The following is a 144179-nucleotide window of genomic DNA, read 5'->3' on the forward strand; positions in this document are numbered from 1 at the left end:
ACACAGGATTTGGCAGTTGGCAGGGCTGCAGCAAATATATCCTTTTTTTTTGACTGGGGACCCCATAAACTTTTGGAGGCCATACAATACATACATTTTTGCTTCCAATATTGACAATGCTAAGGTACAGATGGCAGTTATATTATTTCTGTTCATGGGTGAGTGGAGCAGATACAGATACTGGGGTAGAGGAACAAATTAAATACAATGATACAAGGGGCAATTTGCGGTACTTGGCCCCATCGATAGTAGCCTGGGGCGTGTTTCCCAAAATTGCCCCCTGGCACAACAGCTAACAAAATTAGCCTGACAAGCAAAAAAAGGGGGGGGGGGGCATTTTAGGCAACTTTGCATGATTAATGGTAGCTTGGGGAGTGGAGTCAAAGTTCCCAAAAGTGCCCCTGGCACCAAAGCTCCCCAAATTGCCCCCATTATTTGCTCTTGTTTGGGGACAAGCTTATCATGAAAGTGTCTGTTGGAAATATGTCAGTGTGTTTCCAAATTACATTTGCCCAACAGGCAGGAAGGAGTGGGGGTAATTTTTTTGCCACTGTCACCTAGTGCACTCATCAGGGGGGTAACACTGCAGAGGGGCCTATTAGTTATGGGGTCTGGAAAACAAAATCATGTATTGTCCTATATGGCACAAGGGGGCTGGATATTACACCTGTGCAGGGCCACAGAGGGAGTTAAGAGCTGAGAAACAGAAAATCATAATCACTGTCTCGCTGACCCTACACCCGTGCTTAATTAGCTGTCCCTGAACTACAAGTCCCAGAATCCCATGTGGCTGAGCTGTAGTTCTAAGGCAATGTGTATTTCATATTCTTTGTTTACTTACTTGTGCTTTTCAACATTTAGACCATTTACACTACCTCTCTCTGGCTGTAACTGACAACTGTCATTTGGGTGCTAGGGTCCCACTCTTCCTAGCAACGGTCAGTAGCACCAGCGCTAGAGTGGATGATGGGTAAAGGAGGGCCACAATAGAAAGACAAGTAGCACAAATCAGAAGAATAAATAGCTAGCATTAGGATTCCTTACGTTAGGGGTGCAGGGGCACTGATCAGAGCTGAGTTGGCTATGGGGGAGCAGGCACGTTGGGTATGTGCAGGGAGAAGCATGTTCCATTGGAATATTGAGATGATCCCTGCATTTATGGGACTGGGAAATCTCAGTGCATGATGGGATCTGTAGTCATGTCACAAGCCAGCCCTGACATTATAAGCAATACAATGCTAATGGCCTGACCTCAGAGTGCATCATGGGAGACGAAGGCCCTTTACACAAGCCAGTGAGGAAAGTCTACATTCTCGATGACCATCATATTTGTTAGCTAAATAGCACACACAAGAGCTGTCAGGCACCTTTACATCCAATTATAGTTTTAAGAAATTGAAAACCTGACAGTTATTGGACTATAGTTTGATTCCTTCCATGTCATTTTGTTATGGGATATTGGTGAGCTCATATTGTTATATATGATAGAGGGGGTTATGCGCTGTACCCCTGGTTGCTCTTAGAGCCTTTTGAGGCCCCTGAAATGTTAAACATGAGCAGTTTTGCAACTTTGCATTGCTATTACCTGGTCCCAATGGGCCCCCTACTCTCCTGCGGCTCCAGAAGTGGCAGGGCCCTCTGCCCCTAGTATTCTCCTGCTCACAATCCCTTGTATCTCTTTTCCCCTATAGTGTAAGTTATTGAGAGCGATACAGAGAATCCAGAGAACAACAGCGACATCGGCGATACAGAAGGGAGAAGAAGTGAGAACAAGAGAGAAGAAGGGAGAAGATTCGAGTGGTTCTCAGCCCAGAGGATATTTACATCTTCCTAATTGGGGTCCTCTGGACAAAGGTACTGGTCCTACATTTCCCCCTCTATAATATGAGTAAGATGATCTTTCCCTATTGGCTATAGGAACTGTCATGCTGCTTATTATTATTTCAGCTATTTTCATATTTCCCACCTGTAGATCTGTAAGTAAGATTTGAGCTGGGTTCCCACAGTGCAACAGTCACACTGCTGTCATTCCAGGGGTTTCCCAACTAACAACAACTGGATATCTAGGGGCCAGAATGGCAGTATTGAAAGATTAATTAAAATGAGAAGAGTTACAATTCCTAGCAACCCATGTAAAGGGATATAACGGAAGGTAATGCTATGTGAGCAAAATAAATCCCCTTTTAATAAGATTCTTTAACAATAACACAAGTAATAATCAACCCACAGAGTTCAGTTGTGTTTTGGTTGCCAGGTTTTGTGACCCGACAACCACAGAGCATAATCACTTGTATATTGGAAATACGCAAAATAGCAATACTTCATATATTCTTAACAAGCAATTTTTGGGAGCGCATCCTGTCAGGAAAATGATGCACAGTGCTGCCACTTTGTCACCCTAAGCAATGATACAAGCCGCAGCGCCACCAAACCAGCACCCCGTGTTATATCATTTAGTTCAGTTGGAGGGTTATTGTTCCTTTTCATACAAAGTGTGAGCATTGGGGGGCAGAGGATGCTGGAAGTTGTAGTTTTACTGCAGCTACAGAATGACACTGTGCCTAAACTCAACTGAACATTTAGTTGGACATATAATTGTCTTGCAGGGGTTATGGCCATTGCAGTGTGACTGTGCATTAGACATAGCGGGACTGGGATTTATTGAGGGGCTCATACACTAGCATACATAGTCAATAGCAGTAATGTATAATATTTAAACATACGTTTTTACCTTTGGCAGCGGAAGCTGTGAAATGATTGGCTGATCTGACTAGTCCTGGCTTAAACCAATGGGATAAGAAGTCTGATCATTTCATTACTGCTTGAGCTTGTAGGTTACCAGCAGCTACAAACAGTTGTATTATTTATCCCCACTAAAGCAGAGACTAATACCAACCTTTCTTTCCTGATACAGGACATTCAAGATGGGTGCCAAGCTGTGTAACATCTTACATCAGCAGCGTCACACTGAGGTAAGGCTGATGGAAATATAAAGCCATTGTTTCCTGCCTGAGGATGAGAGGCCTTGCCCCCAGATATAAAGGGGAACTGTCACTGCAAAGAGAAATTCCTCTGCTTACAATAAATATTTAGTAACCCTGTTTGTATTTCTCTGCTGTTCTCACAAATATGTTTAAGTTGAATATTCATTATAGTTTGGAGGCGTTATTAGCACTTCATTATTTTTTCCATTCTCTATAGACCGACGCCATCGATCAGTGTTTTGATGTCTCCGAGCCCTGGGCAAGGCCTTGCCTTTTGGATACGAGACACCAGCTGGTGCGGGACATCCAGAAGGAGATGCGCATAGCAGCGGGGGCGCAAAAGATGTTCCGGGCCAGCAAAGGCAAAAAGGCTAAAGCCCAGGTGAAGGAGCTGAGGAACAGCAGTGAGAAAAGGGTGAAAGCCCTTTACTCCTCTCTCCTCAAGCTCAATGCGGAGATCGCTCGGAGGGAAGCGGAGAGCACTCAAGGTGAGCTATAACAATCTCTGGTTTCTTTCCTATTGTCATTATATGGGGAACCCGTGTGGCATCAGCAGATCCACTAAATGGACATTAGCCTGAGCCCCACAGGACTATAAATGAATTTTTGTTGCTTTAACATGTATATTTAAAACCAGTGATTATAGACAGCATTATCTCAAATCAGCAAACAGCCCATAAGCCTTTACCTGGTACCATTCTACCATGTGAACAGAACCACGGGTGGTTGAATTTGTGTTCCTAAGCAACCTTAGGTTTAATCATATCTTTGAATTTTTATATTTGAAATTCCTTATATCTATCAAACTTGTGTTCTATATTTTCAGATGCAGTACCAGAGACGACGGAGGCTACAACTAACAACAGTGTAGCATTCCCAGCAGAAAAGGACACTGGGCCTGAGGTTCTGGTCATTTTAGACCCGACCAGCGACTCTTCCCAAGTGAGTACATTACACTGACATTGCACTCATTTCTTGGGCAGAACAAAAACATTGCCCTTATTATATCCTTGTGACCCCACATTCACTGACTGCTCACCTTGTGCCCCTTATTTGTTTGCAGCACCATCCTGATGCTTCTTCTAAAGAACCGGGGCCAGAGAAAGAACAGCCCCAAGTTCCACCTGATGACAGGTAAGGATTTTTCAGAACAGATTAAAAACCTGCCCCCTACTTTCATCAGATAAGAGCAATACAATCTTAACAATAACTGAACCATTCTTCTAATTAAAGTGAAGTACCTGCAGAGGAAATTGTTGGCGCAGAAGAGGACAAATGGTAAGATACACATGCATTTGGCTGGGAGATTCCACAATACTCAGTTCAGTAGCACAGTGCCATCTATGAGATATGGGTAGGGATGCCGCAGTATTGGGGAATACAAAGAATCAAGCAACTAAGGGAAGCCATAGGGTAGCTTACAGGTAACCAATCACTAAGCAAGGGATAAAATTTAAGTAGAATGAACATTAACCTGTATTATACTTACAGTGACTTACCAGCACAAGAGGAGGAGGTTCAGGGAGAGGCGGAATCTCTTTTTGCCGAGCCGGAACAACAGCCTGAGAATGAAGAGGAAAGGTAAGATCACGCTGTATGCGCAAGGCCGCAGGTTAGCTTGCTTTCTACTATTACTGTACACTTGCATTATAATGATCTTTTACCTAATTTACCTTATTCCAATAGCGACGTGCAAGTGCATGGAGAAGACTCCTCTGAAACATCGAAGGACCCTCACCCTGGTGATTACTGCCCAACTCAGGATTGCCAGGCAGAGGAGCCATCAGAGGAGACACAAAGCACTCAGTAAGACAAACCCTCAATACTGAAAATGAACACTTACATTTTATATATATATATTTTTTTTTTTTTGCACAAAACAAAATTCCTGTTTCTTCCGTTGCAGAGAGCTACAGTTCTGCAGCTTTTCGGCAAGAGACTTTCGCCGGATAAAAGTTTTAGGCAGGGGGAGTTTTGGCAAGGTAATTAATTCAGTCTCTAATTAGAACTTAGCATTAAATACAGGGGAACATTCAATGTTACTAAACCCACTCTCTAATTCCAGGTTCTACTTGTTGAGTACCTTCCGGCAAATATATACTGTGCCCTGAAGGTACTCAAAAAGGAAGACATAAACACCTTCGAAGAATTACAACGGTGAGCTCATGATTCCAAAATTCTCCATTTTATATACTTTTCATTTCTCGTGCCTTCCCTTCACCCAGTTGCTTTTGTTACCATTATATTTGACTCTACGCTGGACTCATTTGCTCTTTTATCTTTCAGCATTTTAGCCGAAAAGGAAATTGGGCAGACGGTGAACCCAGACAACTTCATAGTGGATTTATATGCCACATTTTCCACCAAATTTCATCTTTTTTTTGTCATGGAGTTTGTTGCAGGAGGAAGTCTGAGAACCCATCTGGACACCTGTGGGCACTTCGACCTAGAGAGGGCTAAGTAAGTATAAATTAGGTGAATATTTGGGCTTTTATACATACAGTCTATCAGTTACAGGAGACTGAAGAGCAGGGGAGGATGAGAGAACTGGCAATTGTGCTACACTAAATATTAACGTTCATAAATAAAGGCACCATATAGTGATCAAAAGTATTTTCCTTATCCTTGCAGGTTCTACGCTGCCTGTATACTCCTAGGCCTGGAGGCCGTACACATGAAGGATGTTGTTCACAGGTAAGAGTTTATAAAGGGCTAGGTACCTTTAGTGGTGAGTACAACCTGGAGTTTAATACCTGCTGCAAGTTAGCAGCAGTGCAGCTACAGGTTCAAAGTTACTTCTTGGAAGTCTAAGGGAAGGAAATAGGACAGGAGGCAGAGTTTTTAAGCTTGGCTTTTGACTCTATGCTATGTCACAGCAGTTTTAATGTGTCGTTATAATATTTCCATTTTGTTTCAATGCAGAGATTTAAAGCCAGGAAATCTCCTTATGGATAAGGACGGCTATATAAAGATTGCCGATTTTGGCATAGGCAAGACCGGTAAGGGACGCCTTGTATTATTATCGAGCACAAAGGGGACAAATTTTGGGTTTCCTCTGGCATCAATCACTTACAATTTGACTTTTTTGAAGGAATTGGATATGGAGACCGAACAGGCACCATGATCGGGTCTCTAGCTTACATGGCACCAGAGGTACTGAGGAAAGAGATGTACACAAGAGCCGTCGACTGGTGGGCTCTTGGAGTCATCACATATGAAATGCTCCTTGGGAAGGTAAGCGCAAACTGCCACTGACCAGTTATAAGGGGAAGTGACATACAATTAAATATTGTTATTTATCTAACCTCATAAAAGCACTCTTTATAATAAACCTGGCCCTTAATACATTCTTATTCAACATTCCAGAAACCCTTCACTGGATATGACGGGGACTGCATATGTGACTCTATTGTCGGGGTTGAGCCACTCTTCCCCGAGTCTCTCGATCCAGTAGCAGTAAGCTTCATATCAGAGGTAAGTAGCGCTGACCTATCAGTTTATTACAATCAGATCAGTGACCACTTTCTAAATCTCTGGAGTTCCCACAATGCTTCTGTACGTGTAACTGCCATTTTCTGTTCTTGTAGCTCTTGAACAAGAATCCCGAGGAGCGACTGGGTTCTACCGAAGGAGATGCAGCTGATGTAGCCGAACATCCCTTCTTTAATGTAAGTCCTTTGTCTGTATTATCATAATCATTCTAAGATCTTCTGGCTATACCCTCGGATACTATCTGCGAGGTACAGTCCTCTCATATCCTCAGCTTTCTGAAGAACCTCTAATAATGAGCATTTTTATGGTGCATATGTTGCAGAACATAGTCTGGGATGACATACTAGAGAGGAAGGCGACGGCTCCGTTCATACCCAGCCTCGACGGACCGGAGGATGTCACCTATTTTGAAGAGGAGTTTACTAAACTGCCAGCCGATCTGACGCTGCCGAAAGGACCTTCTGCCGAAATGGAAATTCAGATCCAAGAAGCCTTTCAGGACTTCACCTATTCGGCATTTTAAGTCACAATACAATCATAGGTAAGAAAGGGCCCGAGTACAAAGACAAGCAGCACAAATACAAAGAAAAAATGTTTTTCATTAGGATTCCTTACATTATGGGGTACCGATCACAACACAGCTGGTTATGGGAAGAAGGCACACTGGGTAACTGCAGGAAAAAGGGGAGTCTTTGGGAATATTGAGGTGATCCCTGAGATAATTGCAATTCTGCAATTACGTGCTATGTGTAAGCACAAAAAAAAATAAAACATGTAAATCCCATGCAGCCAGAACCTGTTGAGCTGCCAATGAAAAGCATGGGAAGTGTATCCCTTAAGCGTTACAGTGTTTTTACAGTAATATCACTTGCTAAGATGAAAAATGCGAGGATTGAGTTTGAAGTTTGAAGTTTAATCTTTGGTTTTTGCAGACGGGTCTCGGAAGCGTTCAGAAAAGGCACCTCAAACAACACCAGCAGCAGTTTCCTAAAATTCCTAACACTGCTGTACCGCCAGTTAGGTAACTCCTCTTCAAAATCCCAGTTCCACCAGTGATGACCCTTCCTTAAGCTACCTCAGTTCCACCAGTAGCATTTTCAGGTTAAGACCAGCAATGCATCTCCTTCGTTCCACCAGCCGCGTCTTCTCTTTCACACACCTCAGTTGTGCCTTAATTCCATCTGCTGTAACTTCACCAGCAGTATGTCTATGAAGATTTTCCTTCATCCAGGTCATGGTATATCTAGTATAAATAAATTTGAAGCAACTGGACTTGTTTAGTAATCATTGAAGACGTTTCACTACTCATCCGAGCAGCTTCTTCAGTTCAACTGACTGGTATGGGAAGTCCTCAGCATATATACTCTTCCACTAATCCAATCACAATGGCACTATGTAACTCTTCAGAAAGGTGACATCTGAAACTCACAGAGGTGTGAATGCTGTGGAGTTACTTTGAAAGGATTACCCAAGTATCATGCAACTCTTCAAACAGGTGTTACTTGTTAGAGTTGCATGAATGGATGTGTGAAGAGTTCTGAAACTGCCGGGGTACAGATGTTAGAACAGCATTGTATGTAGCAGACATGGCTCAGCATAGGAGGGCGAACACTACAGGCCAGGACTCTGCTGTCTTTCTACACCTAAAAGACAAGGGACACTCCTTTGAAAATAGCAATGTCCAAATTTTGGACAAAGAAGACCGCTGGTTTGAAAGAGGTGTAAAAGAGGCCATTCATGTCAAAGTGGAGAAACCATCCCTTAACAGAGGCGGGGGACTTCGACACCATCTGTCTGCTACATACAATGCTGTTCTAACATCTGTACCCCGGCAGTTTCAGAACTCTTCACACATCCATTCATGCAACTCTAACAAGTAACACCTGTTTGAAGAGTTGCATGATACTTGGGTAATCCTTTCAAAGTAACTCCACAGCATTCACACCTCTGTGAGTTTCAGATGTCACCTTTCTGAAGAGTTACATAGTGCCATTGTGATTGGATTAGTGGAAGAGTATATATGCTGAGGACTTCCCATACCAGTCAGTTGAACTGAAGAAGCTGCTCGGATGAGTAGTGAAACGTCTTCAATGATTACTAAACAAGTCCAGTTGCTTCAAATTTATTTATACTAGATTCACCAGCAGTGTATGCCCTTACTTCCGCAGCAATTCCACCAGCAGCTTATGCCCATCCTTCCACTTTAATTCCACCAGCGATGCCTCCCTTGCCAAATACTGCCCTTCCACCAGTGGTGCCTCCCATGCAACAATTCACCAACAGTGCCTCCCATGCCACAATTCACCAACAGTGCCTCCCCTGCCACAATTCACCAACAGTGCCTCCCATGCCACAATTCACCAACAGTGCCTCCCCTGCCGCCCACCACACTTCCGCCAGCAGTGCCTCACCTGCCACCCACCGCAGTTTCCCCAATGGTAACTTCTCTTTCAACAAGATATGGCATCATAAACATGAGCTACTCAGTAGGCTCTGCATTCCTTTCCACTCCATCCCTCAGACTGCAGAAGCCGGGGTCTGCAGGCTGCATGGGGTCCAATGGAATGGAAGGGAATGCAGCTTTCACTTGTAGTTTCATGGCACCCATGTGTATGCTGCCATATCTCTGTTTGCCTCACCAGCAGTGCCTCCCATTGCATTCCACCAGCAGTTCCTTTTCTTTCGCTTAAGCTCCACCAGCAGTGCCATCCCTTACACTCACCACAGTTCCACCAGTGCCTCTTGTTTCAATCATATATGGCACCATAAAAAAGAGCGCAGGTAAGTACTGCAAAATCATTCACTCCACACAAACAGACATTCAGTCCACACACACACGCATTCACTCCACACAAACACACTATAATCACTACAGAAACTTGCACTTTTAATGCCCGTCTCCTCTATTCAGGAGGCTCCTCCAGTCAGAAGTCTCGCTCCATAGGCTGCACTTCATCAGTCCCTTGCCCTGCTGGGTTCTGGAGGGAGAGAGAAACTTTCCCACAGTACACAGTCTGATAGTCAGTGCATGGGGACTGTCAGGTATAACCAAGAGCTGTGCCGGGGAAAGCTGCTCTGTCTCTCCAGAAACCAGCTCCCCAAGGGACTGTCGGGGACTGGAGCGCAACCTGTGCTGAAAGCCTCCTGACTGGAGAAATCCCACGCATAAGTATTTTCTGACTTACAAACTGAACAGGACAGGCTTCTCTGACTTTTTCTTCCTCTGACCTACCCCACACATATCAGCACACTGGCACAGATACACATTTAGATAATAAGACAAACACTTTCATCCCACTGACATGACTGTCTTTCCTCCCCCCCCACCAAAAAATGCCCTTATGACATACCCACACATGCACCCCTCTACATATTTACACACACACACGTGAGTCACAGCTGACAGCAGGGGCAAGCAGTACCATACTGGGGAAAGGATCATCAGGGGATACAGCTGAATATCCCTGCAGCGGGGACAGAGACAGTACAGGGAAGTGGCCGACACCAACCTCAGGACACAGAGCAGCACATCATGATCCATATTTCATCTGGTTATTTATGTGTATTTCTACTGAATATTTCTCCATCTGTCGCTCTGTCACTCATGTCACTTAAAAAGGAATATGGCTAAATACACACAAGTACCTTTATGCCACTGAATGGACCCTGCATTCGTTTTCACCCCATCCCTCAGACTGCAAAAGCCGGGGTTTGCAGGCTGCCTGGGGTCGGAATGGAATGCAGCATTCACCTGTGGTTTTAATGGCTGCCATATTCCCATCTGTTTCCCTTCCTCTCAACACAGATCCACCAGTGGTGCCTCTTCATTCACCCACAATGTGGCTTTATACACAGAAGCACCCTTACGCTACTTGGTATACGGTGCTTTTCTTTCCACTCCATCCCACAGACTGCAGAAGCCGGGGTCTGCGGGCTGCCTGGGGTCCAATGGAATGGAAGGGAATGCATCATTCACCTAGCAGCTAATGGCGCTCATGTGTATCCTGCCATATTGCTTTCTTTTTCTCTCAACCTGCTTGCCCTGATTCATCATGGCGCATTGATCCTGGGAGCATATCCGACTGCCGTTAAGGAGTCAGGAAGGAATTTTCCCTCATGAAGCAGATTGGCCCTTAGCTTCTGATAGGGTTTTGCCTTCCTCAGGACCAAAAAGCCCAACTTTTATTACCAATAAAGCTGTGACTTACACAGATTAAACACAAAGCTGCTGTGTGTGTCTTTATTCTGGATATTGGGGAGCTGGGGGTTAAATTATTTGGTAGGGGTAACATACACAGGAATAGAGATGGTGAAAATAAATTAAATGAAGAAATACGGAAAAGTTACAAAAAAAATCCACATGATCAAAGCTCTAGCAGTGTCAAAGCCGAGAATAACAGGACAATTCCATGATGCTCCACTCACATCTTGGTCTAGTTTAACCTACAAGTCAAAGTTCTGTGCACATTCAGGCTCTGGAGAAATCTAGTTCACCCTAAAAAGTAATTGGCCAGTTACTTAGATCCTCTGCATACACTGGGGCATATGATTGGGAGACTTCAGCTTGGAAGTGTGCAATGGCGTACTGGCCAACAGCTAGCAAGTCAATGGGAATCTCAGATGAAGAGGCAAATAAGGAGGACAGGGGTCTAAAAAGAAAGCTAGCACAAAAGAAGGGTAGGGTTAAGTGAATAAACAGAAACAGGAATGTAAACGTTTGGAAAGCATGACTACGGTTTGGGCTTGATGGGAAAAGGTGAAATTAAGAGCAGTTTGTGAAGAAAGAAGTGAAAAAAATAAAGAAAAATTGGTTAAATCTCCCCTGAATGCCTTCCCACCAGCAATAAAGTAAATCGCTAGTGGGAAGGCATATGTGGCGCTTCGTTAACACTGCCAGTCGATGTTCGGCCACTGAACAGATTGATCTCCAATGTGCAAAGGTTCATCAAAATACACGGCACTTAGAGACCCCAAAATACACCTTGTGTTTTATTGATTGTTTTAGTAGACTTAAGGTATGGAGATCCAAATTAGGGAAAGACCCCTTATCCGGAATACCCTTGGTCCCAAGCATTCTGGATAACCGGTCCTATACCTGTATTTTTGAAAGGTGCACATTCAGTTTTTGGAATTTGCCTCATTTATCTTGCACAATGTCTTACATGCGTTCAGTGTTGGACTGGATCAGCGGGACCCCGGAAACACATGGTGGACCCGGGCCCTGCCCGGGCCCTGCCAACCCAGTCCTGCTCCCAGGGCCGCCGTGCAGTTGGGGGCAATCCCGGGTCTGGTGACTGTTTAGGTGTTAGGGGGGCCCGGGCGCCCTGCACTTACTGGATTAGCTGGGCCTCCCTGCTGTCAGTGAGCTGCACACCTCAGAAGGGGGAGCAGGAGCTCCGGTGCCTGCATGTCCTGTACTCTACACAGCTTTCCGTACTATGTAGGGGAAAGTAAAAGCCACACAGGGATTGGATAGGCTGGAGGAGAAGTTCAAACTTCCCCCATCCAATCCCTCCTTGGCTCTACCGGACTTTCCCCTACACCGGAGCTCCTGTCCTCCCATCAAAAGTATTGCAAAATGTAAGAGCGCACACCTTCTCTTGTAATAAATAATGGAGGTGCAAAGACATTGGAGAAAACCCATTTAGTAACTCCAAAAATAATCAAAAGAGCAAAAATTATCTGCACACTCAGAAAAAGTAAATGCCAAAAGAAAATTTATTAAATACAAAATCACATCATGAGAAATATAGCCCAACGCGTTTCAACCCAGTAAAGGGTCTTCACCAGGGAAAAAAATGAAAAAGGGGCAGAAGGAAATCATTCTCACAACAGAATATATACCCTTGCTTCTTTACCCAGGACATTGCGCTATTTTGCACGCTGCAGAAAACCGCCTCACCGCAAAAAGTCTGCAGCTCACTAACAGCAGGGGGGGGGGGGCAGCAAACAGAGTACGTGGAGCACTTTGTTACAATTTGCCACATTTATCTTGCACAAGTTTTTACAAAGGCAAATCTCCCAAAATATGAATGCCAAAGGTCTACTGAACAGTTTGATGGGCAATATGCATAGATTTACCTACGTATGTGTTATGTACGGACCCCAAATGAATGAATTTTCTAACCTGCAAACTCAGCTTTTGCAAACAGAGTCCCCTGACAAGATATTATTGGGCCGGCTCTGGGGGACGAGAAAGGGAAGCATTAACAGCAGACACTGCGGGTGATCAACCTGACAGCCCCCTTGGTTAGAGGGTTAGGGGGTTAGGGGGGCACCGGACTCTCAGCAGCAGCAGCAAAAGCCGACAGTGCTGAGAAAGAACCCTTTACTGCTAAGCATACATGTACAGGTATGGAATCCCTTATCCGGAAACCCATTATCCAGAAAGCCTGAATTATGGAAAGCCTGTCTCCCATAGACTCCATTTTAATCAAATAATTCACAATTTTAAAACTGATTTCCTTTTACTCTGTAATAATAAAACAGTACCTTGTAATTGATCCCAACCAAGATATAATGATCCCTTATTGGATGCAAAACAATCCTACTGGGTTTAATTAATGTTTTATGGATTTTTTTAGTAGACTGAAGGTATGGAGATCCAAATTACAGAAAGACCCCTTCTCCGGAATACCCTTGGTCCCGTGCATTCTGTATAACGCATCCTATACATGTACTATAATATGTGCTTGGCAGATAAAACCTTTTCCGGCAAGTATGTATCACATTGGTCCTTGGCAGGAAAAGGGTCAAAGGTGGAATCTTGTGGAAAAAAACATTAAACAAAGTGGCTGGCCGGCCTACTAATTACAGTACATCATTTGTAAATTATAACATTTCATTAAAATAACATCACTCCATTTAACCCCCCAGCAGTTTATATAGAAACCAAGTTCATAAGAGCAGTGCCCCAAACTGTAGCCGGATTGGCAAAAAGGTTTTTATAAATACTGTAGTATATAGTGAGCAGCGCCAATCCCACTCAGCGAGGGCTAACCTGTACAGACTCTATATAATCATTCCATCTCCTTATTTTATGGGCAGAGCAGGGTGATACTTAGTTTCCCAATCACAACAGGACCAATTTCAGGGATATTTAACAACCGGGCTCAGTTCTTTTCCCTCAGTAATGTAAGCACTTAAAGGGGTAGTTCAACTTTGAATTAACTTTTATTCTGATGTAGACATTGATACTCTGAGGCAATTTGCAATTGGTGTTCATTTTTTATGGTTCTTCAGTTGTTTAACCTTTTCTTCAATAGCTCTCTAGTTTGGAATTTCAGTAGCTATCTGGTTGCTAGGGTCCTGTTTACCTTAGCAACTATGCAGTGGGTCAAATGAAAGACTGAAATATAAATAGGAGAGAGGTTGAATAGTAAAATAATAAAAAATAACCATATTAATATATTTGTTAACACACAGAGCAATAGTATTTGGCTGTCGGGGTCAGTGACCCCCATTTGAAAGCTGGAAAGATGTAGAAGTGGAAGGCAAATAGTGTGAAAAATATAAAAAATAATTAATGAAGACCAAGGGCAAAGTTGCTTGAAATAGGACATTCTATAAGATACTAAAAGTTAATGTAAAAGTGACCGTTAACTATCAGGAGTTATCAGCCTTCTCACAACACTGGTCCCAAAAGGAATCGTCTCACCAAAATGTCTCGTTATTGGGAATCTATAGTGATCCTGAGTGGATCTGAATAGTTCAAGCCAGGCCCAGGGGGAACTTCGGGACCAGACCTGATTTGAGTATTAATTCAAATCCAAGAGTGACTTACTCACTGTGGGCAAGAATCGTAACAATCGTATATGCCTAGTGGTGGATCTTATGGGAAGATGAGTACGTGCACCAACATTTTAATAGGAATAAAACAGCACGTTTCGCTGTCAATGAGAAGCTTTATCAATGCACTTCAGTATAACATCACAAGATAATCTGCATCAGCTGATATGAGACTGAAAGCGAGGCACCGCTGATCATCACTTCCTGGTGCAACAAAAAATAATCCAATCAAACTTCTGGATACTCCAACATATTAATTGTGTAAAGTCACCTTTATTACACATTTGAACATGTCTTGCCACAAAGCCCTTGGGTTCCCCCTAGATATGTCCCCCCAGTGCGCCAGTAATCTTGTGCCCAGACTTCTTAATGTCTAACCCATGTAACTTGCCCCACAGGAACACTGCAGGGCACAGATAACACCCTTAGTTACACATGTAATAAGGGACCAAATCTTATACAATCTCCCAGTATCAGGGTTCCTAAAATCCTTACATCTCATCATATCGTTACATGCTGTACAGTTCCTGCAGGACTGAGAACCATGCACCTTAGGAGTATGTGCAGTAAGATAGTTGGAGCCAACGAAAAAACTACATCTCTCTCATAACTGGGGGCAGGACAGACTGCCATAGATACCTGCGTACTCACTACTGTTCAGAACCCCATCATCGCTTGTTTATACAAGATATTCTTATATGTCAATCATGGTGTGAATATGGGCAAGGGTTAAATACAAAACACACAAAAGACTCAAAAGCTTTGCACCAACACAAATATATTTCCAATAAAAGGCAATCTTTATTAATATCATCCACAGGATATATGGAACAGACTGCATTAAAAACAAGAAATACACCTGATCCCTCCCCCAAACCAAGTAAATATCAGGGCATATATACGCACCCTCAATCAAGATCACAGCTATGAACATGCCGTTACACACGGTTGCAATATTGCAATAATCAAATAAATAAAAGCCACATGCCCCCACCACTCATCTTATAAACCTCCCTATAACTGAATCAAACAAAACATGAAAAATACCCAGTGCCACAGTAAGTGGGGGCACACTTATCTCAGTACAATAGCTCAGAGGCAGGTGTAACATAACTGGGGGAAGGTGCCGCTCACTCCATACATATCGCTGCCCACGCAGCTTCGTCAGGAGTAGCAAGCGCCACACTGAACCGACTATAAGTAGTAAATGTGAGGGGAGTGTAACCCACGGGTTAGCAAAGTGTGCCCCTTTGGAGTATCCATGTCAGCAGCGCACACATTCTGTGCATGTACAACCTGCCAGGGAATATTCTGTGCATGTACAACCTGCCAGGGAATATTCTGTGCATGTACGTCCTGCCAAGGAATATTCTGTGCATGTATATCCTGCCAGGGAATATTCTGTGCATGTACGTCCTGCCAGGGAATATTCTGTGCATGTACGTCCTTCCAGGGAATATTCTGCGCATGTACATCCTTCCAGGGAACATTCTGCACATGTACATCCTGCGCGGGAATATTCTGTGCATGTACATCCTGCCAGGGAATATTCTATGCATGTACGTCCTGCCAGGGAATATTCTGTGCATGAACGTCCTTCCAGGGAATATTCTGTGCATGTACAACCTGCCAGGGAATATTCTGTGCATGTACATCCTTCCAGGGAATATTCTGTGCATGTACGTCCTTCCAGGGAACATTCTGCACATGTACGTCCTTCCAGGGAACATTCTGCACATGTACATCCTGCGCGGGAATATTCTGTGCATGTACATCCTGCCAGGGAATATTCTATGCATGTACGTCCTGCCAGGGAATATTCTGTGCATATACGTCCTGCCAGGGAATATTCTGTGCATGTACGTACTGCCAGGGAATATTCTGTGCATGTACGTCCTGCCAGGGAATATTCTGGTCATGTACGTCCTGCGCGGGAATATTCTGTTCATGTACGTCCTGCCCGGGAATATTCTGTGCATGTATCCTGCCCGGGAATATTCTGTGCATGCACGTCCTGCCAGGGAATATTCTGTGCATGTACGTCCTGCCAGGGAATATTCTGTGCATATACGTCCTGCCAGGGAATATTCTGTGCATGTAGGTTCCATCAAGCGCATGGTGTATATTACTGTGCAAGCTCCAGCAGGATATACAGTGTGTGTCTGTGTGTCAATTGTACCACAATATCCTATTAGGCGCATACAGGCACTGATATTCAATCATTTAAAGGTCAACTTCCCCCTTAATAACAGTGGAACAAATCTACAAGCGAAACCAAGAATGCCGCAGGGGTCATTTATAAGCGGAAGTGCGGCATACAAAGTGCCATTTTAGGCCATTTAACGTAACCATGTTGTATTTTAGCTCAAACACAGCATTTTTACCCCCCTACAATTCCACATGAGCCGGAGACACAACTGCGGCCCAATGGCGCCACCATCTGGAGAAAGCAGGTATGCGCTCAAACTGAGGTGCAAGTCCCGCTAACGTGCCGGGCTAAAGGGAAGTGCTGTGCCCCTACAGGGTACGGTACCACTGGAACCAGGAGCCAATACTTATAGCTGATAGGAACGTGTCACTATTACTTTTATCAGTGTGAATCCCCTAAATATGAATGCCAGGGCGCTACTGGGCAGTTTGGTGCCGGTATGTACAGCATTACATAAGGGTCCGGCCTACAGAGACTCCATCACAATAGCGCATACAATTTATCCCATAGGTCACTTTAGCTACTGCAAAATCAATGCACTTACTGAATTTTATGTAGAGTAAAGTTACAAAAAAATCCCCAAGTTTACCCAGAAAGCCATGTATTTTGGACACTACACGTTAGGGTGAATCTGAACGGGGTAACCATGTCTCTCTACTCCAAACTACTAAGTTGCAAAACTTTCTATAATTAGCGTTTTGAAGCAGCACCTAAACATCACGTTACAGCTTACATTTTATACCATTTCTCCTTAAAAATGAATGGCAGCGCCACGGGGCCCCCGAACAGTTTAATGCCTAATGTGCTTAGGATTACAACTATACTCACTATCCCACAGTTACACTCTGTGCCCCTGATACCATCTTGCCTTACTATACTCACTATCCCACAGTTACACTCTGTACCCCTGATACATCTTGCTTACTATACCACTATCCCACACTTACACTCTGTACCCCTGATACCATCTTGCCTTACTATACTCACTATCCCACACTTACACTCTGTACCCCTGATACCATCTTGCCTTACTATACTCACTATCTCACAGTTACACTCTGTACCCTGATACCATCTTGCCTTACTATACTCACTATCCCACATTACACTCTGTACCCCTGATACCATCTTGCCTTACTATACTCACTATCCCACACTTACACTCTGTACCCCTGATACCATCTTGCCTTACTATACTCACTATCCCACAGTTACACTCTTACCCCTGATACCATCTTGCCTTACTATACTCACTATCCCACAGTTACACTCTGTACCCCTGATACCATCTTGCCTTACTTATACTCACTATCCCACACTTACACTTCTGTACCCCTGATACCATCTTGCCTTACTATACTCACTATCTCACAGTTACACTCTGTAACCCCTATACCATCTTGCCTTACTATACTCACTATCCCACAGTTACACTCTGTACCCCTGATACCATCTTGCCTTACTATACTCACTATCCCACAGTTACACTCTGTACCCCTGATACCAGTCTTGCCTTACTATACTCACTATCCCACACTTACACTCTGTACCCCTGATACCATCTTGCCTTACTATACTCACTATCCCACAGTTATTACTCTGTACCCCTGTAAGGGGACGTTTAAAAGAAAAGATTTAAAAATATTCAGTGGGGGGGGGGCTCCTATACCTCATTCTGCTAAAGGTGACTGACCAATTGTGTAACGGAGAAATTAACACTGCTGGGGGCTGATAAAAATGGGTAGGTAAGGTAAAGGTAGGGTGAGGTAAAACTCAGTGGTGTTGCTGACAGAGGGCGTTAGTTGAAAAATGAATAGGTTAAAATCTGTGCAAGGTACTTAAACTTAATTTCAACTATAAATGGAAAAAAGACCATATAAGATATCTGGGAATACACCTCACACCCAACTATGCTTCTCTATATAAGGAAAACTATGCTCCCCTAATAACCAAGACACTTAAAGATCTTAATACATGGGACCCCTATACATTATCATGGCTAGGAAGAATCGCTACAGTGAAGATGGTCACCCTACCGAGGCTTCTTTACTACTTTGAGACACTACCGGTGCAAGTTCCTCTCCCCACACTCAAAATGATAAAAAAGAGAACAACAACATTTATTTGGGGCTCTAAGAAACACAGAATCTCCCACAAAATCCTAAGCAACCCCATCCCGCATGGGGGTCTAGGAGCCCCTGACATACACAAATATTATCTGGCATCCCATTTACGACAAGCTGCAGCATGGTCGGACAGGGTACACTGTGGGAAGTGGGTGACCGTAGAAAACGATAATGTACAGCCATATACTATCTCCTCACTACTATGGAACATAACTATACCCCCAGATATCAATGGAAAGCTCCTAAATTCCATAAAATGGACTCTTTACATATGGAAACAGACAAAAGCCCCCCACAACTTTATACAGAAGCCATATAGGCTAACCTGTCCTGTACGGCCAGTCTGGTTTAAATAAATATATTGTTTCAATGCGTTGGATAGTTTTATTATAAATACAACACATCATCATATCAGTCATTTAGTATTTATACATTGTTTCATATATTTCTGCCACCAGCAATGATTCACAATCTTCGCAACTTTTTTCAGATATCACACAAGTTAGTAATAACATATTAAGAGAAAAGGGCCGTTAAATGAATAATACATGTACCGTGAGTGCAATAATATATATTATATATCTACAAGTTGCATAGCAATAGCTATCAAAATGTAGCCAAATCTGAATGCAATGGGCTATAGGCAGGAGATGCAAACAGCTTATCTCTAACGTTCCTGTCTAATATCAATATTGTCTTTATTAGGTGCCTCAAATATGGATTTGATCAGATGCTCTATTTGTTGTCTCTTTATATATTTATTCTGCCACTCGCTATCACCATGTATTTAGCAGTAACATTAAAGGGAAGCCCCACTCAGAAACTCTTTTGTAGTGTTACAAAAACCCAATGGATTTAAAGTTGTCTGTAAATGTTATGACAAACAAACATTTCATGACATGTGACCAGAGATGACTTCACACACAGCAATGTGACAGTTGGTTTTGTCCGTTGGTTGACTTTGTGGCGAGAGGTAAGTCTGAATCCCCTCTGAGAGATTTTTTGCCAAATAACCCTTATTTTAGCTAAAAAAAGATGGGAAATAGTTGGGTGATGCCCCCCTAGACTAGCGGATGTTGCTCCTCTCACAGATTTTAGTGAATTTGGAGAATTTTAGAGATGACATTAATCTTAGCGCTGGTTGGGAGACACAGACCTAGGGTTTGGCAGTTTTGCAGCAAATTTATATATTTTTTTTTGACTGGGGACCCCATAAACATTTGGAGGCCATACAATACATACATTTTTCCTCCCAGTATTGACAGGCTCCTTAGAGTTCTGCCCCTTTGCCCCGGGTATCTGCCCTGCTCTCATGTAGCAACCTTAACATTTAACTGAATACATTTCAATACATTTTTCCTTGCAAAGCAAAGCAATTGGCACAGAAATGAATGGGGTTGATCTTTTCCCATCAGCCTGTACAGCCCCCTAAAAGCACTGTGACACCAGGACCCACGCTTGGTTGGCAGCGCTGTCCGGAGCCCTTCTTTGCACCAAACTTTTGTATCTCTCCCAATCAAATTCTTCATTCTATTAAAGCTTCTAATAATTGGTGCTACTGGTTATTTATAGAGCAGCAAACATATTCAGTAGCGCAGTACAACTGGGAGGGATACAGAAAGGGAACCCTAGTATATACTGCTATAAATGGCAGAGAGGATCACAAGAGCTCACAGTCTCTTCTCTCTCCTGAAATAGAGCGATTTGAGAGACTTGAGAAATAGAGCGATTTGAGAGATTTGCAGCGACTCCTACCATCCTTGCGATATAGAAGAAGATACAGAAGAAGACACACAAAAGTCTTTTTAAAGACTACACCTTTTCTCCACAGCAGAAGAACAAGAAGAACCTGCCGGACCCATTGTGGTTCACCTGGTAAGGAACCAGCATTTTTCCCTCTGCAATATGTATTACATAGTAGATGAGGTTAAACAAGAGGCACATCCATGGAGTTCTACCCCTAACTCTGATCTTTACTGTGTTTATTTGGGGTCTTTTAATTTGACATCTTTAGATTAACTCTAACCTTCCCAAATCTCTATTTTATATGACAGAGGCAGCAGAGATGGGCATGAGTGCCAGCAGCCGGCAGTACTACGAGTACCGCTATGGGAAGGTAAGTGCCCCTAGTGCTAATAAATACACATTGCTGTGGTATGTGGGCTAAGAAATTCTAATTATTATTACTGAGGATTAAAGAAAACCTGCTGGAGACCTTAATGTCTTCTTGTTTCCTGCATTTCTGTAGATCTCATGGTGGATCCCCCCTGATCGGGACATCTTCGAGATCAGGGATTTTGAAGATCCACGGGCGGGTCCCTATTTGGAGTGCATTAGGGAACAGATAAGAGGAGACATCAGGATGGCACTCTATGATCTGTGGATGGCCAGGGATTGTGTGAAGATCACAAAGTGGTGGCAATTTCGCCTGAAGGCCGACTTCCGAGGGGACTACAGGTACATCAAAGCCCACCTAAAGGACCTCTACAAAGACCTAGAGGCTATCAACAAGGTCATCCTGACGCGGAACAGCGAGAGATATTAAGGTGCAGTATAGAATCCATCCTTCTTTCCCTTTCTTCTTTCTATGCTGTTTGCTGAAATGGAAATATTCCCTAAATGATGGCTATTTTGTAATGGAAAGGGGCTGATGGATTGAAATCAATTGCAATTCTCAGATTTTGTGCAATGTGTGAAGCCCATGTAAGATGCCAACGTTGTGGGGAAAAATACTCACTTGTTCAGTGTTTTAATTTTGCTTCAGCGCCCGATTTGATATTAATGTGCCCCTAAGTGTAATAGGGTTTCTCCAGGGATATCGCTTGCTAAGGTATAAATAAGTTCTTTTGTTTGATTTTTGCAGGTGGCCCTCGGAACTAAAAGGCAAAAGGTGAAATCCGCCCAGATCCACCTTCTCTCCTATCAACCGCAATTCTACCAGCGGTGCCTGCACTCCCATCCGCTGTAATTCCACCAGCGGTGCCTGCACTCCCATCCACCGTAATTCCACCAGCGGTGCCTGCACTCCCATCCACCGTAATTCCACCAGCGGTGCTCCCCCTTTCATCTAAAATATGGTTCATACACAAGAGCACCTTAAGGTGCTTGGTAAAAACTGCATTCCCTTTCCATCCATCCCTCAGACTGCAGGAGCCGGGGTCTGCAGGCTGCCTGGGGCCCAATGGAATGGTGTGTATGCTACCATATTCCCTTGTTTCCCTCACCCTGCTTCCCTTGATTATGGCAAGCAGGGTGAAGGCATTGATTCTGGGAGCAAATCCGATTGCCGTTAAGGAGTCAGGAAGGAATTTTTCCCTCTAATGAAGCAGATTGGCTCAAAGCTTCTCAGAGGTTTTTTTTGCCTTCCTCAGAATCAATGAAAAACACAATTTATTATTTGTATTATTAATAAAACTGTGATTTTCACAGATGAACCATCAAGCCGTGTGTGTGTCTTTATTCTGGGTATTGGGCTCATTTGGAAGGGGAAACACATAGAGGGGGAGAGACTGTGAGAATAGAACAAATCAGCAAAGTAGAGGCACTGAAAAGTGAAAGAAGAAAGAAAGAGAAATGTACACATGTTGCTGCTTTATAAGAAACCCTGCTTTCCACTGTATGTGTCAGTCTGATTCCTTACACCCCCCAGCACTTCAGTACCTGTGAGTGACACACACCAGTCCTCCAGCGGGTATGGCTGCTCCACCAAGCATTCTCACACCGGGCTAACGGGCTGAGCTTCTGTTTATAATGGGCATTCTTGGCATCCTCCCATCATTCCCCATCATGGCATCCAGCCCTGAGACCAAATCACTGAAGGGTAAAATGCACAACACAATATTCATTGGGCAGATGTGAAGGTGCCTGTGGGTACAAAACCTGCTCCTGTAGGGTTACTATGCAGCCATATTCCCTGGATACACAGAATATTGCCAGGTGAGCAGTAAAGCACAGAACCCACCCATGTTATGGAACCCCCATACTGAGGGGAAGGGAAATCCTTCTGATTTCCGAAAAACAGGTAACGCTTTTGTATGTATCAAATCCATTCCCTTTTCAAAATATATGGATCCCTAGTCCTGCCAGTGCCATCTGAACCAGGTGCAAGTGAATGAGGCACCGGGAAGCAGCAGCGGGCAGAACCCCTGTGGCACCGCGCCGTATACAAGAGCAGAATAAAGACCTTCCTAGGATTGCTGGAAACAAACACCAGCATGGCGTAACATCAACATTCCCCTAAAGCTTTAAGCTACTGCCAGATGGGACTTATTACCCGCTGTGTGTGGCACCCAGGCCCATGCCAGCGGATTGGCTGATACTTGGCCTGCGTTTATTATACACCGGCTGAGAATCAGCCCCGCCTGGCAATAGCTTCAATGGACAGCGATACAACCCAAACCCAACTCTTTCACTTTAATGTGCCAGCGTTGCCCCCCTGTCCCATCTCTGCCCCAAACTGACACACAATTCTGTTACCTTACTAACTCAGTTTTATAGAAGAGTAACACAATTACTGCTAGAAGTAAAGCTACAGAGGAGAAAGGGTTAATACTGTGCCCCGCATGTGTATCCCAGTTTGTTACATGCTATTATTCCCATCATTTAGTTATGAAGAATAGCCCCCAGTAATGTACAGAGGGGTAACAGCCCAGAGTGGGATCCGCTCTCTGCTTGCCAATAGCGTGCCAGGAATCCGCACCACTGCCAGATATTTGCAGCAATGGAAACGATATTAAACCCCAACGCTGCTCATATTCAGACAAAATCGCCGGTGCTGCTACCTATGGGATTCCCATTACTAGCCGGGCAGAGCAGTTTATATACGGCAGTACAAGCAGACAAACAAGTGCCCGTGCCCTGGGCCGAGCATAGATGGAGCACACAACTAGCAGCGTGTTTTGGGGAGACCTGCACCTTTTTCAAGCATCCTGGCAACACTAAAATAAAGTCTAAGCAAGCAGCATTCACTTGCTCTGTGTGTGCTCCTTCCCATTAATACTATGTACTATGTATATAAAACATTGCCTTAAGGTGGATGCAGGGTACTGGGAGTTGTAGCACCAAAGCCACTGGAGCTGCAGGACCATTCATGCGAGTTCCCCCAAGCACAGAAAGTTCCTGCACAGCAGCAGCGGAAGGTAACATAGGTTCAGCAGAACAAGATGGCGTCAGTAGGGCAAGATGTTACCAACCTGCGTACCCACCCCATGTACAGCTTTGTTTGGGTAGCGCCATTGTACCCTGTGCAGGAGCTGAAGTCAGGGTTTGACTGTACTATTAATATTTCTCTCCTATTCATTTTCCTTTCTCTCTTTCAAACCAAAATTGGGTTGCTAGGGAAAACTGGACCTAGCAACTAGCTGTCTGTTGAAACGCCAAGACGCTCAGCTGAACAAAAAGCTAAATAATAGGAAAGCTAGAAAATAAAGACTAACTGCAAACTGTTTTGGAATATAACTTTGTACATCACACTTAATGCTAATTTAAAGGTCAACTTCCCCCTTAATAACAGTGGAACAAATCTACAAGCGAAACCAAGAATGCCGCAGGGGTCATTTATAAGCGGAAGTGCGGCATACAAAGTGCCATTTTAAGTAACCATGTTGTATTTTAGCCCAAACTCAGCATTTTTACCCCCCTACAATTCCACATGAGCCGGAGAGATGGTGATGTGCCTGACACAACTGCGGCCCAATGGCGCCACCATCTGGAGAAAGCAGGTATGCGCTCAAACTGAGGTGCAAGTTCCGCAAACGTGCCGGGCTAAAGGGAAGTGCTGGGCAGTTTGGTGCCGGTATGTACAGCATTACATAAGGGTATAGTAAAGTGACAAAAATATCCCCAACTTTACCGAAGAAAGCCAAATATTTTTGGACACTACACATAAGGGTGAATCTGAACGGGGTAACCATGTCTCTCTACTCCAAACTACTAAGTTGCAAAACTCTTCGTAAATTAGCGTTTTGATGCAGCACCTAAACATCACCTTACAGCTTACATTTTACATCATTTCTCCTTAAAAATGAATGGCAGCGCCACAGGACCCCGAACAGTTTAATGCCTAATGTGCTTAGGATTACAACTATACTCACTATCCCACAGTTACACTCTGTACCCCTGATACCATCTTGCCTTACTATACTCACTATCCCACAGTTACACTCTGTACCCCTGATACCATCTTGCCTTACTATACTCACTATCCCACAGTTACACTCTGTACCCCTGATACCATCTTGCCTTATTATACTCACTATCCCAGTTACACTCTGTACCCCTGATACCATCTTGCCTTACTATACTCACTATCCCACAGTTACACTCTGTACCCCTGATACCATCTTGCCTTACTATACTCACTATCCCACAGTTACACTCTGTACCCCTGATACCATCTTGCCTTACTATACTCACTATCCCACACTTACACTCTGTACCCCTGATACCATCTTGCCTCACTATACTCACTATCCCACAGTTACACTCTGTACCCCTGATACCATCTTGCCTTACTATACTCACTATCCCACAGTTATACTATGTAACCCTGACATCATCTTGTCTTACTATACTTAAGAGGTCATATGACTTAATTGGTACCTAATGTGGTTAATATGTACCTAATGGGGCTATAAAACATACAGGGAGCCATAGATACAGAAATGAGGGCAACCAACCTACTATATAAGTATCTACTGTACTGTAATGATTGGAAGGAAGTAGAATATTGCTTTGCTCCAAAGGCCACAATGCAACAGCATGGCTAAAGTCCCTTCAGCAGCTCCGTATTATAATTATTCTTATTCTCTATAGCCGAACAGTCCCTCACTCTGCTGTGCTGTAACTATGCTAACTGTTCAGCAATAGCGACTAAGGATAATGAGAATACGGAGCTGCTGAAGCACAGATGGGTCAGTGAGCTCTAAAGAGAAATATGTGAGCCATAATGCGTCCCGCTCCCACTTTAATATGCCTTTCCCAGTGCCCCCTGTTTCTCACCCCAATGGGCTATGTGCCCAAAACCCCATAGCCAGTTTATCTGCAGTGCCAACATCATGTATAATGCCCACAGGGAACATAGTCAGTATATATGCAGTGCCAACATCATGTATAATGCCCACAGGGCACACAGCCAGTATACATGCAGTGCCAACATTATGTATAATGCCCACAGAGCACACAGCCAGTATATATGCAGCGCCAAACATCATGTATAATGCCCACAGGGCACACAGCCAGTAATATATGCCGTGCTAACATCATGTATAATGCCCAAGGGCACACAGCCAGTATATATGGCAGTGCCAACATCATGTATAATGCCCACAGGGAACACAGACAGTATATATAAAGAGCCAACATCATGTATAATGCCCACAGGGCACACAGTTAGTATATATGCAAAAGCCAACACCATCTAAAATGCCCACAGGGCAAACAGCCAGTATATTATGCAGTGCCACATTATGTATAATGCCCACAGGGAACACAGCCAGCATATATGCAGTGCCAACATCATATATAATGCCCACAGGGCACACAGCCAGTATATATGCAGTGCCAACATCATATATAATGCCCACAGGGCACACAGCCGGTATATATGCAGTGCCAACATCATCTATAATGCCCACAGGGCACACAGCCGGTATATATGCAGTGCCAACATCATCTATAATGCCCACAGGGCACAAAGCCGGTATATATGCAGCGCCAACATCATGTATAATGACCACAGGGCACACAGCCAGTATATATCAAGAGCCAACATCATGTATAATGCCCACAGGGCACACAGTTAGTATATATGCAGTGCCAATACCATCTATAATGCCCACAGGGCACACAGCCAGTATATATGCAGTGCCAACATCATTTATAATGCCCACAGGGCACACAGCCAGTATATATATGTAGAGCCAACATCATGTATAATGCCCACAAGGCACACAGTCAGTATATATGCAGTGCCAACACCATCTATAATGCCCACAGGGCACACAGCCAGTATATATGCAGTGCCAACATCATATATAATGCCCACAGGGCACACAGTTAGTATATATGCAGTGGCAATACCATCTATAATGCCCACAGGGCACACAACCAGTATATATGCAGTGCCAACATTATGTATAATGCCCACAGGGCACACAGCCAGTATATATGCAGTGCCACCATCATATATAATGCCCACAGGGCACACAGGCGGTATATATGCAGTGCCAACATCATCTATAATGCCCACAGGACACATAGCCAGTATATATGCAGTGCCAACATCATATATAATGCCCACAGGGCACACAGGCGGTATATATGCAGTGCCAACATCATGTATAATGCACACAGGGCACACAGCCAGTATATATGTAGTGCCAACATCATGTATAATGCCCACAGGGCACACAACCAGTATATATGCAGTGCCAACATCATATATAATGCCCACAGGGAACACAGCCAGTATATATGAAGAGCCAACATCATGTATAATGCCCACAGGGCCCACAGCCAGTATATATGCAGTGCCAACATCATATATAATGCCCACAGGGAACACAGCCAGTATATATGAAGAGCCAACATCATGTATAATGCCCACAGGGCACACAGCCAGTATATCTGTAGTGCCAACATCATGTATAATTCCCACAGGGCACACAGCCGGTATATATGCAGTGCCAACATCATCTATAATGCCCACAGGGCACAAAGCCGGTATATATGCAGTGCCAACATCATGTATAATGCCCACAGGACACACAGCTGGTATATATGCAGCGCCAACATCATGTATAATGACCACAGGGCACACAGCCAGTATATATGAAGAGCCAACATCATGTATAATGCCCACAGGGCACACAGTTAGTATATATGCAGTGCCAATACCATCTATAATGCCCACAGGGCACACAGCCAGTATATATGCAGTGCCAACATAATTTATAATGCCCACAGGGAACACAGCCAGTATATATGAAGAGCCAACATCATGTATAATGCCCACAGGGCACACAGCCAGTATATATGTAGTGCCAACATCATGTATAATGCCCACAGGGCACACAACCAGTATATATGCAGTGCCAACATCATATATAATGCCCACAGGGCACACAGGCGGTATATATGTAGTGCCAACATCATGTATAATGCCCACAGGGCACACAACCAGTATATATGCAGTGCCAACATCATATATAATGCCCACAGGGCACACAGGCGGTATATATGCAGTGCCAACATTATATATAATGCCCACAGGGCACACAACCAGTATATATGCAGTGCCAACATCATGTATAATGCACACAGGGCACACAGCCAGTATATATGTAGTGCCAACATCATGTATAATGCCCACAGGGCACAAAGCCAGTATATATGTAGTGCCAACATCATGTATAATGCCCACAGGGCACACAACCAGTATATATGCAGTGCCAACATCATATATAATGCCCAAAGGGCACACAGCCAGTATATATGCAGTGCCAACATCATATATAATGCCCACAGGGAACACAGCCAATATATATGAAGAGCCAACATCATGTATAATGCCCACAGGGCACACAGCCAGTATATCTGTAGTGCCAACATCATGTATAATGCCCACAGGGCACAAAGCCGGTATATATGCAGTGCCAACATCATGTATAATGCCCACAGGACACACAGCTGGTATATATGCAGTGCCAACATCATATATAATGCCCACAGGGCACACAGGCGGTATATATTTAGTGCCAACATCATGTATAATGCCCACAGGGCACACAGCCAGTATATATGCAGTGCTAACATCATGTATAATGCCCACAGGGCACACAGCCAGTATATATGCAGTGCCAACATCATGTATAAAGCCCACAGGGCACACAGCTGGTATATATGCTAAAATCTGGTGGACATCTACAATGGAAAAATTGACCGCACTCATCCACCACAAAATGGACATATATGAAAAAATATGGACACCCTGGACCGAAAACCAAAACAATCGACCAACTAACCATATCTAAAAACGGACAATGCCAAGGGAAAATCCCAGACGCTACCTAAATAAAAGGAAAAAAAGAGAAAAGAAAAAAGACCACCCAGATGAAAACGGCAAGGCGAGAGTCCAACCCCCCCCCTTTACCTCTAACCCTCTATCCAACCCCTATTCTACTTTCTTTAACCCCCGTTGTTCCACATATTTTGTATGCATCCTACTTTGTTGTAAAACAACTAATAAAAACAAAGTTTAAAAAAAAAAAAAAAAAAAGACACTTTGGGTAAAGTTTTGTAAAATGGCCCCCCCTGGACCTGCTCCAGAAAAACCCCTATTTTTCAACTGCCCCATCGGTGATTGGGGTACACAGACTATTGCATGTGTCAGTTGGATCTCCCCCTCTGCTCTACATTTTGCAGCAAGTAGTCTGTAGGAACCTGAGCCCCTTCTCCCAAGGATTCTCCCTTCGTAAAGGATTCGGCCCAATACCGAACCCAATCCTAATTAGCATATGCTAATTAGGGTTTGGAAGGGTTAAATCTCAAAAAAATTTCAGCTTCCGTGTTTACATGTAAAAAAGCCACATGATTTTTCGGATTTGCATTTGGTCCGGCCAGGAACGTGGATTCGGCTGAATCTAAATCCTGCTGAAAAAGGCAGAATCTTGGTTGAATACTGAATCCTAGATTCGGTGCATCCCTAGAAAATACTGCCCTGATGGAAGGTGCCCAACACATGGGTATCATCTAGCATTTTAACCTTTTTGTGTTCTTACTGACATTCTATTCTAAACATTTACTAGATGTATGTGGGCAACAGAAAGAGTAGAGCCGTACCAATTTAGCAAGAAGTCTCACAATCTGAGAAGCACTGAGCCTTCCTAATATTACCTAAGGGATATACAATCTGAGCTGTAATTAGCATCGTTGTATGCCCATTAAACTGCTCCCAGATGTCTCTTTCTTGGAAATAATCCTTTGCCTAAATGGCTTACATGATCAATACCTCCCCCACCGATCAGATAATCCTGGTGCTGGATTTTGTTCCCAAATCTCTACAGATTTCCGTGCGTCATATGATTTGTCAGGAATCTATATTTGCCCAGGCAGCAAACACAGCAATATCGCTCACCTTTTTTAGCTGAGGAAGAACGCCTAACGGGCAAAACAGAGCCAGGCACCCCGCCGAGCTTTAGGCCTCCATTGCCTGCTGTAATCTGCTTCTTCTTGTGCTTGTGCCGTTTTAGCTGGTGTGCAGCCAGGGCTAGGGCGACCGTACCAAGAGCCGTGCCAAAAAGGACCTTTCGAAGACCAGGAGACAGCCTGAGTTGCAAGAATGTGGACTGCAAAGACAAACAATATATAGATTCATTATAATAACCAGCTATGGATTTTGGAAAATAATAAATGTGTCTTGTGACTTTGTGGCAAGCAAGACAAGGGTACTTCAAGGTCAAAGCTCCTAATGCCTTCCCACCCCAAGCATTCAGAAAAGTACGCATTACGTAAATGTGTGTGTATATATATATATATTCATGTAAATGCAGCCACTTGCTTTGACCTCTGCAGTTTCCAGGAGATGGGGTGCAGTGACAAAACTAAGGATGCACAAAACCACTACAATACCATATTGATCACTAGTGGCTCAACGGTTAGTATATTGCCTTGTAGTGCTGGGGGTTTGATTTTAACCTGGGCAATAACTGCAAGAAGTTATATAATCTCTCTTCATTCCTAAACTGGCAATCTGTGGGTTCTGGCAAATGCCAGAGGGGCTTCTGTAAGATGCCATAGACTGTCACTATTTATTGGGCCTGTGGGGCTGTTTCTATTTTGAATCCCAATCCAGACCTGTCTCTGTGTGTTTCCTCAGGGCACTCTGCTTTCCTCCCACACCCCCAAAATATACTGGATGGCTAAATGGCCCTTGATAAAACTGACCCTAATATAATAAGGACTTTATAACTAGGGCAATGGTTGGAAACTGTGGGTCTTGAGCCACAAGCGGCTCTTTAGCCCCTTGAATTTGGCTCTTCCACGTGCGGGTTCGCACATACAGCCATATATTTATTTAGCCCCCACTTTCTACCCCGTGTACCTGTACCAGCATTAGTGTGTAGCCATATATTTATTTAGCCCCCACTTTCTGCCCCGTGTACCTGTGCCGGCATCCAGCATTAGTGTGTAGCCATATATTTATTTAGCCCCCACTTTCTGCCCCGTGTACCTGTGCCAGCATCCAGCATTAGTGTGTAGCCATATATTTATTTAGCCCCACTTTCTACCCAGTGTACCTGTACCAGCATTAGTGTGTAGCCATATATTTATTTAGCCCCCACTTTCTGTCCCGTGTACTTGTGCCAGAAACAAGCATTAGTGTGTAGCCATATAATTATTTAGCCCCCACTTTCTGCCCCGTGTACCTGTGCCAGCATCCAGCATTAGTGTGTAGCCATATATTTATTTAGCCCCACTTTCTACCCAGTGTACCTGTGCCAGCATCCAGCATTAGTGTGTAGCCATATATTTATTTAGCCCCACTTTCTACCCAGTGTACCTGTACCAGCATTAGTGTGTAGCCATATATTTATTTAGCCCCCACTTTCTGTCCCGTGTACTTGTGCCAGAAACAAGCATTAGTGTGTAGCCATATATTTATTTAGCCCCCACTTTCTGTCCCATGTACTTGTGCCAGAAACAAGCATTAGTGTGTAGCCATATAATTATTTAGCCCCCACTTTCTGCCCGTGTACCTGTGCCAGCATCCAGCAATAATGTGTAGCCATATATTTATTTAGCCCCCACTTTCTGCCCCGTGTACCTGTGCCAGCATCCAGCAATAATGTGTAGCCATATAATTATTTAGCCCCCACTTTCTGCCCGTGTACCTGTGCCAGCATCCAGCAATAATGTGTAGCCATATATTTATTTAGCCCCCACTTTCTGCCCCGTGTACCTGTGCCAGCATCCAGCAATAATGTGTAGCCATATATTTATTTAGCCCCCACTTTCTGCCCCGTGTACCTGTGCCAGCATCCAGCATTAGTGTGTAGCCATATATTTATTTAGCCCCACTTTCTACCCAGTGTACCTGTACCAGCATTAGTGTGTAGCCATATATTTATTTAGCCCCCACTTTCTGTCCCGTGTACTTGTGCCAGAAACAAGCATTAGTGTGTAGCCATATAATTATTTAGCCCCCACTTTCTGCCCCGTGTACCTGTGCCAGCATCCAGCATTAGTGTGTAGCCATATATTTATTTAGCCCCACTTTCTACCCAGTGTACCTGTGCCAGCATCCAGCATTAGTGTGTAGCCATATATTTATTTAGCCCCACTTTCTACCCAGTGTACCTGTACCAGCATTAGTGTGTAGCCATATATTTATTTAGCCCCCACTTTCTGTCCCGTGTACTTGTGCCAGAAACAAGCATTAGTGTGTAGCCATATATTTATTTAGCCCCCACTTTCTGTCCCATGTACTTGTGCCAGAAACAAGCATTAGTGTGTAGCCATATAATTATTTAGCCCCCACTTTCTGCCCGTGTACCTGTGCCAGCATCCAGCAATAATGTGTAGCCATATATTTATTTAGCCCCCACTTTCTGCCCCGTGTACCTGTGCCAGCATCCAGCAATAATGTGTAGCCATATATTTATTTAGCCCCCACTTTCTGCCCCGTGTACCTGTGCAAGCATCCAGCATTAGTGTGTAGCCATATATTTATTTACCCCAACATTCTGCCCCGTGTACCTCTGCCAGAATCCAGCATTAGTGTGTAGCCATTTATTTATTTACCCCCACTTTCTGCCCCGTGAACCTGTGCCAGCATCCAGCATTAGTGTGTAGCCATATATTTATTTAGCCCCCACTTTCCCTCCCGTGTACCTCTGCCAGAATCCAGCATTAGTGTGTAGCCATATATTTATTTACCCCCATTTTCTGCCCCGTGTACCTGTGCCAGCATCCAGCATTAGTGTGTAGCCATTTATTTATTTAGCCCCCAATTTCTGCCCCGTGTACCTGTGCAAGCTTCCAGCATTAGTGTGTAGCCATTTATTTATTTACCCCCACATTCTGCCCCGTGTACCTGTGCCAGCATCCAGCATTAGTGTGTAGCCATATATTTATTTAGCCCCCACTTTCCCTCCCGTGTACCTGTGCCAGCATCCAGCATTAGTGTGTAGCCATATATTTATTTAGCCCCCACTTTCGATCCCGTGTACCTGTGCCAGCATCCAGCATTAGTGTGTAGCCATATATTTATTTAGCACCCACTTTCTGCCCCGTGTACCTGTGCCAGCATCCAGCATTAGTGTGTAGCCATATATTTTATTTAGCCCCCACTTTCTGCCCCGTGTACCTGTGCCAGCATCCAGCAGTGTGTAGCCATATATTTATTTAGCCCCACTTTCTGTCCCGTGTACCTGTGCCAGCATCCAGCATTAGTGTGTAGCCATATATATTATTTAGCCCCCACTTTCTGCCCCGTGTACCTGTGCCAGCATCCAGCATTAGTGTGTAGCCATATATTTATTTAGCCCCACTTTCTGCCCAGTGTACCTGTGCCAGCATCCAGCATTAGTGTGTAGCCATATATTTATTTAGCCCCACTTTCTGCCCCGTGTACCTGTGCCAGCATCCAGCATTAGTGTGTAGCCATATATTTATTTAGCCCCCACTTTCTGCCCCGTGTACCTGTGCCAGCATCCAGCATTAGTGTGTAGCCATATATTTATTTAGCCCCCACTTTCTGCCCCGTGTACCTGTGCCAGCATCCAGCATTAGTGTGTAGCCATATATTTATTTAGCCCCCACTTTCTGCCCGTGTACCTGTGCCAGCATCCAGCATTAGTGTGTAGCCATATATTTATTTAGCCCCCCACTTCTGCCCGTGTACCTGTGCCAGCATCCAGCATTATGTGTAGCCATATATTTATTTAGCCCCACTTTCTGCCCCGTGTACCTGTGCAAGCATCCAGCATTAGTGTGTAGCCATATATTTATTTAGCCCCACTTTCTGCCCGTGTACCTGTGCCAGCATCCAGCATTAGTGTGTAGCCATTATTTATTTAGCCCCCACTTTCTGCCCCGTGAACCTGTGCCAGCATCCAGCATTAGTGTGTAGCCATATATTTATTTAGCCCCCACTTTCCCTCCCGTGCTACCTCTGCCAGAATCCAGCGATTAGTGTGTAGCCATATATTTATTTACCCCCATTTCTGCCCCGTGTACCTGTGCCAGCATCCAGCATTTAGTGTGTAGCCATTTATTTTATTTAGCCCCCAATTTCTGCCCCGTGTACCTGTGCCAAGCTTCCAGCATTAGTGTGTAGCCATTTATTTATTTAGCCCCCACATTCTGCCCCGTGAACCTGCTGCCATGCATCCCAGCATTAGTGTGTAGCCATAAATTTATTTAGCCCCCACTTTCCCTCCCGTGTACCTGTGCCAGCAACCAGCATTAGTGTGTAACCATATATTTATTTAGCCCCCACTTTCGATCCCGTGTACCTGTGCAAGCATCCAGCATTAGTGTGTAGCCATATATTTATTTAGCCCCCACTTTCTGCCCCGTGTACCTGTGCCAGCATCCAGCATTAGTGTGTAGCCATATATTTATTTAGCACCCACTTTCTGCCCCGTGTACCTGTGCCAGCATCCAGCATTAGTGTGTAGCCATATATTTATTTAGCCCCCACTTTCTGCCCCGTGTACCTGTGCCAGCATTCAGCATTAGTGTGTAGCCATATATTTATTTAGCCCCCACTTTCCATTCCGTGTACCTGTGCCAGCATCCAGCATTAGTGTGTAGCCATATATTTATTTAGCCCCCACTTTCTGCCCCGTGTACCTGTGCCAGCATCAAGCATTAGTGTGTAGCCATATATTTATTTAGCCCCCACTTTCTGCCCGTGTACCTGTGCCAGCATCCAGCATTAGTGTGTAGCCATATATTTATTTAGCCCCAACATTCTGCCCCATGTACCTGTGCCAGAATCCAGCATTAGTGTGTAGCCATATATTTATTTAGCCCCCATTTTCTGCCCCGTGTACCTGTGCCAGCTTCCAGCATTAGTGTGTAGCCATTTATTTATTTACCCCCACTTTCTGCCCCGTGAACCTGTGCCAGCATCCAGCATTAGTGTGTAGCCATATATTTATTTAGCCCCCACTTTCCCTCCCGTGTACCTGTGCTAGCATCCAGCATTAGTGTGTAGCCATATATTTATTTAGCCCCCACTTTCTGTCCCGTGTACCTGTGCCAGCATCCAGCATTAGTGTAGCCATATATTTATTTAGCCCCCACTTTCCCTCCCGTGTACCTGTGCCAGCATCCAGCATTAGTGTGTAGCCATATATTTATTTAGCCCCCACTTTCTGCCCCGTGTACCTGTGCCAGCATCCAGCATTAGTGTGTAGCCATATATTTATTTAGCCCCCACTTTCGATCCTGTGTACCTGTGCCAGCATCCAGCATTAGTGTGTAGCCATATATTTATTTAGCCCCACTTTCTGCCCCGTGTACCTGTGCCAGCATCCAGCATTAGTGTGTAGCCATATATTTATTTAGCCCCACTTTCTGCCCCGTGTACCTGTGCCAGCATCCAGCATTAGTGTGTAACCATATATTTATTTAGCCCCCACTTTCGATCCCGTGTACCTGTGCCAGCATCCAGCATTAGTGTGTAGCCATATATTTATTTAGCCCCCACTTTCTGCCCCGTGTACCTCTGCCAGCATCCAGCATTAGTGTGTAGCCATATATTTATTTAGCCCCCACTTTCTGCCCCGTGTACCTGTGCCAGCATCCAGCATTAGTGTGTAGCCATATATTTATTTAGCCCCCACTTTCCTCCCGTGTACCTGTGCCAGCATCCAGCATTAGTGTGTAGCCATATATTTATTTAGCCCCCACTTTCGATCCCGTGTACCTGTGCCAGCATCCAGCATTAGTGTAGCCATATATTTATTTAGCCCCACTTTCCCTCCCGTGTACCTGTGCCAGCATCCAGCATTAGTGTGTAGCCATATATTTATTTAGCCCCACTTTCTGCCCCGTGTACCTGTGCCAGCATCCAGCATTAGTGTGTAGCCATATATTTATTTACCCCCACTTTCTGCCCCGTGTACCTGTGCCAGCATCCAGCATTAGTGTGTAGCCATATATTTATTTACCCCCACTTTCTGCCCCGTGAACCTGTGCCAGCATCCAGCATTAGTGTGTAGCCATATATTTATTTAGCCCCCACTTTCCCTCCCGTGTACCTCTGCCAGCATCCAGCATTAGTGTGTAGCCATATATTTATTTAGCCCCCACTTTCTGCCCCGTGTACCTGTGCCAGCATCCAGCATTAGTGTGTAGCCATATATTTATTTAGCCCCCACTTTCTGCCCCGTGTACCTCTGCCAGCATCCAGCATTAGTGTGTAGCCATATATTTATTTAGCCCCACTTTCTGCCCCGTGTACCTGTGCCAGCATCCAGCATTAGTGTGTAGCCATTTATTTATTTACCCCCACTTTCTGCCCCGTGTACCTGTGCCAGCATCCAGCATTAGTGTGTAGCCATATATTTATTTACCCCCACTTTCTGCCCCGTGTACCTGTGCCAGCATCCAGCATTAGTGTGTAGCCATATATTTATTTACCCCCACTTTCTGCCCCGTGTACCTGTGCCAGAATCCAGCATTAGTGTGTAGCCATATATTTATTTACCCCCATTTTCTGCCCCGTGTACCTGTGCCAGAATCCAGCATTAGTGTGTAGCCATATATTTATTTAGCCCCCACTTTCTGCCCCGTGTACCTGTGCCAGCTTCAAGCATTAGTGTGTAGCCATTTATTTATTTACCCCCACTTTCTGCCCCGTGTACCTGTGCCAGAATCCAGCATTAGTGTGTAGCCACATATTTATTTAGCCCCCACTATCCATCCCGTGTACCTGTGCCAACATCCAGCATTAATGTGTAGCCATATATTTATTTAGCCCCCACTCTCCGTCCTGTGTACCTGTGCCAGCATCCAGCATTAGTGTGTAGCCATATATTTATTTAGCCCCCACTATCCATCCCGTATACCTGTGCCAACATCCAGCATTAGTGTGTTGCCATATATTTATTTAGCTACTCACTATCCCACAGTTACACCCTATACCTCTGATACCATCTTGCCTTACTATACACACTATCCCACAGTTATACTCTGTACCCCTGATACCATCTTGCCTTACTATACTCACTATCCCACAGTTACACTCTGTGCCTGTGGGATACACATGCCCTGTGGGCATCATGTATAATGCCCACAGTGCACACAGCCAGTATATATGCCACGCCAACATCATGTATAATGCCCACAGGGCACATAGCCAGTATATATGCAGTGCCAACATCAAGTATAATGCCCACAGAGAACACAGACAGTATATATGCAGCGCCAACACCATGTATAATGCCCACAGGGCACACAGACAATATATATGAAGCGCCAACACCATGTAAAATTCCCACAGGGCACATAGCCTGTATATTTGCAGTGCCAACATCATGTATAATGCCCACAGGGCACACAGCAAGTATATATGCAGTGCCAACATCATGCATAAGGGAAACAGGGAGTTTAAAGGGTGGGCAGTGGGGATTGGGAGAGAAATTGGCATTAAAAGGTTAATAGTGCCATGTCTGGGGGCAGAGGAAAAGAAGGCTTTGTAAATGTGTAACAGGAAATGATAAACTATTAATGGGTTAGGGCACCGGCACACAGGGCGTTTTCTTACCCACGATAAACTGAGATACCGCGGGCGAAGAAACGTCCCTAGTTCCCTTCTCACAGGCAATAATGGAAATCGCCGGTGGGGAAGCCTACAATGCGCTTCCGCTTTCCTAAGTTGCCTCGCGGGGAATCTTTGGGCGACTTGAGAAACCGGAAGCAGCGCGTACGTTTCCCCCCAGTGATTTACATTATTGCCAATGGGAAAGCATTTTCAGGAGAGCAGTCGCCAACGGTAGCGCAGATTTACTGCAGGCGACTAATCTCCTAGTGTGCCATCATCCTTACCAGGGAGTTGGTAGGGGGCAGAGGCAGAGGGGGCTGAATAGAGACAGCAGGGAGCAAACACACTGCTAAGGGTTAATATAGAGGGATTTCTCTCCATACTCACCCCCTGCAGCTCCTCTCTGATCCTCCTTCTCTCCTGCTCACGGTATGTGCCCCCACCTGTATAGTCTGGCCAGAAATGGGCCCCTACCCTGATGTACCGCTCCATTAACTCCACACATGCTGGAAAGATCCTTGGAAAATGGGCAATAAACATTCCATTAACTTCTCACATGCCGGTACGATCCTTGGAAAAAGGGCAATAAACATTCCATTAACTCCACACATGCCGGTACGATCCTTGGAAAAAGGGCAATAAACATTCCATTAACTCTACACAGGCCGGTACGATCTTTGGAAAAAGGGCAATAAACATTCCATTAACTCCACACATGCTGGTACGATCCTTGGAAAATGGGGAATACGCAGTCCATTAACTCCAGAAATGCCTGAAAGACTGGGAAATGGGAAATGAACACTTTGTTAACACCACACAAAATACACTAATTATACACACAGTGAGACGCAGTGAGAACCATAGCTTCAAATCTATTAAATACAATGATCTCTGAAACCCCAGACCCCTTACCCTTCCACAAAGCAGGTCTCCTGTAGGCTGCCTTATGTTTTACCTGAAGATCTCAGCATGATAGAGTTCAGAAAGGGGTCAGAAATCTTTTTTTGCCAACTGTTCTGAGTAGCCCCACCTTGTGGTAGGCAGGAGAATAGCACCCAAGCAGGAGAAACCCTTATAGCTCTTGACTTTGGCCATTTTGGGCCCTTTTACAACTAAAAAATATATATATATTAGTTGGTCCAAGAATAAAAATTTAAATGGTAGAGTGAATTATTTGCAATGTAGTGTAATTCAGAAATAAAGTACCCCATACCTATCAAGTCGGAATCCTTTTAGTAGTATAAATGAGGTGCCAACTAGTGATGAGCGAATATGTCCTGTTTCACCAAAAATTAGCAAACCGGTAATTCTTGACATGCAGACGTGATGTATTTTTACGCAGGCAACTCTTTTTCCTACAGCACAACTTTCTTGTTGTGCAACTTATTTTTTCTCACTCAAAAAACATTTAACCCTTTTACTGTTGTTTGGCAGATAAAGATTCTTTCTGGAGAGGCGCTGCAGAGGGTTTCTAGCGATGACAGCTCCCTGGGCAACGAGCCAGGCGGGCTGTCATGTTGGCTCTGTGACGTGATCGTCGCACGATCGCATCGCGTCTGCTGCTTGGTTCCGCTTCCTTCTTCCCCCCCAGCGCCGGCCCACTGACTTCCTGCACATGGAGGACTAGGACTGTAGCACAGAGGACCAGGCACGCTTCAGGACAGGACACTTACACACACTTACACACATTTACACACACATACAGCACACAATTTAGATATTCAAATATTCTGACTCATACTAATTACGCTGTCATGTGACTTATTTTGTTGTTTCACTGATTTGCACAATTTTTGTTTTTCTGTTGCATTTTTTATCCCTGTATTAGTGTTCCTGATCTGTTTTTAGCATAGCTTTGCTGTGTTAGGGGGGTTACGGCACATAATACGCTGACAGGGGGCTCTGTGTGTAAAAGCTGGGTTGGCAGGCGAGAAATCAATATGCACAAAAATACAACTGATTTGGAAAGTCCCATGTCTCCTGAACGTGCCAATACCAAATACCAAAAAGAAATGCAATGAACAACACTGCAAGTGTAAAACTGCAATAAAATCACAAAAATGAAAGACAATTGGGCAAATCAATGAAATAACAAAATGAATTATTTCCCAGCGTGGTTAGTGGTCAGAATACGTGCCTGCCAGGAAAAGCGCTAAGGGAAGACTCTCAGGTGCCTATATGGGGAATAAAATAACTTTCTGTTAAATCTGGCGGCAGAACTAAAGGGCAGAACATTTCTCTGCAGGGATCGGCGCAGGCCCAGGACAGCCGGACCCGCGGCACCTGAACCAATTGCTGTGGCTAAGTAATAATACAGCACAATGTAATGTAAAGGGTAAGTTCACCTTCAAAGCAGAACAAAAGCTAGTCCATCTTTAAGTTAACTTTCGTGGGTCATAAAATTTTCTGTTCTCAGCAAGTTCTAGAGCAAAACACGGGAGCAGGGTCTGTGGGCTCGGCACAGGAGCGGAAACCACGAGGGAGCGAATTTAAATTCATGTGGGCATAAAATCACAGCATTACACATTTAATATTATCCCCCTGTCCAATGGCTGCGCCTGTAATTCTGGTAACATCAAAGCTTTTTGTACCCTCATACAGTAGCGCCTTGGCCACACACCTCCTGCACAATGTCCAATTGCACTGCCCCGCCATGTACAGCTTTGTCTGCGTAGCGCGTTGTGATATTGTGCAGGAGTTGCGCGGCGTAGGCAGAACTGTATGAATTGCAGCACCAACTAAATCGGAAGGTACAAAAAGCTTTTACATCAGCAGAGTTGTGCAGCCGTTGGGCAGGGGGATACATCTCATTGGGTAACGCTGTGCTGATGTATTTACACTCGCTCCCTCCAGGTTTCAGTTTGGGGATTTTGGTGGTGTGTACTGGGCTCTCCTGAATAGCTGCGAATTGGGCACAAGCTACACGGGGCTGGTAAAAATGGGCCTGCAAAAATGAAAGGTGAGAGCTTAAGAGGCCAAAGGCAAGAGGAGAGGTGTTAGGCACTAACATAGGGGGAGATGGAAAAAATAATACCAGCAAGAAATGGGCCGCTGACGCCCATATGCATAGGATTGCCAAATTATCTGCCCTATAGCATCACAATAGTGCATACAAGTTGTCCCGCAGGGCACTACAGCTACTGCAAAATTAATACATTTACTGTATTTTATGTGGCGCAAAATGACAAAATATACATTTACCTTAGAAATCTTATGGATAGTTATGTCTTACAACTCAAAACTTACATTTTACAGCACCCTGTCTCCCATATGTCATTAGGTAACAAGGATAAAAAAAAGGGAATAAAAAAACAGCACATTTTTTGCTCGCCCAGTGAGATCAGCGGGCAGAAATGCAGTTAAAGTGAGGGAACACAGAGTGTTTGCTCCACTGCTCTGTTTTTTTTTGCAGGCTAAGAAAGCGGATCCACACCCTTACGCACCTCTGTAAAACTGCATTGAGAAGTACAGAATCCTCCTTCCCCGAGCAGGGATCGGCCTGAAAACACCAAAGCAGGAGTTTTTGGGCAGATGCAGTTTAACTGAGGTGCAGAAATACGGAAGGGATTCTCACCCTGCAGAAAAAACGCAGACTAAGAGCAAACGCTCCGTGTACCTTCGGCCTAAATTGTTTCACTGACAATAAAATCTATTGTAATGAATTGGCCGTCTCAATACCCACCCATCTCTGTGCATTCAGTGCCAACACTCTATTGTATAGAGCCGCCGCAGTAAGAGAAGCGGTTGATGTAAATACGTACCAGCTAGGCTCACCGCTCGGGAAAGATTTTGCCCCATTCTGATTTCGGCACATTTGCTGCAGGCAGTTGTTTATTCAGATGGCGCGAGCGCCCCTCAGTGCCATACACAGAGCTTGATACGGCTGCCTGATGCACTTTTACTCAGTTGCCAAATACTGGGCTCTGTAGCTCCTTCCAAGTCATTGTTGGTCTCGGTGGTTTCTCTCGTTTTCTTTTGCTTCCATGATAAACAAATAAAGAAATAAAATTTCAGAAAACAACTTCAATGTAGGACTTGTGGGTCAGTAATGAAGAGAATAGGGCAGGGGTTTGAAGACTTGGGCAAGTTACTAGAACTAAATGACCTTAGCAACCAGTGAGTAGTTTGAATGAGAGGCTGGAATATGAATAGGAGAGGACCCGAATAGAAAAAACTTCAGCTTCACAGAGCAACCAGTTGTTGGACGCTGGGGTACGTGACCCCCATTTGAAAGCTGCAAAGAGTTGGAAGAAGAAAAAGACAAATAGAATATAAAAAAATGAATAATTAAGACCAATTGGAAAGTTGCTTAGAATAGGCCATTCTATAACATACTAGAAAATAATGTTAACTGAATGCAGTGCAAAAAAAGTTGGGGGAGCACAGAGACCAGCTTACTCCCCATGAATACATTCTTCATTCCTGTCTTCAGCGGCACTGAGGGGGGGTGGGGGACTGTAATTAGATGACATAATTACTCTTGGAATGGGCCTAAGTACTGGGCTATTAACACATTTTTGAGAGTGAGTGCACACGTATTGATGTCATGGGGTGGGAAGCACAGCAGCAAGAAGGGGGTAGGCAGAGGTACCTGCTTAGCACCCCCCCCACACACACACACATAGTTGCGCCCTAGGCAGGTACCACTTCTGCCTACCCCTGGTTCCGGCCCTGGGTATGTGTCAAAAACACCCAGCAGTACACTAACAGATCGTGCCTGAAATACTTTACACAGCAAGGCCAGACTCTACTCACAGTAGGATTACCCCAGGAAACCATATATTTTTGGAAAAAAAAACTATTTTGGAAAATCCGAAATGGGCAAATATGTCTTTCTACTCCAAACAAACAGACTGTAAAGCTTTTCTACAGTTATTGGTTTTTATAAATATGAAATTAGTTAAAAAACACCTCAAAGCTTCCAGTTTACAGGATCCTATCTCCTACAGGTCATTTGGTACCAAGATAAAAACATCCTAAATATGAATGCCAGTGGGGTTGTGGTCAAGATGGCAAATAAAACAGTCAATATAAATGCCAGCGGGGGTGTGGCCAAGATGGCAAATAAAACATAGTAAATATAAATGCCAGCAGGAATGTGGCCAAGATGGAAAATAAAACATAGTAAATATAAATGCCAGCAGGAATGTGGCCAAGATGGCAAATAAAACATAGTAAATAGAAATGAAAACCATACTAACAGGAACCCAAACATTTCCCAAAGCGCTGACCAGGCCGCAGACCAAGAAGACTATTCACCCTCCCTGGACTCAGTGCAAAGCATCACGACTAAAACAATACCTGATCCTGAACTCGGAGATTCTCTTAGTGATTAAATGGATTTACCCATCAATGGCCGCCCAACTTGAAACTGTTAAAGTGGACTCATCGTTTCAGCGTCAGGATTTTCAAATTCTCTGTGAACGCACGTCCAATGTAGCCCACAGACTGTCCATTGCTGAAGACATTATATAAGTTTATCACTGACACATCATTTACACTTTTTTATTGAGGAATTATCTAAATATTGGCGCGGGTTTAGTTAACACAACACAACTACACCAAAATACACTCATTTATGTGGATAAAGAGACACAAATCTGTTTACCCCAGAAAGCCACATATGTTGGGAAAGTACCTGTACATATTCAGGGAAATACAAAGGGGTAAACAACATGGTAGAATGCAATAAAACCAACCCAAGGAGAGCAGCAGCCAGAACCCAAGTTTCACTTGTTTCCCCAATTCGGTTTTACAGGCAACAAATATGCAGAGCTGAAAATGCAATAAAATGGCTAAAAACTGAATAACGCTACAAATCTAATTGACAAGAAATACAAAAGATACTGCATTAGTATTAGGGCAGTTTTTGAAGGCAAAATAACCACACAATAGTAAAATAAATAAAAGCTAAACAATAGTAAAAGTGTGTGCATGTGGCAAATTGCACAGTGTGTGTGAGTATGTACAAGTGCTGTAAGTGTGCGACCCCCTCGACCCCCCAGAAATATATGTATACGTGTGTGTCACTAACTTGTATACAGGCTGGAGAGGCAGGAGGGCTGCTGAAACCAGAGGAGGGCCGCCATGATGCAGAGAATTGCAGGGGGGGGCAAAGGCTGAAGGAACAGGAAGGTCCCTGCTGCCCAACGGCCCACTCTTTCCCCCAAAGGGAACTGTGATTTGGTGGGTTCCCTCAGTGCAGCAGCCACAGAGCAGGTAGCCATGCCCTCCCCACTCACTGCACAATCATGCTCACTCACACTCACACTCAGTCACACACTCACACACAGAAAGAAGCAGAATTAGCATCTCACCCTCCTGGAAGCAGCACCATTTTGTAGGATAATGTCTCACACACACAGCATCATGTGACCAGGGTGGGGCTCAGAAAAGATACAAAGTAAAAAGTATGGGGGGGGGCTGGTGCCTGGCAGAGAGAGAGCTGCAATGTTATCAGGAGACAGAGGCACAGAATCAGCACTTACTGCTGTCATTACTGCTCTCCAGTTGGGCATTTGCCCCGTCCCCCCCCCTGTTTATCTCCCTCAAACAGGGCAAAAGCCTCAGGTCCCCATAATGGTGTTTAGGGTTCCTGCCACACAAGGCGCTTTCCTGGCTTGTGTATAAGCGCAGGCTGAGAAACCGCCCGTCCACTTCTATCTGCTTCATGGCGCGTCTGTGCGCAGTCAGTATCCATTTTCCTGCCGAAATCCGCTCCATGTGTCAGATGTGGGTTCAGACACACCATAAAGCAGATCGTAGAAATTTTAGAACAAGATTTAGAGCTCAAAATACAAACTGATTTGTAAACCCTCATGTCTCCCAAACGTGCCAATAACCCAGGAAACCATATATTTTTGAATGGTACACATTCTGCCGAATCTAAATGGGTAACCATGTGTTTCTACTCCTAAGTACCAAACAGCAATGCTTTTCTAAGTTTAGCAGTTTCCAAAAAAAAAATTCTAAAACATTGTCTCAAAGCTTCCACTTTCAAGCATCATATCTCCCACATAACATTAGGTACCAAGAAAACACACCCTAAATATGAAAGCCAAGGGCCCACTGAACAGTTTGATGCCAATTGTGCATAGGATCAACAATGTATCTGGCATTTAGAGACCCCAAAAGTAAGTAAGTGCATAAATACTGCCCCTGAGATCACTTTAGCGGACTGGGGGGGCAGGGCAGACCGGGGATCCCACCCCAGGGGCTCTGCAGGTGCGTGTCCCCTAATCCCCCCACAGGGTCCCCCACCAGACGTCCTCCCCTGAGCTTGCGTAAGTTTAATGCGTCGGGGAGGAACGGTCGGACAGGGGGAGCACCAGGAAGGGTCGGGTCTAGGCCAATAAACCAATCCGATCCTTAAAAGAAATTGTTTCCCCAGTCAAATTATAACAAAGCCATGGTAAGTAATCAGAGCAGCTGAACCCCCTCCGAAAGCAAACTAGAACGTTTATGTTCCCCAGTGTCCCCTCTCCGACAGCAAACTAGAATGTTTATGTACCCCAGTGTCCCCTCTCCGACAGCAAACTAGAATATTTATGTACCCCAGTGTCCCCTCTCCGACAGCAAACTAGAATGTTTATGTACCCCAGTGTCCCCTCTCTGACAGCAAACTAAGAATGTTTATGTACCCCAGTGTCCCCTCTCCGACAGCAAACTAGAATGTTTATGTAGCCCAGTGTCCCCACTCCGACAGCAAACTAAGAATGTTTGTACCCAGGTGTCCCCTCTCCGACAGCAAACTAGAATGTTTATGTACCCCAGTGTCCCCTCTCCGACAGCAAACTAGAATGTTTATGTACCCCAGTGTCCCCTCTCTGACAGCAAACTAGAATGTTTATGTACCCCAGTGTCCCCTCTCCGACAGCAAACTAGAATGTTTATGTACCCCAGTGTCCCCTCTCCGACAGCAAACTAGAAAGTGACCGGTGACCCGTAGCAGGGCGTAGGGAGGCAGGGGCATGACAGCGACGGGGGGGGTAGCAAGCCACTCCCAGCTAGCTTGGGGATTGGTGGATTTGAATGGCTGTAGGTAGGGGTTATATAAGGGGGGTATGTGCTTTCCCGCTCTCAGTTCCATTTTAGGCAGTACAGGAGAACGGCAGCTTAACACGTTTAACTGTCCTGCCTAAAATGGAGGAGAACCAGCTGGCTGACCTGGTGCAGAAATTCCGAGATGCGGCGGCTCAACGGGACCCCGGATGGCTCCAGCAACAACTCCAGGACCTGCTTGTGAGGGGAGAAGCGGCACCGCCGGAGGCCCGTCCAGCGCGGCGGTCAAGACCCCCAGAGAGGCTGAGCCCAGCAGCGGAGCCCAGGAGACGAAGCCGGAGGAGCAGCCCAAGTCCACAGCAGAAGAGAGCGAGGACCAGGGGACGCACAGCAGGCGGCAAGCGGGGAAGTGCGGGACCAGCGGAGGAGTCGCGATCCGGTGCAGCACCCGTGGAGAACAGGCAAGTATGCGGTCAGGCCCCCCCAGCAGCCACACGATCAGCGTCGCAAGGGGAAAGGGGGGGGGCAGCGCCTGACCAGGAGCACACACAAGGGGGAGAGGAGCAGCCGGAACACGCCGCCGGCCTAACTGAGGGGGAGGAGGAGAGCAGCGCGCACCGGCGCCCGGGACACGGGGGCAGCAAGGGAAGAAAGGCGCAGGGAGGGAAAACGAGCACAAGGGGAGCAAGACCGGGACCGGAAGGGGGGATGCGGCCCCCAGCTCATCGGGCGGTCGGGGGAACGGCGGAGCCGACGTCACGGCCCAGGGAAACCACCCGGTGCCTGGAGCCGGAAGGGGGAGCAGCCCTGCAGGCCTGCAGGGCTGGGGACGCACTGGGGGAGTGGAGAGAAGGGAGCCCAGCAGCAGGCCCGATGAGGCCAACAGGCATAGCTGGAGGGGGGAGGACCACAGACACGGGCAAGGGGAGAGGCGCACCCCCCAGCCCAGGAACCGCTCTAGGAGCAGGGAAGACAGGAGCAGGGGGAGCCAGGGCCACAGACACAGCCCGGCTAGGAGCAGGGGGAGCCAGGACCACAGATATAGCCCGGCTAGGAGCAGGAGGGGAGACAGCACAGCCCACACTGACCCACTGGGTACGAGGGATCGAGGGAGGGAGAGCAGGAGCAGGTCAAGATGCATGTCGCACCGGCACTCTTGCTGTCGGTTTTCTTCTAGGAGCAGTCCTTGCGGCTCGGTAAGAAGGTCACGAGCCAGGAGCCCGGCACGGGATGACAGAGCATGCGGGAGCCAACCAGGCGGACAGAGGGAAGGACGGGACAGGCCCGGGCAGCAGCAACGCACGGCCGGGACGGATCAAGTGGCGAGCACAGTGACGGCCCAGGGCACGGACGCGCCCAGGGGGCCAGGAGGTGAGCAAAACAGCACACCACGGGAGCAGAACTCAGAGACCCTGCTAGACGGGCTTAGGCAGTTCCTAGAAAGATGGGAAGGCGGAAATTCCAAGGCACAAGGGGCGGCTAGAGCATGGGTGTCAAAGCAGGGCGCTGCGGTACAAGGTGCAGCACCGACCGGGCAAGGCGCGGGGGCCAGGGCGGACACTGATACGGCCCCAGTAGCCCAGACAAAGGCGGCAGCGACAGGGGGCAAGCCAGGCACAACCGTGGGGGAACCAGAAGAAGGCAGGAAGGAGAGAGAGGCGGAGAGGGAAACCATGGTTAGCGGGGTGGCAGATGCAGCGCGCCAGAATGCCTACGTATCCTTTGCAGGTCCGCTCGGGGTGCACATTAAGACAGAAACAAAGGAAAAGATATGGAAAGGGGAGTTCGTGGAGTTGTTCTCCCTGCTCCCCTTAGATGAGGTCATTGAGCTGAAAGAGGAAGACAAAAAAGACAGTAAAAAGGAGGAGGAAGAAAAGAAAAAGAGGTATAGGAGGTTGCCGAAAACATTTGGGAACTGGCTGAGGGCATTTTGCATCTTAGGCAGCATTATCGGGGAAAAGTCTCCCGATAAATGCTCATCACTCTTTTGCTATGTAGACGGTATCTGGGAAGCGTTTAGAGTATACGGGGGCCTGGCTTGGTGGCGCTACGATGAGCAGTTCCGCCAGAGGCTAGCAGCCAATCCAACCATGAGATGGGATCAGATGGACATCACCCTCTGGCTTAAGCTCATGATGGCACAGCGCTCCACCCCCTTTCCAAGAGGGGCCGGGGGGCAAGCGAGCACCTCGGCCCCATTTAAACCTGGGTATTGCTGGCTGTTCAACGACAGCCAATGTCGGTGGGGCAACTCGTGCAAGTACAAGCACGAGTGCTCAGGGTGCGGGGGGGCGCACGCTTACCAAAAATGCTTCAAACGAGGCAAGTCAACAGGGAAGCAGGGTGACACTGCAAAAGGGGAAGACGCCAGTGAAGTTAGGCGGGATGCAGCCCTGGCTAGACCGCTACGGTAGGAGGGAGGACGCCCGGGCACTGGAGCAAGGTTTCCGCGAGGGGTTCAGGATACCATTTAAAGAGAAAGGAGCCTTGCCCGCCCCACGCAATTTAAAGTCCGCAGAACAATTCCCAGAGGTGATCAGGCAGAAACTGGCCAAGGAGGTCGAGTTGGGCAGGGTGGCGGGCCCCTTCCATAGCCCGCCCCTGAGCAACTTGAGAATTTCACCGTTAGGAGTGGTCCCGAAAAAGGAGCCGGGCAAATTCCGCTTAATTCATCACTTATCGTACCCAAAAGGGGGCTCGGTGAATGATGACATTGACAAGGAATTGAGCTCCGTGTCATATACCTCATTTGACCAGGCAGTGGAGATGGTGAGGACAGCTGGCAAGGGGGCACTTATGGCAAAGGTAGACATCGAGTCAGCCTTCCGCCTCTTGCCGATACACCCGGATTGTCATCATTTATTAGGCTGCCGGTTTGAGGGTAATTATTTTGTGGACTTATGCCTCCCAATGGGGTGTGCTATTTCTTGTGCCTATTTCGAGATGTTTAGCAGTTTTGTAGAGTGGGTGATCAAAAAATCGTCAGGCTACACGTCCGTGGTCCATTATCTGGACGATTACCTCTGCGTGGGCCCAGCTAACAGTGATATATGTTTTTATCTCCTGGAGACCATACAGGAAGTAGCGGTTTCATTTGGGGTGCCCCTAGCCAAGGAAAAGACTGAGGGCCCCACCACGTCCATCCAGTTTTTGGGTATCCAGATAGACTCCATGAAAGGGGAATGCAGGTTGCCAGAGGGTAAGGTGGTGGAGCTTCGGCACGCAGTGGAGGAGATGGGGAAGGCCAAGAGGGCAACGCTGAGGCAGGTCCAGTCGCTACTGGGAAAATTGAATTTTGCCTGCAGGATCATCCCAGTGGGACGGGTTTTTAGCAGGAGGCTGGCGCAAGCTACAGCGGGAGCGCAGGTAGCACACCATCACGTGGGCATTTCCAAGGAAGTCAGGGCAGACTTGGCGGTGTGGGGGCATTTCTTGCGGGATTTCAACGGCAAGGTCCTTTTCCAGGACAGGGAGATCTCCTCGCCAGAAATGCAACTATACACCGATGCGGCAGGGAGCTCGGGTTTCGGAGCATATCTTGCGGGTCAGTGGTGCGCAGCACCTTGGCCGCAGGACTGGGTAGAATCAGAGTTGGTGCGTAACATTGCCTTTTTGGAATTGTTCCCCATCGTGGTAGCGATGTATGTTTGGCAGCAGGAGTTGAGTGACCGTAGGATAGTATTCTTCTCTGACAATATGATGGTGGTCCAGGCCATCAACAGCTGGTCAGCAGCTTCACCCCCGGTTTTGAGGTTACTCCGAGCACTGGTACTGCGGTGCTTGGAAATGAATGTAAAGTGTAGGGCAGTGCATGTGGAGGGTGAAAAAAATGTAATAGCTGACGCACTGTCTCGCTTTCAGTGGGAGCGTTTTCGGGAGGCAGCACCAGAAGCGGCGCAGCGAGCATGTTGCTTTCCCCAGAGGCTATGGCAACTAGCGAACATCGATTGCTGGAGTTTATAAAGGCGTCAGTAGTGGAGTCAACCTGGGCTGCGTATAGCAAAGCGTGGAACGAATGGAAGCAGCTGGAGGAGTGGTCCGGGGGGTTTGGTAGCAGGCAGGAAAAGCGTACTGGCCTGGTATGGTATGTAGTGTGGCTTGCAGAACAGGGTAAGTCGGCAGCTTTCATAGATAAACGCATGGCAGCGCTGGCGTTCCAATTTAAGCTCCTAGGCGAAGAAGACCTAACGAAAGAATTTCTTATTAGGCAGGCGCTGAAGGGAATAAAGAAGGGTAGACGGTCACAGGATGCGCGAAGGCCCATTTCATTTGAGTTACTGGGGAGGATGCAAGCGGCCCTTGGCAGCTGTTGCCGCTCCACCTACGAGGTTGTGCTATTTAGAGCAGCATTTGCGCTGGCGTTCTTTGGAGCTTTCAGGGTGGGTGAGATCGTTTCCAAGAGCAAGGCCTCCCTAGGGGGACTGTTAGCTCGTGATGTCAGGGTCAGCGATGGCGAAGTTAGGGTGCGGTTGAGACAGTCCAAAACAGACACTTTGGGAAAAGGGAAGGATATTGTATTATTCAAGGTAGATGGCGGGATGGCATGCCCAGTCGGCTGTATGCTTCAGTTTTTGAAGGTGCGTCAGGAAGGTACCGAAGTGTTCCTCGTGCACGAGGACAAGACCCCTCTGACCCGTTTTCAGTTCACCAGCATTATGAAGAGGAGTTTACAGCTGTCAGGAGTGCTCCCGGAAGAGTTTGGGACTCACTCCTTCCGTATTGGTGCAGCAACCGAGGCCGCCAGCCTCGGTTTAGGGGAAAAAGTGGTGATGCAAATTGGAAGATGGGAGTCCAAACGGTTCCGGAGTTACATACGGCCAGGCTTAACAGTCTAAAAGGAAAAAGGGGTCCTGTTGACAGTAGCGGTTGTGGGATGGATGGGTGACTCACCCATATGAATGCAACGTATATGCTGTTTTCTTGGTTTTAAACCTCTTTTGTTTTGACAGGCTGCAAAGTGGTGGTTTGGCTGTTGGGACATTCCTACGTGAGTCGGGCCCGAAGGAGAGCCGCAGTTAAAAGAGCAGGAGCGCAGCTGGGCTTTCCGGAGGACCTTGTTTCCTTGAAATGGTTCGGATTTCCAGGTTTAAAATGGTCAGGAGTTTTGTCAAGTTTGTTTAACTCGGTTAGGTCGGGCCGCAGACCTGATATTTTGGTAATTCACGCGGGTGGGAACGATCTTGGGAATGTGCCGCAGAAACAGCTAGTAATTAAGATGAAGCAGGATCTGGACAGCATCAGGATGAGGTTTCCAGACATTGTGGTGGTCTGGTCGGAAATAATTCCCCGGCTGGTATGGAGACATGCGAGGGACGCTAAGGCGATAGAGAGATGCAGAAAGAAGGTTAACAAGCTGTTATCACCGTTTATTCGTAGGTTCGGTGGAGTAGTGGTAAGGCACAGCATGTTGGAGGAACAATTGGTGGGTTATTATTCCAGGGATGGAGTCCACCTTTCAGAGGTGGGGATGGACATCTTTCTGTTGGCAATAAGTGAAGGCATAGAGAGGGCCTTGGTGCTGTTTGGTGGGGCACGGCGCGCATAAGGTGTCAAGCGCGCTCGTCCGTGGCGGGGTAGTTGAGTCCGGGAACCAATGGTGGCATGGTTATTGGTAGTTGGCACGCCTGGCACCTCAGGGGTAAGGAGGTGTGTCAGGAAGTGAGTTTGCTGAGGAGTAGGTGGTCCCGGGCTAGGATGGCAGCTGGCAGCGCTAGTGGCGTTGTGCAGTTATTGGTTTGTTGCGGTTGTTTGTTATACAAACGTTTAAGTTATCATATGTTCATGATATGTTTATTATATCTTCATATTATGTTTCATATGTTTATATATGTTTATGTTATACTATTTGTTTATGGTATGTTTTAAATTAAACTTCAGTTGTTAATAAATGTTCTGCGGCCCCTTTTCATCCAAAATCTGGTGTCCGTGTATTCCTTCTGGGATTGGAGGGATAGAAGGGGTGGTGTTAGATTGACAAGGGGTGGAGCAAGTCCCAACGATGTGTCTGTCATGTTTATGTACCCAGGTGTCCCCTCTCTGACAGCAAACTAGAATGTTTATGTACCCCAGTGTCCCCTCTCCAACAGCAAACTAGAATGTTTATGTACCCCAGTGTCCCCTCTCCGACAGCAAACTAGAATGTTTATGTAACCCAGTGTCCCCTCTCCGACAGCAATCTAGAATGTTTATGTACCCCAGTGTCCCCTCTCCGACAGCAAACTAGAATGTTTATGTACCCCAGTGTCCCCTCTCCGACAGCAAACTAGAATGTTTATGTAGCCCAGTGTCCCCTCTCCGACAGCAAACTAGAATGTTTATGTACCCCAGTGTCCCCTCTCCGACAGCAAACTAGAATGTTTATGTACCCCAGTATCCCCTCTCCGACAGCAAACTAGACATTTCAAGGGGGTGGGCCAGTGACATCAGGGTGTGGCCTGTGATATTTTGGGGCAGGTCTGTGCTATCAGGGGGCATTTGGAAATCCAAACAGGCAATGTTTACCTGGATAGCGCTTCTGAAAACAGGGCTGTTAAACTGATGTCAAAACTAGCGCTTGTTGGGGGTGTGAGGATATGAAGCCTGTAAAAAAAACCATTTCCCCCATATACACAGAACCCCTATGTAACCACCCACACACACAAGGGAAACTAACAGGAAAAAATACCAGCATCATATTTGATACCTTCAGAACAATTGCGAATATAATATGCTGCTCCGACATCATGAATTATGCCCACAAAGCTCAGAAATTGGAAATACTGTGTCAACGTCATATTTAAACCTCACAGAACAGAAAACTTGAACAGTATAAATGCAATGCCAGCCTTATATGTAATGCCCACAGGGCGCATAGTCAGTATATATGCAGTGCCAATATCATGTATAATGCCCACAGGGCGAATAGAAATTATATATAAAGCGCCAACATAATGTATAATGCCCACAGGGCACACAGCCAGTATATATGCAGCGCCAACATCATGTATAATGCCCACAGGGAACACAGCCAGTATATCTGCAGTGCCAACATCATGTATAATGCCCACAGGGCACACAGCCAGAATATATGCAGCGCCAACATTATGTATAATGCCCACAGGGCACACAGCCAGAATATATGCAGCGCCAACATCATGTATAATGCCCACAGGGCACACAGCCAGTATATATGCAGTGCCAACATCATGTATAATGCCCACAGGGCATACAGCCAGTGTAAATATGCAGTATGCAGAAATGCCTGAAAGACTGGGAAATGGGAAATGAACATTTTGTTAACACCACACAAACTACACTAATTATACACACAGTGAGAAGCAGTGAGAACCATAGCTTAAAACCCATTACATACACTGATCTCTGAAACCCCAGACCCCTTACCCTTCCAAAAAGCAGGTCTCCTGTAGGCTGCCTTATGTTGTACCTGAAGATCTCAGCATGATAGAGTTCAGAAAGAGTTCAGAAATCTTTTGTGTTGCCAAATGTTCTCAGTAGCCCCTCCTTGTGGTAGGCATGAGAATAGCACCCAAGCAGTAGAAACCCTGTTCCCTACACACCAATATTACAACTAAAAAAGTAAAAATTTGTCAAATGGTAATTCTTGACATGCAGACGTGATGTTTTTTCGCATACAACTATTTTTTATTCTCATTCCAAACACATTAAAGTCAATGAGTGATTTTTCTGATTCCTACCGCCAACTTTTTTTGCTGTGCAACTTTTTTCACACTCAAATCAGTCAATGGGCATTTTTTTCTCAATTTTACTATCGTGCCTTCTTTTTCACGCACTTTATTTTTTAACACAACTATTTTCTCCAAATATATCAAAATCATTGTTATTTTTGTTGTGGTCAGTTTTTTCCCCAGTTTAACGAAAATTTTTACCAATTACGAAATGTATAATTTCATTGTGAATCCATGCCTAGCGAATAAATTTGCTCATCACTAGTGCCAATACCTTTCTTTAGATGGGAGCTCCTTTGGGTCGGGCCCTCTATAGCTATTGTACTTGTTATAGGTCGGTTTGTATGGTTTCTTGTATGTTTAATGTATACATGCATTTATTGTACAACCCTGCAGAATATATTGGCGTTTACAAATACATGTTAATAATACTTAATGCCCCCAAAACATGTAGGGTTAACAAAAAACAGAGCTATTTCCCATTTGCTCTGTTGCCAGGGTGCAGCAGCCAGCAGTATGAAGGGTCCCATTACACACCTTTACTTTAGGCGCTGTAACGAAATTGTTTCCCCGCCGCCTAGTATCACATTATAACAGAGTTCATTTATGAAAAACCGCCACGACAACTGACCCTCCCCGACAGCAAAGTTTAATGCCTACCTACACCAGTGCCGGGCAGCTTGCCCCTCCCCTGCGTGTGTTAATTTGCACATTTTTGTTCATTTACGGTGCGTGAATAAACCAGTATGTGCATAGGTGCAGTCACAGGGCCCAGGGGTAAAGGGGCGACAAAAGAGATACATTCCTAGTGCCCCCACACCATTGCACCCTCGGCACGTGCCTCTCCCGCCTACCCCTAGTTCCAGCCCTGATCTGTTTCATCTACAGGGGTCCTACACATGGTGACAGGCACATTACAATGCCTTCAGTGTCCACCCCACCATCTCAGTGTGTATGACCCCCATATAAACAAACACTGGCCACCTGAGGGCCACAGCAGATGGAAACACAATGTACTGGGGCTACCTCAGTCAACACAATAGTCCGGCAATTACCAACTGGTAAGGCAGGGAGAAAAAGCTGAGCAAATTCCGACAACTAAAGTTGGAGGCAGACTCGGTGGGAGGGGGGTGCACAAATAGATATTGGGATTAAAGTCATAGTGAAGAGACTGACCAACAAGATAAAGAAAAGAGGGAAATGACACAAGGGACAATTTAATACAAGGTATGTAGAATGGTTGGGAGTAGAGGCAGACTGGGCCAGCGAGGCACTGGGAGAAAACTCTGTGGGCCCCGCCACAGCGGACATATTGCTTGGTCTGTGAGTAGATCTAATTGTAGGAGGTGCTGCAGCGGCAAAGAAGGAAGCGGTGCAACTGGGAGGAATGGGGGTATACGCAGGTACAAGTCCCTCTAACGTGCCGGGCTAAACGGAAGTGCTGTGCTCCTATAGAACCAAGGTAAATCAGCCTGAATCCCCTAAATATGAATGCCAGGGCGCTACTGGCCAGTTTGAGACCCGGTATGCATAGCATTACATAAGGATCTGGCTTGTAGAGACTTAAATATCACAAAAGTGCATACAAATAGCCATGTAATAGTCACAACAGCAACAGCAAAATCAACACATTTTCAGCATATTATGCTGGGTAAAACCACAAATAAAATTTTGTTGAGTCACAAGGTTTCCCTAAAATTAACAGCTTTGACAAAATACCTGAAAATCACCACAAAGCTTGCATGTTCCAGCATCCTATCTCCCTCATCATCAGGTGCCAAGATAAACCATCCTAAAAACCAATGCCAGGGGGAAACCGAACAATGTGATGCCCAGTGTGCATAGAATTACCAAAGTATCAGATCTATAGAAACTCCAAAATCAAAATAGCGCAATCCTTCTGTCCTTCTCCCCATCATCCACACACTTTGTATCCCACCTGAGTAACACTTTACTCTCTGCCCCAACCAAATACTCCTTCCCATCACCCACACACTTTGTATCCCACCTGAGCAACTCTTTACCCTCTGCCCCAACCAAATACTCCTTCCTATCACCCACACACTTTGTATCCCACTTAAGTAACTCTTTACCCTCTGCCCCAACCAAATACTCCTCCCCATCACCCACACAATTTGTATCAGGGCTATAGAGCTAAGGACAGTTAAACCTTCACTGATGATTGTAAATCCTGAACTAAAGACAGAAATACATGCACTACTGATTGTAACTCTTGTAACTATTGACTGTAACACATGCACGGCTTATTGTAACTCCTGAGCTACTATCAGACCGGCACTGCTGATTCTAACCTCTCAGTTAGTGACAGAATACCTGCACTGCTGATTAAAAACTCCAGAGCTACTGACAGTAATACCTGCACTGCTAGTTGTGACTCTTGAGCTACTCACTGTAACATATGCACTGCTTATTTTAACTCACGAGCTACTAACAACAATACCTGCACTGCTGATTGTAACTTCTGAGCAACTGAAAGAAATACCTGCACTGCTGATTGTAATTCCTCAGCTACTGACAGAAATTCCTGCACTGTTGATTGTAACTCCTGAGTAAGTGGCATTAAAAGCTGCACTGCTGATTGTAACTCCTGAGCAAATGATTGTAATGCACTGCAGAGCGTAACTTTTGGGCTACTGACAGAAATTTCTACACTGCTGATTTGTAACTCCTGAGCTACTGACATGACTAAATGCACTGCTGATTACTACTGAGATGCACTGCTGGTTGTAACTCTTGAGCTACTGAACTTTATACCATTTTAAATAAATCTACTTTACAGTAGATTTATTAATGGACAATCTGGGCCAAATAGGGCTGATCTGACCATTGAGCCTTTCATTGGACCCAGATACTGGAAGAAGAACAAGAACTTCCTCTTGTGCCACCATCTTACCTTAGGGCAGTGCTTTTCAGCCAGTTAGAATGATCAGTTCAAGCTCCTCTCAAAAGGTTCAACCTTTGACCGAGTCGCTCCATGAAGGTCCAACCTCTGGTCATTGCCCCGCCTCAGCTAAGGAAATAACATTAAAATTTCCCTTTACCCCCTAAAGCTTTAAGCTACTGCCAGATGGGACTTATTACCCGCTGTGTGTGTGGCACCCAGGCCCATGCCAGCGGATTGGCTGATACTTGGGCTGCGTTTATTATACACCGGCTGAGAATCAGCCCCCCCCTGGCAATAGCTTCAATGGACAGCGATACAACCCAAACCCAACTCTTTCACTTTAATGTGCCAGCGTTGCCCCCCTGTCCCATCTCTGCCCCAAACTGACACACAATTATGTTACCTTACTAACTCAGTTTTATAGAAGAGTAACACAATTACTGCTAGAAGTAAAGCTACAGAGGAGAAAGGGTTAATACTGTGCCACACGTGTGTATCCCAGTTTGTTACATGCTATTATTCCCATCATTTAGTTATGAAGAATAGCCCCCAGTAATGTACAGAGGGGTAACAGCACAGAGTGGGATCCGCTCTCTGCTTGCCAATAGCGTGCCAGGAATCAGCACCACTGCCAGATATTTGCAGCAATGGAAACGATATTAAACCCCAACGCTGCTCATATTCAGACAAAATCGCCGGTGCTGCTACCTATGGGATTCCCATTACTAGCCGGGCAGAGCAGTTTACATACGGCAGTACAAGCAGACAAACAAGTGCCCGTGCCCTGGGCCGAGCATAGATGGAGCACACAACTAGCAGCGTGTTTTGGGGAGACCTGCACCTTTTTCAAGCATCCTGGCAACACTAAAATAAAGTCTAAGCAAGCAGCATTCACTTGCTCTGTGTGTGCTCCTTCCCATTAATACTATGTACTATGTATATAAAACATTGCCTTAAGGTGGATGCAGGGTACTGGGAGTTGTAGCACCAAAGCCACTGGAGCTGCAGGACCATTCATGCGAGTTCCCCCAAGCACAGAAGGTTCCTGCACAGCAGCAGCGGAAGGTAACATAGGTTCAGTAGAACAAGATGGCGTCAGTAGGGCAAGATGTTACCAACCTGCGTACCCACCCCATGTACAGCTTTGTTTGGGTAGCGCCATTGTACCCTGTGCAGGAGCTGAAGTCAGGGTTTGACTGTACTACTAATATTTCTCTCCTATTCATTTTCCTTTCTCTCTTTCAAACCAAAATTGGGTTGCTAGGGAAAACTGGACCTAGCAACTAGCTGTCCGTTGAAATTCCAAGACGCTCAGCTGAACAAAAAGCTAAATAATAGGAAAGCTAGAAAATAAAGACTAACTGCAAACTGTTTTGGAATATAACTGTGTATATCGCACTTAATGCTAATTTAAAGGTCAACTTCCCCCTTAATAACAGTGGAACAAATCTACAAGCGAAACCAAGAATGCCGCAGGGGTCATTTATAAGCGGAAGTGCGGCATACAAAGTGCCATTTTAGGCCATTTTAAGTAACCATGTTGTATTTTAGCTTAAACACAGCATTTTTACCCCCCTACAATTCCACATGAGCCGGAGACACAACTGCGACCCAATGGCGCCACCATCTGGAGAAAGCAGGTATGCGCTCAAACTGAGGTGCAAGTCCCGCTAACGTGCCGGGCTAAAGGGAAGTGCTGTGCCCCTACAGGGTACGGTACCACTGGAACCAGGAGCCAATACTTATAGCTGATAGGAACGTGTCACTATTACTTTTATCAGTGTGAATCCCCTAAATATGAATGCCAGGGCGCTACTGGGCAGTTTGGTGCCGGTATGTACAGCATTACATAAGGGTCCGGCCTACAGAGACTCCATCACAATAGCGCATACAATTTATCCCATAGGTCACTTAACCTACAGCAAAATCAATGCACTTACTGCATTTTAAGTAAAGTGACAAAAATATCCCCAACTTTACCGAAGAAAGCCAAATATTTTTAGACACTACACATAAGGGTGAATCTGAACGGGGTAACCATGTCTCTCTACTCCAAACTACTAAGTTGCAAAACTCTTCGTAAATTAGCGTTTTGATGCAGCACCTAAACATCACGTTACAGCTTACATTTTACATCATTTCTCCCTAAAAATGAATGGCAGCGCCACAGGATTACAACTATACTCACTATCCCACAGTTACACTCTGTACCCCTGATACCATCTTGCCTTACTATACTCACTATCCCAGTTACACTCTGTACCCCTGATACCATCTTGCCTTACTATACTCACTATCCTACAGTTACACTCTGTACCCCTGATACCATCTTGCCTTACTATACTCACTATCCTACAGTTACACTCTGTACCCCTGATACCATCTTGCCTTACTATACTCACTATCCCACAGTTACACTCTGTACCCCTGATACCATCTTGCCTTACTATACTCACTATCCCACAGTTACACTCTGTACCCCTGATACCATCTTGCCTTACTATACTCACTATCCTACAGTTACACTCTGTACCCCTGATACCATCTTGCCTTACTATACTCACTATCCCACAGTTACACTCTGTACCCCTGATACCATCTTGCCTTACTATACTCACTATCCCACACTTACACTCTGTACCCCTGATACCATCTTGCCTTACTATACTCACTATCCCACAGTTACACTCTGTACCCCTGATACCATCTTGCCTTACTATACTCACTATCCCACAGTTACACTCTGTACCCCTGATACCATCTTGCCTTACTATACTCACTATCCCACAGTTACACTCTGTACCCCTGATACCATCTTGCCTTACTATACTCACTATCCCACAGTTACACTCTGTAACCCTGACATCATCTTGTCTTACTATACTTAAGAGGTCATATGACTTAATTGGTACCTAATGTGGTTAATATGTACCTAATGGGGCTATAAAACATACAGGGAGCCATAGATACAGAAATGAGGGCAACAAACCTACTATATACTGTAAGTATCTACTGTACTGTAATGATTGGAAGGAAGTAGAATATTGGTTTGCTCCAAAGGCCACAATGCAACAGCATGGCTAAAGCCCCTTCAGCAGCTCCGTATTATAATTATTCTTATTCTCTATAGCCGAACAGTCCCTCACTCTGCTGTGCTGTAACTATGCTAACTGTTCAGCAATAGCGACTAAGGATAATGAGAATACGGAGCTGCTGAAGCACAGATGGGTCAGTGAGCTCTAAAGAGAAATATGTGAGCCATAATGTGTCCCGCTCCCACTTTAATATGCCTTTCCCAGTGCCCCCTGTTTCTCACCCCAATGGGCTATGTGCCCAAAACCCCATAGCCAGTTTATCTGCAGTGCCAACATCATGTATAATGCCCACAGGGAACATAGCCAGTATATATGCAGTGCCAACATCATGTATAATGCCCACAGGGCACACAACCAGTATATATGCAGCGCCAACGTCATGTATAATGCCCACAGGGCACACAGCCAGTATATATGTCGTGCCAACATCATGAATAATGCTCACAGGGCACACAGCCAGTATATATGCAGCGCAAACGTCATGTATAAAGCCCACAGGGCACATAGCCAGTATAAATGCAGCGCCAACATCATGTATAATACCCACAGGGCACACAGCCAGTATATATGAAGCACCAACATCATCTATAATGCCCACAGGGCACACAGCCAGTATATATGCAGTGCCAACATCATGTATAATGACCACAGGGAACACAGACAGTATATATGAAGAGCCAACATCATGTATAATGCCCACAGGGCACACAGTTAGTATATATGCAAAGCCAACACCATCTATAATACCCACAGAGCACACAGCCAGTATATATGCAGTGCCAACATTATGTATAATGCCCACAGGGCACACAGCCAGTATATATGCAGTGCCAACATCATATATAATGCCCAAAGGGCACACAGCCAGTATATATGCAGTGCCAACATCATATATAATGCCCACAGGGAACACAGCCAGTATATATGAAGAGCCAACATCATGTATAATGCCCACAGGGCACACAGCCAGTATATCTGTAGTGCCAACATCATGTATAATGCCCACAGGGCACACAGCCAGTATATATGCAGTGCCAACATCATCTATAATGCCCACAGGGCACACAGCCGGTATAAATGCAGTGCCAACATCATCTATAATGCCCACAGGGCACAAGGCCGGTATATATGCAGTGCCAACATCATGTATAATGCCCACAGGAAACATAGCCAGTATATATGCAGTGCCAACATCATGTATAATGCCCACAGGGCACACAGTTAGTATATATGCAGTGCCAATACCATCTATAATGCCCACAGGGCACAAAGACAGTATATATGCAGTGCCAACATCATGTATAATGCCCAGAGGGCACACAGCCAGTATATATGTAGTGCCAACATCATGTATAATGCCCACAGGGCACACAACCAGTATATATGCAGTGCCAACATCATATATAATGCCCACAGGGCACACAGCCAGTATATATGTAGAGCCAACATCATGTATAATGCCCACAAGGCACACAGTCAGTATATATGCAGTGCCAACACCCTCTAAAATGCCCAGAGGGCACACAGCCAGTATATATGTAGTGCCAACATCATGTATAATGCCCACAGGGCACACAACCAGTATATATGCAGTGCCAACATCATATATAATGCCCACAGGGCACACAGCCAGTATATATGTAGAGCCAACATCATGTATAATGCCCACAAGGCACACAGTCAGTATATATGCAGTGCCAACACCCTCTATAATGCCCACAGGGCACACAGCCAGTATATATGCAGTGCCAACATCATATATAATGCCCAAAGGGCACACAGCCAGTATATATGCAGTGCCAACATCATATATAATGCCCACAGGGAACACAGCCAGTATATATGAAGAGCCAACATCATGTATAATGCCCACAGGGCACACAGCCAGTATATCTGTAGTGCCAACATCATGTATAATGCCCACAGGGCACACAGCCAGTATATATGCAGTGCCAACATCATCTATAATGCCCACAGGGCACACAGCCGGTATAAATGCAGTGCCAACATCATCTATAATGCCCACAGGGCACAAGGCCGGTATATATGCAGTGCCAACATCATGTATAATGCCCACAGGAAACATAGCCAGTATATATGCAGTGCCAACATCATGTATAATGCCCACAGGGCACACAGTTAGTATATATGCAGTGCCAATACCATCTATAATGCCCACAGGGCACAAAGACAGTATATATGCAGTGCCAACATCATGTATAATGCCCAGAGGGCATACAGCCAGTATATATGTAGTGCCAACATCATGTATAATGCCCACAGGGCACACAACCAGTATATATGCAGTGCCAACATCATATATAATGCCCACAGGGCACACAGCCAGTATATATGTAGAGCCAACATCATGTATAATGCCCACAAGGCACACAGTCAGTATATATGCAGTGCCAACACCCTCTAAAATGCCCACAGGGCACACAGCCAGTATATATGCAGTGCCAACATCAAATATAATGCCCACAGGGCACACAGTTAGTATATATGCAGTGCCAATACCATCTATAATGCCCACAGGGCACACAACCAGTATATATGCAGTGCCAACTTCATGTTTAATGCCCACAGGGCACACAGCCAGTATATATGCAGTGCCAACATCATATATAATGCCCACAGGGCACACAGGCGGTATATATGCAGTGCCAACATCATCTATAATGCCCACAGGAAACATAGCCAGTATATATGCAGTGCCAACATCATGTATAATGCACACAGGACACACAGCTGGTATATATGCAGCGCCAACATCATGTATAATGCACACAGGGCACAAAGCCAGTATATATGCAGTGACAACATCATGTATAATGCCCACAGGGCACACAGCTAGTATATATGCAGTGCTAACATCATGTATAATGCCCACAGGGCACACAGCCAGTATATTTGCAGCGGCAACATCATGTATAATGCCCACAGGGCACACAGCCAGTATATATGCAGTGCCAACATCATGTATAATGCACACAGGGCACACAGCCAGTATATATGCAGTGCCAACATCATGTATAATGCCCACAGGGCACACAACCAGTATATATGCAGTGCCAACATCATATATAATGCCCAAAGGGCACACAGCCAGTATATATGCAGTGCCAACATCAAATATAATGCCCACAGGGAACACAGCCAGTATATATGAAGAGCCAACATCATGTATAATGCCCACAGGGCACACAGCCAGTATATCTGTAGTGCCAACATCATGTATAATGCCCACAGGGCACACAGCCGGTATATATGCAGTGCCAACATCATGTATAATGCCCAGAGGGCACACAGCCAGTATATATGTAGTGCCAACATCATGTATAATGCCCACAGGGCACACAACCAGTATATATGCAGTGCCAACATCATATATAATGCCCACAGGGCACACAGCCAGTATATATGTAGAGCCAACATCATGTATAATGCCCACAAGGCACACAGTCAGTATATATGCAGTGCCAACACCCTCTAAAATGCCCACAGGGCACACAGCCAGTATATATGCAGTGCCAACATCAAATATAATGCCCACAGGGCACACAGTTAGTATATATGCAGTGCCAATACCATCTATAATGCCCACAGGGCACACAACCAGTATATATGCAGTGCCAACTTCATGTATAATGCCCACAGGGCACACAGCCAGTATATATGCAGTGCCAACATCATATATAATGCCCACAGGGCACACAGGCGGTATATATGCAGTGCCAACATCATCTATAATGCCCACAGGAAACATAGCCAGTATATATGCAGTGCCAACATCATGTATAATGCACACAGGACACACAGCTGGTATATATGCAGCGCCAACATCATGTATAATGCACACAGGGCACAAAGCCAGTATATATGCAGTGACAACATCATGTATAATGCCCACAGGGCACACAGCTAGTATATATGCAGTGCTAACATCATGTATAATGCCCACAGGGCACACAGCCAGTATATTTGCAGCGGCAACATCATGTATAATGCCCACAGGGCACACAGCCAGAATATATGCAGTGCCAACATCATGTATAATGCACACAGGGCACACAGCCAGTATATATGCAGTGCCAACATCATGTATAATGCCCACAGGGCACACAACCAGTATATATGCAGTGCCAACATCATATATAATGCCCAAAGGGCACACAGCCAGTATATATGCAGTGCCAACATCAAATATAATGCCCACAGGGAACACAGCCAGTATATATGAAGAGCCAACATCATGTATAATGCCCACAGGGCACACAGCCAGTATATCTGTAGTGCCAACATCATGTATAATGCCCACAGGGCACACAGCCGGTATATATGCAGTGCCAACATCATGTATAATGCCCAGAGGGCACACAGCCAGTATATATGTAGTGCCAACATCATGTATAATGCCCACAGGGCACACAACCAGTATATATGCAGTGCCAACATCATATATAATGCCCACAGGGCACACAGCCAGTATATATGTAGAGCCAACATCATGTATAATGCCCACAAGGCACACAGTCAGTATATATGCAGTGCCAACACCCTCTAAAATGCCCACAGGGCACACAGCCAGTATATATGCAGTGCCAACATCAAATATAATGCCCACAGGGCACACAGTTAGTATATATGCAGTGCCAATACCATCTATAATGCCCACAGGGCACACAACCAGTATATATGCAGTGCCAACTTCATGTATAATGCCCACAGGGCACACAGCCAGTATATATGCAGTGCCAACATCATATATAATGCCCACAGGGCACACAGGCGGTATATATGCAGTGCCAACATCATCTATAATGCCCACAGGAAACATAGCCAGTATATATGCAGTGCCAACATCATGTATAATGCACACAGGACACACAGCTGGTATATATGCAGCGCCAACATCATGTATAATGCACACAGGGCACAAAGCCAGTATATATGCAGTGACAACATCATGTATAATGCCCACAGGGCACACAGCTAGTATATATGCAGTGCTAACATCATGTATAATGCCCACAGGGCACACAGCCAGTATATTTGCAGCGGCAACATCATGTATAATGCCCACAGGGCACACAGCCAGTATATATGCAGTGCCAACATCATGTATAATGCACACAGGGCACACAGCCAGTATATATGCAGTGCCAACATCATGTATAATGCCCACAGGGCACACAACCAGTATATATGCAGTGCCAACATCATATATAATGCCCAAAGGGCACACAGCCAGTATATATGCAGTGCCAACATCAAATATAATGCCCACAGGGAACACAGCCAGTATATATGAAGAGCCAACATCATGTATAATGCCCACAGGGCACACAGCCAGTATATCTGTAGTGCCAACATCATGTATAATGCCCACAGGGCACACAGCCGGTATATATGCAGTGCCAACATCATATATAATGCCCACAGGGCACACAGCCGGTATAAATGCAGTGCCAACATCATCTATAATGCCCATAGGGCACACAGCCGGTATATATGCAGTGCCAACATCATCTATAATGCCCACAGGGCACAAAGCCGGTATATATGCAGTGCCAACATCATGTATAATGCCCACAGGACACATAGCCAGTATATATGCAGTGCCAACATCATGTATAATGCCCACAGGACACACAGCTGGTATATATGCAGCGCCAACATCATGTATAATGACCACAGGGCACACAGCCAGTATATATGAAGAGCCAACATCATGTATAATGCCCACAGGGCACAAAGCCAGTATATATGAAGTGCCAACATCATTTATAATGCCCAAAGGGAACACAGCCAGTATATATGTAGAGCCAACATCATGTATAATGCCCACAGGGCACACAGCCAGTATATATGCAGTGCCAACATCATATATAATGCCCACAGGGCACACAGCCAGTATATATGCAGTGCCACCATCATATATAATGCCCACAGGGCACACAGGCGGTATATATGTAGTGCCAACATCATCTATAATGCCCACAGGACACATAGCCAGTATATATGCAGTGCCAACATCATGTATAATGCACACAGGACACACAGCTGGTATATATGCAGCGCCAACATCATGTATAATGCACACAGGGTACAAAGCCAGTATATATGCAATGACAACATCATGTATAATGCCCACAGGGCACACAGCTAGTATATATGCAGTGCTAACATCATGTATAATGCCCACAGGGCACATAGCCAGTATATATGCAGCGCCAACATCATGTATAATGCCCACAGGACACACAGACAGTATATATGCAGCGCCAACATCATGTATAATGCCCACAGGGCACAAAGCCAGTATATATGCAGTGCCAACATCATGTATAATGCCCATAGGGAACACAGCCAGAATATATGAAGAGCCAACATCATGTATAATGCCCACAGGGCACAAAGCCAGTATATATGCAGTGCCAACATCATTTATAATGCCCAAAGGGAACACAGCCAGTATATATGTAGAGCCAACATCATGTATAATGCCCACAGGGCACACAGCCAGTATATATGCAGTGCCAACATCATATATAATGCCCACAGGGCACACAGCCAGTATATATGCAGTGCCACCATCATATATAATGCCCACAGGGCACACAGGCGGTATATATGTAATGCCAACATCATCTATAATGCCCACAGGACACATAGCCAGTATATATGCAGTGCCAACATCATGTATAATGCACACAGGACACACAGCTGGTATATATGCAGCGCCAACATCATGTATAATGCACACAGGGTACAAAGCCAGTATATATGCAGTGACAACATCATGTATAATGCCCACAGGGCACACAACCAGTATATATGCAGTGCCAACATCATATATAATGCCCAAAGGGCACACAGCCAGTATATATGCAGTGCCAACATCAAATATAATGCCCACAGGGAACACAGCCAGTATATATGAAGAGCCAACATCATGTATAATGCCCACAGGGCACACAGCCAGTATATCTGTAGTGCCAACATCATGTATAATGCCCACAGGGCACACAGCCGGTATATATGCAGTGCCAACATCATATATAATGCCCACAGGGCACACAGCCGGTATAAATGCAGTGCCAACATCATCTATAATGCCCATAGGGCACACAGCCGGTATATATGCAGTGCCAACATCATCTATAATGCCCACAGGGCACAAAGCCGGTATATATGCAGTGCCAACATCATGTATAATGCCCACAGGACACATAGCCAGTATATATGCAGTGCCAACATCATGTATAATGCCCACAGGACACACAGCTGGTATATATGCAGCGCCAACATCATGTATAATGACCACAGGGCACACAGCCAGTATATATGAAGAGCCAACATCATGTATAATGCCCACAGGGCACAAAGCCAGTATATATGAAGTGCCAACATCATTTATAATGCCCAAAGGGAACACAGCCAGTATATATGTAGAGCCAACATCATGTATAATGCCCACAGGGCACACAGCCAGTATATATGCAGTGCCAACATCATATATAATGCCCACAGGGCACACAGCCAGTATATATGCAGTGCCACCATCATATATAATGCCCACAGGGCACACAGGCGGTATATATGTAGTGCCAACATCATCTATAATGCCCACAGGACACACAGCCAGTATATATGCAGTGCCAACATCATGTATAATGCACACAGGACACACAGCTGGTATATATGCAGCGCCAACATCATGTATAATGCACACAGGGTACAAAGCCAGTATATATGCAATGACAACATCATGTATAATGCCCACAGGGCACACAGCTAGTATATATGCAGTGCTAACATCATGTATAATGCCCACAGGGCACATAGCCAGTATATATGCAGCGCCAACATCATGTATAATGCCCACAGGACACACAGACAGTATATATGCAGCGCCAACATCATGTATAATGCCCACAGGGCACAAAGCCAGTATATATGCAGTGCCAACATCATGTATAATGCCCATAGGGAACACAGCCAGAATATATGAAGAGCCAACATCATGTATAATGCCCACAGGGCACAAAGCCAGTATATATGCAGTGCCAACATCATTTATAATGCCCAAAGGGAACACAGCCAGTATATATGTAGAGCCAACATCATGTATAATGCCCACAGGGCACACAGCCAGTATATATGCAGTGCCAACATCATATATAATGCCCACAGGGCACACAGCCAGTATATATGCAGTGCCACCATCATATATAATGCCCACAGGGCACACAGGCGGTATATATGTAATGCCAACATCATCTATAATGCCCACAGGACACATAGCCAGTATATATGCAGTGCCAACATCATGTATAATGCACACAGGACACACAGCTGGTATATATGCAGCGCCAACATCATGTATAATGCACACAGGGTACAAAGCCAGTATATATGCAATGACAACATCATGTATAATGCCCACAGGGCACACAGCTAGTATATATGCAGTGCTAACATCATGTATAATGCCCACAGGGCACATAGCCAGTATATATGCAGCGCCAACATCATGTATAATGCCCACAGGACACACAGACAGTATATATGCAGCGCCAACATCATGTATAATGCACACAGGACACACAGCTGGTATATATGCAGCGCCAACATCATGTATAATGCACACAGGGTACAAAGCCAGTATATATGCAATGACAACATCATGTATAATGCCCACAGGGCACACAGCTAGTATATATGCAGTGCTAACATCATGTATAATGCCCACAGGGCACATAGCCAGTATATATGCAGCGCCAACATCATGTATAATGCCCACAGGACACACAGACAGTATATATGCAGCGCCAACATCATGTATAATGCCCACAGGGCACAAAGCCAGTATATATGCAGTGCCAACATCATGTATAATGCCCATAGGGAACACAGCCAGAATATATGAAGAGCCAACATCATGTATAATGCCCACAGGGCACAAAGCCAGTATATATGCAGTGCCAACATCATTTATAATGCCCAAAGGGAACACAGCCAGTATATATGTAGAGCCAACATCATGTATAATGCCCACAGGGCACACAGCCAGTATATATGCAGTGCCAACATCATATATAATGCCCACAGGGCACACAGCCAGTATATATGCAGTGCCACCATCATATATAATGCCCACAGGGCACACAGGCGGTATATATGTAATGCCAACATCATCTATAATGCCCACAGGACACATAGCCAGTATATATGCAGTGCCAACATCATGTATAATGCACACAGGACACACAGCTGGTATATATGCAGCGCCAACATCATGTATAATGCACACAGGGCACAAAGCCAGTATATATGCAGTGACAACATCATGTATAATGCCCACAGGGCACACAGCTAGTATATATGCAGTGCTAACATCATGTATAATGCCCACAGGGCACATAGCCAGTATATATGCAGCGCCAACATCATGTATAATGCCCACAGGACACACAGACAGTATATATGCAGCGCCAACATCATGTATAATGCCCACAGGGCACAAAGCCAGTATATATGCAGTGCCAACATCATGTATAATGCCCATAGGGAACACAGCCAGAATATATGAAGAGCCAACATCATGTATAATGCCCACAGGGCACACAGCCAGTATATATGTAGTGCCAACATCATGTATAATGCCCACAGGGCAGACAACCAGTATATATGCAGTGCCAACATCATATATAATGCCCACAGGGCACACAGGCGGTATATATGCAGTGCCAACATCATGTATAATGCACACAGGGCACACAGCCAGTATATATGTAGTGCCAACATCATGTATAATGCCCACAGGGCACACAACTAGTATATATGCAGTGCCAACATCATATATAATGCCCACAGGGCACACAGGCGGTATATATGCAGTGCCAACATCATATATAATGCCCACAGGGCACACAGGCGGTATATATGCAGTGCCAACATCATATATAATGCCCACAGGGCACACAGGCGGTATATATGCAGTGCCAACATCATGTATAATGCCCACAGGGCACACAGCCAGTATATATGTAGTGTCAACATCATGTATAATGCCCACAGGGCACACAACTAGTATATATGCAGTGCCAACATCATATATAATGCCCATAGGGCACACAGGCGGTATATATGCAGTGCCAACATCATATATAATGCCCACAGGGCACACAGGCGGTATATATGAAGCACCAACATCATCTATAATGCCCACAGGGCACACAGACGGTATATATGCAGTGCCAACATCATGTATAAAGCCCACAGGGCACACAGCTGGTATATATGCTAAAATCTGGTGGACATCTACAATGGAAAAATTGACCGCACTCATCCACCACAAAATGGACATATATGAAAAAATATGGACACCCTGGACCGAAAACCAAAACAATCGACCAACTAACCATATCTAAAAACGGACAATGCCAAGGGAAAATCCCAGACGCTAACTAAATAAAAGGAAAAAAAGAGAAAAGAAAAAAGACCACCCAGATGAAAACGGCAAGGCGAGAGTCCAACCCCCCCCCTTTACCTCTAACCCTCTATCCAACCCCTATTCTACTTTCTTTAACCCCTGTTGTTCCACATATTTTGTATGCATCCTACTTTGTTGTAAAACAACTAATAAAAACAAAGTTTAATAAAAAAAAAAAAAAAAAAGCCACTTTGGGTAAAGTTTTGTAAAATGGCCCCCCATGGACCTGCTCCAGAAAAACCACTATTTTTCAACTGCCCCATCGGTGATCGGGGTACACAGACTATTGCATGTGTCAGTTGGATCTCCCCCTCTGCTCTACATTTTGCAGCAAGTAGTCTGTAGGAACCTGAGCCCCTTCTCCCAAGGATTCTCCCTTCGTAAAGGATTCGGCCCAATACCGGGTTTGGAAGGGTTAAATCTCAAAAAAATTTCAGCTTCCGTGTTTACATGTAAAAAAGTCACATGATTTTTTGGATTCGCATTTGGTCCGGCCAGGAACGTGGATTCGGCTGAATCTAAATCCTGCTGAAAAAGGCAGAATCTTGGTTGAATACTGAATCCTAGATTCGGTGCATCCCTAGAAAATACTGCCCTGATGGAAGGTGCCCAACACATGGGTATCATCTAGCATTTTAACCTTTTTGTGTTCTTACTGACATTCTATTCTAAACATTTACTAGATGTATGTGGGCAACAGAAAGAGTAGAGCCGTACCAATTTAGCAAGAAGTCTCACAATCTGAGAAGCACTGAGCCTTCCTAATATTACCTAAGGGATATACAATCTGAGCTGTAATTAGCATCGTTGTATGCCCATTAAACTGCTCCCAGATGTCTCTTTCTTGGAAATAATCCTTTGCCTAAATGGCTTACATGATCAATACCTCCCCCACCGATCAGATAATCCTGGTGCTGGATTTTGTTCCCAAATCTCTACAGATTTCCGTGCGTCATATGATTTGTCAGGAATCTATATTTGCCCAGGCAGCAAACACAGCAATATCGCTCACCTTTTTTAGCTGAGGAAGAACGCCTAACGGGCAAAACAGAGCCAGGCACCCCGCCGAGCTTTAGGCCTCCATTGCCTGCTGTAATCTGCTTCTTCTTGTGCTTGTGCCGTTTTAGCTGGTGTGCAGCCAGGGCTAGGGCGACCGTACCAAGAGCTGAGGCAAAAAGGACCTTTCGAAGACCAGGAGACAGCCTGAGTTGCAAGAATGTGGACTGCAAAGACAAAAAATATATAGATTCATTATAATAACCAGCTATGGATTTTGGAAAATAATAAATGTGTCTTGTGACTTTGTGGCAAGCAAGACAAGGGTACTTCAAGGTCAAAGCTCCTAATGCCTTCCCACCCCAAGCATTCAGAAAGCAACAGCCTGAAATTATTATAGTTTTAAGTATCTGAAAGGGTCACAAAATGCAACTAAGTCAACTGTGCGGCCCAGCCTACGCCAGAAAACTGGGTGACATAAATGTACACAGACGAATACAAAAGCGAACATAATCAGGGACATCTGGCTTGTGTGTCCAAAATAATGTGCCAAATAGCGTAGTGCTAGGTGCCCCCATGTCCTGCCTCTCCTATATGTACTTCTGCCTCAGGGAACTGCTCGCAAATTCACCTGATTTGTTGCAGTTGGTAACTCTGCTTGCATGTTAGCCCCTATGTCGGTGTTTTGTGCCAAACTTAGAATTGTTATTAGTGTTCCCAAATCTCCAGCTTTCAAATCCAGAACCCCCCTTGTAATTTGCATGGGGGATACAAGTGCCATTTATCATTTCACTTTCTCTTTCTGTACATCAGCAAACACAAAGCTTTATCTAATCCAGGAATCGAATGCGTGCCAAAAGAATGCAGACTTACCTGTCCAAAGGTTGTGTCCAAAAAAACTGGTATCTCTGCTACCGTCATGGCAAGGGCCTGAATGATGGACATCCCCTCTGCTCTCTGAAACGCCAAGGAAGCTTACTTAAACAAGATTTTTTTTCTTTTTATTTCAGAGCAGTAGCAGTAGTGTTATCCTTTTGGTCTCGCTAAGGCAAAGAACGTGGCACCTTCATGTGTCCCATCTTCAACCTGGAAACAAAAAAAAAACATTTCTGGTTATATATTGAACGCATTACGTAAATGTGTGTGTATATATATATTCATGTAAATGCAGCCACTTGCTTTGACCTCTGCAGTTTCCAGGAGATGGGGTGCAGTGACAAAACTAAGGATGCACAAAACCACTACAATACCATATTGATCACTAGTGGCTCAACGGTTAGTATATTGCCTTGTAGTGCTGGGGGTTTGATTTTAACCTGGGCAATAACTGCAAGAATTTATATAATCTCTCTTCATTCGTAAACTGGCAATCTGTGGGTTCTGGCAAATGCCAGAGGGGCTTCTGTAAGATGCCATAGACTGTCACTATTTATTGGGCCTGTGGGGCTGTTTTTATTTTGAATCCCAATCCAGACCTGTCTCTGTGTGTTTCCTCAGGGCACTCTGCTTTCCTCCCACACCCCCAAAATATACTGGATGGCTAAATGGCCCTTGATAAAACTGACCCTAATATAATAAGGACTTTATAACTAGGGCAATGGTTGGCAAACTGTGGGTCTTGAGCCACAAGCGGCTCTTTAGCCCCTTGAATTTGGCTCTTCCAGGTGCGGGTTCGCACATACAGCCATATATTTATTTAGCCCCCTCTTTCTACCCCGTGTACCTGTACCAGCATTACTGTGTAGCCACATATTTATTTAGCCCCCACTCTCTGCCCCGTGTACCTATATCCAGCATTAGTGTGTAGCCATATATTTATTTAGCCCCCACTTTCTGCCCCGTGTACCTATATCCAGCATTAGTGTGTAGCCATATATTTATTTAGCCCCCACTTTCTACCCCGTGTACCGGTACCAGCATTAATGTGTGTAGCCATATATTTATTTAGCCCCCACTTTCTACCCCGTGTACCTGTACCAGCATTAGTGTGTAGCCATATATTTATTTAGCCCCCACTTTCTACCCCGTGTACCTGTACCAGCATTAGTGTGTAGCCATATATTTATTTAGCCCCCACTTTCTACCCCGTGTACCTGTACCAGCATTAGTGTGTAGCCATATATTTATTTAGCCCCCACTTTCTACCCCGTGTACCTGTACCAGCATTAGTGTGTAGCCATATATTTATTTAGCCCCCACTTTCTGTCCTGTGTACCTGTGCCAGCATCCAGCATTAGTGTGTAGCCATATATTTATTTAGCCCCCACTTTCTGTCCCGTGTACCTGTGCCAGCATCCAGCATTAGTGTGTAGCCATATATTTATTTAGCCCCCACTTTCTGTCCCGTGTACCTGTGCCAGCATCCAGCATTAGTGTCTAGCCATATATTTATTTAGCCCCCACTTTCTGCCCCGTGTACCTGTGCCAGCATCCAGCATTAGTGTGTAGCCATATATTTATTTAGCCCCCACTTTCTGCCCCGTGTACCTGTGCCAGCATCCAGCATTAGTGTGTAGCCATATATTTATTTAGCCCCCACTTTCTGCCCCGTGTACCTGTGCCAGCATCCAGCATTAGTGTGTAGCCATATATTTATTTAGTCCCCACTGTCTGCCCCGTGTACCTGTGCCAGCATCCAGCATTAGTGTGTAGCCATATATTTATTTAGCCCCCACTTTCTGCCCCATGTACCTGTGCCAGCATCCAGCATTAGTGTGTAGCCATATATTTATTTAGCCCCCACTTTCTGCCCCGTGTACCTGTGCCAGAATCCAGCATTAGTGTGTAGCCATATATTTATTTAGCCCCCACTTTCTGCCCCGTGTACCTGTGCCAGCATCCAGCATTAGTGTGTAGCCATATATTTATTTACCCCCACTTTCTGCACCGTGTACCTGTGCCAGCATCCAGCATTAGTGTGTAGCCATATATTTATTTACCCCCACTTTCTGCCCCGTGTACCTGTGCCAGCATCCAGCATTAGTGTGTAGCCATATATTTATTTAGCCCCCACTTTCTGCCCCATGTACCTGTGCCAGCATCCAGCATTAGTGTGTAGCCATATATTTATTTATATATTTATTTTTATATATATTTATAATTTACCTTTGTTTGACAGGCTTTTAAGTCCTTGCAGTACTGTTCTGTCTATTCTAGTTCTGTTTGTTCCCATCAATGCCCATCTCCAAGCATTTATGCTTGGGACAATTGTTTGCCTTTGTAGGTGCGACTGATGTCACTGCCATACGAGGTGACAATAGGGTTGTCATTTTTGCTATCACCTGGTTTTTGGCAGGTTTAGAATACACAAAAGGGGGGGTTGTGTTTGCACCCCAAGGCTAAGTCAAATATACCAGTACAATGAAAGTGCAACTGATCTTGCCAAGTTACTACAAATATAGAAAAGGAGGGGATTATTGGTCAATGCACATTCCCTGGCCCCTTGCTTCACAAGCCTTTTTAGCATTTATACAAGTGTGTGTATTTTTTTTTTTTTTTTTAAAAGGGGGGGGGGGTTCTATTTACAAAGTTACACCCTCACACCTGTCCATTTAATTTTTGTCTTATGACTTTTAAAAATGGGTGTTGGTCTTGGTAATCTCTCTTCTATAAATGCTGAGACCAATGCCCTGGTCTGGAGACACTTTTCCAAGAAATGCTACTATGTAGGGAGGTTCCAACCTATAAAAATATAACTGGAAGTAAATATTTATGATATCTGGCTTACTGTAACATCCTGTCTAGATTTGAACTAGGAACCCACTACTTGCTGTGCAGTTTAATTGCCTCTAGCCTATTTGAGTGGACTGCTGGGTTCTTGGTTCACTTCAATAATAGCCCTAGTTTTCCAGGCAGGAATAATGGCTATAGGTGCTCTCTATTTTCCCACACCTGTTGTAAATCTCCAATTATCATGTCTGTAGATCCCTAGTCTCAGTTCCTTCCACACCCATTATAGGTCTATCTAGCATAATTCCTGGGTGCGCATTCAGTTCTGTCCCTTGCCTGTATCTTGACTTCGACTGAACTCTGCCTGGACTGACCCCCTTTGCCTGCTTTACATCTCATCTGGATACTGATTTTGTTGTGCACTACGGTTCTGGTTTTGATCTGGCCTGCCTGACTCTGATTCTAGTAAGCTGCCTCAGTCTTCCTCCTACAATCTGGTTCATTTGCTCGCTCAGAACCTTGGCAAATGTTCTAGGTTTTGGGTTACCGATCATGACACTTACCAATTTTATGATTATAACTTTGTAACTAAAATCCCTGGTGCTTGGAATACATGCCCTGGCATAGATACTAAATTACTTGTGAAACAGGGGACTGGGCAATGTACATGGATCAATCCTCTGCCTTTTCTATGCTTGTAGCAAATTTGACCAGATCACTTGCACCTCCATTGCACTGGTACATTATACTAAGCCTTGGAGTGCTCCCACAACCCCCCTTTTTGTGAATTATTTTGAGTTATTCTGTTGGAAGTATGGCCAAACGTCCATACAGTTGTAGCACCTCCAGTCCCCTCCCTTTTGGTAGCCTCACTCAGGCCTTACACAGTAGAATTTTTACAAAATGCTATATGCTATATAACCCCCCCAGAGTTACAAAACATGTAGCCTGAAAGAAGGTTAATACATTAACAAAAAGAAAAAAAAACAGAAATAGCCAAAGAAATGCCCTAGGGTTTCGAATGTAACCAGCTGCCCAGGATATTTTCTTCATCTTTGGGGGTCATTTATCCGCATTCAAATTTTTTTGTTTGAGTTTTTTGAAACCACAATGAAACTCATTTTCATTATTGTCAGTCATTTATTAGAAAATCCAAATTTAAAAAGCACAAACGGAAAGACGGAATCTTCCACTAAATATTATAGGAAACATGGTCTGCCATCAGGCCTGGAGATGTCAAGAGCTTGATAACATTCTGATTTCTTTAACTTTTTCATTGGAACTAATGTACCTTATGGATGGGCCTTTTTGGTGGTGTCCCATGTTGGGGGGGGGGTTGTAAGGGACTACTTATTTGTTTTCAGGGCCAGAACTAGGGGGAGGCAGAAGAGGCAGCTGCCTAGGGTGCAAACAATGGGGGACGCCAGGCATGTACCTCTCCTGCCTACCCCTAGTCCGTGCTTCCTTGTAATGGCTTCCCCACTTGTCATTGCAGGGTAATGACCCCCCCATGGCACACACACGGCGGTGACGTTGCTGGGGCAAGGTGGCTGACTGGGTTGCCAAAGGTGCCCAGTCGGCTTGGCCCTCCCCTGACAGGTAGAGTCCATTCAGGGCCCTGTGAGTTCTGATGGGGGCCCTGGTTCTAAGGATGCTTTTGTTTGTTTTTATGTGAATCAGTAAGGGCGAGCTTGATTGGTCACAAGTCTCACCATGCAGCCAAACACCATCACATATGTACCTGAGTATGTGATTGGCTGCCAGTTACTGGCATACCATGCATTATGACTGTGTGCAGCTCTGATTGGCTGAAAGCTGTTAGGGAAGGTGACTTCATGTCTCGTGACAGTGACAGTTATTTCATTTCTGGTTTCAGAGGTAAGTGCAGCAGATACCAACACTGGGGCAGGGGGGCATATTAAAAACAACAATACAAGGGGCAATTTGGGGTGGTTTGGCACCAATGATTTATAGTAGCTTGGGGAGTAGGGCCAAAATTGCCCCTTTGGCTCCAAAACTCCCCAAATTGGCCCCCCATTGCCTCCTTTTGCCTGGGCAGATGCTTGTCATGAAGCTGTCCATTGGAAATGTCAGTTTGTCTTTCCAAATTACATTTGCTTGACAAGCAGGAAAAGGGGATTCATTTTAGGCAACTTTGCATTTCCCCCAAAAAGCATCCATGGGGGTACAGGGGGTAAAACTTCAGGGGGGACAAACCAATGATAGGGTCTAAAACCTGGACTACAATTCCCAGCATCCTCTGTGGTTATAGTTCTAGGGCAATGTGTGTTTGGTGTTTCTTGTTTACTTGTTGCTGCTTTTGAACTGTTAAGCCATTTACTCTGCCTCTCTTTAGCAGTTAATACCAAATGTCATTTGGTTACTAGAGTCCCAATCATCCTAGCAACAGTTATTGGTCTCAGCATTAGAGTGGATGGTGGGTAAGGGAAGCCATGAGAAGAAAGACAATAGCACAAATCAGAATTAATGCCTAAAATAAGGATCCCTTGTGTTATGGGTGAAGGGGAACTTATCAGAGCAGGGCGGGTTATGAGAAGCCCCCATTGAGCAGGAAACATATTCAGTAGCGCAGTACCACTGGGAATGATACAGAAAGGGAACCCCAGTATGTATTGCTATGAATGGCAGAGAGGGTCCGACTCACAAGAGCTTACAGTCTCTTCTCTCTATCTCTCTCCCCATAAAGTGAAATATCCGAGCGATTTAAGCGATTTGAGCGACTCGAGCGATTTTCAGTGACTCCCAGCGACAAAGAAAAAGATAAAGAAGACGACGCAGAAAAGTCTTTTTAAAGACTAAAACTTCCATCAAGAGCAGAAGAAGAAGAAGAAGAGGAAGAAGAAGAACCTGCCGGCCCCTTGTGGGTCATCTGGTAAGGAACCTGTATTTTCCCCTCTGTAATATGTATTATATAGTAGATGAGGTTAAAAAAAGATACACATTCATGAAGTTTAACCTTTTTGCCTAAATAAAACCTGTATAACTGTTGGCTGATCCAGAGGAGGGTGGGGGCCCTGACAGGAATAATGGTCTGATTTCTGCACCAAATCAAATGGGAAGAGATTGCTTGGAAATGGGCAGGATCTGGGGGGGGGGCAAGGGCTTGTGTTAGTGTAATGGAACAGGCCTGGGTAGGGCGGGGGTACAAGCAAACTATATACATAAGCCTTTGTTTTTAATTGGAACCCCAGTTTCTGGTTGAAAAGGCTTATTATTAAAAAAGGAGTAAATGTGCTGCTGTTATTACAGTACCCCTATATCTGTTCTTTATTGTGTTTATTTGGGGTCTGTATTTTAATATTACATCTTTACATTAACTCTAACCTTCCCAAATCTCTATTTTATATTACAGGGGCAGCAGAGATGGGCATGAGTGCCAGTAGCAGGCAGTACTATGAGTACCGCTATGGAAAGGTAAGCGCCCCTAGTGGTAATAAATACACATTGCTGTGCTATTTGGGCTAATTGTCACTCTCATGATTATCACTGGGATTAAACTTAATGTCTTCTTCTTTCCTGCATTTCTCTAGATCTCATGGTGGATCCCCCCTCATCTGGATGTCTTCGAGATCAGGGATTTTGAGGATCCACGCGCAGGCCCCTATTTGGAGGGCATTAGGGGCCAGATAACGGGTGACATCAAGATGGCCCTGTACGATCTGTGGATGGCAAGGGATTGCATTAAAATAACAAAATGGTGGCGATTCCTTCTTAAGGCCGAGTTCCGAGGGGACTATAAATATATTAAAGCCCACCTAAAAGGCCTCTATAAAGAACTAGAGGCTGTCAACAAGGCCATCCTGATGCGGAACAACGAGAGATATTAAGGTGCCGTATAAAATCTATGTTTCTCTCTCATCTTTCTATGGCCCTTCAAACATATTGGAAAAGGCATCTACTGACAGCACCACTACCAATTTCCTGGGTACCAAGTACAGTTGCACCTCTGTCTAGGTACCCTCATTAGCAGTAGGTAAGAACAACCGAATTCTACCAGCTGTGCCTCCACTACTGCCCAACACATTCCACCAGTGGTGCTACCCCTTCCAGCCGCCACTATTCCACCTGCGGTGCCCCCTACTCAATCCATTATATGGTTTTATACATAACAGCACCCTTAAGCCACAAAGTCATTTGCATTCCTTTTCACTCCACCTCTCAGGCTGCAGAAGCCGGGGTCTGCAGGCTGCCTGGGGTCCAATGGAATGCTGTATTCACCTTGTGACTTATAGGTTCTCTGTGTATGCTGCCATATTGCTTCCCCCCCTTCTACCACCAGCGGTGGCCCCCTGCTTACACTGCAGTTCCAACAACAGTGCCTCCCCCTTTATTCCTTTTCACTCCATCCCTCAGACTGCAGAAGCCGGGGTCTGCAGGCTGCCTGGGGTCCAATGGAATGGAAAGGAATGCACTATTCATCTAGCAGCTTAATGGCGGCCATGTGTATTCTGCCATATTCCCTGTTGTTTCCATCTCACCCATTTCCTTGGTTAAATATGGCGCATTGATCCTGGGAGCAAATCCGATTGCCGTTGAGGAGTCAGGAAGGAATTTTTCCCTCTAATTAAGCAGATTGGCCAAAGCTTCTCAGAGGTTTTTTTTTGCCTTCCTCAGGACCAATAAAAAAGCGCAATGTATTATGTTTATCAACAATAAAGCTGTGACTTACACAGATTTACCACCAAGCGGCTCTGTGTGTCTTTCTTTTGGTAACTGGGCTCATTTGACAGGGGTAACACATTGAAGAGGAGGGAGTGGGAGAAGTCCTTGTGCGGGTATGGCTGCTCCCCAGAGCATTCTCATACTGGGCTCACAGACTGAGGTTCTAATGGACATTCTTGGGATCCTCCCACCATTCCCCATCATGGCATGAAGGCTGTATGCTCAGTGCCCCCCACTGGCACATACGGGCATGGAAAAGCTGAGGGTAAAGATAAGATCATTTATAAAAGAAACCAGAATTGAATGTGATACTGACATGTGAATGTATTACAGAGCAAATCCTTATAAAAGGATTCTCATTGCCTAGAGATATTGCCCATATTGTAATATACTTAGTATGAGGAATGGATCCCATTCACCCACAGTCTGGCTCATCCGGTGCCCCCCCATAGGGAATGTAATGCACATGAGCAAACTGGCTCTGCCCTTCCCTCACTCTCCAGCCCTGAGCCCCAATCACTGAAGGGTAAAATGCATTATACAATATTCATTGGGCAGATGAGAAGGTACCTGTGGGTACAAAGCCTAAACCAGTCCCTGTAGGGTTACTATGGCACCATTTCTCCTGGGTACACAGAATATTAGCAGGTGAGCAATAATGACATTATGGAACCCCCATACTGAGGGGAAGGGAAATCCTTCTGATTTCTGACACACAGGTAACTCTTTTATATGTGTCAAATCCATTCGCATTTCATAATATATGGATCCCTAGTCCTGCCGGTGCCATCTGAACCAGGTGTGTGTGAATGAGGATAAAGGTACCAGGAAGCAGCAGCGGGCAGAACCCCTGTGGCACCGTGCCTTATACAAGAGCAGAATAAAGAGCCTCCAAGCTTTGCTGGATACAAACACCAGCATGGGGAGACATTACAACGGTTCTGGGGCCTCAGGGAAGTTACATATAGAACTTGCCCCTGAGCGTCTGCAAAATCTGGGTGCCCAGCCTAGTCTCCTAGTAGCACCCACACAATAATCTGATACATTGCTGCACTGTAGGGACATTCAGCATCCAATCATGTTTATCTTCTGCTGTATAATATTAAAGGGGTTGCTCATCTTTGAGTTAATATCTATTATAATGTAGAGAGAAATATTCTCAAATAATTTGCCATTGGTCTTTATTTTTATTATTTGTATTTTTTAAATTATTTCAATTTTTGTTCAACAACTCTGCAGTTTCAACAACTCTGCAGTTACAACAGCTATCTGGTTGCTAGGATCCAAATTACCTTAGCAACCAGGAAGTTTTTGAATTTTTGTAGCAGCAGACAGGAGGCAGGTACAGAGTGCACCATAGGTCGGACATAGAATCCCTGACAAGTTCCCAGTAACATGAAATAAAGTCACAGCCTCTTATTGGCACCTAAAGAACTCATCTACAAACCTGCAGTCTGGGCTCACAGGGAGCAAGCAGCGGGGAAAGCAGCAATGAATACACATGCACCCACTCTCATGAAACCACTCAAAATACAGATGTGTGTGTGGCTCTTTATTGGATGAGACATTTCTCACAACATCTAATGTTTTAGCTTAAAGGCCACCTATCATAGCAACATCGATCCCTTACCGGAGGAGTGGGTTATAAGAGCCCACACAAAGGTTGGAGCCAAATAATATTTTGGCTAGAAAACACTTGTGACATATAAACAGGCAAATAATTGGCTGATCCTGTGTCACATGTACAAGTGCATAATGTGCTGACTGGGACTCTCCCCATTATGCACATGAGTAATTCTCAACATGGCGGCAGGACGCTTCCTAGGGGCAATATCTGCCCAAAATAGTATGGTTCCCCAAACTGGAATGCAGGCTCTAATAGGCCACATGTTGGGCGGGGTAATATATATTTCAACGATAGGTGCCCTATAAGTGAGCTGCCTATAGCAGAGGGTAGGGATACATGTGTAGAACTATACAAATACCAGCCGGGGATAACTACTTACCAGCACGGCCTGTCTCTCCTTGGATGCACTTGTGCTCAAGCTCTTCTACTCACTCCTTCAGCTCCACTCTCCCCTCCATCAGGGCAGCAGACTGGAGATAAAATCAGATGAAAGCTCCATGTTACAACATCATATCTCCCACACACCCTCCTGTACAAGATCAAACAACCAAAAATGAATTCCAGGGTTTACTGAGCTGTTTAATGCCCAATATACATGGATCAATAGCATATAAAGGCCCCACAATGAAAAGAAACTTATGTACAAATAAGCACCTTCAACGCATTGTGGCATAAGAGCCTACAAAAGTATGATATATATTCACAAAGGACACATTTTCCAAAGGTTAAAATGGGTAGGTATATCATTCTACTCTCTCGGTTGGCAATTCAGCATCTCAAATAACCAAAGTGTAGGGCTGTAAAATGGGCTGTGCATTAAAAATAAGGCCTCAGTTCTTAACTCAGGAGTGAAAAGGAAATACGGCTGTAACTCACCCTTAAAAACAAATATTTAGTCATTTTCAGTATGGCAAAGTCCCCAAATGCTACTTCCCTAACCAAAAAAAAACCCTTAAGTAAACATTGCTTGGCTAAATGTTATTTCATTAGATGCTTGTGTTTCAAATATAAATGTATTTCTACACACACTTTGCATATGATACACAATCAGAATGTTATATGTGAGTGTGTGTGAGTGTAGATGTCTTCACACAGAAGAGGAAATCGCTGGTGCTGCTACTTTCCCGGGATCCCCATTACTAACAAGGCAGGGCATTATCAGTTTTTAGCAAGGAGTCAAAATGTATTTGCCCCATGTGCTGTAGGCCTAAGGGTAGGGACCTACACAGACAATAGGGAGTTGGGGCTTTAGCAGCCAAACTGGGGGTATAGGACCTGCATTCCAGGGGATTTGTATGGCCAAAGATGGAGTTAAAGTCATCCTGTTAAAGGACAAAAACTAGAATTTGTTTAATTTTTAGATAATGCTAGAATGTGACAAGGCAGGGCAGCCAATGTGTACATTCCTGCTGTAAGGATATATATTATATATATATATATATATATATATATATATACACACCCTATCTGCCTTGTTGGTTATGGTTCCACTAGACAGATGCACAGCTTAACTATTACTCTGTTTAAATACTAATAACACACAGAATCTGGCCCTTTAACAGATCAACCCATACCAACCACTACAAGATTTGCAATATTTGGACTTTACTAGACAGTCTCATAATAACCTATAAGCAGAATAGTCACTGTAACTCCCATGATGCTACTATATAGGATAAAGATAATCACAATATCCCCCAGATACACACACATATGGCAGTACAACCAGACACACGTGAAAGTGCCCTGGGCCCAAAGCATATAAGAAGCACACACTTGTTGTAGGTTTTGGGACATGTTTTTGGGAAACCTGCAGCTTTTTTTTAAGCATCTTGGCAACGCTAAAGTATAATAAAGCAGAACGTACCTATGCATTGCCTGCTCTTTCCCATTAATACTATGTACCATGGATATAATACATTGCCCTAAGGTGGATGTAGGGTACTGGGAGTTGTAGCACCAAAGCCAGCTGGACCTGCAGGACCATTCGTGTGTGTTCCCTCAAGCACAAAAGCTTCCTGCTCAGCAGCAGCAGGGCTGGAACTGGGGATAGGCAGAAGAGACATGTGTCTAGGGCGCAAAGGTGTGGGGTACCAGGACACCTACCTCTTCTGTCTGGCTACCCCTAGAGGCCTCACGCATCGCTCACTGGCCCCCGTGATGCTCATCCCCTCTTCCTGCTGCGTGTCACTGTGGGAGCAAACGCACACACAGAGACGCACACATGCCGTGGGGCAGGGAGATGAAAGAGCTTTGCCTTGGGTGCGCCTGTGACTTGGCCCGGCCATGTTTATTTTTAAGCATGAAGCACACAATTGTAACTTTCAAATTCACCTGTTTCAGGCAGGGGCGTAACTAGGGGTAGGAAGAATAGGTAGCTGCCTAGGGTGCAGTAATTGGGGGGGGTGCCAGACAGGAGCCTCTCCTGCCTACCCCTAGTCCGCTCACTTTAGTCATTACCCCCCGCCGCTTGCCATTACACGGTGGGGGTAATGATCTTGCATCGCGACCCCCCTCCCCACAGGGCTCACGGGAGGGGGTTGGAAAGGTTGCCTACCAGGTTGCCTAGGGCAACGGGTCAGCTTGGCCCGCCTCTGGTTTCAGGTAGGGTTGCCACCTGTCTGGTCTTGACCAAGACAGTCCAGTTTTCAGAAGGGCTGTCTGGGTCAAAACTGCCTGCCCAATTTTCCCATTTTGGAAAACCGGGCAGGACTCGCTGAGATTGATGTTGCAACTGACCTATTGCTGATAACCATGTCATAGCCCCACCCCAGTCACCCCTTCCCCCCCGAGAAGTCACCACCCCGCCCCCGTGACATCACACCCCACCCGGTGACATCACACCCCACCCCCTGCATGGAGATAGGAGAACGGCAGAAGGTGGCAACCCTAGTTTCAGGGTAGTACAGCCACAAATGTCTTAGGGAAGCTATGGGGGCCCCCAATGAGATCTTTGCCCTGAGACAAATAATACCTTAAATCAGCTTTGGGGTTCTGAAAATCTTTTATGTCTGCTCTTAAATATTTTGTGCAGATTTGCCATAGCTTTTCTCCATCTGCTGAGATCACTAGTGCTGTTGCCGCTGGAGTCTAGCAGGATCCAGAGATACGTGCAATACAACCCTCTTTGGTATCTTCCTTTTAAGGTCTTAAGATATAGATGAACTTCCAGTCCAATGAGTTTTCCAAACTTGCTGGCATATCCCAAGCAACACTTTCATATCACCATCTTGCAGGACGTTAAACAGTTTAGCTGGAATTCCATCATGTCCTGCAGTTTGGGTTTTAGCAATGCTTTCAATGGCTCTTTCAACTTCACTTTGCTAAACGTCAAACTCCAAATCAGTAAAACTACTGTAAACTCAACAAAGATATTGGGGTGTTTCATACACATTCGAATTCTTCTGTGTAATCCAAGTTGTAACCATACTTACTTTTTACAAGACCAAGTTTAGCCTGGAATCGTTGCGTGCAAGTATATAGGTAGATAATGCGAAGAAAGGATCCATCAAACTGTTGATGCCAAAACAAAAGGGTGCTCCTACACTGACCGGACAATACGTGTGTGGATTTGAAACTGATCACTGCTTCATGTGCTTCCTGCTGACATTCCATTTCCAAAGAGGGCATCGTTAGCAATACTACCAAGTACAGGTATAGGACCCGTTATCCAGAATGCTCGGGACCAAAGGTATTCCGGATAAGGAGTCTTTCCGTAATTTGGATCTCCATACCTTAGGTCTACTATAAAATCAATAAAACATTAATTAAACCCAATAGGATTGTTTTGCCTCCAATAACGATTAGTTATATTGTAGTTGGGACCAATTACAAGATGCTGTTTTTTTATTACTACAGAGAAAACGGAAATCAGTTTTAAAATTCTGAATTATTTGATTAAAATGGAGTCTATGGGAGACGGGCTTTCTGTAATTCAGAGCTTTCTGGTTAATGGGTTTCTGGATTAGGGATCCCATACTGTATCAGGAATTCGAACCCCATATTTTTAATATGATGTGGAAATGTTATTTATAAAATAGTTGATTTTGTGTATTCTTACCTGAATGGAATGTATCAGGCCCGCCCTACTGAGACATATTGATGCAATTCAGCAGTTTAATTAACATTAAGTGCCATCATTTGTCAGACATTCCCTTGGGTTATTTTTCTATAGGGAAAATATTAGTAAAAGTCTTACTGTTCAAATGGAGACAGCCATTCCCTTTCAGTCCCCTGCCGCCAATGAAAAGCAAGGAATATCCCTTTATTCATAACTCTACAGACAAAAGGAAGGTTTATTAGTAAAGTCAGATTCATTTCTCTCCTCCTCATACCCAAATATACATTCAACTGAGTGAGCTTTGGAATATTTGGGTTTAGTAACAATACATTGGGTTTAGTTTGTGAGTTTCTGCCCTACACACTACAGGCTTTTGCGTGTTTGTGATACACACGTGTCGCTTTATGCTCCTCGTTGGCAGCTCATTTTGTAGCATCATTGTCTGTAAATGCATTGGATCCCTAAACAGAGCCATTTTCTCTGAAGGGGGCGCAGTGCCAGGCACACAATCGCGCACATCATGTAAAGCCCCAGTGTGCCCATTTTGTCTATTACTGTAATTAAGGTTCAAACTGAAGAATGCAGAGGAACATAGGTGCCTTGCACTCTATTCCTGGTCTATGGAAAATGGAAAGTCAGGGGCTCCTTCCTCCCTGCTGTTTATTTTCTGCAAAGAAATCATGTATAATAGAGGGGCCTAATTATTATTATTACGATTTATATAGTGTTATTGTTCTCTGTAGCACTTTACAGAGTAAGGGGACACTAATACAAGCCCATAGGGTTTGCATATACAGAACAATGGGAAGGGAGCAAGATAGCAGCTCCCAGTAGGTATCAGAATAGCCCTCAATAGTAAGAAATCCAAGTCCGGCTTTGGACTCCTCCAGTTACATGGGAGTAGGAGAAACAATAGGTTAGCTGAAAGCAGTTCTAATGTGTAGCGCTGGCTGAAAGCTCAGACTCGGGCACAATGCACTGAGATGGCGCCTACACACCAATATTACAGCTACAAATACATTTGTTGGTTCAAGAATAAAATGTTAAATGGCAGAGTGCATTTTTCCCAGAGCATTAGCCATTGTTATAACTCAAAATATTCGGGCATCATAAATAAGCCCTAATTTTTGCCTAATTTCTAGTAAAAGATATAACAGAAGAGTTTAGAATTCAGATGTTTACATCCCTATTATAAATAACCTGTGATTGGCTGTATTTCTCGTCAATCTGCTGACAATCGTGCCTGGTTTTCAGACGTCTAAAAACCGGGCAGCCATGTAAAAACTGCGCCGTCTGGTTCAAAACTAGACAGGTGGCAACCCTATCCCCAGATTTAAAGAGCCAGTAACATTAAAAAAGTGTTTTTTCCAATACAAGTTTTCATCCGTTAATCCAGCACCTGCAAAATAAACCTTAACATAAACATCATTAAAAAACCCAGACCCACTGCAGAAATACCAATTAGCACTTCATTAACCCAAGACTTGCCAGTAAAATCACTGCCGAAATAGCAAATGAGCTGTTAACCCCAGTAAGAATAATGGATTCATGAAAACAAAAAAATAAAAGATAGTTATACTGGATTTGGCCCCTATTTCAAAATCACCATGTTCACCCAAGACTCCAACAAAGAATATTATAAGGCAAGCCAAGGGTCAAGATAAAGGCATAAGGCATAAAACAAGGCATCCACAATTGAATAAAATAAAAACTAATTTGCAGCACAATAAAACAGGTGGGAGGGAAGTACAAGACCAGAAATCACGATTCCCAGGCAATTACAACATCATAACAATCAATTATAAAAACAAACAGACCAATTACTGACTTTCTACTCAACTGTGGCTCATGATTGCACAGTAATCAGTTGGTGTATTTTTACAATTCATGGATAATAAAGCAGGAGCAGGTAAGGAGTAAAACCAGGGGGTGAGGAGCCACTGACTGTGTGACCCTCTCCCTGACTTACTACTTGAAGAATCTGGAGGGAGCAGAAGGTGCCGACTAGATAGAGGAGCCGAATTTCCAAAAGCTCTGGTGGTGTTGCAGGGCAGTGAGGCAGGCAGTTCTACGGCAGCTGGTGGTGTTGCAGGGCAGTGAGAGACAGTTCTACGGCAGCTGGTGGTGTTGCAGGGCAGTGAGGCAGGCAGTTCTACGGCAGCTGGTGGTGTTGCAGGGCAGTGAGAGACAGTTCTACGGCAGTTGGTGGTGTTGCAGGGCAGTGAGGCAGGCAGTTCTACGGCAGCTGGTGGTGTTGCAGGGCAGTGAGAGACAGTTCTACGGCAGCTGGTGGTGTTGCAGGGCAGTGAGGCAGGCAGTTCTACGGCAGCTGGTGGTGTTGCAGGGCAGTGAGAGACAGTTCTACGGCAGTTGGTGGTGTTGCAGGGCAGTGAGGCAGGCAGTTCTACGGCAGCTGGTGGTGTTGCAGGGCAGTGAGAGACAGTTCTACGGCAGCTGGTGGTGTTGCAGGGCAGTGAGGCAGGCAGTTCTACGGCAGCTGGTGGTGTTGCAGGGCAGTGAGGCAGGCAGTTCTACGGCAGCTGGTGGTGTTGCAGGGCAGTGAGAGACAGTTCTACGGCAGCTGGTGGTGTTGCAGGGCAGTGAGGCAGGCAGTTCTACGGCAGTTGGTGGTGTTGCAGGGCAGTGAGGCAGGCAGTTCTACGGCAGCTGGTGGTGTTGCAGGGCAGTGAGAGACAGTTCTACGGCAGCTGGTGGTGTTGCAGGGCAGTGAGGCAGGCAGTTCTACGGCAGCTGGTGGTGTTGCAGGGCAGTGAGAGACAGTTCTACGGCAGTTGGTGGTGTTGCAGGGCAGTGAGGCAGGCAGTTCTACGGCAGCTGGTGGTGTTGCAGGGCAGTGAGAGACAGTTCTACGGCAGCTGGTGGTGTTGCAGGGCAGTGAGGCAGGCAGTTCTACGGCAGCTGGTGGTGTTGCAGGGCAGTGAGGCAGACAGTTCTACGGCAGCTGGTGGTGTTGCAGGGCAGTGAGGCAGGCAGTTCTACGGCAGCTGGTGGTGTTGCAGGGCAGTGAGAGACAGTTCTACGGCAGCTGGTGGTGTTGCAGGGCAGTGAGAGACAGTTCTACGGCAGCTGGTGGTGTTGCAGGGCAGTGAGAGACAGTTCTACGGCAGCTGGTGGTGTTGCAGGGCAGTGAGGCAGGCAGTTCTACAGCAGCTGGTGGTGTTGCAGGGCAGTGAGAGACAGTTCTACGGCAGCTGGTGGTGTTGCAGGGCAGTGAGGCAGGCAGTTCTACGGCAGCTGGTGGTGTTGCAGGGCAGTGAGGCAGGCAGTTCTACGGCAGCTGGTGGTGTTGCAGGGCAGTGAGAGACAGTTCTACGGCAGCTGGTGGTGTTGCAGGGCAGTGAGGCAGGCAGTTCTACAGCAGCTGGTGGTGTTGCAGGGCAGTGAGGCAGGCAGTTCTACGGCAGCTGGTGGTGTTGCAGGGCAGTGAGGCAGGCAGTTCTACGGCAGCTGGTGGTGTTGCAGGGCAGTGAGGCAGGCAGTTCTACGGCAGCTGGTGGTGTTGCAGGGCAGTGAGGCAGGCAGTTCTACGGCAGCTGGTGGTGTTCCTTCGCTGCACTAATAGGGCAGTGCGTTGAGCTGTAGGAGGAATTTGGTTTTTGACAAAAAATTATAGTAGCGGTAAACAGTAAGAAATGTACTTTATTAGTAGGTGTTAATATAGGTGGGGTTAGTTCCCAGAATGTGATTTGTCGGTCAGCCTTTAAGGCTGATGCCAGACGAGGATTAGGGCGGATATTTTCGGCAAGCGAAAAAGCGATTGCTGAAAATACCGCCCTACGCCTCCTACATGTGCCTGCACCCGAATGAATGGAATACGCTCTGGTGCAGGCACATGTAGCCGAAATACGCATAAAAACGCGAGACTTTCAAACTCTGATGTACTGATGTAGAGAATGCTATTTTGAGACAATTTACAACTGTCTGGCTGGTGTGCCAGGCACGGACTCCAGTTTATACAGAGAGAAATGGTGCCCAAAAAATGCCACTGTGACACTATCACATTATCAGATACTGAAAAATAAACCAAATAAAGTGCATTAAATAACCAAGAGCAGTATTTAACCAGAACTGTAGCATAGTATCTGAATCCTGAAACAGTGAAGTGTGTAAATAAAAACTGATCAGCGAGCATTAAATACTGTGGGGATACTGACCCAAGGCAGAGCTTGTGCTGAGGTCCCTGTTATCGTAGCAACAAACCTCTATGTCTGTGTCACGTTAAACACATGCAGTCAGATCCAGCGAATCACATAGAAGCCACTTTACCCAGTGAGGGGCACGGACGTCACATTACATGGCATCATTTATGGCCCATTTGAGTGGCTGAGAGTCAGAGTATGGGAGGAGTTGCCCCCAGGGTTTGACTGGGGAGTGCAGGGCCCACCGGGCTTCTGCCTCGGGGGCCCCTGCACCCCCCCAATGGTCCCCGCCGCCTTCACCCCCACCCTCCCGCAGAGGCCCCCAGCACCTGTCCAACCTCCTCCTCGAGCACCCTGTATCAAACTTACCTGAAGCGCGTTGGGGGAGGGAGACCAGTGGATCAGCGGAGGACCTGCAGAGATTGGGTATAGGCCGACGGGGCCCACCGGGTTTTTTCCCAGTACCCCGGTGGCCCAGTCGGACACTGGTTGCCTCTGCTGGCAAAATGTACAGCAACCAGTCTGTAAGGGCACAGCCTCCCCATTCAGCCACAAACTACAGAGTGAGCAGAACAGTGTCCCCATCAGTAACAGGGGTACTGCCCAGCCACAGGGCTCACACTCGGGGCTAAGTCCCCAACAGTGGATCTATGCTGGTTAACAGGGTCGGTCTTATCAACTGAAGGGCCCAATTGGGGAACTTTGTCACAGCCCCCCAGATAGGGTTGCCACCTTTCTCTTTAGATAGACCCAGACAGGACTGGGGGAGTGACATCAGGGGACGGGCGCTGTGACGCAAAGGGGCAGATGTGGTGAAACGGGGGGCAGGCACGGTGATGTAAGGGGGTGTGTCAATAACATGTAGGGGCGGGATAAGCCCTAGCATACTGTGATTGGCTGTATTTCTTGTCAATCTGCAGGTAAAGGTTTTTAGACATCTGAAAACCAGGCAGCAATCTAAAAACCGGGTTGCCTGGTTCAAAACTAGACAGGTGGCAACCCTATCCCCATTAACCATTAACATTTTAAAAAAAAGTGTTTTTTCCCCAAACAAAAGTTTTCATCCATTAATCCAGCATCTACAAAATAAACCTGACCATAAACATCATTAAAAAAAACCAGACCCACTGCAGAAATACCAATTAGCGCTCCATTAACCGTAATGGTAACAGTAATGGATTCATGAAAACAAAAAAACAAAAAAGATAGTTATACTGGATTTGGCCCCAGTTCCAAATCACAATGTTCACCCAAGACTCCAACAAAGAATATTATAAGGCAAGCCAAGGGCCAAGATAAAGGCATAAGGCATAAAACAAGGCATCCACAATTTAATGAAATAAAAACTGACTAATTTGCAGCACAATAAAACAGGTGGGAGGGAAGTAAAAGACCAGAAATAATGATTCCCAGGCAATTACGATATCATATCATTTAAAAAACATAAACATAGACCAATTACTGACTCACTACTCAACTGTGGCTCATGATTGCACAGTAATCAGTCAGTGTATTTTTACAATTCTGTGCTTGCAACAAATGTCCCCTTGTATCTCTTTAGCTCAGCATATAAATTCATTTAGATTCCCATGGCAACACTTTAAAACAAATTCAAACTGTAAAATACATTGCGGCATAGATAGATAGATGATCCAAAGATAGATAGATAGATAAATAGATAGAGATAAAAGATGACCTATAGATAAATAGATAGAAAAATAAATAAATAGATAGATAGAGACAAAAGACGATAGATATAGATAATAGATAGAGATAGATAATAGAAAGATAGATAGATATGACACAGACTGTTCTATAACTAGATACATATTACATTATACATAATATTTGGAGCTTCCAGTTTACTTGTCTTTGCCGATACATTTTCTATGAGCAACAAGAGCAGCAACATCTCAAGATCTCTAGGGTTCAGTTTGCACCCTTTGTAACTGTTTCATTAGATGATTGGATCTCAATATATTTATCAATCTGGTACATTAGAATTAAATACAGTACGTCACAAGTTCACAACACATAATGGGCCTAATGTTTTCGAGCAAACAAATCTCAATGCTGACATTTTGCGACCATTCTTAACCCAAATGTTCTATATGTGATTAACATCTGGCATCTTGCCTGTCTGTGGTGCAGACACAGATGAATATATTGAGATCCAATCATCTAATGAAATATTTAAAATCTAGTACATTATAATTAAATACAGCAGGAGCAGGTAAGGAGTATAACCGGGGGGTGAGGAGCCACTGACTGTGTGACCCTCTCCCTGACTTACTACTTGAAGAATCTGGAGGGAGCGGGAGGTGCCGACTAGATAGAGGAGCCGATGCCGAATCTCCAAAAGTGCTGGTGGTGTTGCAGGGCAGTGAGAGACAGTTCTACGGCAGCTGGTGGTGTTGCAGGGCAGTGAGAGACAGTTCTACGGCAGCTGGTGGTGTTGCAGGGCGGTGAGAGACAGTTCTACGGCAGCTGGTGGTGTTGCAGGGCAGTGAGAGACCGTTCTACGGCAGCTGGTGGTGTTGCAGGGCAGTGAGAGACAGTTCTACGGCAGCTGGTGGTGTTGCAGGGCAGTGAGAGACAGTTCTACGGCAGCTGGTGGTGTTGCAGGGCAGTGAGAGACAGTTCTACGGCAGCTGGTGGTGCGGTGCTGACTGAGCCCAACGGGGCGGCTGGTACTGATGCTGCTGGTAATGTGTCCAATAACGATGCCTAACCCTATAGTAGGGAGGAAATGAAAGAAAACAACTTAGAAGTGTTTAGTTTAGTCCCCTCAGAGCCACAGTCTGTAAATGATTAATCCACTGATTCACATTGTAGCAGCATCTTATGTCTGTCGCCCCCCCTCCTGGGAGGTAGAGTATGGTCTGTGCCCAGTCAGATTCCCAAATTGTGCAAAGTGTTGTGCCACCAGTTATCCCAAGCTTTACTTATGTTTTTGTTATCCTAAGGGACATTAACCTTAGTCACAGTCTTTATAAGCAACAGCCTTTTTAATGGCCGCCCTATGCCCATTCATTCATATAGTGCGGTAATAGCCTTTCCTACATACATCAAAGCTTGAAGATTAAGTTGATCTTGATCCTCTTGCCCAAATGGGGGAAGTCAAAACTGTCACCAACAAGTAATAAGCTGCACAAAACCCAGCGATGGCATTTATAGCAGCCCTTCTATGGGTTAGGAACCCATGTACCAACCATGCACCAACCATGAACCAACCATGCACCAACCATGCGCAGTGGGCACCAGCACAAACTAGTAAATCCCACAAACTGAGACCTCGGCAGAAGCCCAGAATAGGTATTTTATATTCACCAAAGGGCAGTTTTCATCCAAGGAAAATGATTGGCCAATATTTGTTCACAAACTGCCTTAGGGAACTGCTAGAAAATGTTACAATGGGAGATAAAATGAAGGTCCTAATCCTGTGAACTAACTACCATAGGAGGATGTTAGCGGCAGCCTGACCCAACCCTGCCGGAACCCCAACCCGACACCCCCCCCCCACTCCCCACGACAACCCAACCCGAACCCCCCACGGCAGCCCGACCCGACCCACTGCAGCCTGCCCTGAGCCCCCTCCGGCGGCAGCCAGGCCCAACCAGACAAAACCCCCCCACAGCGGCAGGCCGACTTCCCACGGCAGCCCCACCCGACCACCCACCGAAACGGCAGCCCGACCCGACACCCCCCACCCCCACAGCAACCCGACCAGACTCCCACCTCGCCACAGCAGCCCAACCCGAACCCCCCACGGCAGCCCCACACACCCGACCCCCCCCGTTGGCAGCCCAACTTCCCACAGCAGCCCGACTCCCCCCACGGCAGCCCGGCCCAACCAGATCCCCGGGCCGGGCTGCCGAGGGAAGGGTCTGGTTGGGCCGGGCAGCCCGGCCCAACCAGACCCCCCCCCCCGGCAGCCCAGCCTGACCCCCCCCCCACGGCAGCCTGGCCTGACCGGCCCGACCCTTCCCACGGCAGCCCAGCCGGCCCGACCAGACCCCCCCACGGCAGCCTGACCCCCATCACCAGGACCTGACCAGACCCCCCGACGGCATCCCGACCCGACTCCCCCCGCCCCCATGGCAGCCTAACCCCCCCACAGAAGACCAAACAGACCACCCCTGGCAGCCCGGCCCGACCCCCCCCCCATGGCAGCACGGCCCGACCAGACCCTTTCCACGGCAGCCTGACCCAATTCCCCACAACCTGACCCCCCCCCCCCCCGACTCCCCTGCCCCCATGGCAGCCCAACCCTACCCCCCCACAGAAGACCCACCCGACCAGACCCGACTCCCCACGACCTGACCAGCCCCCCCCAGCCACGGCAACACAGCCTGCCCAGCCCGACTCCCCAAGGCAGCCTGGCCCCACAAGAAACCCCCACAGCCCCACCCGATCCCCCCCATGGCAGCCTGGCCCGACTCTCCACGACCTCACCAGACCCCTCCACGGCACCTCCACCCGACTCCCCCCCACCATGGCAGCACATCCCGACCTCCCCCACGTCACCCCAGCCCAACCAGACCAGAACCCACCCCCCCTGGCAGCCCAGCCCACCCCCCCACAGCAGCCTGACTCAACTCCCCATGACCTGACCAGCCCCCCCCCCATGGCAGCACAGCCAGACCCTACCACTGCCCAGCGCGACTCCCCATGGCAGTCTGGCCCCACAAGAATGCCCCCCATGGCAGCCTGGCCCGACTAGACTCTCCACAATAGCCAGACCCCCCATAGCAGTGCCAACGGACCCCACCCAACCTGACCCAATCCCTGCCAGGCAGCCCAACCAGACCTTCTCTTAAATTGCGATCTTGCAGCGTGACGCGGCACCCCGCCCCAGCCACACCCAACGCGACATATCTCACACAAAGCCAACAACTATTTTTAGCAATTACCCACATCGATAACTCACCTACATCCCTCTGGCCGGACAACACAATCGCACTTCTGTACTTGGCACTGCGTCAATAATTAACAAACGCGTCATGACTATAGAGTGGATTTACTACCAAGTTGTTACAGTTGAGGAGACTGTCTCTTCCTTGTATGCAAATAGCAAAGTGTATTCTGGGATCTCATTAAAATTAATACCCAGAATTCCACTTTGCTTACATGCTACATATTTGCCAGTCTCCTCAATTGTAATGATATGATAGCCAATCTACTCTCCGGGGTAGGAGCCATTCTTAGTTATTTTTGGGCTGTGTAATGACTGGGCCTTTTGGTTAAGGATTACACTATGGCTCCTATCCAGCCTTGCCTTCTGCTGGCCTATTGGCCCGCGGGACAAGACAATTCCAGGAGGAATTCTTGTAGCAGGTTTGGCTAGGGGGCCCTGCAGATGTCATGGACTATGTATTCATTAAGGCAAAGTGTTGGATTATGTGTGGGTTACTTAAGTGAATGTTATTTGCGCACTGGGAGATGGAGTAAGGCAGACTTCAACAAATAATATAAATATAAAAGATAAAATAAATTAATACATCCGGATCCTATATAAGGGTGAATTGGGTATAAAGCTCACCAGGCTAAACCATCCCAGTGCCCATATCTAACCCCATCCCAGAGGGGCCCCTAACCATATAATCTCCTGAAACTTACAGATATTGGTTTAGGGCAAAACCAGTCAGCTCTAGCCCCCGGCACCACTATAGCCAGGCCCAGTCTAATCCTGGGATTTTGGTTATACAACATTTTATATTATTATTACTATTTTTACCCATTCTCTGCTTTGGTCGGTAGGGGGAAGGATATAGGGATCTCTTATATCAAAACACCAGTTCAAATCCCGAATGGGGAAAATTTGGATTGGAAACAAAAATTTCTGAAGATCGCAAATATCACGAAAATGCTTACGAAAAAATCGTATTAAGTCACGATAATATCGTATTGACGATCAGAAAGTCACAAAATGTTCATACCGAACTATCGTAAACAGCGGCAAAACCAATCCGATTTATTCGCGCATTCGTGGATAAGTAAATTTGCCCCTTAGCCTTACGGCACAGGGGATTCTACTTCCTGCAGGCATTTTGCTCGGGGATAAAGGGCTTTTCTGGGCCAGGAGGCTTCAGGACATTTGGCCAGCTAGTCCTGCATATATTGGCTTTTCAATTTTTCAGGCCGAGTCATTGCCCCCTTATACACTGTGTGGCACTTAGTAGGGAGCACATTGTATTTTCTTGCACTTGGTTGATTGAAGCACACAGGCTTCTAGAAATACAAGGAAAAAACAAAAAAAAATTGGAGAAAAGGTCCGATCGTATGGTTTGAACCAGAGTCAGACTGGGAAAAATCCCGGTGGGCCCCAGCTCTATTGGGCCCAGGTGGCCCAGACCCGACCCTTGCCGGTGCTCCCTCTGCCCGACCGCTGCTCCCGACGCGTAAAATTTACGCGCTCGTGGGAAGGACGTCGGGTGGGGGGCCGTGTGAGGGGGGTTAGGGGGCCCCTGCGGGGGGGGGGGGTTGGGGCGGGGCACCTGCAGGGCCCCTGCAGGGCCCCTGGGGCGGGAGGCCCGGTGGGCCTTTCACCCCCCAGTCCGACCCTGGCTTGAACAACTGTTGAAGGGTTGGGAACGTTGTTGGAACTGTATGACTGTACATATTAATGTATGGGATATTTAATATGGAGCAAACGATCGATTAGTTCATTAATCAGCTTAATAGAGTGATTAGATTTGAAATTACGACTTTACCGCGTAGAATACAATCACTTACACGGGATAATTTCATATCGCTCAGAGGTTGGTTCCCACAATCCGTTTGGCCATTTGCTAAGCGTGAGAGTCCAACCTGATTGGTTGGTAGCCTCGCACTCCCGGCTCTGAATAAATTCATGTGAGAATGGGCTTTGGGTTTGTGTTGTTCATGAAGCCCAATAAACACTTATAATAGTGAATTGTGTAGATGAGGGGATTGGGCTGAAAGCCAATAACATGTAATGGGGCTGCTGGAGCCGGTTCTGTACAGTGATGCTCAGAGGGTACAGTTCCGGCTAGAGAATCCGTGCGGATATTGCTGGGGCTCAGGGGTAATTGTGTTGGGCTGAACCCCCCGACTGTTCCTCCCCTTCAGCTTCTTATTCTTAGCGCCCCCCATTTTCTAAACGCTACTCCTCCTACAGGTTTAGGGGTACAACACCCGAACTCCCCACACTTCTTCGCCCTATAGCGGAGCTGGCTGCTTGTGCTTTTCTAAGGGATCCCACCCCCCGTGCCGCTCCGAACCCCCCAATATTTCCATTGACTTTGACAAGGAAGATATTTGAACTGCTGCCAATCTTACAGCTTTGAGGCGACACTCCCCAAACTTGAATCACACAGTCATGGGCTCAGCCTGAATGAAAATATGATGATTGTTGGATGCCCAAAAGTGGGCGGAGCTGTGCACAGCCAATCAGATTTTACCTATTGGCTCGGCAGAAATCCAACCTGCTGCCAGTCTCACAGTAATAACGCCGGGGCCCCCAAACTTTGCAGGGTTAGGCACCAGGTAACTGCGGTTTAAGGTTAGGAAAAGTGGGCAGAGCCACCAACAGCCAATTAGATTTTATGTAATGACTTTTAATGGGGAAATCCAACCTGCTGCCATTCTCATGGTATTAACCCCAGGGTCACCAGAGGACTGCATTTTTAGGTTTAAGAAAGTAGGTGGAGCCACCAACAACCAATCAAACTTCACCTATTGTATTTTTTTGGTTTAAATTTAAATTGCTGCCTTTCTCACACTATTCATGTCAGGGTTCCCAAACTTTGCACAGTCAGTCACTGGCTGACTACGTATTCAGGGTTAGACAAATGGGCGGAGCCACCAAGAGCCAATCCATTTCCACCCATTAAATTTCATTGGTTTATATTTAAACTGATGCCATATTAATATCTGTTGCGTATACTAATACATATTACTTATTAATTCCAGGGTTGTTAAACTTTCCAGAGTCACTGGGTATTTGCCATTCAAAGTTAGAAAAATGTGGGTGGAGCCACCAACAGCCAATCACATTTACTTTCAATGGTGAAGTGTAAAATGCTGCCATTCTCACACTATGCCAGGGGGCCACTGTTTGTCACTGGGGGACTTCCACTCAAGGTTAGAAAAAGGGAGCACGCCCACCAACCACCAACCACAATTTACCTATTGACTTTTATTGTTGTAAATTTAAACTGCTGCCGTTCTCTAACTATTAATCCCAGGGTCCCTAGGTAAGTGGGTAAGGGGGCGGAGCCACCGACTGCCAATCAAATGTCACTTGTTGACTTTCAGTGGGGAAATTTAAATTGCTGCCATTCAGACACTATTAAAACCAGGGTCCCCACACTTTGCACAGGGGTTTTTACTATATAACTGTGGGCCCAAGGTTAGAAAAAGTGGGCGGAGCCAACAGATCAGATTTCACATTTTTCAACCCAACATGAAGTTTGTTCTCAAACTCCCCTTTCTAGTTGGACATCCGGCTGTTTGGTACTGGGGCCCCAACAAATCTGCCCAGAGATTCACCTGCTCCGTGCCAACTCAAATACATATATATATATATATCGGCATTCTGATTTGTTATTGTAGCTCTTTTTGTTAGAAAATGATTCGTCAATGTATTGAGAATTTAGATGTTTTTTATTATAATAAAAACTAAACTTCTATGAACTGCCTGGTACATATCGATAGTAATACTGGGATCCAATGTGTGAAACCCCCATATTAAAAAAAAAAAAGCTCCGACTTTCTCCGTTTTATTTAAATAAAAACCGTAAAAATAGTTTCCTTTTATTTTGTTGTAATAAAACAGTCCCTGTAATTGATCTTAAATATATTAGATATAATTACTCCTTATTGGAGGCAAAATAACCTTATTGGGTGTATTTATTGTTTAAATTAATTTTTAGTAGATTTATTAAAGATCAAAATGATGGTAAGACCCCTTATCTGGAAATCTCAGGTCCCAGATGGTCTAAATAACGGGTCCTTACATAGTTACATAGGGTTGAAAAAAGACCAGAGTCCATCAAGTTCAACCCACCCAAGTAAACCCAGCACCCACAACCCACACCTACCAATCTATACACTCACATACATACACTATATATACAACCACTAGTACTAACTGTAGATATTAGTATCACAATAGCCTTGGATATTCTGCTTGTTCAAGAACTCATCCAGGCCCCTCTTATAGGCATTAACAGAATCTGCCATTACCACATCACTAGGAAGGGCATTCCCCAACCTCACTGCCCTCACCGTGAGGAACCCCCTACGCTGCTTCAAATGGAAGCTCCTTTCCTCTAATCTATAGGGGTGACCTCTGGTGCACTGATTGTTTTTATGGGAAAAAAGAACATCCCCCAACTGCCTATAATCCCCTCTAATGTACTTGTACAGAGTAATCATGTCCCCTCGCAAGCGCCTCTTTTCCAGAGAAAACAACCCCAACCTCGACAGTCTCACCTCATAGTTTAACCCTTCCATCCCCTTAACCAGTTTAGTTGCACGTCTCTGCACTCTCTCCAGCTCATTAATATCCTTCTTAAGGACTGGAGCCCAAAACTGCACTGCATACTCAAGGTGAGGCCTTACCAGGGACCTATAAAGGGGCAAAATTATGTTCTCATCCCTTGAGTCAATGCACTTTTTTATACAAGACAGCACTTTATTTGCTGTAGTAGCCACAGAATGACACTGCCTGGAATTGGACAACTTGTGATCTACAAAAACCCCTAGATCCTTCTCCATTAAGGAAACCCCCAACACACTACCATTCAGTAGATAGTTTGCGTTTATATTATTTCTACCAAAGTGCATAAATTTGCACTTATCAACATTGAACCTCATTTTCCAGTTTGCTGCCCAGTTTTCCAATTTTGTCAAATCGCTCTGCAAAGCGGCAGCATCCTGCATGGAACTTATAGTTTTGCACAATTTAGTGTCATCAGCAAAAATAGAAACAGTACTGTCTATGCCCCCCTCCAGGTCATTAATAAACAAGTTAAAAAGCAAAGGCCCAAGGACTGACCCCTGCGGTACCCACTAACCACACTGGTCCAATTAGAAAATGTTCCATTTACCCCCACTCTTTGTACTCTATCCTTCAGCCAGTTCTCTATCCAATTACAAATATTATGTTCTAGGCCAATATTCCTTAATTTGATCATTAACCTTCTGTGAGGTACTGTATCAAACGCTTTAGCAAAGTCCAAGTAGATGACATCAACTGCCATTCCAGCATCGAGGTTCCTGCTCACCTCCTCATAAAAGGCAACTAAATTAGTCTGGCAAGATCTGTTACGCATAAAACCATGCTGGCACAAACTAACAGTATTGTGAACTGCAATGTATTCAACTATCCTATCCCTTATTACCCCTTCCAAAAGTTTTCCTACTACTGATGTCAGACTAACAGGCCTATAGTTTTCAGGCTGAGAACGGGATCCCTTTTTAAATAACGGCACCACATTAGCAATCCGCCAGTCTCTCGGCACCATGCCAGACCTCAATGAATCCTGAAAAATTAAGTGAAGAGGCTTGGCAATCACAGAGCTCAGCTCATTTAATACCCTGGGATGAATCCCACCGGCCCTGGACCTCTGTTTACCTTTACATGTTCAAGTCTCTTTTGAATTTCCTCCCGAGTGACCCATGCGTCAGTAGCTAAATTACTAGAACTGGGCATATTAAAAGGGAAGCCTTCATTATCTGGCTCCTCAGATGTATAGACATATGAAAAATGTCTGCATTTTCCCCGTTCTCATCAACCAACGTACCCCCCCGTGATAATAAAGTTCCCACCCCTTCTTGCTTCATTTTTTTACTATTCACATAATTAAAAAATAATTTTGGATTCTTTTTACTCCTAGCTGCAATATCCCTTTCCATTTCTATTTTAGCTTGCTTGATAGCTTTTTTGCTGCTTTATTTGCTTCCTTGTACCTGATGAAAGTTTCCGCTGTCCCAGCTAACTTGAATGCCCTAAAAGCACGTTTTTTCTTACCAACCTCGACACTAACACTTTTATTCAGCCATAAAGGTTTTGCTTTGCGATGCCTCTCCTTGCTTACAAGGGGGATATACTGTTGTGTATACTTGCAAAGCAATGTTTTAAAGATGTTCCATTTTCCTTCTGTGTCTAACCCCATGAAAAGCCTTTCCCAGTTGACACATTGCAGAGATGCCCTTATACTGGCAAAGTCTGCACGTCTAAAATTGAGCGTTTTAGTTACTCCCTTATAGAGCTGTCTCTGTAGCATTATCTCAAAGGAAACCATGTTGTGATCACTGTTCCCCAAATGCTCACCCACACAAATGTTAGAGATGAGTTCAGTATTATTAGAAATCACCAGGTCCAACATAGAGTCATTCCGAGTAGGTTCTTGAACCGCCTGAAATAAAAACTTGTCATTTAGCATATTTACAAACCTACTAGCTGTTTCTGACTTAGCCACCCCATTACCCCAGTCAATGTCCGGATAATTAAAGTCCCCCATAATAACAACTTGACCCAATTTTGAAGCCTCCTCCATTCGCAAAAGTAGCTGGGACTCATCCCCCTCATCTATACGGGGGGGTTTATAACATACACCAATGATCATTTTCTTTGTGACCTTCAGGCCTACTGAAATTTCTACCCAAAGAGATTCAACGTTTTCATTGGTAATGTCTTTATTACATGGCTTTAAATCTGACTTTACATAGAAACAAACCCCTCCACCCTTTTTAATCCCTCTGTCCCTCCTAAAAAGTGTATAACCATTTAAATTCACAGCCCAGTCGCATTTATCATCCCACCAGGTCTCAGTGATACCAATTAAATCATAATTTTCAATACATGCAATAGCTTGCAGCTCCCCTAATTTACCCGACAAGCTACGCGCATTAGCCAGCATGCAGCGGAGATTACTACTCTAGCTCACCCACCCCACCCCCCTTGTCTAGTTTAAACACTCCTCCAGCCTCTTAACCATTCTCTCCCCTAGCACAGTAGACCCCCTTCCATTGAGGTGCAATCCGTCAGGGCTGTATAGATTGTACCCCAAGGAAAAGTCAGCCCAGTGCTCTAGGAACCCAAACCCTTCCTTCCTACACCAAGACTTTAGCCACGGATTTAGCTCCCTAAGCTCCCGCTGTCTCCCTAAACTTGCACGTGGCACCGGCAAAATTTCAGAAAAAATGACATTGGAGGACCTTTGCTTAATTTTAGAGCCTAGATCCCTGAACTCACTCTTTAAGGTCCCCCACCTACCGTTCATTTTGTCGTTAGTACCGATATGTACCAAGACAGCCGGGTCATGCCCAGCCCCTCCCAATAATGTGTCAACCCGATCAACAAATCTCCAGTGTGTCCCAAACTGGAGATGTGTGGGAAATAATAATGTGAATAATATGTGAATATTCCCCTAAATGCTAAACCAAAAGGGATGGACCCAAGGGTGCTGGGAGTTCCAGAAGAAGGATTAATCACAAGCCAAGTATTTTTTTGGGTAACTTTTTAGTAATTTTCCTCCAGTGTCATTGAGGACCTTCATACGTTTCATATTTCAAACAGTGACGGGAACAGTCGGACATTTCGGCATAAATGAGACCTTTTCTCAGTTACTCACTACCGCTCTGCAATGAGTTCATTTTGGCGCAGACCAACTGCACGTGTGGATGGAATGAGCCCAAAATGTTCTGACAATCAGACTTCTATATGAGCCGGCCATATGTGGCCCTTTAATAAGAGATGGACTAAGGGAGAATCGACTCACACAGGAACCTGGGTGCACTTGAAAGCTTTGAAAGCTTCTAATCTGTGATTGGCTCTTCATTACTGTTACTGACCTTCATATTTATTCACTATTCTCCAATCCCCTCCAGGCACTGGATAGGATGTATGTTGACAGGCGAGGCCACAAAGGCCCGGGCCTAGGGCGGCACTAACTTAGGGCTGGCATGCCGCCCGCTGCAGCCAAATCTTTACATTTTGCTCCCATACGGAGTAATGGAGACCTCTCCCCACTGCTCCGTATGGGGGGGGGGGGGTTGTGTTCGCGCATGCATCGGATGGGAGAAGTAGGAATGAGATCAATCAAATAAAATAACTTCCTGGGCAATTTATTGACATTTCTACAAAGACAGTACAGCTTTGGTTTAGTTGACAAACAACCAAAATTCATCTGTTTGGTGTTTAAGCCTTAGGCCTGAATAACTAACATTCAGAAGGCAGACAGGTCTCTAGTGTAGAAACTTAGCCTGACACCCAGCCAAGGAGAGAGACATGGGAAATAAAGTCATTGGCAGAAAACGATTGTATAGATAGGTCCCAGAGTGTGACTGGAACAAAAAGCCGGATGCCCCACCCTTGTGCATGAGTTCACTTTTGGTTTAGGGCTCCTGCAGCAATGGTGTCCCGGGTTCCATTCCAGCCGGCGGCACAATCTTCAAGGAGAGCAAAACATTCCAATATATGTTTCAGAGTGCAAAGAATGATCATGCAGCCTGAATTTCATTAGGACCTCCTTCCCGCGGAGGCACCTTCCATTATATACAATATGGGGAGCATAGCGTGGCATTTTTTTTGGACCACACCCATTTTTGGGTCCAGACCCCCCCTAAATACAACTCCCATTTTACAAAATTTGGCAGATTATTTAAAGTTTGAACACATTTCTGTGGGGTTTGGGGTCTTCCTTTATGTGTTATTACAGTTTTGCTAAAGTAAAAGGTGAAATTGCCCTTTAAGCTGCAGGTCTCAGTTCCCCCAAGAGACCTATTTAGCTTAAGCGCAGGTGTAGCTTGTTAATGTTTTTGGGCTCTCTGCCAAAAAAAAAAACTACTTATTTAATTAAGTTTGAGAAACATTGTATCTTTTTTAGCCCTCAGTGCAGGAGATGAAAGGGAAATGAGGGACTCAGTAAGAATCCAGGGCTGCTTGCTGAGCTGTTAAAATCAGGACAGTTGAGATGACAATACTAAGTCTGAAGGTTCTTACTTGGCCAAAATGGTTATAAACAGGGTAAAACACTGAACAAATGAGAGTGGCACAGAGAGACAGAGGGTAACATGAAACTGGAAGGTTTGTACTACTTTTTCATAAAACGATTTTCGCCTAATTAAAGTAAACGTAATTCTAAGCAGCTTTCCGGTATTTAAGGCGCATTAATCCAGCTGTTTCAGGGTATGTGTAAAGGTACGAGCTACTGAAAGCAGGATTTGTCTGGCTGTATGTTTCTGCACTGCTATTTCTGGCTCCAGACAAAATGTATCAGAAGCCAGGTGGTTTATTTCAATAGGCAGTACTAGGAGTAAAAAGGGATGGAGGGTTACTGCTCCCACTTGCAATTCCATTTACTAACTATAAAGCCCTTGTTTTGCCCTTGGTTGCAGTTCTGTGTCCCCTGAGCGAAGCATTGGCCTCACAGGCTGAACCCCCCGCTGCGGCTTTTATAGGAGATAGAACTTCACTCAAGCGCAACCAGATAGATGGAAGATTCTCAATTCATTTTTATGTTTCATCTCACTGAGATCAGAAGAGCGCGACTGCATCCAACGCTCCATTGCTGTACAAAGCCTGCGCTTTCTGCATGGGGCGCAATCTGCTGGATAAGCAGCCTTCTGAGCGGGACACATTAGGGGCGCAATTCTCAGCTCTGTACAAGGAATAAAATATCACCCTTGTTATTAAGCACAGGCTTTATTTCCAGGCTTTATTTCATACCTGCTGGCATTTGAAAGCAGATGAATTCATAAAATTAAATACGTAAATGCAACGAAAAACTCAAGATCTATAAAACCTTCAGATAATGAAAGGCGCTTTATATTCTTTAAAAATAATATGAAATCTTCTGTACCGAGGCAACGAGAGATTGACGCGGTCAGACCATAAATGCCGAAGTGCAAAGCCCGGCCGCGTTCTTTCTGGTACCTGGGAATAAAGGCTCAGAACTATTTCATTTTCACCTCTGATTTCACATTTGAGTCCCAATAGCTCAACATCTGGTCATTATGTTCCCTTAAAGGTACAGTGTATTTCATTTCATTGCCCAGGTACCGTATTCAGAGTTATTTTAATATACAGATTGGAACGATTTATTCCAAATGGGAGCAGCATTTACAGCTCCCCTGGCTTTGTAACAGTAAATATCTGTAGTTATCGGCTGGCACAGTAATAGGTAATGTTTGTATTCCGGCTCTTGCTCTATTAAATCTCCCAGCATCCTCATCAAGTTTCTTCCAGCAAGGGTGCAGTTTGATAAAATCCTTTAATAACTGTGTGCTCTACCAACAATGTGAGGAGATGGATTATTGTTCCGAGAGCCGCGTGATGCCCGTGCCATAGTGCAGCCCCTGCCGACAGAAAATACAGAATTCCCAGGTGGCTGGAACACCAATGTTTGTGGTTAAGGCATACCTGCCTGTAAATGAGCCATTTGCTTTCACTGCTGACTTACATCAAACACTGGTGGCCAGGCCTTCCCTCAGTGTGTGTTTGACCACTGGCAAATTCTACCTGGAGATCCTTTCGATAACACCCCCAGGCAGAGACCCACTAAGATAACTTCCTTGACAAGCTGGAAACCTTTGCTTTACTCCTGTCAGCATTGATTAAGTGGAAATGAACTATACCCAAAAGATGTCAGCGTTCCCTGCAACATTCTGTCGGAACCCTGAATATAATCTTTCATTGGCATGATCATAACTTTCTCTTTATTCTTGATGGGTAGCTTCTGCTCTCTGAAAACATCTTGGATGGCTGGGGAAGTAAATGTGAATTTGAGGGTTGACAGGAACGAGGGCAGAATGTAGAGCAAAGATCTACTGCAATAACCTGAATGACTTATTGGTGCCATTAAAAAAATGTAATTGAAAAAAAGAATGGATAGGGAAACAGTAGGAATTTCCAAACTTGCTAAATCAGGTCACTCACATCTAGATCTTCAATGAGTAGCGACATAAATGGGGTAAATAGGAATCTGCCCTGCTATGTAGTTTGTGACTATTACACTGTTGCTTGACTTTATATCTTGAGTTTTGTCAGTAAACTATAGTCGGACTGTGGTTCCTTTTTAGCCAGGAAAGAAGCAAAGACACAAACAGGAGCAAACACTAGGATTAATACAAACATTTCCCGTGACTATATAGTGCTGCAAAGTGAATACTGGTTTTGAGGCATTGTCACAAAGAAGGGTTCATTTCTAAATGCGAGTGCAGTGTGCAAAGTGCAATTTCAAATGCAATTCACCAAAATGCAATTCCCACAGTGTAATGTTTGGCACAGGGGAGCTGATGCAATTGCACAATCGCCCTTGCATTTTTACACAATTTGGATGCAAAGTCACTGTGGATAATTTCCGGTGTTGGTGTCAAAGTGACATTCGGGCATTATTGTATAGGCGCAATTGTGCTGCACGAGCTGCAGTGGAAACCATGGAATTGCTGCCATATTTGAGATGGAAGCTGAAGGGTTCCAGGAGCACTTGCTTGCGATTCATCCAAACAGACAGATGCAATTGCACTTCATGTCATACAAGAGTGCGGAGCGTCTTTAGGCACAAGTACCTCAAAAAGCCAAGCTTGGTTTAATAGAGTTACAAATAGTTGTTGTAGTGAGGACTTTGGATTTCTGGGTTTATAAGGGGGCATGCATTCCTGAGTACATAAAGGCTGAAGCCACACAGGCCCTTCCTCCTCGCCTGCACTCTGAACCATTGTGTCGGCCCTGGTGCAGGCACACACGCCAGATTTCAGAGTGGAAACATGTAAGTATACATTCCTGTGCCGGAGTCCATGGTGTGTGCCTGCAACTGGGCTGGCGCAAAATTGTACATTGTAAATGTGTCTGTTCCACAATGGTTTCCCAGGCTAACAGTTAGGGTTCTGCAGCGGGTCTGTTACAATCACTGGGGGGGTGCCTAACATTTCCCCACTCCCCAGTGATTATACAGGTATAGGACCCGTTATCCAGAATGCTCAGGACCAAGGGTATTCCAGATAAGGGGTCTTTCCGTAATTTGGATCTCCATACCTACTAAAAACAATAAAACATTAATTAAACCCAATAGGATTGTTTTGCATCCAATAAGGGGTAATTATATCTTAGTTGGGATCAAGTACAGGTACTGTTTTATTATTACAGAGAAAAGGGAATCATTTAACCATTAAATAAACCCAATAGGACTGTTCTGCCCCAATAAGGGGTAATTATATCTTAGTTGGGATCAAGTACAGGTACTGTTTTATTACTACATTTCTGAATTATTTGGAGTCTATCGGAGACAGGCTTTCCGTAATTCGGAGCTTTCTGGATAACGGGTTTCCGGATAAGGGATCCCATACCTGTACCTTTCCTTCCCCTTTAAACAATTCTGATTATGCCACTTCCAGCTTGAAGCAAAAGCACGTCCTGTTTAATGGCGGTCAGCGGGTCACAGTTAAGGTTGCGGATAAGGCAGTTGCAGGTCAAGTCAGGTCGTGGGTCAATGCAAGTAAAAATGCAAGTTCAGGTCGTGTGTTTTGGGCCTTAGGGCCACATCTCCAAAAGTGTTTTTGCACAGGATTCTACCCCCAGTTACTTTGGATTGGCATAGCATGTCTTTTTGCTTGCCGAAAATATGCGCCATACATTTGGTGCGGCATTGGCCTTATGTCTAAGCACATTAATATCAGGCGGAGCTGGAGCAACTCCTGGAGCATAATGCTCACCATGAGGGGCCAGAAAATCAGAACATATTATCTAGACCAGGGATCCCCAGCATGTTTTACTTGGCAGCCACACACAAATGTTACAAATGGTGATGAGCCAAACATCCAATGAGCTTGTGGCTTGTACAGTTGTAAATTGCAATAAATAGATGAAGGTGAGTTTTACATGATATTGATAAAAATCTCATTAATTGTTACTGGAGAAAGTGTTTGTCAAAAATATTCCAGAGTAGTATCTTGTTGAGCAGAATTCCACATACAACATCTGTATAACATTGAGCCTGGACACCCATTTAATGAATTAAAGTGGTTATACTCTCCCTGGAACAGCAGGGGTTTTGGATGATTCCCACCATACTGGCAACTGCCTGGGCATGTATATTACTCTGGGGGAAGGGCAGTTTCCAAAACCACCCTGGAATCCTTGATTTTTTCACAGTTCTTTGTGCACGATGGTTGGATCATCTAAGAAATTTTTTATACAGATTTTTCTAACTATGGACTTTTCTCTAATTATGGACTTTTCTATAAATATTTTGTAAAAGGAAATAAATGGTGATCTAAAGTCATTTGGCTGGATATTTTCAAGCACCAATTCATATGCGTGAAGGTGCTCTCCTCTTTTTCTGCGATATTTCAAAAAGCCAGGCGGTGGGCTATTGGGGATTGACGCATCGTGCCGTGTGAGCAGTAAAGCGTTTATATATTCAATTTTCTGAACCGCTTACTCTACTTGATGTAATTACAGAAATAAAATCTACTAAAGAGGTCTGCACCACGCTGATAAACGCCAAAACAGAAGAAATTAAACTGGATCTATCCATAATCAGGCAAGATCTCCAAAAATTGTGGGAACGTACTGCTGCTACAGAACAGCGTCTCAGCGAGCTAGAGGGCACCTGTGCCCCAGTTCAGCAAACAATGCAGAACCTCTGTAAAGATGTCCAAAGCTGCATGGCGCAATCACATGACCTGGAGAATAGGCTCAGGCTTAACAACCTACACTTGGTCGGCTTCCCTGAAAGAGCGGAAGGTACGGCACCGGAGTTCATTACAACGTGGCTTCTAAACAACTTTGATAAAAACAAGCTGTCGGGCACCTTTGCTGTGACACGGGCACACAGAGTTCCGACAAAACCACCACCGGGCGCACCGCCTAGACCCCTTCTGGCACGCATACTAACCGCGATTGACAGAGATTCCATCCTTCCCATGGCCAAGGGAAAATATAATCTGCAATACCGAGCCAGGAAAATCTCCATCTATGCCGACTTCTCGTCCGAAGTACAAAAGCTGAGAGCCGAATTCCAGGATGCAAAATGGAGACTACGAGCAGAAAACATCCAATACGCCATGTTTTACCCAGCAAGGCTCCGTGTCTCAACTAATGGCAGCAACCTGTTCTTCACTTCGCCGCAGGACCTGAACCAATGGCTTGACTCGAGAAACGACGCACCCTAAAGGGAGGGGCAGGGCAGGTTATGCAATGTTACGCATAAAGGTTTCCGTTTTTAAGTTATGGTTTTAACTCAGGTGCCAAATATGAATGGATCTGGATGCAGGCGCAGGATTTACTAGATCCAGCAATATGCGCAAGTACACCATACCCACAAACTGCTAATGGCGGTTAATGTTCTGACTTGGAATGTACGGGGTCTTAACAACCCCATCAAGTGTAAGCAAGTACTTGATTTTTTGAAACGCAACAAAATACATACTGCATTTCTGCAAGAAACCCTCCTGGTGGGCAGCAAAACACTGGCGCTTAAACGCCCTTGGATAGGGTGGGCGTACCACTCATCCTACTCAGTATACTCGCCAGGGGTATCAATCTTAGTGCATAAACAACTACCCTTTAAGCTGGAGAACCTAAGCATAGACCAAAAGGGCAGATACATTTTTATACAACATGGGCAACGTGAGCTGGTGTTAGAAAACATGTATATAGCGCCCCCCTATGCAGACGACTGCATGAAAACATGGGCAGAACACTCTGCCCTTAGCCTACTAGTTGGGGACTTTAATACTATCCTCAATCCAGAAACCAATCGTTTACGTAAAGTAGGATCAAACATAACTGAACCCCCCACTAACCTCCGATATCTAATGGAGGAACTTTGCATGAGATTTGGAGGCACCACCACCCGCAAGAGAAACAGTTTTCCTGCTTCTCTGCTTCCCATAATGTTCTCTCACGGCTAGACATGATGTCGGCAAACGTCTCCTTCCTAAAGTCTCACAAACTAAATACTTACCCAGGGGCATCTCAGACCATGCCCCAATGCTGGCAGTGCTAACAATCTGTAACCCTCCAACAACCACCCATTGGTCTGTCCAATCTGGTTCCATATACTTAACAATCAGTTTCTCCAAATAACAAGGGGCTCATATCTAACCTATATACGATGCTGCTAAAGCAAACGGTGCATAAAAGTATACCCAGATCGCAAATCAATTGGGAAAAATACCTCCCCATCCTCACTGGTTGTCAATGGCAGCAAACGCGTAAGACCCCAACCCAGGTGTCGCTAAACTATAAATACAGACTGTTCCAACTCTACATTATCCATAGGGCCTACCTAACCAAGGTCAGGCTACACAAAATTGATGTGTAACAGATGTGGTCATGAGGAGGGTACGCTTATACATACACTATGGTCCTGCAACAAACTGAATATTTATTAAATTCTAGGTGCCCTATCTGAGTTACTACAATATCCAATCCCTAGAGCACCGGAACTGTGTCTACTATGGGTAACCACATCATTAAAATGACCTAAAACAGATGTACAATTTTTGCAGAAAGTCCTATTTATAGCCAGAAAAGGGATCACACGACTCTGGAAATGCCCTGATCCTATAACCAATGGTATAACTCGGTTGGGGACTTGTGTAACATTGAAAAAGCCGCTTACACAAAAAATGGAAATCACAATAAATATGTGGCAATTTGGAATAAATGGAACAACGCCTATAATAATATATTATAGAAACCAATGTATTAACACTTAGTCACCTGGATATAAAATGTTGATGCTCTGTAAAATAATCTTTCTGCGATGTGGGTGTAACACTAAGCTCCGAGTTATAACTGTCAGAAGCAATTGTCAATTGTCAGTTTGCATTGTTATAGGCTTTCTCAATAAACTTACCTGAGTAAAAAATAAAATGTTTGGCCATTAGGCAGCCTCTATGCACTCTATCAGCTTACAGGGACTTTATTTGGTAGGAAATCTTGTTTTTATTCATCCAAAACTTGCCCCCAAGTCAGGAATTCAAAAATAACTCCCTGGTTTGGGGGCACTGAGAGCAACACCCAAGGGGTTGGGGAGCAACATGTTGCCCCGGAGCCACTGGTTGGGGATCACTGGCTTAGACCTTAGGCCCACTCTCCCCTTCTCTGTTCACTCACTTTCTGTAGTCTCTTAATTACTTCTTTTTTCATACTATTATCTATCCTTTCCTCCATTTCTTCTCTATAGAATTGAGTAATGGCCACGGTATAGGCATACAAGGCAAATGGCTGGGTGGGCAAGAGGGCCCACTGACACGCAGGCAGTTAGTTTACTGAGAGGAAAAAATATTAATAACAGTTGTCAAATATGAGAAATCTGCTGTTATTCAAAAAAATATAGTTATCCAGTAAGTCCCCCCCTTGCCACCCTCCCCAGTGAGAATCCTATTACAACCATATGGGGATCACAATGAATTTTAAATGAAACAACTCAGATGCAGTTGAGACTTTTAGCTTTAATTCAGCGGGGTGAACAAAACGATTGCATAAAAATGTCAGTTGTACAAAACCAAAATTAGAAAAAAGTTGTCTCTGTCCAAATATTTATGGACCTGATTCAGTAGTGCAAACTGAGACAGGATTACAAGTGCAATACCAAAGGCCGACCTGGCAAACCCCCTCTATATTTGAAAAAACATCAACAGCATTCATAAAAGGTACTCGCCCCATACATGCTCCTTGCACTTGCGTGTACTTGCTACTCGCGGGGAGCGCTAATGTGCAAATGAGCGAGTACTTGTGGGGAGCACTAATGTGCCCAACCAGCCTGCTCTAATGAATGATATGCACAAGTGTAGGAATTGATGCAAGAGAACCCTGGAATCATTTCAAGCTGGGGCATTTCAGGGTTCCACTAGGGGGCAGGCCAATCAGCACTACTGACTTGTTCATAATCCCATGCTATTGCCGTTAATAACATCATTCGCAGCTTGGCACACAGGCACAATGATGCTGTAATTGTGGGGGAAAATAGCAAATTGCATCCAAAAAAGCACTTGGCACTATGTGCGCCATTTACTCATGAGTCTTCTAGCCTATTATTAGGGGTGCACAAAATCCATTGCCTCCCTCTGGATCTTGCTGAGCTACAAATACAAAGTGACTGCTAGGTGGTGGCAGGTAGGTCTTACTTTGCATGCAACTATACCCAACAGTTCTGTTGAGTACACCCTACGTACAAGTGACCCTTCATGCTCCACACTTGCATGGATACCTATGCCTACTAACACTTCTTGTTGTCACTATTGGCTGCTCATATTCTAGCTCAGGGGATCCTCTTCTCTGACTACATCCAATTATTTATATGTTACCTCTAAGCTGTGCACTAAGCAACCACTCCACAATTGTGCAGAAAAGATACATTATTGCTCACAGAGCATGTGAGACAGAAAAAGTAGCTGAAATACTGAGATTTTAATTCAAATTGGATGATAAGCATTCCAAATAAAGGTCAGGAATTTGAAAGAAACAAGTCTTGATTTTATTGGAAGATACAGATTGGAAGTTGGCCGTCAGGGCAGGCAGCAGGCAAGGCAGAGTCTAGTATACAAACCTTGGGTCACAGCAAGCAGAAAAAAAGGCTTCCCATGGCTCAGCAGTAAAATGCACTAGAAAACTCCTACACAGCGGAGCAGGGTTCCAGAATGGGCTGGTCACAATAGGTACAAAGGGCAGGGACTCCCAGGCAAAGTCCTATTGGGTTTTGAAGTCTCTCAGTTAATGGTATAGTGATGGAACTCCTCCTGCGCTGCGCGGCCCGAACACCAAACAATACGACTTGCTCACATGGCTCCTTCTCGCTCAGGATTCAAATGTGAATCGCTTTCCCATCATGCACCTGTGATCCTGTGCCTTTATCTCCCATAGACAGTTCAGCCAGATCCAACCTGGAAGCAGAAAGAACAAAACCATTCTGATCAAGCAGACAGCTCAACACAATATGCAGTTCCAACACAATATGCAGTTTGTCACAAAGTGGGCTGTACAGACTAATGGTAAAAACGCTTGGAATCACCCCCATTCGTTTCCATGGGAATTGCCTGGACCGGGGGCCACGTGACAGTCATTTTGTGGTGATTGCCACGGACAATAATGTGGGTGATTTTGAGCAATTTGTTGGCCACACACTGAGCTGCAATTGCTTAGTCGACAAAATATCCTGAATCTGCCTCTGTGCCGTTACCCTAAAGCTGTACGCAGAGGCGGCCGAGTTGGCCGGGCGCTGCTGGAATGACCTCCAGTTCATTACTAAGGGGCAGATTTATTAAAGTGTGAGCCCACCACAGGAAAATTCACCTACTTTCTATTCATTCCTTTGGGATTTTTAGACTTTTTATTTATCAAATGGTGAACTCAAACTTTTATCTTTTGATAAATACACTTCAAAAAATCCTATGGGAATGAATAGAATGTGGGTAAATTTGTATTAAACTCATAATTTGCTAAATCTGCCCCAAATGTACAGTAGTTAAATAACAGCAGTTGGACTCTGTAATGTACAAATGCAGAGAGTTTTATATTGTGAATACTCAGCATAGCAAGTATTTTCTTGAATTGTATAAAGAGAAACAATGCATTATTAAGTGTTCTGCTGCTGTAAAAATAACATGACAATGTGGGGAAACTTATTCCAGCAGCTCTGAGCTACCAGGCCCACTGATGGCAGAGCCCATTGCAGCTATCTGACCAACACAGGGCAAAGGCTAAGGGCACAGTTTACAGGTCACTTGAAAATTCAGGTACATATATAATACATGCATGTTGAAGGGCATGTTGAAGAAATTGTAATCAGCGCAGCCCTTCCAACTGGATTTTCTAGTCTGGTAACCCTAACTGCATATCATATCTTAAAGAATCCCTTTTCCCTAAAAACTGTTTCACCATATTCAGTGCATTGGCCCCCACACTGGGAGCCCCTTCCTAGTGCAGAGGCCAGAGTGCTCATACCATAGTAAATAAATCTAGTTTACAGTCATTTGGATTTTACATCTACTAAATACACATTTGTGAGTCTGATGCCAAACAGATCCACATTCTGGGCCAAATAGGGCCGATCTGATCACTGAGCCTTTCATTGGACCCAGATACTGGAGGAAGAACAAGACCTTCCTCTTGTGCCACCATCTTACCTTAGGGCAGTGCTTGTCAGAAGTTTCATTTCAAGCTCCTCTCAAAGGTTCAACAATTGACCGAGCCGCTCCATGAAGGTCCAACCTCTGGTCATGGCCCCACCTCAACTAAGGAAATAAGTACAGATATAGTGGGTCATTTACTGTGTCAGGAATATCAAGGGCAGCAATTACATATTGAGCCTAAATGTCTCCCCAACTGAACTGCTGGGCTTTCAGGTGCATCTAGGAGGGCAAATGGCCAGTCTTCCCAATTGACCCTCACTGGCCTTCATGTTGAGGCCACAGAACAAGAAGGCTTATCCTTCTATGGATATTCCGCTGAAATCATGGAGAATGAAAGAACCAGCATTATAACAGTCAAGCAAAGATAATTTGGTCACTTGTATTCACTCTCCCGCGCATACACAGTAGCCATGAAATGAAATAATAACCTAATAAATAAGTAATAAGGAGCATTGGTTGAGTCTGGGTTTCCTTGCCCTTTAAACTTACCAATGGTGACTGTTTGCTGCCCCAGAAGCAAGGTTCTCACGCCTCATGGAGCTCTAGGAGATTCTATCTTCCCCCTGTGTCTGAGTTGCTTTTTACCGGAGAGAACAATTCACTGACGTTAATATACTCGGCTCATTACGGCAGAACAGTAGAAGGGAATACAGAATGTGAGCGCTAGAGTACGGTAAGGATCTGACTGATCACTGCGCAGCCCTACAGATCCCGCGGGAAACTGATCTCACAGAATACAAAGTAAAACAGTGACCCAGTCTAAGGGTAATGGCACAGGGGGAGACGGGCAGCATTCTGTCCCACCGGGAATTTATAGCTCCAAGTAACACTACAAATCTCCTCCCCCCACCCCCCTCGACAGACCCAAGTACATTTCCGCTAATACCGGTCCAGGCCTTGGCCGATATTTTACCAGCTAGAGCCGTGAAATATCAGCCAGATGGCAACCCAAGTCCCTGGATCAACATGCTACTAAACTTTTAGTATGCTATAGAGTGGCCAATTCTAAGCAAATCTTTGATTGGTTTTTATTATTTATTTCTTATACTGTGCTAATTATTTGCCTTCTTCTTCAACCTCTTTGCAGCTTTCAAATGGGGGTCACTGACCCAAGAGCCCAAAAACTATTGCTCTGTGAGGCTACAGCTCTATTGTTACTTTTTATAACTCTTTTTTTCTATTTCTTCTATTTCTATTTTGTCTCCTCCTACTCATATATCAGTCTCTCATTCAAACCACTTCTGGTTGCTAAGGTAAGCAACCTAGCAACCAGACAGTTGTTGACAATCTGAAAGTTGCTAAACAAAAATTGAATTAAACTACAAATAATAAAAAATGAAGACTAATTGCAAATTGTCTCAGAATATGACTCGCTACATAATACTAAAAGGATAGAAATCCCCAGTTATATAGATTTCTATAGCTACAAACTTCTGAATTTCTGAACAGACCCACAAAGCGCTTCCATTAAATATATAATTTGAGCCAATACAAGCAGGGCAGCCTGCCTTCAGATCAGAAACCTGCCAGGCACTTACACTGCGCTTGGGCTAAAATGTTACTCTGACAGCTCTCTGTGCTCAGCTTGTACCCCATATATGCGCACATCCACATTTCATCATCTTCTCCCTAAGGAACATATGTTGTGAAATAAACAAAAACAATATGTGTATGAGGTTTATTTTAGCTAAATTGCCATGGGCAATAATAAGCCCCAAAACAGCTCTGTAGCGCATAAACAGAAGTTAGTGGGCTCCACAGAATATCATTTCAAGACATTTTCGTAAAACATATATTTAAACTATCATTCCAGACCCCAAGAGGGGGCAAGCCCTACAGTTACCCCTCCGGCCTGAGCACAGCCCTGGGTTACATCTCCCACTAACACTCTCAATAACAGTTGCTTCAATCGTACAATCCATCTATCAATTCCATCCGTTGAGATTCTTAACTGCTCTTAATCTAAATTTAGGAGCCTGGATATTTTGCTTTTAAATGCATGAAATTCCCCAATCCCTTACATTCCCACTCAATCATTTCCCAGCAGGCCTAAACGGTGCGTTATAGTAATATTGGAATTAGAAGCCCCCTCTCAGGCCCTCTCTCAGATCTAGATGTCCCTCAACCCCTGTCACAACCGCAAATCATAACAAACCCCATTGAATGGGACTTTGCTGGGATGTCCTGTACGGCCAGTCTGGTTTAAATAAATATATTGTTTCAATGCGTTGGATAGTTTCATTATAAACACGACAAATCATCATATCAGTCATTTAGTATTTATACATTGTTTCATATATTTCTGCCACCAGCAATGATTCACAATCTTCGCAACTTTTTTCAGATAACACACAAGTTAGTAATAACATATTAAGAGAAAAGGGCCGTTAAATGAATAATACATGTACCGTGAGTGCAATAATATATATTATATATCTACAAGTTGCATAGCAATAGCTATCAAAATGTAGCCAAATCTGAATGCAATGGGCTATAGGCAGGAGATGCAAACAGCTTATCTCTAACGTTCCTGTCTAATATCAATATTGTCTTTATTAGGTGCCTTGTCACAAAGAAATATGGATTTGATCAGATGCTCTATTTGTTGTCTCTTTATATATTTATTCTGCCACTCGCTATCACCATGTATTTAGCAGTAACATTAAAGGGAAGCCCCACTCAGAAACTCTTTTGTAGTGTTACAAAAACCCAATGGTTTTAAAGTTGTCTGTAAATGTTATGACAAACAAACATTTCATGACATGTGACCAGAGATGACTTCACACACAGCAATGTGACAGTTGGTTTTGTCCGTTGGTTGACTTTGTGGCGAGAGGTAAGTCTGAATCCCCTGAGAGATTTTTTGCCAAATAACCCTTGTTTTAGCTAAAAAAAGATGGGAAATAGTTGGGTGATGCCCCCCTAGACTAGCGGATGTTGCTCCTCTCACAGATTTTAGTGAATTTGGAGAATTTTAGAGATGACATTAATCTTAGCGCTGGTTGGGAGACACAGACACAGGGTTTGGCAGTTTTGCAGTTCTGAAGCAAATATATATATTTTTTTTTGACTGGGGACCCCATAAACATTTGGAGGCCATACAATACATACATTTTTCCTCCCAGTATTGACAGGCTCCTTAGAGTTCTGCCCCTTTGCCCCGGGTATCTGCCCTGCTCTCATGTAGCAACCTTAACATTTAACTGAATACATTTCAATACATTTTTCCTTGCAAAGCAAAGCAATTGGCACAGAAATGAATGGGGTTGATCTTTTCCCATCAGCCTGTACAGCCCCCTAAAAGCACTGTGACACCAGGACCCACGCTTGGTTGGCAGCGCTGTCCGGAGCCCTTCTTTGCACCAAACGTTTGTATCTCTCCCAATCAAATTCTTCATTCTATTAAAGCTTCTAATAATTGGTGCTACTGGTTATTTATAGAGCAGCAAACATATTCAGTAGCGCAGTACAACTGGGAGGGATACAGAAAGGGAACCCTAGTATATACTGCTATAAATGACAGAGAGGATCACAAGAGCTCACAGTCTCTTCTCTCTCCTGAAATAGAGCGATTTGAGAGACTTGAGAAATAGAGCGATTTGAGAGATTTGCAGCGACTCCTACCATCCTTGCGATATAGAAGAAGATACAGAAGAAGACACACAAAAGTCTTTTTAAAGACTACACCTTTTCTCCACAGCAGAAGAACAAGAAGAACCTGCCGGACCCATTGTGGTTCAACTGGTAAGGAACCAGCATTTTTCCCTCTGCAATATGTATTACATAGTAGATGAGGTTAAACAAGAGGCACATCCATGGAGTTCTACCCCTAACTCTGATCTTTACTGTGTTTATTTGGGGTCTTTTAATTTGACATCTTTAGATTAACTCTAACCTTCCCAAATCTCTATTTTATATGACAGAGGCAGCAGAGATGGGCATGAGTGCCAGCAGCCGGCAGTACTACGAGTACCGCTATGGGAAGGTAAGCGCCCCTAGTGCTAATAAATACACATTGCTGTGGTATGTGGGCTAAGAAATTCTAATTATTATTACTGAGGATTAAAGAAAACCTGCTGGAGACCTTAATGTCTTCTTGTTTCCTGCATTTCTGTAGATCTCATGGTGGATCCCCCCTGATCGGGACATCTTCGAGATCAGGGATTTTGAAGATCCACGGGCGGGTCCCTATTTGGAGTGCATTAGGGAACAGATAAGAGGAGACATCAGGATGGCACTCTATGATCTGTGGATGGCAAGGGATTGTGTGAAGATCACAAAGTGGTGGCAATTTCGCCTGAAGGCCGACTTCCGAGGGGACTACAGGTACATCAAAGCCCACCTAAAGGACCTCTACAAAGACCTAGAGGCTATCAACAAGGTCATCCTGACGCGGAACAGCGAGAGATATTAAGGTGCAGTATAGAATCCATCCTTCTTTCATTTTTTTCTTTCTATGCTGTTTGCTGAAATGGAAATATTCCCTAAATGATGGCTATTTTGTAATGGAAAGGGGCTGATGGATTGAAATCAATTGCAATTCTCAGATTTTGTGCAATGTGTGAAGCTCATGTAAGATGCCAACGTTGTGGGGAAAAATACCCACTTGTTCAGTGTTTTAATTTTGCTTCAGCGCCCGATTTGATATTAATGTGCCCCTAAGTGTAATAGGGTTTCTCCAGGGATATCGCTTGCTAAGGTATAAATAAGTTCTTTTGTTTGACTTTTGCAGGTGGCCCTCGGAACTAAAAGGCAAAAGGTAAAATCCGCCCAGATCCACCTTCTCTCCTATCAACCGCAATTCCACCAGCGGTGCCTGCACTCCCATCCACCGTAATTCCACCAGCGGTGCCTGCACTCCCATCCACCGTAATTCCACCAGCGGTGCCTGCACTCCCATCCACCGTAATTCCACCAGCGGTGCCTGCACTCCCATCCACCGTAATTCCACCAGCGGTGCTCCCCCTTTCATCTAAAATATGGTTCATACACAAGAGCACCTTAAGGTGCTTGGTAAAAACTGCATTCCCTTTCCATCCATCCCTCAGACTGCAGGAGCCGGGGTCTGCAGGCTGCCTGGGGCCCAATGGAATGGTGTGTATGCTACCATATTCCCTTGTTTCCCTCACCCTGCTTCCCTTGATTATGGCAAGCAGGGTGAAGGCATTGATTCTGGGAGCAAATCCGATTGCCGTTAAGGAGTCAGGAAGGAATTTTTCCCTCTAATGAAGCAGATTGGCTCAAAGCTTCTCAGAGGTTTTTTTTGCCTTCCTCAGAATCAATGAAAAACACAATTTATTATTTTTACTATTAATAAAACTGTGATTTTCACAGATGAACCATCAAGCCGTGTGTGTGTGTCTTTATTCTGGGTATTGGGCTCATTTGGAAGGGGAAACACATAGAAGTTAATGAAGAAAGAAAGAGAAATGTACACATGTTGCTGCTTTATAAGAAACCCTGCTTTCCACTGTATGTGTCAGTCTGATTCCTTACACCCCCCAGCACTTCAGTACCTGTGAGTGACACACACCAGTTCTCCTGCGGGTATGGCTGCTCCACCAAGCATTCTCACACCGGGCTAACGGGCTGAGCTTCTGTTTATAATGGGCATTCTTGGCATCCTCCCATCATTCCCCATCATGGCATCCAGCCCTGAGACCAAATCACTGAAGGGTAAAATGCACAACACAATATTCATTGGGCAGATGAGAAGGTGCCTGTGGGTACAAAACCTGCTCCTGTAGGGTTACTATGCAGCCATATTCCCTGGATACACTGAATATTGCCATGTGAGCAGTAAAGCACAGAACCCACCCATTCCCTTATCAAAATATATGGACCCCTAGTCCTGCCGGTGCCATCTGAACCAGGTGCAACTGAATGAGGCACCGGGAAGCAGCAGCGGGCAGAACCCCTGTGGCACCGCGCCGTATACAAGAGCAGAATAAAGACCTTCCTAGCATTGCTGGATACAAACACCAGCATGGCGTAACATTAACATCCCCTAAAGCTTTAAGCTACTGCCAGATGGGACTTATTACCCGCTGTGTGTGGCACCCAGGCCCATGCCAGCGGATTGGCTGATACTTGGCCTGCGTTTATTATACACCGGCTGAGAATCAGCCCCCCCGGCAATAGCTTCAATGAACATCGATACAACCCAAACCCAACTCTTTCACTTTAATGTGCCAGCGTTGCCCCCCTGTCCCATCTCTGCCCCAAACTGACACACAATTCTGTTACCTTACTAACTCAGTTTGACAGAAGAGTAACACAATTACTGCTAGAAGTAAAGCTACAGAGGAGAAAGGGTTAATACTGTGCCTCGCGCTCGCGTGTGTATCCCAGTTTGTTACATGCTATTATTCCCATCATTTAGTTATGAAGAATAGCCCCCAGTAATGTACAGAGGGGTAACAGCCCAGAGTGGGATCCGCTCTCTGCTTGCCAATAGCGTGCCAGGAATCAGCACCACTGCCAGATATTTGCAGCAATGGAAACGATATTAAACCCCAACGCTGCTCATATTCAGACAAAATCGCCGGTGCTGCTACCTATGGGATTCCCATTACTAGCCGGGCAGAGCAGTTTATATACGGCAGTACAAGCAGACAAACAAGTGCCCGTGCCCTGGGCCGAGCATAGATGGAACACACAACTAGCAGCTTCATTCTACTTATACTTTATTGTAGTTTGGGGCGTGTTTTGGGGAGACCTGCACCTTTTTCAAGCATCCTGGCAACACTAAAATAAAGTTTAAGCAAGCAGCATTCACCTGCTCTGTGTGTGCTCCTTCCCATTAATACTATGTACTATGTATATAAAACATTGCCTTAAGGTGGATGCAGGGTACTGGGAGTTGTAGCACCAAAGCCACTGGAGCTGCAGGACCATTCATGCGAGTTCCCCCAAGCACAGAAGGTTCCTGCACAGCAGCAGCGGAAGGTAACATAGGTTCAGCAGAACAAGATGGCGTCAGTAGGGCAAGATGTTACCCACCTGCGTACCCACCCCATGTACAGCTTTGTTTGGGTAGCGCCATTGTACCCTGTGCAGGAGCTGAACTAAGGGTTTTACTGTACTACTAATATTTCTATCCCATTCTTTTTCTCTCTTTCAAACCACTATTGGGATGCTAGGGAAAACTAGACCTAGCAACTAGCTGTCTGCTGAAATTCTCCCTAAATATGAATGGCAGTGCCATGGGGCCCCCGAACAGTTTGATACTAAATGTATATAGGATTACCACTATACTGTACCCCTGATACCATCTTGCCTTACTATACTCACTATCCCACAGTTACACTCTGTTCCCCTGAGACCATCTTGCCTTACTATACTCACTATCCCACAATCCCACAGTTACGCTCTGTACCCCGGATACCATTTTGCCTTACTATACTCACTATCCCACAATCCCACAGTTACACTCTGTACCCCTGATACCATCTTGCCTTACTATACTCACTATCGCACAGTTACACTCTGTACCCCTGAGACCATCTTGCCTTACTATACTCACTATCGCACAGTTACACTCTGTACCCCTGAGACCATCTTGCCTTACTATACTCACTATCCCACAGTTACACTCTGTACCCCTGATACCATCTTGCCTTACTATACTCACTATCCCACAGTTACACTCTGTACCCCTGATACCATCTTGCCTTACTATACTCACTATCCCACAGTTACACTCTGTACCCCTGATACCATCTTGCCTTACTATACTCACTATGCCACAGTTACACTCTGTACCCCTGATACCATCTTGCCTTACTATACTCACTATCCCACAGTTACACTCTGTACCCCTGAGACCATCTTGCCTTACTATACTCACTATCCCACAGTTACACTCTGTACCCCTGACACCATCTTGCCTTACTATACTCACTATCCCACAGTTACACTCTGTACCCCTGATACCATCTTGCCTTAGTATACTCACTATGCCACAGTTACACTCTGTACCCCTGATACCATCTTGCCTTACTATACTTAAGAGGTCATATGACTTCTTTTATGTACCTAATGGGGCTATAAAACATACAGGGAGCCATAGATACAGATAAGAGGGCAACCAACCTACTATATAAGTATCTACTGTACTGTAATGATTGGAAGGAAGTAGAATATTGCTTTGCTCCAAAGGCCACAATGCAACAGCATGGCTAAAGCCCCTTCAGCAGCTCCGTATTATAATTATTCTTATTCTCTATTGCTGAACAGTCCCTCACTCTTCTGTGCTGTAACTATGCTAACTGTTCAGCAATAGCGACTAAGGATAATGAGAATACGGAGCTGCTGAAGCACAGATGGGTCAGTCAGCTCTAAAGAGAAATATGTGAGCCATAATGCGTCCCGCTCCCACTTTAATATGCCTTTCCCAGTGCCCCCTGTTTCTCACCCCAATGGGCTATGTGCCCAAAACCCCATAGCCAGTTTATCTGCAGTGCCAACATCATGTATAATGCCCACAGGGCACATAGCCAGTTTATATGTAGTGCCAACATCATGTATAATGCCCACAGGGCACACAGCCGGTATAAATGCAGTGCCAACATTATGTATAATGCCCACAGCGCACACAGCCAGTATATATGCAGCGCCAACATCATGTATAATGCCCACAGGGCACACAGCCAGTATATATGCGTGCCAACATCATGTATAATGCCCACAGGGCACACAGCCAGTATATATGCCGTGCCAACATCATGTATAATGCCCACAGGGCACACAGCCAGTATATATGCAGCGCCAACATCATGTATAATGCCCACAGGGAACACAGCCAGTATATATGAAGCACCAACATCATCTATAATGCCCACAGGGCACACAGCCAGTATATATGCAGCGCCAACATCATGTATAATGCCCACAGGGCACACAGCCAGTATATATGCCGTGCCAACATCATGTATAATGCCCACAGGGCACACAGCCAGTATATATGCAGTGCCAACATCATGTATAATGCCCACAGGGAACACAGCCAGTATATATGAAGCACCAACATCATCTATAATGCCCACAGGGAACACAGCCAGTATATCTGTAGTGCCAACATCATGTATAATTCCCACAGGGCACACAGCCAGTATATATGCAGTGCCAACATCATATATAATGCCCACAGGGCACACAGCCGGTATATATGCAGTGCCAACATCATCTATAATGCCCGCAGGACACAAAGCCGGTATATATGCAGTGCCAACATCATGTATAATGCCCACAGGACACATAGCCAGTATATATGCAGTGCCAACATCATGTATAATGCCCACAGGACACACAGCCAGTATATATGCAGTGCCAACATCATGTATAATGCCCACAGGGCACACAGTCAGTATATATGCAGTGCCAACATCATCTACAATGCACACAGGACACACAGCTGGTATATATGCAGCGCCAACATCATGTATAATGCCCACAGGGCACACAGCTAGTATATATGCAGTGCCAACATCATGTATAATGCCCACAGGGCACACAGTCAGTATATATGCAGTGCCAACATCATGTATATTGACCACAGGGCACACAGCCAGTATATATGAAGAGCCAACATCATGTATAATGCCCACAGGACACATAGCCAGTATATATGAAGAGCCAACATCATGTATAAAGCCCACAGGGCACACAGACGGTATATATGCAGTGCCAACATCATGTATAAAGCCCACAGGGCACACAGCCAGTATATATGAAGAGCCAACATCATGTATAAAGCCCACAGGGCACACAGCCGGTATATATGCAGCGCCAACATCATGTATAATGCCCACAGGGAACACAGCCAGTATATATGAAGCACCAACATCATCTATAATGCCCACAGGGCACACAGCCAGTATATATGCAGTGCCAACATCATGTATAATGCCCACAGGGAACGCAGTTAGTATATATGCAAAGCCAACACCATCGACAATGCCCACAGGGCACACAGCCAGTATATATGCAGTGCCAACATCAAGTATAATGCCCACAGGGCACACAGCCAGTATATATGAAGAGCCAACATCATGTATAAAGCCCACAGGGCACACAGCCAGTATATATGCAGTGCCAACATCATGTATAAAGCCCACAGGGCATACAGCCAGTATATATGCAGCGCCAACATCATGTATAATGCCCACAGGGCACACAGACGGTATATATGCAGTGCCAACATCATGTATAATGCCCACAGGGCACACAGACGGTATATATGCAGTGCCAACATCATCTATAAAGCCCACAGGGCACACAGCTGGTATATATGCTAAAATCTGGTGGACATCTACAATGGAAAAATTGACCGCACTCATCCACCACAAAATGGACATATATGAAAAAATATGGACACCCTGGACCGAAAACCAAAACAATCGACCAACTAACCATATCTAAAAACGGACAATCCCAAGGGAAAATCCCAGACGCTAACTAAATAAAAGGAAAAAAAGAGAAAAGAAAAAAGACCACCCAGATGAAAACGGCAAGGCGAGAGTCCAACCCCCCCCTTTACCTCTAACCCTCTATCCAACCCCTATTCTACTTTCTTTAACCCCCGTTGTTCCACATATTTTGTATGCATCCTACTTTGTTGTAAAACAACTAATAAAAACAAAGTTTAAAAAAAAAAAAAGCCACTTTGGGTAAAGTTTTGTAAAATGGCCCCCCCTGGACCTGCTCCAGAAAAACCACTATTTTTCAACTGCCCCATCGGTGATCGGGGTACACAGACTATTGCATGTGTCAGTTGGATCTCCCCCTCTGCTCTACATTTTGCAGCAAGTAGTCTGTAGGAACCTGAGCCCCTTCTCCCAAGGATTCTCCCTTCGTAAAGGATTCGGCCCAATACCGAACCCAATCCTAATTAGCATATGTTAATTAGGGTTTGGAAGGGTTAAATCTCAAAAAAATTTCAGCTTCCGTGTTTACATGTAAAAAAGTCACATGATTTTTCGGATTCGCATTTGGTCCGGCCAGGAACGTGGATTCGGCTGAATCTAAATCCTGCTGAAAAAGGCAGAATCTTGGTTGAATACTGAATCCTAGATTCGGTGCATCCCTAGAAAATACTGCCCTGATGGAAGGTGCCCAACACATGGGCATCATCTAGCATTTTAACCTTTTTGTGTTCTTAATGACATTCTATTCTAAACATTTACTAGATGTATGTGGGCAACAGAAAGAGTAGAGCCGTACCAATTTAGCAAGAAGTCTCACAATCTGAGAAGCACTGAGCCTTCCTAATATTACCTAAGGGATATACAATCTGAGCTGTAATTAGCATCGTTGTATGCCCATTAAACTGCTCCCAGATGTCTCTTTCTTGGAAATAATCCTTTGCCTAAATGGCTTACATGATCAATACCTCCCCCACCGATCAGATAATCCTGGTGCTGGATTTTGTTCCCAAATCTCTACAGATTTCCGTGCGTCATATGATTTGTCAGGAATCTATATTTGCCCAGGCAGCAAACACAGCAATATCGCTCACCTTTTTTAGCTGAGGAAGAACGCCTAACGGGCAAAACAGAGCCAGGCACCCCGCCGAGCTTTAGGCCTCCATTGCCTGCTGTAATCTGCTTCTTCTTGTGCTTGTGCCGTTTTAGCTGGTGTGCAGCCAGGGCTAGGGCGACCGTACCAAGAGCCGAGGCAAAAAGGACCTTTCGAAGACCAGGAGACAGCCTGAGTTGCAAGAATGTGGACTGCAAAGACAAACAATATATAGATTCATTATAATAACCAGCTATGGATTTTGGAAAATAATAAATGTGTCTTGTGACTTTGTGGCAAGCAAGACAAGGGTACTTCAAGGTCAAAGCTCCTAATGCCTTCCCACCCCAAGCATTCAGAAAAGTACGCATTACGTAAATGTGTGTGTATATATATATATATATTCATGTAAATGCAGCCACTTGCTTTGACCTCTGCAGTTTCCAGGAGATGGGGTGCAGTGACAAAACTAAGGATGCACAAAACCACTACAATACCATATTGATCACTAGTGGCTCAACGGTTAGTATATTGCCTTGTAGTGCTGGGGGTTTGATTTTAACCTGGGCAATAACTGCAAGAAGTTATATAATCTCTCTTCATTCCTAAACTGGCAATCTGTGGGTTCTGGCAAATGCCAGAGGGGCTTCTGTAAGATGCCATAGACTGTCACTATTTATTGGGCCTGTGGGGCTGTTTTTATTTTGAATCCCAATCCAGACCTGTCTCTGTGTGTTTCCTCAGGGCACTCTGCTTTCCTCCCACACCCCCAAAATATACTGGATGGATAAATGGCCCTTGATAAAACTGACCCTAATATAATAAGGACTTTATAACTAGGGCAATGGTTGGCAAACTGTGGGTCTTGAGCCACAAGCGGCTCTTTAGCCCCTTGAATTTGGCTCTTCCAGGTGCGAGTTCGCACATACAGCCATATATTATTTAGCCCCCACTTTCTGCCCCGTGTACCTGTACCAGCATTAGTGTGTAGCCATATATTTATTTAGCCCCCACTCTCTGCCCCGTGTACCTGTGCCAGCATCCAGCATTAGTGTGTAGCCATATATTTATTTAGCCCCCACTTTCTGCCCCGTGTACTTGTGTTTGCACCCCAAGGCTAAGTCAAATATACCAGTACAATGAAAGTGCAACTGATCTTGCCAAGTTACTACAAACATAGAAAAGGAGGGGATTATTGGACAATGCACATTCCCTGGCCCCTTGCTTCACAAGCCTTTTTAGCATTTATACAAGTGTGTGTATTTTTTTATTTTTTTAAAAGGGGGGGGGGTTTCTATTTACAAAGTTACACCCTCACACCTGTCCATTTAATTTTTGTCTTATGACTTTTAAAAATGGGTGTTGGTCTTGGTAATCTCTCTTCTATAAATGCTGAGACCAATGCCCTGGTCTGGAGACACTTTTCCAAGAAATGCTACTATGTAGGGAGGTTCCAACCTATAAAAAATATAACTGGAAGTAAATATTTATGATATGTGGCTTACTGTAACATCCTGTCTAGATTTGAACTAGGAACCCACTACTTGCTGTGTAGTTTAATTGCCTCTAGCCTATTTGAGTGGACTGCCGGGTTCTTGGTTCACTTCAATAATAGCCCTAGTTTTCCAGGCAGGAATAATGGCTATAGGTGCTCTCTATTTTCCCACACCTGTTGTAAATCTCCAATTATCATGTCTGTAGATCCCTAGTCTCAGTTCCTTCCACACCCATTATAGGTCTATCTAGCATAATTCCTGGGTGCGCATTCAGTTCTGTCCCTTGCCTGTATCTTGACTTCGACTGAACTCTGCCTGGACTGACCCCCTTTGCCTGCTTTACATCTCATCTGGATACTGATTTTGTTGTGCACTACGGTTCTGGTTTTGATCTGGCCTGCCTGACTCTGATTCTAGTAAGCTGCCTCAGTCTTCCTCCTACAATCTGGTTCATTTGCTCGCTCAGAACCTTGGCAAATGTTCTAGGTTTTGGGTTACCGATCATGACACTTACCAATTTTATGATTATAACTTTGTAACTAAAACCCCCTGGTGCTTGGAATACATGCCCTGGCATAGATACTAAATTACTTGTGAAACAGGGGACTGGGCAATGTACATGGATCAATCCTCTGCCTTTTCTATGCTTGTAGCTAATTTGACCAGATCACTTGCACCTCCATTGCACTGGTACATTATACTAAGCCTTGGAGTGCTCCCACAACCCCCCTTTTTCTGTATTATTTTGAGTTATTCTGTTGGAAGTATGGCCAAACGTCCATACAGTTGTAGCACCTCCAGTCCCCTCCCTTTTGGTAGCCTCACTCAGGCCTTACACAGTAGAATTTTTACAAGATGGAAAAAAAAGCAGACAAATGCTATATGCTATATAAACCCCCCAGAGTTACAAAACATGTAGCCTGAAAGAAGGTTAATACATTAACAAAAAGAAAAAAAAAACAGAGATAGCCAAAGAAATGCCCTAGGGTTTCGAATGTAACCAGCTGCCCAGGATATTTTCTTCATCTTTGGGGGTCATTTATCCGCATTCGAATTTTTTTGTTTGAGTTTTTTGAAACCACAATGAAACTCATTTTCATTATTGTCAGTCATTTATTAGAAAATCCAAATTTAAAAAGCACAAACGGAAAGACCACACATTTCCCATTTTAATTAAATTAAAAAATGTTGCAATTTGTCTAGGGAAACTCCTCATTAACTTCTACAGAAAATCCACAGCTTTTAGATGTACAGGTATGGGACCTGTTATCCATAATGCTCGGGACCTGGGGTTTTCCAGATAAGGGGTCTTTCCGTATTTCAGATCTCCTACCTTTAGTCTGCTAAAAAAAATGTAAAAAGTAATTAAACCCAATAGGATTGCTCCAATAAGGTTAATTATATCTTAGTTGGGATCAAGTACAGGTACTGTTTTATTATTACATGGAAAAGGGAATCATTTAACCATTAAATAAACCCAATAGGACTGTTCTGCCCCCAATAAGGGGTAATTATATATTAATTGGGATCAAGTACAGGTACTGTTTTATTATTACAGAGAAAAGGGAATCATTTAACCATTAAAAAAAACCAATAGGGCTGTTCTGCCCCCAATAAGGGGTAATTATATCTAAGTTGGGATAAGGTACAGGTACTGTTTTATTATTACAGAGAAAAAGGGAATACTTTTTAAAAATGTGAATTATTTGATTAAAATGGAGTCTATGGGAGATGTAATTTCTGTAATTTGGAACTTTCTGGATAATAGGTTTCCATATAAGGGGTCCCATACCTGTATTAGTGGTTTTTGTGCTTAAAAAATTGCAAAAATGCATGCTTTTTTCCCATGAAAAATTTGAGTTTTAGCTATAAAAAACAAACAAACAATAAATCATGGAAAAAATATGAAAGCTAATAAATTCCCCTCTTAATACAATTTGATATTTCTGTTATGTTTTTGGAAAGTAATATACATGTATTTTGCAGGTCATTTTTTACTGAGAAAAAAGTCTGGGAAGAATCTTCCACTAAATATTATAGGCAACATGGTCTGCCATCAGGCCTGGAGATGTCAAGAGCTTGATAACATTCTGATTTCTTTAACTTTTTCATTGGAAATAATGTACCTTATTGATGGGCCTTTTTGGTGGTGTCCCATGTTGGGGGGGGGGGGGGTTGTAAGGGACTACTTATTTGTTTTCAGGGCCAGAACTAGGGGGAGGCAGAAGAGGCAGCTGCCTAGGGTGCAAACAATGGGGGACGCCAGGCATGTACCTCTCCTGCCTACCCCTAGTCCGTGCTTCCTTGTAATGGCTTCCACACTTGTCATTGCAGAGTAATGACCCCCCCCCCATGGCACACACACGGCGGTGACGTTGCTGGGGCAAGGTGGCTGACTGGGTTGCCAAAGGTGCCCAGTCGGCTTGGCCCTCCCCTGACAGGTAGAGTCCATTCAGGGCCCTGTGAGTTCTGATGGTGGCCCTGGTTCTAAGGATGCTTTTGTTTGTTTTTATGTGAATCAGTAAGGGCGAGCTTGATTGGTCACAAGTCTCACCATGCAGCCAAACACTATCACATATGTACCTGAGTATGTGATTGGCTGCCAGTTACTGGCATACCATGCATTATGACTGTGTGCAGCTCTGATTGGCTGAAAGCTGTTAGGGAAGGTGACTTCATGTCTCGTGACAGTGACAGTTATTTCATTTCTGGTTTCAGAGGTAAGTGCAGCAGATACCAACACTGGGGGCATATTAAAAACAACAATACAAGGGGCAATTTGGGGTGGTTTGGCACCAATGATTTATAGGAGCTTGGGGAGTAGGGCAAAAATTGCCCCTTTGGCTCCAAAACTCCCCAAATTGGCCCCCCATTGCCTCCTTTTGCCTGGGCAGATGCTTGTCATGAAGCTGTCCATTGGAAATGTCAGTTTGTCTTTCCAAATTACATTTGCTTGACAAGCAGGAAAAGGGGATTCATTTTAGGCAACTTTGCATTCCCCCCAAAAAGCATCCATGGGGGTACAGGGGGTAAAACTTCAGGGGGGACAAACCAATGATGGGGTCTAAAACCTGGACTACAATTCCCAGCATCCTCTGTGGTTATAGTTCTAGGGCAATGTGTGTTTGGTGTTTCTTGTTTACTTGTTGCTGCTTTTGAACTGTTAAGCCATTTACTCTGCCTCTCTTTAGCAGTTAATACCAAATGTCATTTGGTTACTAGAGTCCCAATCATCCTAGCAACAGTTATTGGTCTCAGCACTAGAGTGGATGGTGGGTAAGGGAAGCCATGAGAAGAAAGACAATAGCACAAATCAGAATTAATGCCTAAAATAAGGATCCCTTGTGTTATGGGTGAAGGGGAACTTATCAGAGCAGGGCGGGTTATGAGAAGCCCCCATTGAGCAGGAAACATATTCAGTAGCGCAGTACCACTGGGAATGATACAGAAAGGGAACCCCAGTATGTATTGCTATGAATGGCAGAGAGGGCCCGACTCACAAGAGCTTACAGTCTCTTCTCTCTATCTCTCTCCCCATAAAGTGAAATATCCGAGCGATTTAAGCGATTTGAGCGACTTGAGCGATTTTCAGTGACTCCCAGCGACAAAGAAAAAGATAAAGAAGACGACGCAGAAAAGTCTTTTCAAAGACTAAAACTTCCATCAAGAGCAGAAGAACAAGAAGAAGAAGAAGAGGAAGAAGAAGAACCTGCCGGCCCCTTGTGGGTCATCTGGTAAGGAACCTGTATTTTCCCCTCTGGAATATGTATTATATAGTAGATGAGGTTAAAAAAAGATACACATTCATGAAGTTTAACCTTTTTGCCTAAATAAAACCTGTATAACTGTTGGCTGATCCAGAGGAGGGTGGGGGCCCTGACAGGAATAATGGTCTGATTTCTGCACCAAATCAAATGGGAAGAGATTGCTTGGAAATGGGCAGGATCTGGGGGGGGCCAAGGGCTTGTGTTAGTGTAATGGAACAGGCCTGGGTAGGGCGGGGGTACAAGCAAACTATATACATAAGCCTTTGTTTTTAATTGGAACCCCAGTTTCTGGTTGAAAAGGCTTATTATTAAAAAAGGAGTAAATGTGCTGCTGTTATTACAGTACCCCTATATCTGTTCTTTATTGTGTTTATTTGGGGTCTGTATTTTAATATTACATCTTAACATTAACTCTAACCTTCCCAAATCTCTCTTTTATATTACAGGGGCAGCAGAGATGGGCATGAGTGCCAGTAGCAGGCAGTACTACGAGTACCGCTATGGAAAGGTAAGCGCCCCTAGTGGTAATAAATACACATTGCTGTGCTATTTGGGCTAATTGTCACTCTCATTATTATCACTGGGATTAAACTTAATGTCTTCTTCTTTCCTGCATTTCTCTAGATCTCATGGTGGATCCCCCCTCATCTTGATGTCTTCGAGATCAGGGATTTTGAGGATCCACGCGCAGGCCCCTATTTGGAGGGCATTAGGGGCCAGATAACGGGTGACATCAAGATGGCCCTGTACGATCTCTGGATGGCAAGGGATTGCATCAAAATAACAAAATGGTGGCGATTCCTTCTCAAGGCCGAGTTCCGAGGGGACTATAAATATATTAAAGCCCACCTAAAAGGCCTCTATAAAGAACTAGAGGCTGTCAACAAGGCCATCCTGATGCGGGACAACGAGAGATATTAAGGTGCCGTATAAAATCTATGTTTCTCTCTTGTTTCTATGGCCCTTCAAAAATATTGGAAAAGGCACCTACTGACAGCACCACTACCAATTTCCTGGGTACCAAGTACAGTTGCACCTCTGTCTAGGTACCCTCATTAGCAGTAGGTAAGAACAACCGAATTCTACCAGCTGTGCCTCCACTACTGCCCAACACATTCCACCAGTGGTGCTACCCCTTCCAGCCGCCACTATTCCACCTGCGGTGCCCCCTACTCAATCCATTATATGGTTTTATACATAACAGCACCCTTAAGCCACAAAGTCATTTGCATTCCTTTTCACTCCACCTCTCAGGCTGCAGAAGCCGGGGTCTGCAGGCTGCCTGGGGTCCAATGGAATGCTGTATTCACCTTGTGACTTATAGGTTCTCTGTGTATGCTGCCATATTGCTGTCTTCCCCCCCTTATACCACCAGCGGTGGCCCCCTGCTTACACTGCAGTTCCAACAGCAGTGCCTCCCCCTTTATTCCTTTTCACTCCATCCCTCAGACTGCAGAAGCCGGGGTCTGCAGGCTGCCTGGGGTCCAATGGAATGGAAAGGAATGGACTATTCATCTAGCAGCTTAATGGCGGCCATGTGTATTCTGCCATATTCCCTGTTGTTTCCATCTCTCCCATTTCTTTTGTTAAATATGGCGCATTGATCCTGGGAGCAAATCCGATTGCCGTTGAGGAGTCAGGAAGGAATTTTTCCCTCTAATGAAGCAGATTGGCCAAAGCTTCTCAGAGGTTTTTTTGCCTTCCTCAGGACCAATAAAAAAGCGCAATGTATTATGTTTATCAACAATAAAGCTGTGACTTACACAGATTTACCACCAAGCGGCTCTGTGTGTTTTATTTTGGTAACTGGGCTCATTTGACAGGGGTAACACATTGAAGGGGAGGGACTGGGAGAACTCCTTGTGCTCAGTGCCCCCCACTGGCACATACGGGCATGGAAAAGCTGAGGGTAAAGATAAGATCATTTATAAAAGAAACCAGAATTGAATGTGATACTGACATGTGAATGTATCACAGAGCAAATCCTTATAAAAAGATTCTCACTGCCTAGAGATATTGCCCATATTGTAATATACTTAGTATGAGGAATGGATCCCATTCAACCACAGTCTGGCTCATCCGGTGCCCCCCCATAGGGAATGTAATGCACATGAGCAAACTGGCTCTGCCCTTCCCTCACTCTCCAGCCCTGAGCCCCAATCACTGAAGGGTAAAATGCATTATACAATATTCATTGGGCAGATGAGAAGGTGCCTGTGGGTACAAAGCCTAAACCAGTCCCTGTAGGGTTACTATGGCACCATTTCTCCTGGGTACACAGAATATTAGCAGGTGAGCAATAATGACATTATGGAACCCCCATACTGAGGGGAAGGGAAATCCTTCTGATTTCTGACACACAGGTAACTCTTTTATATGTGTCAAATCCATTCGCATTTCATAATATATGGATCCCTAGTCCTGCCGGTGCCATCTGAACCAGGTGCGTGTGAATGAGGATAAAGGTACCAGGAAGCAGCAGTGGGCAGAACCCCTGTGGCACCGTGCCTTATACAAGAGCAGAATAAAGAGCCTCCAAGCTTTGCTGGATACAAACACCAGCATGGGGAGACATTACAACAGTTCTGGGGCCTCAGGGAAGTTACATATAGAACTTGCCCCTGAGCGTCTGCAAAATCTGGGTGCCCAGCCTAGTCTCCTCGTAGCACCCACACAATAATCTGATACATTGCTGCACTGTAGGGACATTCAGCATCCAATCATGTTTATCTTCTGCTGTATAATATTAAAGGGGTTGCTCATCTTTGAGTTAATATCTAGTATAATGTAGAGAGAAATATTCTCAAATAATTTGCCATTGGTCTTTATTTTTATTATTTGTATTTTTTTAAATTATTTCAATTTTTGTTCAACAACTCTGCAGTTTGCAGTTACAACAGCTATCTGGTTGCTAGGATCCAAATTACCTTAGCAACCAGGAAGTTTTTGAATTTTTGTAGCAGCAGACAGGAGGTAGGTACAGACTGCACCATAGGTCGGATATAGAATCACTGACGAGTTCCCAGTAACATGAAATAAAGTCACAGCCTCTTATTGGCACCTAAAGAACCCATCTAACAACCTGCAGTCTGGGCTCACAGGGAGCAAGCAGCGGGGAAAGCAGCAATGAATACACATGCACTCACTCTCATGAAACCACTCAAAATACAGATGTGTGTGTGGCTCTTTATTGGATGAGACTGTCATTTCTCACAACCTCTATTGTTTTAGCTTAAAGGCCACCTATCATAGCAACATCGATCCCTTACCGGAGGAGTGGGTTATAAGAGCCCACACAAAGGTTGGAGCCAAATAATATTTTAGCCAGAAAACACTTGTGACATAAGAACAGGCAAGTAATTGGCTGATCCTGTGTCACATGTACAAGTGCATAATGTGCTGACTGGGACTCTCCCCATTATGCACATGAGTAATTCTCAACATGGCGGCAGGACGCTTCCTAGGGGCAATATCTGCCCAAAATAGTATGGTTCCCCAAACTGGAATGCAGGCTCTAATAGGCCACATGTTGGGCGGGGTAATATATATTTCAACGATAGATGCCCTATAAGTGAGCTGCCTATAGCAGAGGGTAGGGATACATGTGTAGAACTATACAAATACCAGCCGGGGATAACTACTTACCAGCACGGCCTGTCTCCCCTTGGATGCACTTGTGCTCAAGCTCTTCTACTCACTCCTTCAGCTCCACTCTCCCCTCCATCAGGGCAGCAGACTGGAGATAAAATCAGATGAAAGCTCCATGTTACAACATCATATCTCCCACACACCCTCCTGTACAAGATCAAACAACCAAAAATGAATTCCAGGGTTTACTGAGCTGTTTAATGCCCAATATACATGGATCAATAGCATATAAAGGCCCCACAATGAAAAGAAAACTTATGTACAAATAAGCACCTTCAACGCATTGTGGCATAAGAGCCTACAAAAGTATGATATATATTCACAAAGGACACATTTTCCAAAGGTTAAAATGGGCAGATATATCTTTCTACTTTCTCGGTTGGCAATTCAGCATCTCAAATGACCAAAGCGTAGGGCTGTAAAATGGGCTGTGCATTAAAAATGAGGCCTCCGTTCTTAACTCAGGAGTGAAAAGGAAATACGACTGTAACTCACCCTTGAAAAAAATAATTAGTCATTTTAAGTATGGCAAAGTCCCCAAATGCTACTTACCTAACCAAAAAAAACCCTTAAGTAAACATTGCTTGGCTAAATGTTATTTAATTAGATGCTTGTGTTTCAAATACAAATGTATTTACACACACACTTTGCATATGATACACAATCAGAATGTTATATGTGAGTGTGTGTGAGTGTAGATGTCTTCACACAGAAGAGGAAATCGCTGGTGCTGCTACTTTCCCGGGATCCCCATTACTAACAAGGCAGGGCATTATCAGTTTTTAGCAAGGAGTCAAAATGTATTTGCCCCATGTGCTGTAGGCCTAAGGGTAGGGACCTACACAGACAATAGGGAGTTGGGGCTTTAGCAGCCAAACTGGGGGTATAGGACCTGCATTCCAGGGGATTTGTATGGCCAAAGATGGAGTTAAAGTCATCCTGTTAAGGACAAAAACTAGAATTTGTTTAATTTTTAGATAATGCTAGAATGTGACAAGGCAGGGCAGCCAATGTGTACATTCCTGCTGTAAGGATATATATATATATATATATATATATACACCCTATCTGCCTTGTTGGTTATGGTTCCACTAGACAGATGCACAGCTTAACTATTACTCTGTTTAAATACTAATAACACACAGAATCTGGCCCTTTAACACATCAACCCATACCAACCACTACAAGATTTGCAATATTTGGACTTTACTAGACAGTCTCATAATAACCTATAAGCAGAATAGTCACTGTAACTCCCATGATGCTACTATATAGGATAAAGATAATCACAATATCCCCCAGATACACACACATATGGCAGTACAACCAGACACACGTGAAAGTGCCCTGGGCCCAAAGCATATAAGAAGCACACACTTGTTGTAGGTTTTGGGACATGTTTTTGGGAAACCTGCACCTTTTTTTAAGCATCTTGGCAACGCTAAAGTATAATAAAGCAGAACGTACCTTTGCATTGCCTGCTCTTTCCCATTAATACTATGTACTATGTATATAATACATTGCCCTAAGGTGGATGTAGGGTACTGGGAGTTGTAGCACCAAAGCCAGCTGGACCTGCAGGACCATTCGTGTGTGTTCCCTCAAGCACAAAAGCTTCCTGCTCAGCAGCAGCAGGGCTGGAACTGGGGATAGGCAGAAGAGACATGTGTCTAGGGCGCAAAGGTGTGGGGGTACCAGGACACCTACCTCTTCTGACTGGCTACCCCTAGAGGCCTCACGCATTGCTCACTGGCCCCCATGATGCTCATCCCCTCTTCCCGCTGCGTGTCACTGTGGGAGCAAATGCACACATGCCGTGGGGCAGGGAGATGAAAGAGCTTTGCCTTGGGTGTGCCTGTGACTTGGCCCGGCCATGTTTATTTTTAAGCATGAAGCGCACAATTGTAACTTTCAAATTCACCTGTTTCAGGCAGGGGCATAACTAGGGGTAGGAAGAAGAGGCAGCTGCCTAGGGTGCAGCAATTGGGGGGGGTGCCAGACAGGAGCCTCTCCTGCCTACCCCTAGTCCGCTCCCTTTAGTCATTGCCCCCGCCGCTTGCCATTACACGGTGGGGGTAATGATCTTGATCCGCGACCCCCCCCCAGGGCTCACGGGAGGGGGTTGGAAAGATTGCCTACCGGGTTGCCTAGAGCGCCGGGTCGGCTTGGCCCGCCCCTGGTTTCAGGTAGGGATGCCACCTGTCTGGTCTTGACCAAGACAGTCCAGTTTTCAGAAGGGCTGTCTGGGTCAAAACTGCCTGCCCGATTTTCCCATTTTGGAAAACCGGGCAGGACTCACTGAGATTGAGGTTGCAACTGACCTATTGCTGATAACCATGTCATAGCCCCACCCCAGTCACCCCTTCCCCCCCGAGAAGTCACCACCCCACCCCCGTGACATCACACCCCTCCCGGTGACATCACACCCCACCCCCTGCATGGAGATAGGAGAACGGCAGAAGGTGGCAACCCTAGTTTCAGGGTAGTACAGCCACAAATGTCTTAGGGAAGCTATGGGGGCCCCCAATGAGATCTTTGCCCTGAGACAAATAATACCTTAAATCAGCTTTGGGGTTCTGAAAATCTTTTATGTCTGCTCTTAAATATTTTGTGCAGATTTGCCATAGCTTTTCTCCATCTGCTGAGATCACTAGTGCTGTTGCCGCTGGAGTCTAGCAGGATCCAGAGATACGTGCAATACAACCCTCTTTGGTATCTTCCTTTTAAGGTCTTAAGATATAGATGAACTTCCAGTCCAATGAGTTTTCCAAACTTGCTGGCATATCCCAAGCAACACTTTCATATCACCATCTTGCAGGACGTTAAACAGTTTAGCTGGAATTCCATCATATCCTGCAGTTTGGGTTTTAGCAATGCTTTCTATGGCTCTTTCAACTTCACTTTGCTAAACGTCAAACTCCAAATCAGTAAAACTACTGTAAACTCAACAAAGATATTGGGGTGTTTCATACACATTCGAATTCTCTGTGTAATCCAAGTTGTAACCATACTTACTTTTTACAAGACCAAGTTTAGCCTGGAATCGTTGCGTGCAAGTATATAGGTAGATAATGCGAAGAAAGGATCCATCAAACTGTTGATGCCAAAACAAATGGGTGCTCCTACACTGACCGGACAATACGTGTGTTGATTTGAAACTTATCACTGCTTCATGTGCTTCCTGCTGGCATTCCATTTCCAAAGAGGGCATCGTTAGCAATACTACCAAGTACAGGTATAGGACCCGTTATCCAGAATGCTCGGGACCAAAGGTATTCCGGATAAGGAGTCTTTCCGTAATTTGGATCTCCATACCTTAGGTCTACTATAAAATCAATAAAACATTAATCAAACCCATCAGGATTGTTTTGCATCCAATAAAAATTATTTATATCTTATTTGGGACCAATTACAAGATGCTGTTTTTTTATTACTACAGAGAAAACGGAAATCAGTTTTAAAATTCTGAATTATTTGATTAAAATGGAGTCTATGGGAGACGGGCTTTCTGTAATTCAGAGCTTTCTGGTTAATGGGTTTCTGGATTGGGGATCCCATACTGTATCAGGAATTCGAACCCCATATTTTTAATATGATGTGGAAATGTTATTTATAAAATAGTTGATTTTGTGTATTCTTACCTGAATGGAATGTATCAGGCCCGCCCTACTGAGACATATTGATGCAATTAAGCAGTTTAATTAAAATTAAGTGCCATCATTTGTCAGACATTCCCTTGGGTTATTTTTCTATAGGGAAAATATTAGTAAAAGTCTTACTGTTCAAATGGAGACAGCCATTCCCTTTCAGTCCCCTGCCGCCAATGAAACGCAAGGAATATCCCTTTATTCATAACTCTACAGACAAAAGGAAAGTCAAATTCATTTCTCTCCTCCTCATACCCAAATATACATTCAACTGAGTGAGCTTTGGAATATTTGGGTTTAGTAACAATACATTGGGTTTAGTTTGTGACTTTCTGCCCTACACACTACAGGCTTTTGCGTGTTTGTGATACACACGTGTCGCTTTATGCTCCTCGTTGGCAGCTCATTTTGTAGCATCGTTGTCTGTAAATGCATTGGATCCCTAAACAGAGCCATTTTCTCTGAAGGGGGCGCAGTACATGGGAGTAGGAGAAACAATAGGTTAGCTGAAAGCAGTTCTAATGTGTAGCGCTGGCTGAAAGCTCAGACTCGGGCACAATGCACTGAGATGGCGCCTACACACCAATATTACAGCTACAAATACATTTGTTGGTTAAAGAATAAAATGTTAAATGGCAGAGTGTATTTTTCCCAGAGCATTAGCCATTGTTATAACTCTGTCAAAATACTCGGGCATCATAAATAAGCCCTAATTTTTGCCTAATTTCTAGTAAAAGATATAACAGAAGAGTTTAGAATTCAGATGTTTACATCCCTATTATAAAGAACCTGGGAACCATTAAAATATAACTAGAGAGGTACATTTCCTGAAGAAAATGTGAGTGGTGCTTGCCGTGGAAAAACTCGTGCCCCAATATTACAATGTTTCCTTCAGTTCTCTGTGACAATTGCCCCTTCTGGGGCAGATTCTGTTAATGCCTTTAAGAGGGGCCTGGATGAGTTCTTGATCAATCAGAATATCCAAGGCTATTGTGATACTAATATCTACAGTTAGTACTAGTGGTTGTATATATAGTGTATGTATGTGAGTGTATAGATTGGTAGGTGTGGGTTAAGTGTGCTGGGTTTACTTGGATGGGTTGAACTTGATGGACACTGGTCTTTTTTCAACCCTATGTAACTATGTAACTATATGTAACTATGTAACTATTAGGGGGGAACAGTGGGGACAGCTGTCCCGGGCCCAAGCAATTTTTACTTTTAAAGGGGGCCCGGCGGTTCTACAGTTTTCTTAGTCGCTCGGGCCCTATTTAATAAAATCCGGGCCCTGTCATTGGTTTGTTGCGCCCCGCGTGTACGGGTGACGTCATACGCACGGGGCGCAACCTTATAAAAGGGCCTGTCTCTATTCGCGTGGAGACAGACTTGCGGAGGCTTCGCCCGTGAAGGATCCGGAGATGCTGCCGAAGATGCCAGAGGACTGCTGCAGGTCGCCAATGTATTGGGGGGGCTGCGGGACACACTGACCACCAATGTATTAGAGCAGGGGTGGGCAAACTACGGCCCGCGGGCCACATCCGGCCCCTTTGCCTTTTTAAACCGGCCCGCTGACGACGCCAAGTCTCATCACGCGAGACTTGGTGTCATTGGCGTGCCGGAATTAAAGAGAGAAGGGTGCCCGCCCTGGCCCGGTCCGGCCCGGGGGTGAGTAAATGTGGCCCGTGAGCCAAAAAGTTTGCCCACCCCTGTATTAGAGGGACACTGCTCTTGACACCAATGTATTAGGGGGGGCTGCAGGGCACAATGATCACCAATGTATTATGGGGGCACTGCTGCTGGGCACCAATGTATTATGGGGGCACTGCTGCTGGGCACCAATGTATTAGGGGGGCACTGCTGCTGGGCACCAATGTATTAGGGGGGCACTGCTGCTGGGCACCAATGTATTAGGGGGGCACTGCTGGGCACCAATGTTATGGGGCACTGCTGGCACCAATGTATTATGGGGGCACTGCCTGGGCACCAATGTATTATGGGGGCACTGCTGCTGGGCACCAATGTATTATGGGGGCACTGCTGCTGGGCACCAATGTATTATGGGGGCACTGCTGCTGGGCACCAATGTATTATGGGGGCACTGCTGCTGGGCACCAATGTATTATGGGGGCACTGCTGCTGGGCACCAATGTATTATGGGGGCACTGCTGCTGGGCACCAATGTATTATGGGGGCACTGCTGCTGGGCACCAATGTATTATGGGGGCACTGCTGCTGGGCACCAATGTATTATGGGGGCACTGCTGCTGGGCACCAATGTATTATGGGGGCACTGCTGCTGGGCACCAATGTATTATGGGGGCACTGCTGCTGGGCACCAATGTATTATGGGGGCACTGCTGCTGGGCACCAATGTATTATGGGGGCACTGCTGCTGGGCACCAATGTATTATGGGGGCACTGCTGCTGGGCACCAATGTATTATGGGGGCACTGCTGCTGGGCACCAATGTATTATGGGGGCACTGCTGCTGGGCACCAATGTATTATGGGGCACTGCTGCTGGGCACCAATGTATTATGGGGGCACTGCTGCTGGGCACCAATGTATTATGGGGGCACTGCTGCTGGGCACCAATGTATTATGGGGGCACTGCTGCTGGGCACCAATGTATTATGGGGGCACTGCTGCTGGGCACCAATGTATTATGAGGGCACTGCTGCTGGGCACCAATGTATTATGGGGCACTGCTGCTAGGCACCAATGTATTATGGGGGCACTGCTGCTGGGCACCAATGTATTATGGGGCACTGCTGCTGGGCACCAATGTATTATGGAGGCACTGCTGCTGGGCACCAATGTATTATGGGGGCACTGCTGCTAGGCACCAATGTACTATGGGGGCACTACTGCTGGGCACCAATGTATTAGGGGGCCCTGGCTACCAATGTGTGTGTGTCCTATCTACTGATGGGAGGGATCACTGGGGGGGGCATTGGGGGGCAGGGTGTGGGAGAAGGAGGGCCCAGAAAAATTTTTTGTGAGGGGCCCCGTGATTTCTGATGGCGGCCCTGGGGGCAATTAACTACCCACCCCTCACAAAAGTCATAGCACCCCATTCCCGAATAAGCCGCACGGTTTGACACCTCATTCATGGGTCTACGACAGATGGTGGTTAATTGCCCCCTGCTGGCAACACCTATAACTGTCATTGGCCTACGTGTCCCAGCATCCCCTATCAGAGCTGAAGCCTGTAGTCCTATAACTGTCACTGGCCTACATGTCCCAGCATCCCCTATCAAAGCTGCAGCCTGTAGCCCTATAACTGTCACTGGCCTACGTGTCCCAGCATCCCCTATCAGAGCTGCAGCCTGTAGTCCTATAACTTTTTCTGGCCTACATGTCCCAGCATCCCCTATAAGAGCTGCAGCCTGTAGTCCTATAACTGTCACTGGCCTACATGTCCCAGCATCCCCTATAAGAGCTGCAGCCTGTAGTCCTATAACTGTCACTGGCCTACGTGTCCCAGCATCCCCTATCAGAGCTGCAGTCTGTAGTCCTATAACTGTCACTGACCTACATGTCCCAGCATCCCCTATCAGAGCTGCAGTCTGTAGTCCTATAACTGTCACTGACCTACATGTCCCAGCATCCCCTATCAGAGCTGCAGCCTGTAGTCCTATAACTGTCACTGGCCTACGTGTCCCAGCATCCCCTATAAGAGCTGCAGCCTGTAGTCCTATAACTGTCACTGACCTACATGTCCTAGCATCCCCTATAGAGCTGCAGCCTGTAGTCCTATAACTGTCACTGGCCTACATGTCCCAGCATCCCCTATAGAGCTGCAGCTGTAGTCCTATAACTGTCACTGACCTACATGTCCCAGCATCCCCTATCAGAGCTGCAGACCTGTAGTTCCTATAACTGTCACTGGCCTACATGTCCAGCATCCCCTATCAGAGCTGCAGCCTGTAGTCCTATAACTGTCACTGGCCTACATGTCCCAGCATCCCCTATCAGAGCTGCAGCCTGTAGTCCTATAACTGTCACTGGCCTACGTGTCCCAGCATCCCTATCAGAGCTGCAGCCTGTGTCCTAATAACTGTCACTGGCCTACCGTGTCCCAGCATCCCTATCAGAGCTGCAGCTGTAGTCCTATAACTGTCACTGGCCTACATGTCCCAGCATCCCCTATAAGAGCTGCAGCCTGTAGCCCTATAACTGTCACTGGCCTACGTGTCCCAGCATCTCCTATCAGAGCTGCAGCCTGTAGTCCTATAACTGTCACTGGCCTACGTGTCCCAGCATCCCCTATCAGAGCTGCAGTCTGTAGTCCTATAACTGTCACTGGCCTACATGTCCCAGCATCCCCTATCAGAGCTGCAGTCTGTAGTCCTATAACTGTCACTGGCCTACATGTCCCAGCATCCCCTATCAGAGCTGCAGTCTGTAGTCCTATAACTGTCACTGGCCTACATGTCCCAGCATCCCCTATAAGAGCTGCAGCCTGTAGTCCTATAACTGTCACTGACCTACATGTCCCAGCATCCCCTATCAGAGCTGCAGCCTGTAGTCCTATAACTGTCACTGACCTACATGTCCCAGCATCCCCTATCAGAGCTGCAGCCTGTAGTCCTATAACTGTCACTGGCCTACGTGTCCCAGCATCCCCTATCAGAGCTGCAGTCTGTAGTCCTATAACTGTCACTGGCCTACATGTCCCAGCATCCCCTATCAGAGCTGCAGCCTGTAGTCCTATAACTGTCACTGGCCTACGTGTCCCAGCATCCCCTATAAGAGCTGCAGCCTGTAGTCCCTATAACTGTCACTGGCCTACGTGTCCCAGCATCCCCTATCAGAGCTGCAGCCTGTAGTCCTATAACTGTCACTGGCCTACGTGTCCCAGCATCCCCTATCAGAGCTGCAGTCTGTAGTCCTATAACTGTCACTGGCCTACATGTCCCAGCATCCCCTATAAGAGCTGCAGCCTGTAGTCCTATAACTGTCACTGGCCTACATGTCCCAGCATCCCCTATCAGAGCTGCAGTCTGTAGTCCTATAACTGTCACTGGCCTACATGTCCCAGCATCCCCTATCAGAGCTGCAGCCTGTAGTCCTATAACTGTCACTGACCTACATGTCCCAGCATCCCCTATCAGAGCTGCAGCCTGTAGTCCTATAACTGTCACTGACCTACATGTCCCAGCATCCCCTATCAGAGCTGCAGCCTGTAGTCCTATAACTGTCACTGGCCTACGTGTCCCAGCATCCCCTATCAGAGCTGCAGTCTGTAGTCCTATAACTGTCACTGGCCTACATGTCCCAGCATCCCCTATAAGAGCTGCAGCCTGTAGTCCTATAACTGTCACTGGCCTACGTGTCCCAGCATCCCCTATCAGAGCTGCAGTCTGTAGTCCTATAACTGTCACTGGCCTACATGTCCCAGCATCCCCTATAAGAGCTGCAGCCTGTAGTCCTATAACTGTCACTGGCCTACATGTCCCAGCATCCCCTATCAGAGCTGCAGTCTGTAGTCCTATAACTGTCACTGGCCTACATGTCCCAGCATCCCCTATCAGAGCTGCAGTCTGTAGTCCTATAACTGTCACTGGCCTACATGTCCCAGCATCCGCTATCAGAGCTGCAGCCTGTAGTCCTATAACTGTCACTGGCCTACATGTCCCAGCATCCCCTATCAGAGCTGCAGCCTGTAACCCTATAACTGTCACTGGCCTACGTGTCCCAGCATCCCCTATCAGAGCTGCAGCCTGTAGTCCTATAACTGTCACTGGCCTACATGTCCCAGCATCCCCTATCAGAGCTGCAGCCTGTAGTCCTGTAACTGGCCTACATGTCCCAGCATCCCCTATCAGAGCCTCAGCCTGTAGTCCTATAACTGTCACTGGCCTACATGTCCCAGCATCCCCTATCAGAGCTGCAGCCTGTAGTCCTATAACTGTCACTGGCCTACATATCCCAGCATCCCCTATCAGAGCTGCAGTCTGTGTCCCTTGCCATCTGGTTGTCAGCGCCCCATTTACCTTAGTACCATTTAGTGAGGTGATCCAGCAGCCAATTACAGTTGGGCTACTGTGATTGGCTGTAACCCATACAGCTAATCTGTACCATACAGACACTCACACAGGGGATACAGTTAAGCAGCCCCATCATTCCCAACCCATTGGCCCTTATATTCCATGAAATCCAAATAAGTGCCTGTAACCCTCCCCTTGCTTTCTATGGGATCCCCTCTATTTGGGAGCTGCCATTCTTGCTACTCCCCCTATGTGCAGATTGGTACCCCCGGCCCATGTATTGGTACATTCTGTATAACAGTCAGGCTCTCAGTATCTCTTGCTAGTAATGATGGCATCACATGGGCTGGAGCAAGGGATTGTGGGAGTTCTAGTAACAGAGCTCGGAATTACAGGCCGTCTCTCATAGACTCCATTATAAGAAAATAATTCAAATTTTTAAAAATGATTCCTTAAGATATAATTACCCCTTATTGGGGGCAGAACAGCCCTATTGGGTTTATTTAATGGTTAAATGATTCCCTTTTCTCTGTAATAATAAAACAGTACCTGTACTTGATCCCAACTAAGATATAATTACCCCTTATTGGGGGCAGAACAGCCCTATTGGGTTTAATTACAGTTGAAATAATTTTTGTAGCAGACTTAGGTAGGAGATCCCAATTACAGAAAGACCGCTTATCTGGAAAACCCCAGATCCCGAGCATTCTGGATAATAGATCCTATACCTGTACATATACATACTGTATTAGCTCAATATAAACAGCACAATAATGCCCTGTATTGTTATGTTATTTATATTATACATCCATATATCAATATCAACTGCCCCAATAACCTTACCCCCTGCCATTATTAGTATCAGTATTACAGCCCCCCCCAGTGCCCATAACTCCTGTCAGTAATCGCATTGCTTGAGCCATTGTGATGTCACAGTGCAGGCAGCTGTATTGTGATGTCACAATGCAGAAAGCTGAGGTTGTTGCTAAGCAGCCTGGGATCGGCACATTCTTTCTTACGCGAGCAAGGTGAGTGGAGCTCCGGTTACATAGGGGGGACATTATGGAAATAAAGGTTTAGGGACAGATTTATCAGTGTAACAAGTGGGGGAAGGATACACCCCGCGCGACTGTATTTAATTCCCTACTACAGAGTGTAACATAGTGGGGGGGATATTTATTATAGAGAGCAATTTGGGAATAAGCCATATTTAAAAAGCTTTTCATGACATTCGCACTGTGA

General features: G+C 45.2%; 1 protein-coding gene and 1 long non-coding RNA gene across 5 annotated transcripts; both read right to left on the minus strand.

Moving 5' to 3' along the window:
- Positions 1-29734: 29734 nt before the first annotated feature.
- Positions 29735-91195, minus strand: LOC101730485 (mitoguardin 2). 4 transcript variants are annotated; one of them, XM_031890951.1, is made up of 6 exons: positions 91050-91195; positions 84735-84812; positions 80916-81006; positions 71431-71643; positions 70574-70784; positions 29735-29944 (listed from the first exon to the last, which is right to left on the minus strand). In XM_031890951.1, the coding sequence occupies exons 4-6, from the start codon at positions 71500-71502 to the stop codon at positions 29757-29759; spliced, it is 471 nt and encodes a 156-aa protein (XP_031746811.1). In that variant the 5' UTR covers positions 71503-71643; positions 80916-81006; positions 84735-84812; positions 91050-91195; the 3' UTR covers positions 29735-29756. The 4 variants fall into 4 exon arrangements, with proteins under 4 accessions (XP_031746811.1, XP_031746812.1, XP_031746813.1 ...); XM_031890952.1 differs by lacking the exon at positions 91050-91195 and adding an exon at positions 86566-86709; XM_031890953.1 differs by lacking the exon at positions 91050-91195 and adding an exon at positions 85797-86268.
- An 18976-nt stretch (positions 91196-110171) lies between these two features.
- Positions 110172-113722, minus strand: LOC108644882. The gene is made up of 3 exons (XR_001923421.2): positions 113360-113722; positions 112865-112972; positions 110172-111622 (listed from the first exon to the last, which is right to left on the minus strand). It is a non-coding gene; the product is annotated as an uncharacterized LOC108644882 (long non-coding RNA).
- Positions 113723-144179: the final 30457 nt, after the last annotated feature.

This window comes from Xenopus tropicalis, chromosome 8, assembly GCF_000004195.4.
Source record: "Xenopus tropicalis strain Nigerian chromosome 8, UCB_Xtro_10.0, whole genome shotgun sequence".
Classification (NCBI taxonomy): domain Eukaryota; kingdom Metazoa; phylum Chordata; class Amphibia; order Anura; family Pipidae; genus Xenopus; species Xenopus tropicalis.

Excerpts from the sequence above, each read along its gene's own strand:
- LOC101730485 (XM_031890951.1), bottom strand. The coding sequence starts at position 71,502 with ATGTCCATCATTCAGGCCCTTGCCATGACGGTAGCAGAGATACCAGTT. Across the intron at positions 70,785-71,430 it reads TGGACACAACCTTTGGACAG|TCCACATTCTTGCAACTCAG; the intron begins GTAAGTCTGCAT and ends TTGTCTTTGCAG. Across the intron at positions 29,945-70,573 it reads TTCTTCCTCAGCTAAAAAAG|TCCACATTCTTGCAACTCAG; the intron begins GTGAGCGATATT and ends TTGTCTTTGCAG.